The sequence below is a fragment of the Lonchura striata genome, chromosome 13 (genome assembly GCF_046129695.1).
Source record: "Lonchura striata isolate bLonStr1 chromosome 13, bLonStr1.mat, whole genome shotgun sequence".
Classification (NCBI taxonomy): Eukaryota; Metazoa; Chordata; class Aves; order Passeriformes; family Estrildidae; genus Lonchura; species Lonchura striata.
Window position 1 is genome coordinate 27499 of NC_134615.1, and position 140685 is coordinate 168183.

Genomic DNA, 140685 nt, shown 5'->3' on the forward strand with positions numbered 1-140685 from the left:
AGAAACACGATTTTACTGCACACTCCAAAAACAGTACTCTTCCCAGGGCAATATGCCAGATGCTCTCTGATGCCCGTGCTCCCTTCCTACTCTTGCCCAGCTCGTTGTTTTAACGTGCACATGCCGTCCTGGAATTCAGTGCACAGTGAAAGCAATCGCAAAAGTCCAGCAGCTGCTGACTCCCAAACACAAGGCGCTGGCTATGTTCTTGCTACTCGACGACTCAACGCAGCCCTTCATTTCTGCAGTTGCCATCGAGGTCTCTGCATGTCGGAGACTCAGAGGACGAGCACGAGTTTCCCACGAGGGGCTGCATCAGGAGGAATTCAAAACTCAGGGAAATTGTCCTGGAACACCTTCCATAAGGATGCTAGAAGGGAATTGAAGAGGCAGGCGAGCGGCCACCACCGTCCTCTAGCAGTCCTTAGGGTGCGCGCAGAAGCCCGGTGCTCTTCGGCTTCGTTCTTCGCCCTCGTGCAAGCTACCGCTCTGTCCGGCTCCCGGAGCAGGAGAAGCGGCTGCTTCGCGCACACAACAGCGGAGCGGCAGCCCTACGCTCCGAAGCGCTGCTTCAGCCGAAAGACGCCGGCCACCGGCGCTTCGCTTCGGACAGCTCCGGAGAGCCGTAGTGTGGGTATGCACTAGACTGCATCATAGCGAAAAGCTTTGACAGTGTGTCTCGCAGGGAGATAGCTTAGGAGCGCAGCGCGCTTATGCCTCCCTTGTCCAGAAACACGGATTTGCTGCACACTCCAAAAACACTGCTCTTTCCAGGGCAATATATAAGCTGCTTTCTGATGGCCGTGATCCCTCCCTGCTCCTGCCCAGCTGGTTGTTGCAACGTGCACATGCCGTCCTGGCATTCAGTGCACAGTGAAAGCAATCGCAAAAGTCCAGCAGCTGCTGACTCCCAAACACAAGGCGCTGGCTATGTTCTTGCTTCTCCACACTTCAACAGAGTCCTTCATTTCTGCAGCTGCCATCGAGTTTTCTGCATCTCGAGCCTTCTGGGACGAGCACCAATTTCCCAAGAGGGGCTGCATCAGGACGAAGTCAAAACCCAGGAAAGTTGTCTCGGAACACCTTCAATAAAGCATGCCAGCAGTGCATTGAAAAGGCAGGTAGCTTTAGCCACCGTCCTCTAGCAGTCGCAAGGCTGTGCACACAATGTCGTCTCCCTGCGGCAACGTTCTTCGCCCTCGTGCAAGCTACCGCTCTGTCCGGCTCCCGGAGCAGGAGAAGCGGCTGCTTCGCGCACACAACAGCGGAGCGGCAGCCCTACGCTCCGAAGCGCTGCTTCAGCCGAAAGACGCCGGCCACCGGCGCTTGGCTTCGGACAGCTCCGGAGAGCCGTAGTGTGCGTCTGCACTAGACTGCATCATAGCGAAAAGCTTTGACAGTGTGTCTCGCAGGGAGATAGCTTAGGAGCGCAGCGCACTTATGCCTCCCTTGTCCAGAAACACGGATTTGCTGCACACTCCAAAAACACTGCTCTTTCCATGGTACTATGTAAGCTGCTGTCTGACGCCCGTTCTCTTCTGCCCACTCTTGCCCAGCTGGTTGTTGCAGCGTGCACGTGCCTTCCTGGCATTAAGAGCACAGTGAAAGCAATCGCAAAAGTCTAGCAGCTGCTGACTCCCAAACACAAGGCGCTTGTCTACGTTCTTGCTTCTCGACAACTCAACGCAGCCCTTCATTTCTGCAGTTGCCATCGAGGTCTCTGCATGTCGGAGACTCAGAGGACGAGCACGAGTTTCCCACGAGGGGCTGCATCAGGAGGAATTCAAAACTCAGGAAAATTGTCTTTGAACACCTTCCATAGGATGCTAGAAGGGAACTGAAGAGGCAGGCGAGCGGCCACCACCGTCCTCTAGCAGTCCTTAGGGTGTGCGCAAAAGCCCGGTGCTCTTCGGCTTCGTTCTTCGCCCCCGTACAAGCTACCGCTCTGTCCGGCTCCCGGAGCAGGAGAAGCGGCTGCTTCGCGCACACAACAGCGGAGCGGCAGCCCTACGCTCCGAAGCGCTGCTTCAGCCGAAAGACGCCGGCCACCGGCGCTTCGCTTCGGACAGCTCCGGAGAGCCGTAGTGTGCGTCTGCACTAGACTGCATCATAGCGAAAAGCTTTGGCAGTGTGTCTCGCAGGGAGATAGCTTAGGAGCGCAGCGCACTTATGCCTCCCTTGTCCAGAAACACGGATTTGCTGCACACTCCAAAAACACTGCTCTTTCCATGGTACTATGTAAGCTGCTGTCTGACGCCCGTTCTCTTCTGCCCACTCTTGCCCAGCTGGTTGTTGCAGCGTGCACGTGCCTTCCTGGCATTAAGAGCACAGTGAAAGCAATCGCAAAAGTCCAGCAGCTGCTGACTCCCAAACACAAGGCGCTTGTCTACGTTCTTGCTTCTCGACAACTCAACGCAGCCCTTCATTTCTGCAGCTGCCATCGAGTTTTCTGTATCTTGAGCCTTCTGGGACGAGCACCAATTTCCCAGGAGGCGCTGCATCAGGACGAAGTCAAAACCCAGGAAAGTTGTCTCGGAACACCTTCAATAAAGCATGCCAGCAGTGCATTGAAAAGGCAGGTAGCTTTAGCCACCGTCCTCTAGCAGTCGCGAAGCTGTGCACACAATGTCGTCTCCCTGCGGCAACGTTCTTCGCCCTCGTGCAAGCTAGCGCTCTGTCCGGCTCCCGGAGCAGGAGAAGCGGCTGCTTCGCGCACACAGCAGCGGAGCGGCAGCCCTACGCTCCGAAGCGCTGCTTCAGCCGAAAGACGCCGGCCACCGGCGCTTCGCTTCGGACAGCTCCGGAGAGCCGTAGTGTGCGTCTACAACTACACTGCATCATAGCGAAAAGCTTTGGCAGTGTGTCTCGCAAGGAGATAGCTTAGGAGCGCAGCGCACTTATGCCTCCCTTGTCCAGAAACACGATTTTACTGCACACTCCAAAAACAGTACTCTTCCCAGGGCAATATGCCAGATGCTCTCTGATGCCCGTGCTCCCTTCCTACTCTTGCCCAGCTCGTTGTTTTAACGTGCACATGCCGTCCTGGAATTCAGTGCACAGTGAAAGCAATCGCAAAAGTCCAGCAGCTGCTGACTCCCAAACACAAGGCGCTGGCTATGTTCTTGCTACTCGACGACTCAACGCAGCCCTTCATTTCTGCAGTTGCCATCGAGGTCTCTGCATGTCGGAGACTCAGAGGACGAGCACGAGTTTCCCACGAGGGGCTGCATCAGGAGGAATTCAAAACTCAGGGAAATTGTCCTGGAACACCTTCCATAAGGATGCTAGAAGGGAATTGAAGAGGCAGGCGAGCGGCCACCACCGTCCTCTAGCAGTCCTTAGGGTGCGCGCAGAAGCCCGGTGCTCTGCGGCTTCGTTCTTCGCCCTCGTGCAAGCTACCGCTCTGTCCGGCTCCCGGAGCAGGAGAAGCGGCTGCTTCGCGCACACAGCAGCGGAGCGGCAGCCCTACGCTCCGAAGCGCTGCTTCAGCCGAAAGACGCCGGCCACCGGCGCTTCGCTTCGGACAGCTCCGGAGAGCCGTAGTGTGCGTCTGCACTAGACTGCATCATAGCGAAAAGCTTTGGCAGTGTGTCTCGCAGGGAGATACCTTAGGAGCGCAGCGCACTTATGCCTCCCTTGTCCAGAAACACGGATTTGCTGCACACTCCAAAAACACTGCTCTTCCCAGGGCAATATATAAGCTGCTTTCTGATGGCCGTGATCCCTCCCTGCTCTTGCCCAGCTGGTTGTTGCAGCGTGCACATGCCGTCCTGGCATTCAGTGCACAGTGAAAGCAATCGCAAAAGTCCAGCAGCTGCTGACTCCCAAACACAAGGCGCTGGCTATGTTCTTGCTTCTCCACACTTCAACAGAGTCCTTCATTTCTGCAGCTGCCATCGAGTTTTCTGCATCTCGAGCCTTCTGGGACGAGCACCAATTTCCCAAGAGGGGCTGCATCAGGACGAAGTCAAAACCCAGGAAAGTTGTCTCGGAACACCTTCAATAAAGCATGCCAGCAGTGCATTGAAAAGGCAGGTAGCTTTAGCCACCGTCCTCTAGCAGTCGCAAGGCTGTGCACACAATGTCGTCTCCCTGCGGCAACGTTCTTCGCCCTCGTGCAAGCTACCGCTCTGTCCGGCTCCCGGAGCAGGAGAAGCGGCTGCTTCGCGCACACAGCAGCGGAGCGGCAGCCCTACGATCCGAAGCGCTGCTTCAGCCGAAAGACGCCGGCCACCGGCGCTTCGCTTCGGACAGCTCCGGAGAGCCGTAGTGTGCGTCTGCACTAGACTGCATCCTAGCGAAAAGCTTTGGCAGTGTGTCTCGCAAGGAGATAGCTTAGGAGCGCAGCGCACTTATGCCTCCCTTGTCCAGAAACACGATTTTACTGCACACTCCAAAAACAGTACTCTTCCCAGGGCAATATATAAGCTGCTTTCTGACGGCCGTGATCTTTCGATTACTCTTGCCCAGCTCGTTGTTTTAACGTGCACATGCCGTCCTGGAATTCAGTGCACAGTGAAAGCAATCGCAAAAGTCCAGCAGCTGCTGACTCCCAAACACAAGGCGCTGGCTATGTTCTTGCTTCTCGACAACTCAACGCAGCCCTTCATTTCTGCAGTTGCCATCGAGGTCTCTGCATCTCGGAGACTCAGAGGACGAGCACGAGTTTCCCACGAGGGGCTGCATCAGGAGGAATTCAAAACTCAGGAAAATTGTCTTTGAACACCTTCCATAGGATGCTAGAAGGGAACTGAAGAGGCAGGCGAGCGGCCACCACCGTCCTCTAGCAGTCCTTAGGGTGTGCGCAAAAGCCCGGTGCTCTTCGGCTTCGTTCTTCGCCCCCGTACAAGCTACCGCTCTGTCCGGCTCCCGGAGCAGGAGAAGCGGCTGCTTCGCGCACACAACAGCGGAGCGGCAGCCCTACGCTCCGAAGCGCTGCTTCAGCCGAAAGACGCCGGCCACCGGCGCTTGGCTTCGGACAGCTCCGGAGAGCCGTAGTGTGCGTCTGCACTAGACTGCATCATAGCGAAAAGCTTTGACAGTGTGTCTCGCAGGGAGATAGCTTAGGAGCGCAGCGCACTTATGCCTCCCTTGTCCAGAAACACGGATTTGCTGCACACTCCAAAAACACTGCTCTTTCCATGGTACTATGTAAGCTGCTGTCTGACGCCCGTTCTCTTCTGCCCACTCTTGCCCAGCTGGTTGTTGCAGCGTGCACGTGCCTTCCTGGCATTAAGAGCACAGTGAAAGCAATCGCAAAAGTCCAGCAGCTGCTGACTCCCAAACACAAGGCGCTTGTCTACGTTCTTGCTTCTCGACAACTCAACGCAGCCCTTCATTTCTGCAGCTGCCATCGAGTTTTCTGTATCTTGAGCCTTCTGGGACGAGCACCAATTTCCCAGGAGGCGCTGCATCAGGACGAAGTCAAAACCCAGGAAAGTTGTCTCGGAACACCTTCAATAAAGCATGCCAGCAGTGCATTGAAAAGGCAGGTAGCTTTAGCCACCGTCCTCTAGCAGTCGCGAAGCTGTGCACACAATGTCGTCTCCCTGCGGCAACGTTCTTCGCCCTCGTGCAAGCTAGCGCTCTGTCCGGCTCCCGGAGCAGGAGAAGCGGCTGCTTCGCGCACACAGCAGCGGAGCGGCAGCCCTACGCTCCGAAGCGCTGCTTCAGCCGAAAGACGCCGGCCACCGGCGCTTCGCTTCGGACAGCTCCGGAGAGCCGTAGTGTGCGTCTACAACTACACTGCATCATAGCGAAAAGCTTTGGCAGTGTCTCGCAAGGAGATAGCTTAGGAGCGCAGCGCACTTATGCCTCCCTTGTCCAGAAACACGATTTTACTGCACACTCCAAAAACAGTACTCTTCCCAGGGCAATATGCCAGATGCTCTCTGATGCCCGTGCTCCCTTCCTACTCTTGCCCAGCTCGTTGTTTTAACGTGCACATGCCGTCCTGGAATTCAGTGCACAGTGAAAGCAATCGCAAAAGTCCAGCAGCTGCTGACTCCCAAACACAAGGCGCTGGCTATGTTCTTGCTACTCGACGACTCAACGCAGCCCTTCATTTCTGCAGTTGCCATCGAGGTCTCTGCATCTCGGAGACTCAGAGGACGAGCACGAGTTTCCCACGAGGGGCTGCATCAGGAGGAATTCAAAACTCAGGAAAATTGTCTTTGAACACCTTCCATAGGATGCTAGAAGGGAACTGAAGAGGCAGGCGAGCGGCCACCACCGTCCTCTAGCAGTCCTTAGGGTGTGCGCAAAAGCCCGGTGCTCTTCGGCTTCGTTCTTCGCCCCCGTACAAGCTACCGCTCTGTCCGGCTCCCGGAGCAGGAGAAGCGGCTGCTTCGCGCACACAACAGCGGAGCGGCAGCCCTACGCTCCGAAGCGCTGCTTCAGCCGAAAGACGCCGGCCACCGGCGCTTCGCTTCGGACAGCTCCGGAGAGCCGTAGTGTGCGTCTGCACTAGACTGCATCATAGCGAAAATCTTTGGCAGTGTGTCTCGCAGGGAGATAGCTTAGGAGCGCAGCGCACTTATGCCTCCCTTGTCCAGAAACACGGATTTGCTGCACACTCCAAAAACACTGCTCTTTCCATGGTACTATGTAAGCTGCTGTCTGACGCCCGTTCTCTTCTGCCCACTCTTGCCCAGCTGGTTGTTGCAGCGTGCACGTGCCTTCCTGGCATTAAGAGCACAGTGAAAGCAATCGCAAAAGTCCAGCAGCTGCTGACTCCCAAACACAAGGCGCTTGTCTACGTTCTTGCTTCTCGACAACTCAACGCAGCCCTTCATTTCTGCAGCTGCCATCGAGTTTTCTGCATCTCGAGCCTTCTGGGACGAGCACCAATTTCCCAGGAGGCGCTGCATCAGGACGAAGTCAAAACCCAGGAAAGTTGTCTCGGAACACCTTCAATAAAGCATGCCAGCAGTGCATTGAAAAGGCAGGTAGCTTTAGCCACCGTCCTCTAGCAGTCGCGAAGCTGTGCACACAATGTCGTCTCCCTGCGGCAACGTTCTTCGCCCTCGTGCAAGCTAGCGCTCTGTCCGGCTCCCGGAGCAGGAGAAGCGGCTGCTTCGCGCACACAAGAGCGGAGCGGCAGCCCTACGCTCCGAAGCGCTGCTTCAGCCGAAAGACGCCGGCCACCGGCGCTTCGCTTCGGACAGCTCCGGAGAGCCGTAGTGTGCGTCTACAACTAGACTGCATCATAGCGAAAAGCTTTGGCAGTGTGTCTCGCAAGGAGATAGCTTAGGAGCGCAGCGCACTTATGCCTCCCTTGTCCAGAAACACGATTTTACTGCACACTCCAAAAACAGTACTCTTCCCAGGGCAATATGCCAGATGCTCTCTGATGCCCGTGCTCCCTTCCTACTCTTGCCCAGCTCGTTGTTTTAACGTGCACATGCCGTCCTGGAATTCAGTGCACAGTGAAAGCAATCGCAAAAGTCCAGCAGCTGCTGACTCCCAAACACAAGGCGCTGGCTATGTTCTTGCTACTCGACAACTCAACGCAGCCCTTCATTTCTGCAGTTGCCATCGAGGTCTCTGCATGTCGGAGACTCAGAGGACGAGCACGAGTTTCCCACGAGGGGCTGCATCAGGAGGAATTCAAAACTCAGGGAAATTGTCCTGGAACACCTTCCATAAGGATGCTAGAAGGGAATTGAAGAGGCAGGCGAGCGGCCACCACCGTCCTCTAGCAGTCCTTAGGGTGCGCGCAGAAGCCCGGTGCTCTGCGGCTTCGTTCTTCGCCCTCGTGCAAGCTAGCGCTCTGTCCGGCTCCCGGAGCAGGAGAAGCGGCTGCTTCGCGCACACAACAGCGGAGCGGCAGCCCTACGCTCCGAAGCGCTGCTTCAGCCGAAAGACGCCGGCCACCGGCGCTTGGCTTCGGACAGCTCCGGAGAGCCGTAGTGTGCGTCTGCACTAGACTGCATCATAGCGAAAAGCTTTGGCAGTGTGTCTCGCAGAGAGATAGCTTAGGAGCGCAGCGCACTTATGCCTCCCTTGTCCAGAAACACGATTTTACTGCACACTCCAAAAACAGTACTCTTCCCAGGGCAATATGCCAGATGCTCTCTGATGCCCGTGCTCCCTTCCTACTCTTGCCCAGCTCGTTGTTTTAACGTGCACATGCCGTCCTGGAATTCAGTGCACAGTGAAAGCAATCGCAAAAGTCCAGCAGCTGCTGACTCCCAAACACAAGGCGCTGGCTATGTTCTTGCTACTCGACGACTCAACGCAGCCCTTCATTTCTGCAGTTGCCATCGAGGTCTCTGCATGTCGGAGACTCAGAGGACGAGCACGAGTTTCCCACGAGGGGCTGCATCAGGAGGAATTCAAAACTCAGGGAAATTGTCCTGGAACACCTTCCATAAGGATGCTAGAAGGGAATTGAAGAGGCAGGCGAGCGGCCACCACCGTCCTCTAGCAGTCCTTAGGGTGCGCGCAGAAGCCCGGTGCTCTTCGGCTTCGTTCTTCGCCCTCGTGCAAGCTACCGCTCTGTCCGGCTCCCGGAGCAGGAGAAGCGGCTGCTTCGCGCACACAACAGCGGAGCGGCAGCCCTACGCTCCGAAGCGCTGCTTCAGCCGAAAGACGCCGGCCACCGGCGCTTCGCTTCGGACAGCTCCGGAGAGCCGTAGTGTGCGTCTGCACTAGACTGCATCATAGCGAAAAGCTTTGACAGTGTGTCTCGCAGGGAGATAGCTTAGGAGCGCAGCGCACTTATGCCTCCCTTGTCCAGAAACACGGATTTGCTGCACACTCCAAAAACACTGCTCTTTCCAGGGCAATATATAAGCTGCTTTCTGATGGCCGTGATCCCTCCCTGCTCCTGCCCAGCTGGTTGTTGCAACGTGCACATGCCGTCCTGGCATTCAGTGCACAGTGAAAGCAATCGCAAAAGTCCAGCAGCTGCTGACTCCCAAACACAAGGCGCTGGCTATGTTCTTGCTTCTCCACACTTCAACAGAGTCCTTCATTTCTGCAGCTGCCATCGAGTTTTCTGCATCTCGAGCCTTCTGGGACGAGCACCAATTTCCCAAGAGGGGCTGCATCAGGACGAAGTCAAAACCCAGGAAAGTTGTCTCGGAACACCTTCAATAAAGCATGCCAGCAGTGCATTGAAAAGGCAGGTAGCTTTAGCCACCGTCCTCTAGCAGTCGCAAGGCTGTGCACACAATGTCGTCTCCCTGCGGCAACGTTCTTCGCCCTCGTGCAAGCTACCGCTCTGTCCGGCTCCCGGAGCAGGAGAAGCGGCTGCTTCGCGCACACAACAGCGGAGCGGCAGCCCTACGCTCCGAAGCGCTGCTTCAGCCGAAAGACGCCGGCCACCGGCGCTTGGCTTCGGACAGCTCCGGAGAGCCGTAGTGTGCGTCTGCACTAGACTGCATCATAGCGAAAAGCTTTGACAGTGTGTCTCGCAGGGAGATACCTTAGGAGCGCAGCGCACTTATGCCTCCCTTGTCCAGAAACACGGATTTGCTGCACACTCCAAAAACACTGCTCTTTCCATGGTACTATGTAAGCTGCTGTCTGACGCCCGTTCTCTTCTGCCCACTCTTGCCCAGCTGGTTGTTGCAGCGTGCACGTGCCTTCCTGGCATTAAGAGCACAGTGAAAGCAATCGCAAAAGTCCAGCAGCTGCTGACTCCCAAACACAAGGCGCTTGTCTACGTTCTTGCTTCTCGACAACTCAACGCAGCCCTTCATTTCTGCAGCTGCCATCGAGTTTTCTGTATCTTGAGCCTTCTGGGACGAGCACCAATTTCCCAGGAGGCGCTGCATCAGGACGAAGTCAAAACCCAGGAAAGTTGTCTCGGAACACCTTCAATAAAGCATGCCAGCAGTGCATTGAAAAGGCAGGTAGCTTTAGCCACCGTCCTCTAGCAGTCGCGAAGCTGTGCACACAATGTCGTCTCCCTGCGGCAACGTTCTTCGCCCTCGTGCAAGCTAGCGCTCTGTCCGGCTCCCGGAGCAGGAGAAGCGGCTGCTTCGCGCACACAGCAGCGGAGCGGCAGCCCTACGCTCCGAAGCGCTGCTTCAGCCGAAAGACGCCGGCCACCGGCGCTTCGCTTCGGACAGCTCCGGAGAGCCGTAGTGTGCGTCTGCACTAGACTGCATCATAGCGAAAAGCTTTGGCAGTGTGTCTCGCAAGGAGATAGCTTAGGAGCGCAGCGCACTTATGCCTCCCTTGTCCAGAAACACGATTTTACTGCACACTCCAAAAACAGTACTCTTCCCAGGGCAATATGCCAGATGCTCTCTGATGCCCGTGCTCCCTTCCTACTCTTGCCCAGCTCGTTGTTTTAACGTGCACATGCCGTCCTGGAATTCAGTGCACAGTGAAAGCAATCGCAAAAGTCCAGCAGCTGCTGACTCCCAAACACAAGGCGCTGGCTATGTTCTTGCTACTCGACGACTCAACGTAGCCCTTCATTTCTGCAGTTGCCATCGAGGTCTCTGCATGTCGGAGACTCAGAGGACGAGCACGAGTTTCCCACGAGGGGCTGCATCAGGAGGAATTCAAAACTCAGGGAAATTGTCCTGGAACACCTTCCATAAGGATGCTAGAAGGGAATTGAAGAGGCAGGCGAGCGGCCACCACCGTCCTCTAGCAGTCCTTAGGGTGCGCGCAGAAGCCCGGTGCTCTTCGGCTTCGTTCTTCGCCCCCGTACAAGCTACCGCTCTGTCCGGCTCCCGGAGCAGGAGAAGCGGCTGCTTCGCGCACACAACAGCGGAGCGGCAGCCCTACGATCCGAAGCGCTGCTTCAGCCGAAAGACGCCGGCCACCGGCGCTTGGCTTCGGACAGCTCCGGAGAGCCGTAGTGTGCGTCTACAACTACACTGCATCATAGCGAAAAGCTTTGGCAGTGTCTCGCAAGGAGATAGCTTAGGAGCGCAGCGCACTTATGCCTCCCTTGTCCAGAAACACGATTTTACTGCACACTCCAAAAACAGTACTCTTCCCAGGGCAATATGCCAGATGCTCTCTGATGCCCGTGCTCCCTTCCTACTCTTGCCCAGCTCGTTGTTTTAACGTGCACATGCCGTCCTGGAATTCAGTGCACAGTGAAAGCAATCGCAAAAGTCCAGCAGCTGCTGACTCCCAAACACAAGGCGCTGGCTATGTTCTTGCTACTCGACGACTCAACGCAGCCCTTCATTTCTGCAGTTGCCATCGAGGTCTCTGCATCTCGGAGACTCAGAGGACGAGCACGAGTTTCCCACGAGGGGCTGCATCAGGAGGAATTCAAAACTCAGGAAAATTGTCTTTGAACACCTTCCATAGGATGCTAGAAGGGAACTGAAGAGGCAGGCGAGCGGCCACCACCGTCCTCTAGCAGTCCTTAGGGTGTGCGCAAAAGCCCGGTGCTCTTCGGCTTCGTTCTTCGCCCCCGTACAAGCTACCGCTCTGTCCGGCTCCCGGAGCAGGAGAAGCGGCTGCTTCGCGCACACAACAGCGGAGCGGCAGCCCTACGCTCCGAAGCGCTGCTTCAGCCGAAAGACGCCGGCCACCGGCGCTTGGCTTCGGACAGCTCCGGAGAGCCGTAGTGTGCGTCTACAACTACACTGCATCATAGCGAAAAGCTTTGGCAGTGTGTCTCGCAGAGAGATAGCTTAGGAGCGCAGCGCACTTATGCCTCCCTTGTCCAGAAACACGGATTTGCTGCACACTCCAAAAACACTGCTCTTTCCATGGTACTATGTAAGCTGCTGTCTGACGCCCGTTCTCTTCTGCCCACTCTTGCCCAGCTGGTTGTTGCAGCGTGCACGTGCCTTCCTGGCATTAAGAGCACAGTGAAAGCAATCGCAAAAGTCCAGCAGCTGCTGACTCCCAAACACAAGGCGCTTGTCTACGTTCTTGCTTCTCGACAACTCAACGCAGCCCTTCATTTCTGCAGCTGCCATCGAGTTTTCTGTATCTTGAGCCTTCTGGGACGAGCACCAATTTCCCAGGAGGCGCTGCATCAGGACGAAGTCAAAACCCAGGAAAGTTGTCTCGGAACACCTTCAATAAAGCATGCCAGCAGTGCATTGAAAAGGCAGGTAGCTTTAGCCACCGTCCTCTAGCAGTCGCGAAGCTGTGCACACAATGTCGTCTCCCTGCGGCAACGTTCTTCGCCCTCGTGCAAGCTAGCGCTCTGTCCGGCTCCCGGAGCAGGAGAAGCGGCTGCTTCGCGCACACAGCAGCGGAGCGGCAGCCCTACGCTCCGAAGCGCTGCTTCAGCCGAAAGACGCCGGCCACCGGCGCTTCGCTTCGGACAGCTCCGGAGAGCCGTAGTGTGCGTCTACAACTAGACTGCATCATAGCGAAAAGCTTTGGCAGTGTGTCTCGCAAGGAGATAGCTTAGGAGCGCAGCGCACTTATGCCTCCCTTGTCCAGAAACACGATTTTACTGCACACTCCAAAAACAGTACTCTTCCCAGGGCAATATGCCAGATGCTCTCTGATGCCCGTGCTCCCTTCCTACTCTTGCCCAGCTCGTTGTTTTAACGTGCACATGCCGTCCTGGAATTCAGTGCACAGTGAAAGCAATCGCAAAAGTCCAGCAGCTGCTGACTCCCAAACACAAGGCGCTGGCTATGTTCTTGCTTCTCGACAACTCAACGCAGCCCTTCATTTCTGCAGTTGCCATCGAGGTCTCTGCATGTCGGAGACTCAGAGGACGAGCACGAGTTTCCCACGAGGGGCTGCATCAGGAGGAATTCAAAACTCAGGAAAATTGTCTTTGAACACCTTCCATAGGATGCTAGAAGGGAACTGAAGAGGCAGGCGAGCGGCCACCACCGTCCTCTAGCAGTCCTTAGGGTGTGCGCAAAAGCCCGGTGCTCTTCGGCTTCGTTCTTCGCCCCCGTACAAGCTACCGCTCTGTCCGGCTCCCGGAGCAGGAGAAGCGGCTGCTTCGCGCACACAAGAGCGGAGCGGCAGCCCTACGCTCCGAAGCGCTGCTTCAGCCGAAAGACGCCGGCCACCGGCGCTTCGCTTCGGACAGCTCCGGAGAGCCGTAGTGTGCGTCTGCACTAGACTGCATCATAGCGAAAAGCTTTGGCAGTGTGTCTCGCAAGGAGATAGCTTAGGAGCGCAGCGCACTTATGCCTCCCTTGTCCAGAAACACGATTTTACTGCACACTCCAAAAACAGTACTCTTCCCAGGGCAATATGCCAGATGCTCTCTGATGCCCGTGCTCCCTTCCTACTCTTGCCCAGCTCGTTGTTTTAACGTGCACATGCCGTCCTGGAATTCAGTGCACAGTGAAAGCAATCGCAAAAGTCCAGCAGCTGCTGACTCCCAAACACAAGGCGCTGGCTATGTTCTTGCTTCTCGACAACTCAACGCAGCCCTTCATTTCTGCAGTTGCCATCGAGGTCTCTGCATGTCGGAGACTCAGAGGACGAGCACGAGTTTCCCACGAGGGGCTGCATCAGGAGGAATTCAAAACTCAGGAAAATTGTCTTTGAACACCTTCCATAGGATGCTAGAAGGGAACTGAAGAGGCAGGCGAGCGGCCACCACCGTCCTCTAGCAGTCCTTAGGGTGTGCGCAAAAGCCCGGTGCTCTTCGGCTTCGTTCTTCGCCCCCGTACAAGCTACCGCTCTGTCCGGCTCCCGGAGCAGGAGAAGCGGCTGCTTCGCGCACACAACAGCGGAGCGGCAGCCCTACGCTCCGAAGCGCTGCTTCAGCCGAAAGACGCCGGCCACCGGCGCTTGGCTTCGGACAGCTACGGAGAGCCGTAGTGTGCGTCTGCACTAGACTGCATCATAGCGAAAAGCTTTGACAGTGTGTCTCGCAGGGAGATACCTTAGGAGCGCAGCGCACTTATGCCTCCCTTGTCCAGAAACACGGATTTGCTGCACACTCCAAAAACACTGCTCTTTCCATGGTACTATGTAAGCTGCTGTCTGACGCCCGTTCTCTTCTGCCCACTCTTGCCCAGCTGGTTGTTGCAGCGTGCACGTGCCTTCCTGGCATTAAGAGCACAGTGAAAGCAATCGCAAAAGTCCAGCAGCTGCTGACTCCCAAACACAAGGCGCTTGTCTACGTTCTTGCTTCTCGACAACTCAACGCAGCCCTTCATTTCTGCAGCTGCCATCGAGTTTTCTGTATCTTGAGCCTTCTGGGACGAGCACCAATTTCCCAGGAGGCGCTGCATCAGGACGAAGTCAAAACCCAGGAAAGTTGTCTCGGAACACCTTCAATAAAGCATGCCAGCAGTGCATTGAAAAGGCAGGTAGCTTTAGCCACCGTCCTCTAGCAGTCGCGAAGCTGTGCACACAATGTCGTCTCCCTGCGGCAACGTTCTTCGCCCTCGTGCAAGCTAGCGCTCTGTCCGGCTCCCGGAGCAGGAGAAGCGGCTGCTTCGCGCACACAGCAGCGGAGCGGCAGCCCTACGCTCCGAAGCGCTGCTTCAGCCGAAAGACGCCGGCCACCGGCGCTTCGCTTCGGACAGCTCCGGAGAGCCGTAGTGTGCGTCTGCACTAGACTGCATCATAGCGAAAAGCTTTGGCAGTGTGTCTCGCAAGGAGATAGCTTAGGAGCGCAGCGCACTTATGCCTCCCTTGTCCAGAAACACGATTTTACTGCACACTCCAAAAACAGTACTCTTCCCAGGGCAATATGCCAGATGCTCTCTGATGCCCGTGCTCCCTTCCTACTCTTGCCCAGCTCGTTGTTTTAACGTGCACATGCCGTCCTGGAATTCAGTGCACAGTGAAAGCAATCGCAAAAGTCCAGCAGCTGCTGACTCCCAAACACAAGGCGCTGGCTATGTTCTTGCTACTCGACGACTCAACGCAGCCCTTCATTTCTGCAGTTGCCATCGAGGTCTCTGCATGTCGGAGACTCAGAGGACGAGCACGAGTTTCCCACGAGGGGCTGCATCAGGAGGAATTCAAAACTCAGGGAAATTGTCCTGGAACACCTTCCATAAGGATGCTAGAAGGGAACTGAAGAGGCAGGCGAGCGGCCACCACCGTCCTCTAGCAGTCCTTAGGGTGCGCGCAGAAGCCCGGTGCTCTTCGGCTTCGTTCTTCGCCCCCGTACAAGCTACCGCTCTGTCCGGCTCCCGGAGCAGGAGAAGCGGCTGCTTCGCGCACACAACAGCGGAGCGGCAGCCCTACGATCCGAAGCGCTGCTTCAGCCGAAAGACGCCGGCCACCGGCGCTTCGCTTCGGACAGCTCCGGAGAGCCGTAGTGTGCGTCTGCACTAGACTGCATCCTAGCGAAAAGCTTTGGCAGTGTGTCTCGCAGAGAGATAGCTTAGGAGCGCAGCGCACTTATGCCTCCCTTGTCCAGAAACACGATTTTACTGCACACTCCAAAAACAGTACTCTTCCCAGGGCAATATATAAGCTGCTTTCTGACGGCCGTGATCTTTCGATTACTCTTGCCCAGCTCGTTGTTTTAACGTGCACATGCCGTCCTGGAATTCAGTGCACAGTGAAAGCAATCGCAAAAGTCCAGCAGCTGCTGACTCCCAAACACAAGGCGCTGGCTATGTTCTTGCTTCTCGACAACTCAACGCAGCCCTTCATTTCTGCAGTTGCCATCGAGGTCTCTGCATCTCGGAGACTCAGAGGACGAGCACGAGTTTCCCAGGAGGGGCTGCATCAGGAGGAATTCAAAACTCAGGAAAATTGTCTTTGAACACCTTCCATAGGATGCTAGAAGGGAACTGAAGAGGCAGGCGAGCGGCCACCACCGTCCTCTAGCAGTCCTTAGGGTGTGCGCAAAAGCCCGGTGCTCTTCGGCTTCGTTCTTCGCCCCCGTACAAGCTACCGCTCTGTCCGGCTCCCGGAGCAGGAGAAGCGGCTGCTTCGCGCACACAACAGCGGAGCGGCAGCCCTACGCTCCGAAGCGCTGCTTCAGCCGAAAGACGCCGGCCACCGGCGCTTGGCTTCGGACAGCTCCGGAGAGCCGTAGTGTGCGTCTGCACTAGACTGCATCATAGCGAAAAGCTTTGACAGTGTGTCTCGCAGGGAGATACCTTAGGAGCGCAGCGCACTTATGCCTCCCTTGTCCAGAAACACGGATTTGCTGCACACTCCAAAAACACTGCTCTTTCCATGGTACTATGTAAGCTGCTGTCTGACGCCCGTTCTCTTCTGCCCACTCTTGCCCAGCTGGTTGTTGCAGCGTGCACGTGCCTTCCTGGCATTAAGAGCACAGTGAAAGCAATCGCAAAAGTCCAGCAGCTGCTGACTCCCAAACACAAGGCGCTTGTCTACGTTCTTGCTTCTCGACAACTCAACGCAGCCCTTCATTTCTGCAGCTGCCATCGAGTTTTCTGTATCTTGAGCCTTCTGGGACGAGCACCAATTTCCCAGGAGGCGCTGCATCAGGACGAAGTCAAAACCCAGGAAAGTTGTCTCGGAACACCTTCAATAAAGCATGCCAGCAGTGCATTGAAAAGGCAGGTAGCTTTAGCCACCGTCCTCTAGCAGTCGCGAAGCTGTGCACACAATGTCGTCTCCCTGCGGCAACGTTCTTCGCCCTCGTGCAAGCTAGCGCTCTGTCCGGCTCCCGGAGCAGGAGAAGCGGCTGCTTCGCGCACACAGCAGCGGAGCGGCAGCCCTACGCTCCGAAGCGCTGCTTCAGCCGAAAGACGCCGGCCACCGGCGCTTGGCTTCGGACAGCTCCGGAGAGCCGTAGTGTGCGTCTGCACTAGACTGCATCCTAGCGAAAAGCTTTGGCAGTGTGTCTCGCAGAGAGATAGCTTAGGAGCGCAGCGCACTTATGCCTCCCTTGTCCAGAAACACGATTTTACTGCACACTCCAAAAACAGTACTCTTCCCAGGGCAATATGCCAGATGCTCTCTGATGCCCGTGCTCCCTTCCTACTCTTGCCCAGCTCGTTGTTTTAACGTGCACATGCCGTCCTGGAATTCAGTGCACAGTGAAAGCAATCGCAAAAGTCCAGCAGCTGCTGACTCCCAAACACAAGGCGCTGGCTATGTTCTTGCTACTCGACGACTCAACGCAGCCCTTCATTTCTGCAGTTGCCATCGAGGTCTCTGCATGTCGGAGACTCAGAGGACGAGCACGAGTTTCCCACGAGGGGCTGCATCAGGAGGAATTCAAAACTCAGGGAAATTGTCCTGGAACACCTTCCATAAGGATGCTAGAAGGGAATTGAAGAGGCAGGCGAGCGGCCACCACCGTCCTCTAGCAGTCCTTAGGGTGCGCGCAGAAGCCCGGTGCTCTTCGGCTTCGTTCTTCGCCCTCGTGCAAGCTACCGCTCTGTCCGGCTCCCGGAGCAGGAGAAGCGGCTGCTTCGCGCACACAACAGCGGAGCGGCAGCCCTACGCTCCGAAGCGCTGCTTCAGCCGAAAGACGCCGGCCACCGGCGCTTCGCTTCGGACAGCTCCGGAGAGCCGTAGTGTGGGTATGCACTAGACTGCATCATAGCGAAAAGCTTTGACAGTGTGTCTCGCAGGGAGATAGCTTAGGAGCGCAGCGCGCTTATGCCTCCCTTGTCCAGAAACACGGATTTGCTGCACACTCCAAAAACACTGCTCTTTCCAGGGCAATATATAAGCTGCTTTCTGATGGCCGTGATCCCTCCCTGCTCCTGCCCAGCTGGTTGTTGCAACGTGCACATGCCGTCCTGGCATTCAGTGCACAGTGAAAGCAATCGCAAAAGTCCAGCAGCTGCTGACTCCCAAACACAAGGCGCTGGCTATGTTCTTGCTTCTCCACACTTCAACAGAGTCCTTCATTTCTGCAGCTGCCATCGAGTTTTCTGCATCTCGAGCCTTCTGGGACGAGCACCAATTTCCCAAGAGGGGCTGCATCAGGACGAAGTCAAAACCCAGGAAAGTTGTCTCGGAACACCTTCAATAAAGCATGCCAGCAGTGCATTGAAAAGGCAGGTAGCTTTAGCCACCGTCCTCTAGCAGTCGCAAGGCTGTGCACACAATGTCGTCTCCCTGCGGCAACGTTCTTCGCCCTCGTGCAAGCTAGCGCTCTGTCCGGCTCCCGGAGCAGGAGAAGCGGCTGCTTCGCGCACACAACAGCGGAGCGGCAGCCCTACGCTCCGAAGCGCTGCTTCAGCCGAAAGACGCCGGCCACCGGCGCTTGGCTTCGGACAGCTCCGGAGAGCCGTAGTGTGCGTCTGCACTAGACTGCATCATAGCGAAAAGCTTTGACAGTGTGTCTCGCAGGGAGATAGCTTAGGAGCGCAGCGCACTTATGCCTCCCTTGTCCAGAAACACGGATTTGCTGCACACTCCAAAAACACTGCTCTTTCCATGGTACTATGTAAGCTGCTGTCTGACGCCCGTTCTCTTCTGCCCACTCTTGCCCAGCTGGTTGTTGCAGCGTGCACGTGCCTTCCTGGCATTAAGAGCACAGTGAAAGCAATCGCAAAAGTCTAGCAGCTGCTGACTCCCAAACACAAGGCGCTTGTCTACGTTCTTGCTTCTCGACAACTCAACGCAGCCCTTCATTTCTGCAGTTGCCATCGAGGTCTCTGCATGTCGGAGACTCAGAGGACGAGCACGAGTTTCCCACGAGGGGCTGCATCAGGAGGAATTCAAAACTCAGGAAAATTGTCTTTGAACACCTTCCATAGGATGCTAGAAGGGAACTGAAGAGGCAGGCGAGCGGCCACCACCGTCCTCTAGCAGTCCTTAGGGTGTGCGCAAAAGCCCGGTGCTCTTCGGCTTCGTTCTTCGCCCCCGTACAAGCTACCGCTCTGTCCGGCTCCCGGAGCAGGAGAAGCGGCTGCTTCGCGCACACAACAGCGGAGCGGCAGCCCTACGCTCCGAAGCGCTGCTTCAGCCGAAAGACGCCGGCCACCGGCGCTTCGCTTCGGACAGCTCCGGAGAGCCGTAGTGTGCGTCTGCACTAGACTGCATCATAGCGAAAAGCTTTGGCAGTGTGTCTCGCAGGGAGATAGCTTAGGAGCGCAGCGCACTTATGCCTCCCTTGTCCAGAAACACGGATTTGCTGCACACTCCAAAAACACTGCTCTTTCCATGGTACTATGTAAGCTGCTGTCTGACGCCCGTTCTCTTCTGCCCACTCTTGCCCAGCTGGTTGTTGCAGCGTGCACGTGCCTTCCTGGCATTAAGAGCACAGTGAAAGCAATCGCAAAAGTCCAGCAGCTGCTGACTCCCAAACACAAGGCGCTTGTCTACGTTCTTGCTTCTCGACAACTCAACGCAGCCCTTCATTTCTGCAGCTGCCATCGAGTTTTCTGTATCTTGAGCCTTCTGGGACGAGCACCAATTTCCCAGGAGGCGCTGCATCAGGACGAAGTCAAAACCCAGGAAAGTTGTCTCGGAACACCTTCAATAAAGCATGCCAGCAGTGCATTGAAAAGGCAGGTAGCTTTAGCCACCGTCCTCTAGCAGTCGCGAAGCTGTGCACACAATGTCGTCTCCCTGCGGCAACGTTCTTCGCCCTCGTGCAAGCTAGCGCTCTGTCCGGCTCCCGGAGCAGGAGAAGCGGCTGCTTCGCGCACACAGCAGCGGAGCGGCAGCCCTACGCTCCGAAGCGCTGCTTCAGCCGAAAGACGCCGGCCACCGGCGCTTCGCTTCGGACAGCTCCGGAGAGCCGTAGTGTGCGTCTACAACTACACTGCATCATAGCGAAAAGCTTTGGCAGTGTGTCTCGCAAGGAGATAGCTTAGGAGCGCAGCGCACTTATGCCTCCCTTGTCCAGAAACACGATTTTACTGCACACTCCAAAAACAGTACTCTTCCCAGGGCAATATGCCAGATGCTCTCTGATGCCCGTGCTCCCTTCCTACTCTTGCCCAGCTCGTTGTTTTAACGTGCACATGCCGTCCTGGAATTCAGTGCACAGTGAAAGCAATCGCAAAAGTCCAGCAGCTGCTGACTCCCAAACACAAGGCGCTGGCTATGTTCTTGCTACTCGACGACTCAACGCAGCCCTTCATTTCTGCAGTTGCCATCGAGGTCTCTGCATGTCGGAGACTCAGAGGACGAGCACGAGTTTCCCACGAGGGGCTGCATCAGGAGGAATTCAAAACTCAGGGAAATTGTCCTGGAACACCTTCCATAAGGATGCTAGAAGGGAATTGAAGAGGCAGGCGAGCGGCCACCACCGTCCTCTAGCAGTCCTTAGGGTGCGCGCAGAAGCCCGGTGCTCTGCGGCTTCGTTCTTCGCCCTCGTGCAAGCTACCGCTCTGTCCGGCTCCCGGAGCAGGAGAAGCGGCTGCTTCGCGCACACAGCAGCGGAGCGGCAGCCCTACGCTCCGAAGCGCTGCTTCAGCCGAAAGACGCCGGCCACCGGCGCTTCGCTTCGGACAGCTCCGGAGAGCCGTAGTGTGCGTCTGCACTAGACTGCATCATAGCGAAAAGCTTTGGCAGTGTGTCTCGCAGGGAGATACCTTAGGAGCGCAGCGCACTTATGCCTCCCTTGTCCAGAAACACGGATTTGCTGCACACTCCAAAAACACTGCTCTTCCCAGGGCAATATATAAGCTGCTTTCTGATGGCCGTGATCCCTCCCTGCTCTTGCCCAGCTGGTTGTTGCAGCGTGCACATGCCGTCCTGGCATTCAGTGCACAGTGAAAGCAATCGCAAAAGTCCAGCAGCTGCTGACTCCCAAACACAAGGCGCTGGCTATGTTCTTGCTTCTCCACACTTCAACAGAGTCCTTCATTTCTGCAGCTGCCATCGAGTTTTCTGCATCTCGAGCCTTCTGGGACGAGCACCAATTTCCCAAGAGGGGCTGCATCAGGACGAAGTCAAAACCCAGGAAAGTTGTCTCGGAACACCTTCAATAAAGCATGCCAGCAGTGCATTGAAAAGGCAGGTAGCTTTAGCCACCGTCCTCTAGCAGTCGCAAGGCTGTGCACACAATGTCGTCTCCCTGCGGCAACGTTCTTCGCCCTCGTGCAAGCTACCGCTCTGTCCGGCTCCCGGAGCAGGAGAAGCGGCTGCTTCGCGCACACAGCAGCGGAGCGGCAGCCCTACGATCCGAAGCGCTGCTTCAGCCGAAAGACGCCGGCCACCGGCGCTTCGCTTCGGACAGCTCCGGAGAGCCGTAGTGTGCGTCTGCACTAGACTGCATCCTAGCGAAAAGCTTTGGCAGTGTGTCTCGCAAGGAGATAGCTTAGGAGCGCAGCGCACTTATGCCTCCCTTGTCCAGAAACACGATTTTACTGCACACTCCAAAAACAGTACTCTTCCCAGGGCAATATATAAGCTGCTTTCTGACGGCCGTGATCTTTCGATTACTCTTGCCCAGCTCGTTGTTTTAACGTGCACATGCCGTCCTGGAATTCAGTGCACAGTGAAAGCAATCGCAAAAGTCCAGCAGCTGCTGACTCCCAAACACAAGGCGCTGGCTATGTTCTTGCTTCTCGACAACTCAACGCAGCCCTTCATTTCTGCAGTTGCCATCGAGGTCTCTGCATCTCGGAGACTCAGAGGACGAGCACGAGTTTCCCACGAGGGGCTGCATCAGGAGGAATTCAAAACTCAGGAAAATTGTCTTTGAACACCTTCCATAGGATGCTAGAAGGGAACTGAAGAGGCAGGCGAGCGGCCACCACCGTCCTCTAGCAGTCCTTAGGGTGTGCGCAAAAGCCCGGTGCTCTTCGGCTTCGTTCTTCGCCCCCGTACAAGCTACCGCTCTGTCCGGCTCCCGGAGCAGGAGAAGCGGCTGCTTCGCGCACACAACAGCGGAGCGGCAGCCCTACGCTCCGAAGCGCTGCTTCAGCCGAAAGACGCCGGCCACCGGCGCTTGGCTTCGGACAGCTCCGGAGAGCCGTAGTGTGCGTCTGCACTAGACTGCATCATAGCGAAAAGCTTTGACAGTGTGTCTCGCAGGGAGATAGCTTAGGAGCGCAGCGCACTTATGCCTCCCTTGTCCAGAAACACGGATTTGCTGCACACTCCAAAAACACTGCTCTTTCCATGGTACTATGTAAGCTGCTGTCTGACGCCCGTTCTCTTCTGCCCACTCTTGCCCAGCTGGTTGTTGCAGCGTGCACGTGCCTTCCTGGCATTAAGAGCACAGTGAAAGCAATCGCAAAAGTCCAGCAGCTGCTGACTCCCAAACACAAGGCGCTTGTCTACGTTCTTGCTTCTCGACAACTCAACGCAGCCCTTCATTTCTGCAGCTGCCATCGAGTTTTCTGTATCTTGAGCCTTCTGGGACGAGCACCAATTTCCCAGGAGGCGCTGCATCAGGACGAAGTCAAAACCCAGGAAAGTTGTCTCGGAACACCTTCAATAAAGCATGCCAGCAGTGCATTGAAAAGGCAGGTAGCTTTAGCCACCGTCCTCTAGCAGTCGCGAAGCTGTGCACACAATGTCGTCTCCCTGCGGCAACGTTCTTCGCCCTCGTGCAAGCTAGCGCTCTGTCCGGCTCCCGGAGCAGGAGAAGCGGCTGCTTCGCGCACACAGCAGCGGAGCGGCAGCCCTACGCTCCGAAGCGCTGCTTCAGCCGAAAGACGCCGGCCACCGGCGCTTCGCTTCGGACAGCTCCGGAGAGCCGTAGTGTGCGTCTACAACTAGACTGCATCATAGCGAAAAGCTTTGGCAGTGTGTCTCGCAAGGAGATAGCTTAGGAGCGCAGCGCACTTATGCCTCCCTTGTCCAGAAACACGATTTTACTGCACACTCCAAAAACAGTACTCTTCCCAGGGCAATATGCCAGATGCTCTCTGATGCCCGTGCTCCCTTCCTACTCTTGCCCAGCTCGTTGTTTTAACGTGCACATGCCGTCCTGGAATTCAGTGCACAGTGAAAGCAATCGCAAAAGTCCAGCAGCTGCTGACTCCCAAACACAAGGCGCTGGCTATGTTCTTGCTTCTCGACAACTCAACGCAGCCCTTCATTTCTGCAGTTGCCATCGAGGTCTCTGCATGTCGGAGACTCAGAGGACGAGCACGAGTTTCCCACGAGGGGCTGCATCAGGAGGAATTCAAAACTCAGGAAAATTGTCTTTGAACACCTTCCATAGGATGCTAGAAGGGAACTGAAGAGGCAGGCGAGCGGCCACCACCGTCCTCTAGCAGTCCTTAGGGTGTGCGCAAAAGCCCGGTGCTCTTCGGCTTCGTTCTTCGCCCCCGTACAAGCTACCGCTCTGTCCGGCTCCCGGAGCAGGAGAAGCGGCTGCTTCGCGCACACAAGAGCGGAGCGGCAGCCCTACGCTCCGAAGCGCTGCTTCAGCCGAAAGACGCCGGCCACCGGCGCTTCGCTTCGGACAGCTCCGGAGAGCCGTAGTGTGCGTCTGCACTAGACTGCATCATAGCGAAAAGCTTTGGCAGTGTGTCTCGCAAGGAGATAGCTTAGGAGCGCAGCGCACTTATGCCTCCCTTGTCCAGAAACACGATTTTACTGCACACTCCAAAAACAGTACTCTTCCCAGGGCAATATGCCAGATGCTCTCTGATGCCCGTGCTCCCTTCCTACTCTTGCCCAGCTCGTTGTTTTAACGTGCACATGCCGTCCTGGAATTCAGTGCACAGTGAAAGCAATCGCAAAAGTCCAGCAGCTGCTGACTCCCAAACACAAGGCGCTGGCTATGTTCTTGCTTCTCGACAACTCAACGCAGCCCTTCATTTCTGCAGTTGCCATCGAGGTCTCTGCATGTCGGAGACTCAGAGGACGAGCACGAGTTTCCCACGAGGGGCTGCATCAGGAGGAATTCAAAACTCAGGAAAATTGTCTTTGAACACCTTCCATAGGATGCTAGAAGGGAACTGAAGAGGCAGGCGAGCGGCCACCACCGTCCTCTAGCAGTCCTTAGGGTGTGCGCAAAAGCCCGGTGCTCTTCGGCTTCGTTCTTCGCCCCCGTACAAGCTACCGCTCTGTCCGGCTCCCGGAGCAGGAGAAGCGGCTGCTTCGCGCACACAACAGCGGAGCGGCAGCCCTACGCTCCGAAGCGCTGCTTCAGCCGAAAGACGCCGGCCACCGGCGCTTGGCTTCGGACAGCTCCGGAGAGCCGTAGTGTGCGTCTGCACTAGACTGCATCATAGCGAAAAGCTTTGACAGTGTGTCTCGCAGGGAGATACCTTAGGAGCGCAGCGCACTTATGCCTCCCTTGTCCAGAAACACGGATTTGCTGCACACTCCAAAAACACTGCTCTTTCCATGGTACTATGTAAGCTGCTGTCTGACGCCCGTTCTCTTCTGCCCACTCTTGCCCAGCTGGTTGTTGCAGCGTGCACGTGCCTTCCTGGCATTAAGAGCACAGTGAAAGCAATCGCAAAAGTCCAGCAGCTGCTGACTCCCAAACACAAGGCGCTTGTCTACGTTCTTGCTTCTCGACAACTCAACGCAGCCCTTCATTTCTGCAGCTGCCATCGAGTTTTCTGTATCTTGAGCCTTCTGGGACGAGCACCAATTTCCCAGGAGGCGCTGCATCAGGACGAAGTCAAAACCCAGGAAAGTTGTCTCGGAACACCTTCAATAAAGCATGCCAGCAGTGCATTGAAAAGGCAGGTAGCTTTAGCCACCGTCCTCTAGCAGTCGCGAAGCTGTGCACACAATGTCGTCTCCCTGCGGCAACGTTCTTCGCCCTCGTGCAAGCTAGCGCTCTGTCCGGCTCCCGGAGCAGGAGAAGCGGCTGCTTCGCGCACACAGCAGCGGAGCGGCAGCCCTACGCTCCGAAGCGCTGCTTCAGCCGAAAGACGCCGGCCACCGGCGCTTCGCTTCGGACAGCTCCGGAGAGCCGTAGTGTGCGTCTGCACTAGACTGCATCATAGCGAAAAGCTTTGGCAGTGTGTCTCGCAAGGAGATAGCTTAGGAGCGCAGCGCACTTATGCCTCCCTTGTCCAGAAACACGATTTTACTGCACACTCCAAAAACAGTACTCTTCCCAGGGCAATATGCCAGATGCTCTCTGATGCCCGTGCTCCCTTCCTACTCTTGCCCAGCTCGTTGTTTTAACGTGCACATGCCGTCCTGGAATTCAGTGCACAGTGAAAGCAATCGCAAAAGTCCAGCAGCTGCTGACTCCCAAACACAAGGCGCTGGCTATGTTCTTGCTACTCGACGACTCAACGCAGCCCTTCATTTCTGCAGTTGCCATCGAGGTCTCTGCATGTCGGAGACTCAGAGGACGAGCACGAGTTTCCCACGAGGGGCTGCATCAGGAGGAATTCAAAACTCAGGGAAATTGTCCTGGAACACCTTCCATAAGGATGCTAGAAGGGAACTGAAGAGGCAGGCGAGCGGCCACCACCGTCCTCTAGCAGTCCTTAGGGTGCGCGCAGAAGCCCGGTGCTCTTCGGCTTCGTTCTTCGCCCCCGTACAAGCTACCGCTCTGTCCGGCTCCCGGAGCAGGAGAAGCGGCTGCTTCGCGCACACAACAGCGGAGCGGCAGCCCTACGATCCGAAGCGCTGCTTCAGCCGAAAGACGCCGGCCACCGGCGCTTCGCTTCGGACAGCTCCGGAGAGCCGTAGTGTGCGTCTGCACTAGACTGCATCCTAGCGAAAAGCTTTGGCAGTGTGTCTCGCAGAGAGATAGCTTAGGAGCGCAGCGCACTTATGCCTCCCTTGTCCAGAAACACGATTTTACTGCACACTCCAAAAACAGTACTCTTCCCAGGGCAATATATAAGCTGCTTTCTGACGGCCGTGATCTTTCGATTACTCTTGCCCAGCTCGTTGTTTTAACGTGCACATGCCGTCCTGGAATTCAGTGCACAGTGAAAGCAATCGCAAAAGTCCAGCAGCTGCTGACTCCCAAACACAAGGCGCTGGCTATGTTCTTGCTTCTCGACAACTCAACGCAGCCCTTCATTTCTGCAGTTGCCATCGAGGTCTCTGCATCTCGGAGACTCAGAGGACGAGCACGAGTTTCCCAGGAGGGGCTGCATCAGGAGGAATTCAAAACTCAGGAAAATTGTCTTTGAACACCTTCCATAGGATGCTAGAAGGGAACTGAAGAGGCAGGCGAGCGGCCACCACCGTCCTCTAGCAGTCCTTAGGGTGTGCGCAAAAGCCCGGTGCTCTTCGGCTTCGTTCTTCGCCCCCGTACAAGCTACCGCTCTGTCCGGCTCCCGGAGCAGGAGAAGCGGCTGCTTCGCGCACACAACAGCGGAGCGGCAGCCCTACGCTCCGAAGCGCTGCTTCAGCCGAAAGACGCCGGCCACCGGCGCTTGGCTTCGGACAGCTCCGGAGAGCCGTAGTGTGCGTCTGCACTAGACTGCATCATAGCGAAAAGCTTTGACAGTGTGTCTCGCAGGGAGATACCTTAGGAGCGCAGCGCACTTATGCCTCCCTTGTCCAGAAACACGGATTTGCTGCACACTCCAAAAACACTGCTCTTTCCATGGTACTATGTAAGCTGCTGTCTGACGCCCGTTCTCTTCTGCCCACTCTTGCCCAGCTGGTTGTTGCAGCGTGCACGTGCCTTCCTGGCATTAAGAGCACAGTGAAAGCAATCGCAAAAGTCCAGCAGCTGCTGACTCCCAAACACAAGGCGCTTGTCTACGTTCTTGCTTCTCGACAACTCAACGCAGCCCTTCATTTCTGCAGCTGCCATCGAGTTTTCTGTATCTTGAGCCTTCTGGGACGAGCACCAATTTCCCAGGAGGCGCTGCATCAGGACGAAGTCAAAACCCAGGAAAGTTGTCTCGGAACACCTTCAATAAAGCATGCCAGCAGTGCATTGAAAAGGCAGGTAGCTTTAGCCACCGTCCTCTAGCAGTCGCGAAGCTGTGCACACAATGTCGTCTCCCTGCGGCAACGTTCTTCGCCCTCGTGCAAGCTAGCGCTCTGTCCGGCTCCCGGAGCAGGAGAAGCGGCTGCTTCGCGCACACAGCAGCGGAGCGGCAGCCCTACGCTCCGAAGCGCTGCTTCAGCCGAAAGACGCCGGCCACCGGCGCTTCGCTTCGGACAGCTCCGGAGAGCCGTAGTGTGCGTCTGCACTAGACTGCATCCTAGCGAAAAGCTTTGGCAGTGTGTCTCGCAGAGAGATAGCTTAGGAGCGCAGCGCACTTATGCCTCCCTTGTCCAGAAACACGATTTTACTGCACACTCCAAAAACAGTACTCTTCCCAGGGCAATATGCCAGATGCTCTCTGATGCCCGTGCTCCCTTCCTACTCTTGCCCAGCTCGTTGTTTTAACGTGCACATGCCGTCCTGGAATTCAGTGCACAGTGAAAGCAATCGCAAAAGTCCAGCAGCTGCTGACTCCCAAACACAAGGCGCTGGCTATGTTCTTGCTACTCGACGACTCAACGCAGCCCTTCATTTCTGCAGTTGCCATCGAGGTCTCTGCATGTCGGAGACTCAGAGGACGAGCACGAGTTTCCCACGAGGGGCTGCATCAGGAGGAATTCAAAACTCAGGGAAATTGTCCTGGAACACCTTCCATAAGGATGCTAGAAGGGAATTGAAGAGGCAGGCGAGCGGCCACCACCGTCCTCTAGCAGTCCTTAGGGTGCGCGCAGAAGCCCGGTGCTCTTCGGCTTCGTTCTTCGCCCTCGTGCAAGCTACCGCTCTGTCCGGCTCCCGGAGCAGGAGAAGCGGCTGCTTCGCGCACACAACAGCGGAGCGGCAGCCCTACGCTCCGAAGCGCTGCTTCAGCCGAAAGACGCCGGCCACCGGCGCTTCGCTTCGGACAGCTCCGGAGAGCCGTAGTGTGGGTATGCACTAGACTGCATCATAGCGAAAAGCTTTGACAGTGTGTCTCGCAGGGAGATAGCTTAGGAGCGCAGCGCGCTTATGCCTCCCTTGTCCAGAAACACGGATTTGCTGCACACTCCAAAAACACTGCTCTTTCCAGGGCAATATATAAGCTGCTTTCTGATGGCCGTGATCCCTCCCTGCTCCTGCCCAGCTGGTTGTTGCAACGTGCACATGCCGTCCTGGCATTCAGTGCACAGTGAAAGCAATCGCAAAAGTCCAGCAGCTGCTGACTCCCAAACACAAGGCGCTGGCTATGTTCTTGCTTCTCCACACTTCAACAGAGTCCTTCATTTCTGCAGCTGCCATCGAGTTTTCTGCATCTCGAGCCTTCTGGGACGAGCACCAATTTCCCAAGAGGGGCTGCATCAGGACGAAGTCAAAACCCAGGAAAGTTGTCTCGGAACACCTTCAATAAAGCATGCCAGCAGTGCATTGAAAAGGCAGGTAGCTTTAGCCACCGTCCTCTAGCAGTCGCAAGGCTGTGCACACAATGTCGTCTCCCTGCGGCAACGTTCTTCGCCCTCGTGCAAGCTAGCGCTCTGTCCGGCTCCCGGAGCAGGAGAAGCGGCTGCTTCGCGCACACAACAGCGGAGCGGCAGCCCTACGCTCCGAAGCGCTGCTTCAGCCGAAAGACGCCGGCCACCGGCGCTTGGCTTCGGACAGCTCCGGAGAGCCGTAGTGTGCGTCTGCACTAGACTGCATCATAGCGAAAAGCTTTGACAGTGTGTCTCGCAGGGAGATAGCTTAGGAGCGCAGCGCACTTATGCCTCCCTTGTCCAGAAACACGGATTTGCTGCACACTCCAAAAACACTGCTCTTTCCATGGTACTATGTAAGCTGCTGTCTGACGCCCGTTCTCTTCTGCCCACTCTTGCCCAGCTGGTTGTTGCAGCGTGCACGTGCCTTCCTGGCATTAAGAGCACAGTGAAAGCAATCGCAAAAGTCTAGCAGCTGCTGACTCCCAAACACAAGGCGCTTGTCTACGTTCTTGCTTCTCGACAACTCAACGCAGCCCTTCATTTCTGCAGTTGCCATCGAGGTCTCTGCATGTCGGAGACTCAGAGGACGAGCACGAGTTTCCCACGAGGGGCTGCATCAGGAGGAATTCAAAACTCAGGAAAATTGTCTTTGAACACCTTCCATAGGATGCTAGAAGGGAACTGAAGAGGCAGGCGAGCGGCCACCACCGTCCTCTAGCAGTCCTTAGGGTGTGCGCAAAAGCCCGGTGCTCTTCGGCTTCGTTCTTCGCCCCCGTACAAGCTACCGCTCTGTCCGGCTCCCGGAGCAGGAGAAGCGGCTGCTTCGCGCACACAACAGCGGAGCGGCAGCCCTACGCTCCGAAGCGCTGCTTCAGCCGAAAGACGCCGGCCACCGGCGCTTCGCTTCGGACAGCTCCGGAGAGCCGTAGTGTGCGTCTGCACTAGACTGCATCATAGCGAAAAGCTTTGGCAGTGTGTCTCGCAGGGAGATAGCTTAGGAGCGCAGCGCACTTATGCCTCCCTTGTCCAGAAACACGGATTTGCTGCACACTCCAAAAACACTGCTCTTTCCATGGTACTATGTAAGCTGCTGTCTGACGCCCGTTCTCTTCTGCCCACTCTTGCCCAGCTGGTTGTTGCAGCGTGCACGTGCCTTCCTGGCATTAAGAGCACAGTGAAAGCAATCGCAAAAGTCCAGCAGCTGCTGACTCCCAAACACAAGGCGCTTGTCTACGTTCTTGCTTCTCGACAACTCAACGCAGCCCTTCATTTCTGCAGCTGCCATCGAGTTTTCTGTATCTTGAGCCTTCTGGGACGAGCACCAATTTCCCAGGAGGCGCTGCATCAGGACGAAGTCAAAACCCAGGAAAGTTGTCTCGGAACACCTTCAATAAAGCATGCCAGCAGTGCATTGAAAAGGCAGGTAGCTTTAGCCACCGTCCTCTAGCAGTCGCGAAGCTGTGCACACAATGTCGTCTCCCTGCGGCAACGTTCTTCGCCCTCGTGCAAGCTAGCGCTCTGTCCGGCTCCCGGAGCAGGAGAAGCGGCTGCTTCGCGCACACAGCAGCGGAGCGGCAGCCCTACGCTCCGAAGCGCTGCTTCAGCCGAAAGACGCCGGCCACCGGCGCTTCGCTTCGGACAGCTCCGGAGAGCCGTAGTGTGCGTCTACAACTACACTGCATCATAGCGAAAAGCTTTGGCAGTGTGTCTCGCAAGGAGATAGCTTAGGAGCGCAGCGCACTTATGCCTCCCTTGTCCAGAAACACGATTTTACTGCACACTCCAAAAACAGTACTCTTCCCAGGGCAATATGCCAGATGCTCTCTGATGCCCGTGCTCCCTTCCTACTCTTGCCCAGCTCGTTGTTTTAACGTGCACATGCCGTCCTGGAATTCAGTGCACAGTGAAAGCAATCGCAAAAGTCCAGCAGCTGCTGACTCCCAAACACAAGGCGCTGGCTATGTTCTTGCTACTCGACGACTCAACGCAGCCCTTCATTTCTGCAGTTGCCATCGAGGTCTCTGCATGTCGGAGACTCAGAGGACGAGCACGAGTTTCCCACGAGGGGCTGCATCAGGAGGAATTCAAAACTCAGGGAAATTGTCCTGGAACACCTTCCATAAGGATGCTAGAAGGGAATTGAAGAGGCAGGCGAGCGGCCACCACCGTCCTCTAGCAGTCCTTAGGGTGCGCGCAGAAGCCCGGTGCTCTGCGGCTTCGTTCTTCGCCCTCGTGCAAGCTACCGCTCTGTCCGGCTCCCGGAGCAGGAGAAGCGGCTGCTTCGCGCACACAGCAGCGGAGCGGCAGCCCTACGCTCCGAAGCGCTGCTTCAGCCGAAAGACGCCGGCCACCGGCGCTTCGCTTCGGACAGCTCCGGAGAGCCGTAGTGTGCGTCTGCACTAGACTGCATCATAGCGAAAAGCTTTGGCAGTGTGTCTCGCAGGGAGATACCTTAGGAGCGCAGCGCACTTATGCCTCCCTTGTCCAGAAACACGGATTTGCTGCACACTCCAAAAACACTGCTCTTCCCAGGGCAATATATAAGCTGCTTTCTGATGGCCGTGATCCCTCCCTGCTCTTGCCCAGCTGGTTGTTGCAGCGTGCACATGCCGTCCTGGCATTCAGTGCACAGTGAAAGCAATCGCAAAAGTCCAGCAGCTGCTGACTCCCAAACACAAGGCGCTGGCTATGTTCTTGCTTCTCCACACTTCAACAGAGTCCTTCATTTCTGCAGCTGCCATCGAGTTTTCTGCATCTCGAGCCTTCTGGGACGAGCACCAATTTCCCAAGAGGGGCTGCATCAGGACGAAGTCAAAACCCAGGAAAGTTGTCTCGGAACACCTTCAATAAAGCATGCCAGCAGTGCATTGAAAAGGCAGGTAGCTTTAGCCACCGTCCTCTAGCAGTCGCAAGGCTGTGCACACAATGTCGTCTCCCTGCGGCAACGTTCTTCGCCCTCGTGCAAGCTACCGCTCTGTCCGGCTCCCGGAGCAGGAGAAGCGGCTGCTTCGCGCACACAGCAGCGGAGCGGCAGCCCTACGATCCGAAGCGCTGCTTCAGCCGAAAGACGCCGGCCACCGGCGCTTCGCTTCGGACAGCTCCGGAGAGCCGTAGTGTGCGTCTGCACTAGACTGCATCCTAGCGAAAAGCTTTGGCAGTGTGTCTCGCAAGGAGATAGCTTAGGAGCGCAGCGCACTTATGCCTCCCTTGTCCAGAAACACGATTTTACTGCACACTCCAAAAACAGTACTCTTCCCAGGGCAATATATAAGCTGCTTTCTGACGGCCGTGATCTTTCGATTACTCTTGCCCAGCTCGTTGTTTTAACGTGCACATGCCGTCCTGGAATTCAGTGCACAGTGAAAGCAATCGCAAAAGTCCAGCAGCTGCTGACTCCCAAACACAAGGCGCTGGCTATGTTCTTGCTTCTCGACAACTCAACGCAGCCCTTCATTTCTGCAGTTGCCATCGAGGTCTCTGCATCTCGGAGACTCAGAGGACGAGCACGAGTTTCCCACGAGGGGCTGCATCAGGAGGAATTCAAAACTCAGGAAAATTGTCTTTGAACACCTTCCATAGGATGCTAGAAGGGAACTGAAGAGGCAGGCGAGCGGCCACCACCGTCCTCTAGCAGTCCTTAGGGTGTGCGCAAAAGCCCGGTGCTCTTCGGCTTCGTTCTTCGCCCCCGTACAAGCTACCGCTCTGTCCGGCTCCCGGAGCAGGAGAAGCGGCTGCTTCGCGCACACAACAGCGGAGCGGCAGCCCTACGCTCCGAAGCGCTGCTTCAGCCGAAAGACGCCGGCCACCGGCGCTTGGCTTCGGACAGCTCCGGAGAGCCGTAGTGTGCGTCTGCACTAGACTGCATCATAGCGAAAAGCTTTGACAGTGTGTCTCGCAGGGAGATAGCTTAGGAGCGCAGCGCACTTATGCCTCCCTTGTCCAGAAACACGGATTTGCTGCACACTCCAAAAACACTGCTCTTTCCATGGTACTATGTAAGCTGCTGTCTGACGCCCGTTCTCTTCTGCCCACTCTTGCCCAGCTGGTTGTTGCAGCGTGCACGTGCCTTCCTGGCATTAAGAGCACAGTGAAAGCAATCGCAAAAGTCCAGCAGCTGCTGACTCCCAAACACAAGGCGCTTGTCTACGTTCTTGCTTCTCGACAACTCAACGCAGCCCTTCATTTCTGCAGCTGCCATCGAGTTTTCTGTATCTTGAGCCTTCTGGGACGAGCACCAATTTCCCAGGAGGCGCTGCATCAGGACGAAGTCAAAACCCAGGAAAGTTGTCTCGGAACACCTTCAATAAAGCATGCCAGCAGTGCATTGAAAAGGCAGGTAGCTTTAGCCACCGTCCTCTAGCAGTCGCGAAGCTGTGCACACAATGTCGTCTCCCTGCGGCAACGTTCTTCGCCCTCGTGCAAGCTAGCGCTCTGTCCGGCTCCCGGAGCAGGAGAAGCGGCTGCTTCGCGCACACAGCAGCGGAGCGGCAGCCCTACGCTCCGAAGCGCTGCTTCAGCCGAAAGACGCCGGCCACCGGCGCTTCGCTTCGGACAGCTCCGGAGAGCCGTAGTGTGCGTCTACAACTACACTGCATCATAGCGAAAAGCTTTGGCAGTGTCTCGCAAGGAGATAGCTTAGGAGCGCAGCGCACTTATGCCTCCCTTGTCCAGAAACACGATTTTACTGCACACTCCAAAAACAGTACTCTTCCCAGGGCAATATGCCAGATGCTCTCTGATGCCCGTGCTCCCTTCCTACTCTTGCCCAGCTCGTTGTTTTAACGTGCACATGCCGTCCTGGAATTCAGTGCACAGTGAAAGCAATCGCAAAAGTCCAGCAGCTGCTGACTCCCAAACACAAGGCGCTGGCTATGTTCTTGCTACTCGACGACTCAACGCAGCCCTTCATTTCTGCAGTTGCCATCGAGGTCTCTGCATGTCGGAGACTCAGAGGACGAGCACGAGTTTCCCACGAGGGGCTGCATCAGGAGGAATTCAAAACTCAGGAAAATTGTCTTTGAACACCTTCCATAGGATGCTAGAAGGGAACTGAAGAGGCAGGCGAGCGGCCACCACCGTCCTCTAGCAGTCCTTAGGGTGTGCGCAAAAGCCCGGTGCTCTTCGGCTTCGTTCTTCGCCCCCGTACAAGCTACCGCTCTGTCCGGCTCCCGGAGCAGGAGAAGCGGCTGCTTCGCGCACACAACAGCGGAGCGGCAGCCCTACGCTCCGAAGCGCTGCTTCAGCCGAAAGACGCCGGCCACCGGCGCTTCGCTTCGGACAGCTCCGGAGAGCCGTAGTGTGCGTCTGCACTAGACTGCATCATAGCGAAAATCTTTGGCAGTGTGTCTCGCAGGGAGATAGCTTAGGAGCGCAGCGCACTTATGCCTCCCTTGTCCAGAAACACGGATTTGCTGCACACTCCAAAAACACTGCTCTTTCCATGGTACTATGTAAGCTGCTGTCTGACGCCCGTTCTCTTCTGCCCACTCTTGCCCAGCTGGTTGTTGCAGCGTGCACGTGCCTTCCTGGCATTAAGAGCACAGTGAAAGCAATCGCAAAAGTCCAGCAGCTGCTGACTCCCAAACACAAGGCGCTTGTCTACGTTCTTGCTTCTCGACAACTCAACGCAGCCCTTCATTTCTGCAGCTGCCATCGAGTTTTCTGCATCTCGAGCCTTCTGGGACGAGCACCAATTTCCCAGGAGGCGCTGCATCAGGACGAAGTCAAAACCCAGGAAAGTTGTCTCGGAACACCTTCAATAAAGCATGCCAGCAGTGCATTGAAAAGGCAGGTAGCTTTAGCCACCGTCCTCTAGCAGTCGCGAAGCTGTGCACACAATGTCGTCTCCCTGCGGCAACGTTCTTCGCCCTCGTGCAAGCTAGCGCTCTGTCCGGCTCCCGGAGCAGGAGAAGCGGCTGCTTCGCGCACACAAGAGCGGAGCGGCAGCCCTACGCTCCGAAGCGCTGCTTCAGCCGAAAGACGCCGGCCACCGGCGCTTCGCTTCGGACAGCTCCGGAGAGCCGTAGTGTGCGTCTACAACTAGACTGCATCATAGCGAAAAGCTTTGGCAGTGTGTCTCGCAAGGAGATAGCTTAGGAGCGCAGCGCACTTATGCCTCCCTTGTCCAGAAACACGATTTTACTGCACACTCCAAAAACAGTACTCTTCCCAGGGCAATATGCCAGATGCTCTCTGATGCCCGTGCTCCCTTCCTACTCTTGCCCAGCTCGTTGTTTTAACGTGCACATGCCGTCCTGGAATTCAGTGCACAGTGAAAGCAATCGCAAAAGTCCAGCAGCTGCTGACTCCCAAACACAAGGCGCTGGCTATGTTCTTGCTTCTCGACAACTCAACGCAGCCCTTCATTTCTGCAGTTGCCATCGAGGTCTCTGCATGTCGGAGACTCAGAGGACGAGCACGAGTTTCCCACGAGGGGCTGCATCAGGAGGAATTCAAAACTCAGGGAAATTGTCCTGGAACACCTTCCATAAGGATGCTAGAAGGGAATTGAAGAGGCAGGCGAGCGGCCACCACCGTCCTCTAGCAGTCCTTAGGGTGCGCGCAGAAGCCCGGTGCTCTGCGGCTTCGTTCTTCGCCCTCGTGCAAGCTAGCGCTCTGTCCGGCTCCCGGAGCAGGAGAAGCGGCTGCTTCGCGCACACAACAGCGGAGCGGCAGCCCTACGCTCCGAAGCGCTGCTTCAGCCGAAAGACGCCGGCCACCGGCGCTTGGCTTCGGACAGCTCCGGAGAGCCGTAGTGTGCGTCTGCACTAGACTGCATCATAGCGAAAAGCTTTGGCAGTGTGTCTCGCAGAGAGATAGCTTAGGAGCGCAGCGCACTTATGCCTCCCTTGTCCAGAAACACGATTTTACTGCACACTCCAAAAACAGTACTCTTCCCAGGGCAATATGCCAGATGCTCTCTGATGCCCGTGCTCCCTTCCTACTCTTGCCCAGCTCGTTGTTTTAACGTGCACATGCCGTCCTGGAATTCAGTGCACAGTGAAAGCAATCGCAAAAGTCCAGCAGCTGCTGACTCCCAAACACAAGGCGCTGGCTATGTTCTTGCTACTCGACGACTCAACGCAGCCCTTCATTTCTGCAGTTGCCATCGAGGTCTCTGCATGTCGGAGACTCAGAGGACGAGCACGAGTTTCCCACGAGGGGCTGCATCAGGACGAATTCAAAACTCAGGAAAATTGTCTTTGAACACCTTCCATAGGATGCTAGAAGGGAACTGAAGAGGCAGGCGAGCGGCCACCACCGTCCTCTAGCAGTCCTTAGGGTGTGCGCAAAAGCCCGGTGCTCTTCGGCTTCGTTCTTCGCCCCCGTACAAGCTACCGCTCTGTCCGGCTCCCGGAGCAGGAGAAGCGGCTGCTTCGCGCACACAACAGCGGAGCGGCAGCCCTACGCTCCGAAGCGCTGCTTCAGCCGAAAGACGCCGGCCACCGGCGCTTCGCTTCGGACAGCTCCGGAGAGCCGTAGTGTGCGTCTGCACTAGACTGCATCATAGCGAAAATCTTTGGCAGTGTGTCTCGCAGGGAGATAGCTTAGGAGCGCAGCGCACTTATGCCTCCCTTGTCCAGAAACACGGATTTGCTGCACACTCCAAAAACACTGCTCTTTCCATGGTACTATGTAAGCTGCTGTCTGACGCCCGTTCTCTTCTGCCCACTCTTGCCCAGCTGGTTGTTGCAGCGTGCACGTGCCTTCCTGGCATTAAGAGCACAGTGAAAGCAATCGCAAAAGTCCAGCAGCTGCTGACTCCCAAACACAAGGCGCTTGTCTACGTTCTTGCTTCTCGACAACTCAACGCAGCCCTTCATTTCTGCAGCTGCCATCGAGTTTTCTGCATCTCGAGCCTTCTGGGACGAGCACCAATTTCCCAGGAGGCGCTGCATCAGGACGAAGTCAAAACCCAGGAAAGTTGTCTCGGAACACCTTCAATAAAGCATGCCAGCAGTGCATTGAAAAGGCAGGTAGCTTTAGCCACCGTCCTCTAGCAGTCGCGAAGCTGTGCACACAATGTCGTCTCCCTGCGGCAACGTTCTTCGCCCTCGTGCAAGCTAGCGCTCTGTCCGGCTCCCGGAGCAGGAGAAGCGGCTGCTTCGCGCACACAAGAGCGGAGCGGCAGCCCTACGCTCCGAAGCGCTGCTTCAGCCGAAAGACGCCGGCCACCGGCGCTTCGCTTCGGACAGCTCCGGAGAGCCGTAGTGTGCGTCTACAACTAGACTGCATCATAGCGAAAAGCTTTGGCAGTGTGTCTCGCAAGGAGATAGCTTAGGAGCGCAGCGCACTTATGCCTCCCTTGTCCAGAAACACGATTTTACTGCACACTCCAAAAACAGTACTCTTCCCAGGGCAATATGCCAGATGCTCTCTGATGCCCGTGCTCCCTTCCTACTCTTGCCCAGCTCGTTGTTTTAACGTGCACATGCCGTCCTGGAATTCAGTGCACAGTGAAAGCAATCGCAAAAGTCCAGCAGCTGCTGACTCCCAAACACAAGGCGCTGGCTATGTTCTTGCTTCTCGACAACTCAACGCAGCCCTTCATTTCTGCAGTTGCCATCGAGGTCTCTGCATGTCGGAGACTCAGAGGACGAGCACGAGTTTCCCACGAGGGGCTGCATCAGGAGGAATTCAAAACTCAGGGAAATTGTCCTGGAACACCTTCCATAAGGATGCTAGAAGGGAATTGAAGAGGCAGGCGAGCGGCCACCACCGTCCTCTAGCAGTCCTTAGGGTGCGCGCAGAAGCCCGGTGCTCTGCGGCTTCGTTCTTCGCCCTCGTGCAAGCTAGCGCTCTGTCCGGCTCCCGGAGCAGGAGAAGCGGCTGCTTCGCGCACACAACAGCGGAGCGGCAGCCCTACGCTCCGAAGCGCTGCTTCAGCCGAAAGACGCCGGCCACCGGCGCTTGGCTTCGGACAGCTCCGGAGAGCCGTAGTGTGCGTCTGCACTAGACTGCATCATAGCGAAAAGCTTTGGCAGTGTGTCTCGCAGAGAGATAGCTTAGGAGCGCAGCGCACTTATGCCTCCCTTGTCCAGAAACACGATTTTACTGCACACTCCAAAAACAGTACTCTTCCCAGGGCAATATGCCAGATGCTCTCTGATGCCCGTGCTCCCTTCCTACTCTTGCCCAGCTCGTTGTTTTAACGTGCACATGCCGTCCTGGAATTCAGTGCACAGTGAAAGCAATCGCAAAAGTCCAGCAGCTGCTGACTCCCAAACACAAGGCGCTGGCTATGTTCTTGCTACTCGACGACTCAACGCAGCCCTTCATTTCTGCAGTTGCCATCGAGGTCTCTGCATGTCGGAGACTCAGAGGACGAGCACGAGTTTCCCACGAGGGGCTGCATCAGGAGGAATTCAAAACTCAGGGAAATTGTCCTGGAACACCTTCCATAAGGATGCTAGAAGGGAATTGAAGAGGCAGGCGAGCGGCCACCACCGTCCTCTAGCAGTCCTTAGGGTGCGCGCAGAAGCCCGGTGCTCTTCGGCTTCGTTCTTCGCCCTCGTGCAAGCTACCGCTCTGTCCGGCTCCCGGAGCAGGAGAAGCGGCTGCTTCGCGCACACAACAGCGGAGCGGCAGCCCTACGCTCCGAAGCGCTGCTTCAGCCGAAAGACGCCGGCGACCGGCGCTTGGCTTCGGACAGCTCCGGAGAGCCGTAGTGTGCGTCTGCACTAGACTGCATCATAGCGAAAAGCTTTGACAGTGTGTCTCGCAGGGAGATACCTTAGGAGCGCAGCGCACTTATGCCTCCCTTGTCCAGAAACACGGATTTGCTGCACACTCCAAAAACACTGCTCTTTCCAGGGCAATATATAAGCTGCTTTCTGATGGCCGTGATCCCTCCCTGCTCCTGCCCAGCTGGTTGTTGCAACGTGCACATGCCGTCCTGGCATTCAGTGCACAGTGAAAGCAATCGCAAAAGTCCAGCAGCTGCTGACTCCCAAACACAAGGCGCTGGCTATGTTCTTGCTTCTCCACACTTCAACAGAGTCCTTCATTTCTGCAGCTGCCATCGAGTTTTCTGCATCTCGAGCCTTCTGGGACGAGCACCAATTTCCCAAGAGGGGCTGCATCAGGACGAAGTCAAAACCCAGGAAAGTTGTCTCGGAACACCTTCAATAAAGCATGCCAGCAGTGCATTGAAAAGGCAGGTAGCTTTAGCCACCGTCCTCTAGCAGTCGCAAGGCTGTGCACACAATGTCGTCTCCCTGCGGCAACGTTCTTCGCCCTCGTGCAAGCTACCGCTCTGTCCGGCTCCCGGAGCAGGAGAAGCGGCTGCTTCGCGCACACAACAGCGGAGCGGCAGCCCTACGCTCCGAAGCGCTGCTTCAGCCGAAAGACGCCGGCGACCGGCGCTTGGCTTCGGACAGCTCCGGAGAGCCGTAGTGTGCGTCTGCACTAGACTGCATCATAGCGAAAAGCTTTGACAGTGTGTCTCGCAGGGAGATACCTTAGGAGCGCAGCGCACTTATGCCTCCCTTGTCCAGAAACACGGATTTGCTGCACACTCCAAAAACACTGCTCTTTCCATGGTACTATGTAAGCTGCTGTCTGACGCCCGTTCTCTTCTGCCCACTCTTGCCCAGCTGGTTGTTGCAGCGTGCACGTGCCTTCCTGGCATTAAGAGCACAGTGAAAGCAATCGCAAAAGTCCAGCAGCTGCTGACTCCCAAACACAAGGCGCTTGTCTACGTTCTTGCTTCTCGACAACTCAACGCAGCCCTTCATTTCTGCAGCTGCCATCGAGTTTTCTGTATCTTGAGCCTTCTGGGACGAGCACCAATTTCCCAGGAGGCGCTGCATCAGGACGAAGTCAAAACCCAGGAAAGTTGTCTCGGAACACCTTCAATAAAGCATGCCAGCAGTGCATTGAAAAGGCAGGGAGCTTTAGCCACCGTCCTCTAGCAGTCGCGAAGCTGTGCACACAATGTCGTCTCCCTGCGGCAACGTTCTTCGCCCTCGTGCAAGCTAGCGCTCTGTCCGGCTCCCGGAGCAGGAGAAGCGGCTGCTTCGCGCACACAGCAGCGGAGCGGCAGCCCTACGCTCCGAAGCGCTGCTTCAGCCGAAAGACGCCGGCCACCGGCGCTTCGCTTCGGACAGCTCCGGAGAGCCGTAGTGTGCGTCTGCACTAGACTGCATCATAGCGAAAAGCTTTGGCAGTGTGTCTCGCAAGGAGATAGCTTAGGAGCGCAGCGCACTTATGCCTCCCTTGTCCAGAAACACGATTTTACTGCACACTCCAAAAACAGTACTCTTCCCAGGGCAATATGCCAGATGCTCTCTGATGCCCGTGCTCCCTTCCTACTCTTGCCCAGCTCGTTGTTTTAACGTGCACATGCCGTCCTGGAATTCAGTGCACAGTGAAAGCAATCGCAAAAGTCCAGCAGCTGCTGACTCCCAAACACAAGGCGCTGGCTATGTTCTTGCTACTCGACGACTCAACGCAGCCCTTCATTTCTGCAGTTGCCATCGAGGTCTCTGCATGTCGGAGACTCAGAGGACGAGCACGAGTTTCCCACGAGGGGCTGCATCAGGAGGAATTCAAAACTCAGGGAAATTGTCCTGGAACACCTTCCATAAGGATGCTAGAAGGGAATTGAAGAGGCAGGCGAGCGGCCACCACCGTCCTCTAGCAGTCCTTAGGGTGCGCGCAGAAGCCCGGTGCTCTTCGGCTTCGTTCTTCGCCCCCGTACAAGCTACCGCTCTGTCCGGCTCCCGGAGCAGGAGAAGCGGCTGCTTCGCGCACACAACAGCGGAGCGGCAGCCCTACGATCCGAAGCGCTGCTTCAGCCGAAAGACGCCGGCCACCGGCGCTTGGCTTCGGACAGCTCCGGAGAGCCGTAGTGTGCGTCTACAACTACACTGCATCATAGCGAAAAGCTTTGGCAGTGTCTCGCAAGGAGATAGCTTAGGAGCGCAGCGCACTTATGCCTCCCTTGTCCAGAAACACGATTTTACTGCACACTCCAAAAACAGTACTCTTCCCAGGGCAATATGCCAGATGCTCTCTGATGCCCGTGCTCCCTTCCTACTCTTGCCCAGCTCGTTGTTTTAACGTGCACATGCCGTCCTGGAATTCAGTGCACAGTGAAAGCAATCGCAAAAGTCCAGCAGCTGCTGACTCCCAAACACAAGGCGCTGGCTATGTTCTTGCTACTCGACGACTCAACGCAGCCCTTCATTTCTGCAGTTGCCATCGAGGTCTCTGCATCTCGGAGACTCAGAGGACGAGCACGAGTTTCCCACGAGGGGCTGCATCAGGAGGAATTCAAAACTCAGGAAAATTGTCTTTGAACACCTTCCATAGGATGCTAGAAGGGAACTGAAGAGGCAGGCGAGCGGCCACCACCGTCCTCTAGCAGTCCTTAGGGTGTGCGCAAAAGCCCGGTGCTCTTCGGCTTCGTTCTTCGCCCCCGTACAAGCTACCGCTCTGTCCGGCTCCCGGAGCAGGAGAAGCGGCTGCTTCGCGCACACAACAGCGGAGCGGCAGCCCTACGCTCCGAAGCGCTGCTTCAGCCGAAAGACGCCGGCCACCGGCGCTTGGCTTCGGACAGCTCCGGAGAGCCGTAGTGTGCGTCTACAACTACACTGCATCATAGCGAAAAGCTTTGGCAGTGTGTCTCGCAGGGAGATAGCTTAGGAGCGCAGCGCACTTATGCCTCCCTTGTCCAGAAACACGGATTTGCTGCACACTCCAAAAACACTGCTCTTTCCATGGTACTATGTAAGCTGCTGTCTGACGCCCGTTCTCTTCTGCCCACTCTTGCCCAGCTGGTTGTTGCAGCGTGCACGTGCCTTCCTGGCATTAAGAGCACAGTGAAAGCAATCGCAAAAGTCCAGCAGCTGCTGACTCCCAAACACAAGGCGCTTGTCTACGTTCTTGCTTCTCGACAACTCAACGCAGCCCTTCATTTCTGCAGCTGCCATCGAGTTTTCTGTATCTTGAGCCTTCTGGGACGAGCACCAATTTCCCAGGAGGCGCTGCATCAGGACGAAGTCAAAACCCAGGAAAGTTGTCTCGGAACACCTTCAATAAAGCATGCCAGCAGTGCATTGAAAAGGCAGGTAGCTTTAGCCACCGTCCTCTAGCAGTCGCGAAGCTGTGCACACAATGTCGTCTCCCTGCGGCAACGTTCTTCGCCCTCGTGCAAGCTAGCGCTCTGTCCGGCTCCCGGAGCAGGAGAAGCGGCTGCTTCGCGCACACAGCAGCGGAGCGGCAGCCCTACGCTCCGAAGCGCTGCTTCAGCCGAAAGACGCCGGCCACCGGCGCTTCGCTTCGGACAGCTCCGGAGAGCCGTAGTGTGCGTCTACAACTAGACTGCATCATAGCGAAAAGCTTTGGCAGTGTGTCTCGCAAGGAGATAGCTTAGGAGCGCAGCGCACTTATGCCTCCCTTGTCCAGAAACACGATTTTACTGCACACTCCAAAAACAGTACTCTTCCCAGGGCAATATGCCAGATGCTCTCTGATGCCCGTGCTCCCTTCCTACTCTTGCCCAGCTCGTTGTTTTAACGTGCACATGCCGTCCTGGAATTCAGTGCACAGTGAAAGCAATCGCAAAAGTCCAGCAGCTGCTGACTCCCAAACACAAGGCGCTGGCTATGTTCTTGCTTCTCGACAACTCAACGCAGCCCTTCATTTCTGCAGTTGCCATCGAGGTCTCTGCATGTCGGAGACTCAGAGGACGAGCACGAGTTTCCCACGAGGGGCTGCATCAGGAGGAATTCAAAACTCAGGAAAATTGTCTTTGAACACCTTCCATAGGATGCTAGAAGGGAACTGAAGAGGCAGGCGAGCGGCCACCACCGTCCTCTAGCAGTCCTTAGGGTGTGCGCAAAAGCCCGGTGCTCTTCGGCTTCGTTCTTCGCCCCCGTACAAGCTACCGCTCTGTCCGGCTCCCGGAGCAGGAGAAGCGGCTGCTTCGCGCACACAACAGCGGAGCGGCAGCCCTACGCTCCGAAGCGCTGCTTCAGCCGAAAGACGCCGGCCACCGGCGCTTCGCTTCGGACAGCTCCGGAGAGCCGTAGTGTGCGTCTGCACTAGACTGCATCATAGCGAAAAGCTTTGGCAGTGTGTCTCGCAAGGAGATAGCTTAGGAGCGCAGCGCACTTATGCCTCCCTTGTCCAGAAACACGATTTTACTGCACACTCCAAAAACAGTACTCTTCCCAGGGCAATATGCCAGATGCTCTCTGATGCCCGTGCTCCCTTCCTACTCTTGCCCAGCTCGTTGTTTTAACGTGCACATGCCGTCCTGGAATTCAGTGCACAGTGAAAGCAATCGCAAAAGTCCAGCAGCTGCTGACTCCCAAACACAAGGCGCTGGCTATGTTCTTGCTTCTCGACAACTCAACGCAGCCCTTCATTTCTGCAGTTGCCATCGAGGTCTCTGCATCTCGGAGACTCAGAGGACGAGCACGAGTTTCCCACGAGGGGCTGCATCAGGAGGAATTCAAAACTCAGGAAAATTGTCTTTGAACACCTTCCATAGGATGCTAGAAGGGAACTGAAGAGGCAGGCGAGCGGCCACCACCGTCCTCTAGCAGTCCTTAGGGTGTGCGCAAAAGCCCGGTGCTCTTCGGCTTCGTTCTTCGCCCCCGTACAAGCTACCGCTCTGTCCGGCTCCCGGAGCAGGAGAAGCGGCTGCTTCGCGCACACAACAGCGGAGCGGCAGCCCTACGCTCCGAAGCGCTGCTTCAGCCGAAAGACGCCGGCCACCGGCGCTTGGCTTCGGACAGCTCCGGAGAGCCGTAGTGTGCGTCTGCACTAGACTGCATCATAGCGAAAAGCTTTGACAGTGTGTCTCGCAGGGAGATACCTTAGGAGCGCAGCGCACTTATGCCTCCCTTGTCCAGAAACACGGATTTGCTGCACACTCCAAAAACACTGCTCTTTCCATGGTACTATGTAAGCTGCTGTCTGACGCCCGTTCTCTTCTGCCCACTCTTGCCCAGCTGGTTGTTGCAGCGTGCACGTGCCTTCCTGGCATTAAGAGCACAGTGAAAGCAATCGCAAAAGTCCAGCAGCTGCTGACTCCCAAACACAAGGCGCTTGTCTACGTTCTTGCTTCTCGACAACTCAACGCAGCCCTTCATTTCTGCAGCTGCCATCGAGTTTTCTGTATCTTGAGCCTTCTGGGACGAGCACCAATTTCCCAGGAGGCGCTGCATCAGGACGAAGTCAAAACCCAGGAAAGTTGTCTCGGAACACCTTCAATAAAGCATGCCAGCAGTGCATTGAAAAGGCAGGTAGCTTTAGCCACCGTCCTCTAGCAGTCGCGAAGCTGTGCACACAATGTCGTCTCCCTGCGGCAACGTTCTTCGCCCTCGTGCAAGCTAGCGCTCTGTCCGGCTCCCGGAGCAGGAGAAGCGGCTGCTTCGCGCACACAGCAGCGGAGCGGCAGCCGTACGCTCCGAAGCGCTGCTTCAGCCGAAAGACGCCGGCCACCGGCGCTTCGCTTCGGACAGCTCCGGAGAGCCGTAGTGTGCGTCTGCACTAGACTGCATCATAGCGAAAAGCTTTGGCAGTGTGTCTCGCAAGGAGATAGCTTAGGAGCGCAGCGCACTTATGCCTCCCTTGTCCAGAAACACGATTTTACTGCACACTCCAAAAACAGTACTCTTCCCAGGGCAATATGCCAGATGCTCTCTGATGCCCGTGCTCCCTTCCTACTCTTGCCCAGCTCGTTGTTTTAACGTGCACATGCCGTCCTGGAATTCAGTGCACAGTGAAAGCAATCGCAAAAGTCCAGCAGCTGCTGACTCCCAAACACAAGGCGCTGGCTATGTTCTTGCTACTCGACGACTCAACGCAGCCCTTCATTTCTGCAGTTGCCATCGAGGTCTCTGCATGTCGGAGACTCAGAGGACGAGCACGAGTTTCCCACGAGGGGCTGCATCAGGAGGAATTCAAAACTCAGGGAAATTGTCCTGGAACACCTTCCATAAGGATGCTAGAAGGGAACTGAAGAGGCAGGCGAGCGGCCACCACCGTCCTCTAGCAGTCCTTAGGGTGCGCGCAGAAGCCCGGTGCTCTTCGGCTTCGTTCTTCGCCCCCGTACAAGCTACCGCTCTGTCCGGCTCCCGGAGCAGGAGAAGCGGCTGCTTCGCGCACACAACAGCGGAGCGGCAGCCCTACGATCCGAAGCGCTGCTTCAGCCGAAAGACGCCGGCCACCGGCGCTTCGCTTCGGACAGCTCCGGAGAGCCGTAGTGTGCGTCTGCACTAGACTGCATCCTAGCGAAAAGCTTTGGCAGTGTGTCTCGCAGAGAGATAGCTTAGGAGCGCAGCGCACTTATGCCTCCCTTGTCCAGAAACACGATTTTACTGCACACTCCAAAAACAGTACTCTTCCCAGGGCAATATATAAGCTGCTTTCTGACGGCCGTGATCTTTCGATTACTCTTGCCCAGCTCGTTGTTTTAACGTGCACATGCCGTCCTGGAATTCAGTGCACAGTGAAAGCAATCGCAAAAGTCCAGCAGCTGCTGACTCCCAAACACAAGGCGCTGGCTATGTTCTTGCTTCTCGACAACTCAACGCAGCCCTTCATTTCTGCAGTTGCCATCGAGGTCTCTGCATGTCGGAGACTCAGAGGACGAGCACGAGTTTCCCAGGAGGGGCTGCATCAGGAGGAATTCAAAACTCAGGAAAATTGTCTTTGAACACCTTCCATAGGATGCTAGAAGGGAACTGAAGAGGCAGGCGAGCGGCCACCACCGTCCTCTAGCAGTCCTTAGGGTGTGCGCAAAAGCCCGGTGCTCTTCGGCTTCGTTCTTCGCCCCCGTACAAGCTACCGCTCTGTCCGGCTCCCGGAGCAGGAGAAGCGGCTGCTTCGCGCACACAACAGCGGAGCGGCAGCCCTACGCTCCGAAGCGCTGCTTCAGCCGAAAGACGCCGGCCACCGGCGCTTGGCTTCGGACAGCTCCGGAGAGCCGTAGTGTGCGTCTGCACTAGACTGCATCATAGCGAAAAGCTTTGACAGTGTGTCTCGCAGGGAGATACCTTAGGAGCGCAGCGCACTTATGCCTCCCTTGTCCAGAAACACGGATTTGCTGCACACTCCAAAAACACTGCTCTTTCCATGGTACTATGTAAGCTGCTGTCTGACGCCCGTTCTCTTCTGCCCACTCTTGCCCAGCTGGTTGTTGCAGCGTGCACGTGCCTTCCTGGCATTAAGAGCACAGTGAAAGCAATCGCAAAAGTCCAGCAGCTGCTGACTCCCAAACACAAGGCGCTTGTCTACGTTCTTGCTTCTCGACAACTCAACGCAGCCCTTCATTTCTGCAGCTGCCATCGAGTTTTCTGTATCTTGAGCCTTCTGGGACGAGCACCAATTTCCCAGGAGGCGCTGCATCAGGACGAAGTCAAAACCCAGGAAAGTTGTCTCGGAACACCTTCAATAAAGCATGCCAGCAGTGCATTGAAAAGGCAGGTAGCTTTAGCCACCGTCCTCTAGCAGTCGCGAAGCTGTGCACACAATGTCGTCTCCCTGCGGCAACGTTCTTCGCCCTCGTGCAAGCTAGCGCTCTGTCCGGCTCCCGGAGCAGGAGAAGCGGCTGCTTCGCGCACACAGCAGCGGAGCGGCAGCCCTACGCTCCGAAGCGCTGCTTCAGCCGAAAGACGCCGGCCACCGGCGCTTCGCTTCGGACAGCTCCGGAGAGCCGTAGTGTGCGTCTGCACTAGACTGCATCCTAGCGAAAAGCTTTGGCAGTGTGTCTCGCAGAGAGATAGCTTAGGAGCGCAGCGCACTTATGCCTCCCTTGTCCAGAAACACGATTTTACTGCACACTCCAAAAACAGTACTCTTCCCAGGGCAATATGCCAGATGCTCTCTGATGCCCGTGCTCCCTTCCTACTCTTGCCCAGCTCGTTGTTTTAACGTGCACATGCCGTCCTGGAATTCAGTGCACAGTGAAAGCAATCGCAAAAGTCCAGCAGCTGCTGACTCCCAAACACAAGGCGCTGGCTATGTTCTTGCTTCTCGACAACTCAACGCAGCCCTTCATTTCTGCAGTTGCCATCGAGGTCTCTGCATGTCGGAGACTCAGAGGACGAGCACGAGTTTCCCACGAGGGGCTGCATCAGGAGGAATTCAAAACTCAGGAAAATTGTCTTTGAACACCTTCCATAGGATGCTAGAAGGGAACTGAAGAGGCAGGCGAGCGGCCACCACCGTCCTCTAGCAGTCCTTAGGGTGTGCGCAAAAGCCCGGTGCTCTTCGGCTTCGTTCTTCGCCCCCGTACAAGCTACCGCTCTGTCCGGCTCCCGGAGCAGGAGAAGCGGCTGCTTCGCGCACACAGCAGCGGAGCGGCAGCCCTACGCTCCGAAGCGCTGCTTCAGCCGAAAGACGCCGGCCACCGGCGCTTGGCTTCGGACAGCTCCGGAGAGCCGTAGTGTGCGTCTGCACTAGACTGCATCATAGCGAAAAGCTTTGACAGTGTGTCTCGCAGGGAGATACCTTAGGAGCGCAGCGCACTTATGCCTCCCTTGTCCAGAAACACGGATTTGCTGCACACTCCAAAAACACTGCTCTTTCCATGGTACTATGTAAGCTGCTGTCTGACGCCCGTTCTCTTCTGCCCACTCTTGCCCAGCTGGTTGTTGCAGCGTGCACGTGCCTTCCTGGCATTAAGAGCACAGTGAAAGCAATCGCAAAAGTCTAGCAGCTGCTGACTCCCAAACACAAGGCGCTTGTCTACGTTCTTGCTTCTCGACAACTCAACGCAGCCCTTCATTTCTGCAGTTGCCATCGAGGTCTCTGCATGTCGGAGACTCAGAGGACGAGCACGAGTTTCCCACGAGGGGCTGCATCAGGAGGAATTCAAAACTCAGGGAAATTGTCCTGGAACACCTTCCATAAGGATGCTAGAAGGGAATTGAAGAGGCAGGCGAGCGGCCACCACCGTCCTCTAGCAGTCCTTAGGGTGCGCGAGGAAGCCCGGTGCTCTTCGGCTTCGTTCTTCGCCCTCGTGCAAGCTACCGCTCTGTCCGGCTCCCGGAGCAGGAGAAGCGGCTGCTTCGCGCACACAGCAGCGGAGCGGCAGCCCTACGCTCCGAAGCGCTGCTTCAGCCGAAAGACGCCGGCGACCGGCGCTTGGCTTCGGACAGCTCCGGAGAGCCGTAGTGTGCGTCTACAACTAGACTGCATCATAGCGAAAAGCTTTGGCAGTGTGTCTCGCAAGGAGATAGCTTAGGAGCGCAGCGCACTTATGCCTCCCTTGTCCAGAAACACGATTTTACTGCACACTCCAAAAACAGTACTCTTCCCAGGGCAATATGCCAGATGCTCTCTGATGCCCGTGCTCCCTTCCTACTCTTGCCCAGCTCGTTGTTTTAACGTGCACATGCCGTCCTGGAATTCAGTGCACAGTGAAAGCAATCGCAAAAGTCCAGCAGCTGCTGACTCCCAAACACAAGGCGCTGGCTATGTTCTTGCTACTCGACGACTCAACGCAGCCCTTCATTTCTGCAGTTGCCATCGAGGTCTCTGCATGTCGGAGACTCAGAGGACGAGCACGAGTTTCCCACGAGGGGCTGCATCAGGAGGAATTCAAAACTCAGGAAAATTGTCCTGGAACACCTTCCATAAGGATGCTAGAAGGGAATTGAAGAGGCAGGCGAGCGGCCACCACCGTCCTCTAGCAGTCCTTAGGGTGCGCGAGGAAGCCCGGTGCTCTTCGGCTTCGTTCTTCGCCCTCGTGCAAGCTACCGCTCTGTCCGGCTCGCGGAGCAGGAGAAGCGGCTGCTTCGCGCACACAGCAGCGGAGCGGCAGCCCTACGCTCCGAAGCGCTGCTTCAGCCGAAAGACGCCGGCCACCGGCGCTTCGCTTCGGACAGCTCCGGAGAGCCGTAGTGTGGGTATGCACTAGACTGCATCATAGCGAAAAGCTTTGACAGTGTGTCTCGCAGGGAGATAGCTTAGGAGCGCAGCGCACTTATGCCTCCCTTGTCCAGAAACACGGATTTGCTGCACACTCCAAAAACACTGCTCTTCCCAGGGCAATATATAAGCTGCTTTCTGATGGCCGTGATCCCTCCCTGCTCTTGCCCAGCTGGTTGTTGCAGCGTGCACATGCCGTCCTGGCATTCAGTGCACAGTGAAAGCAATCGCAAAAGTCCAGCAGCTGCTGACTCCCAAACACAAGGCGCTGGCTATGTTCTTGCTTCTCCACACTTCAACAGAGTCCTTCATTTCTGCAGCTGCCATCGAGTTTTCTGCATCTCGAGCCTTCTGGGACGAGCACCAATTTCCCAAGAGGGGCTGCATCAGGACGAAGTCAAAACCCAGGAAAGTTGTCTCGGAACACCTTCAATAAAGCATGCCAGCAGTGCATTGAAAAGGCAGGTAGCTTTAGCCACCGTCCTCTAGCAGTCGCAAGGCTGTGCACACAATGTCGTCTCCCTGCGGCAACGTTCTTCGCCCTCGTGCAAGCTACCGCTCTGTCCGGCTCCCGGAGCAGGAGAAGCGGCTGCTTCGCGCACACAACAGCGGAGCGGCAGCCCTACGCTCCGAAGCGCTGCTTCAGCCGAAAGACGCCGGCGACCGGCGCTTGGCTTCGGACAGCTCCGGAGAGCCGTAGTGTGGGTATGCACTAGACTGCATCATAGCGAAAAGCTTTGGCAGTGTGTCTCGCAGAGAGATAGCTTAGGAGCGCAGCGCACTTATGCCTCCCTTGTCCAGAAACACGATTTTACTGCACACTCCAAAAACACTGCTCTTTCCTGGGCAATATATAAGCTGCTTTCTGACGGCCGTGATCTTTCGATTACTCTTGCCCAGCTCGTTGTTTTAACGTGCACATGCCGTCCTGGAATTCAGTGCACAGTGAAAGCAATCGCAAAAGTCCAGCAGCTGCTGACTCCCAAACACAAGGCGCTGGCTATGTTCTTGCTTCTCCACACTTCAACAGAGTCCTTCATTTCTGCAGCTGCCATCGAGTTTTCTGCATCTCGAGCCTTCTGGGACGAGCACCAATTTCCCAAGAGGGGCTGCATCAGGACGAAGTCAAAACCCAGGAAAGTTGTCTCGGAACACCTTCAATAAAGCATGCCAGCAGTGCATTGAAAAGGCAGGTAGCTTTAGCCACCGTCCTCTAGCAGTCGCAAGGCTGTGCACACAATGTCGTCTCCCTGCGGCAACGTTCTTCGCCCTCGTGCAAGCTACCGCTCTGTCCGGCTCCCGGAGCAGGAGAAGCGGCTGCTTCGCGCACACAACAGCGGAGCGGCAGCCCTACGATCCGAAGCGCTGCTTCAGCCGAAAGACGCCGGCCACCGGCGCTTCGCTTCGGACAGCTCCGGAGAGCCGTAGTGTGCGTCTGCACTAGACTGCATCCTAGCGAAAAGCTTTGGCAGTGTGTCTCGCAGAGAGATAGCTTAGGAGCGCAGCGCACTTATGCCTCCCTTGTCCAGAAACACGATTTTACTGCACACTCCAAAAACAGTACTCTTCCCAGGGCAATATATAAGCTGCTTTCTGACGGCCGTGATCTTTCGATTACTCTTGCCCAGCTCGTTGTTTTAACGTGCACATGCCGTCCTGGAATTCAGTGCACAGTGAAAGCAATCGCAAAAGTCCAGCAGCTGCTGACTCCCAAACACAAGGCGCTGGCTATGTTCTTGCTTCTCGACAACTCAACGCAGCCCTTCATTTCTGCAGTTGCCATCGAGGTCTCTGCATGTCGGAGACTCAGAGGACGAGCACGAGTTTCCCACGAGGGGCTGCATCAGGAGGAATTCAAAACTCAGGAAAATTGTCTTTGAACACCTTCCATAGGATGCTAGAAGGGAACTGAAGAGGCAGGCGAGAGGCCACCACCGTCCTCTAGCAGTCCTTAGGGTGTGCGCAAAAGCCCGGTGCTCTTCGGCTTCGTTCTTCGCCCCCGTACAAGCTACCGCTCTGTCCGGCTCCCGGAGCAGGAGAAGCGGCTGCTTCGCGCACACAGCAGCGGAGCGGCAGCCCTACGCTCCGAAGCGCTGCTTCAGCCGAAAGACGCCGGCCACCGGCGCTTGGCTTCGGACAGCTCCGGAGAGCCGTAGTGTGCGTCTGCACTAGACTGCATCATAGCGAAAAGCTTTGACAGTGTGTCTCGCAGGGAGATACCTTAGGAGCGCAGCGCACTTATGCCTCCCTTGTCCAGAAACACGGATTTGCTGCACACTCCAAAAACACTGCTCTTTCCATGGTACTATGTAAGCTGCTGTCTGACGCCCGTTCTCTTCTGCCCACTCTTGCCCAGCTGGTTGTTGCAGCGTGCACGTGCCTTCCTGGCATTAAGAGCACAGTGAAAGCAATCGCAAAAGTCTAGCAGCTGCTGACTCCCAAACACAAGGCGCTTGTCTACGTTCTTGCTTCTCGACAACTCAACGCAGCCCTTCATTTCTGCAGTTGCCATCGAGGTCTCTGCATGTCGGAGACTCAGAGGACGAGCACGAGTTTCCCACGAGGGGCTGCATCAGGAGGAATTCAAAACTCAGGGAAATTGTCCTGGAACACCTTCCATAAGGATGCTAGAAGGGAATTGAAGAGGCAGGCGAGCGGCCACCACCGTCCTCTAGCAGTCCTTAGGGTGCGCGAGGAAGCCCGGTGCTCTTCGGCTTCGTTCTTCGCCCTCGTGCAAGCTACCGCTCTGTCCGGCTCCCGGAGCAGGAGAAGCGGCTGCTTCGCGCACACAGCAGCGGAGCGGCAGCCCTACGCTCCGAAGCGCTGCTTCAGCCGAAAGACGCCGGCCACCGGCGCTTGGCTTCGGACAGCTCCGGAGAGCCGTAGTGTGCGTCTACAACTAGACTGCATCATAGCGAAAAGCTTTGGCAGTGTGTCTCGCAAGGAGATAGCTTAGGAGCGCAGCGCACTTATGCCTCCCTTGTCCAGAAACACGATTTTACTGCACACTCCAAAAACAGTACTCTTCCCAGGGCAATATGCCAGATGCTCTCTGATGCCCGTGCTCCCTTCCTACTCTTGCCCAGCTCGTTGTTTTAACGTGCACATGCCGTCCTGGAATTCAGTGCACAGTGAAAGCAATCGCAAAAGTCCAGCAGCTGCTGACTCCCAAACACAAGGCGCTGGCTATGTTCTTGCTACTCGACGACTCAACGCAGCCCTTCATTTCTGCAGTTGCCATCGAGGTCTCTGCATGTCGGAGACTCAGAGGACGAGCACGAGTTTCCCACGAGGGGCTGCATCAGGAGGAATTCAAAACTCAGGAAAATTGTCCTGGAACACCTTCCATAAGGATGCTAGAAGGGAATTGAAGAGGCAGGCGAGCGGCCACCACCGTCCTCTAGCAGTCCTTAGGGTGCGCGAGGAAGCCCGGTGCTCTTCGGCTTCGTTCTTCGCCCTCGTGCAAGCTACCGCTCTGTCCGGCTCCCGGAGCAGGAGAAGCGGCTGCTTCGCGCACACAGCAGCGGAGCGGCAGCCCTACGCTCCGAAGCGCTGCTTCAGCCGAAAGACGCCGGCCACCGGCGCTTCGCTTCGGACAGCTCCGGAGAGCCGTAGTGTGGGTATGCACTAGACTGCATCATAGCGAAAAGCTTTGACAGTGTGTCTCGCAGGGAGATAGCTTAGGAGCGCAGCGCACTTATGCCTCCCTTGTCCAGAAACACGGATTTGCTGCACACTCCAAAAACACTGCTCTTCCCAGGGCAATATATAAGCTGCTTTCTGATGGCCGTGATCCCTCCCTGCTCTTGCCCAGCTGGTTGTTGCAGCGTGCACATGCCGTCCTGGCATTCAGTGCACAGTGAAAGCAATCGCAAAAGTCCAGCAGCTGCTGACTCCCAAACACAAGGCGCTGGCTATGTTCTTGCTTCTCCACACTTCAACAGAGTCCTTCATTTCTGCAGCTGCCATCGAGTTTTCTGCATCTCGAGCCTTCTGGGACGAGCACCAATTTCCCAAGAGGGGCTGCATCAGGACGAAGTCAAAACCCAGGAAAGTTGTCTCGGAACACCTTCAATAAAGCATGCCAGCAGTGCATTGAAAAGGCAGGTAGCTTTAGCCACCGTCCTCTAGCAGTCGCAAGGCTGTGCACACAATGTCGTCTCCCTGCGGCAACGTTCTTCGCCCTCGTGCAAGCTACCGCTCTGTCCGGCTCCCGGAGCAGGAGAAGCGGCTGCTTCGCGCACACAACAGCGGAGCGGCAGCCCTACGCTCCGAAGCGCTGCTTCAGCCGAAAGACGCCGGCGACCGGCGCTTGGCTTCGGACAGCTCCGGAGAGCCGTAGTGTGGGTATGCACTAGACTGCATCATAGCGAAAAGCTTTGGCAGTGTGTCTCGCAGAGAGATAGCTTAGGAGCGCAGCGCACTTATGCCTCCCTTGTCCAGAAACACGATTTTACTGCACACTCCAAAAACAGTACTCTTCCCAGGGCAATATATAAGCTGCTTTCTGACGGCCGTGATCTTTCGATTACTCTTGCCCAGCTCGTTGTTTTAACGTGCACATGCCGTCCTGGAATTCAGTGCACAGTGAAAGCAATCGCAAAAGTCCAGCAGCTGCTGACTCCCAAACACAAGGCGCTGGCTATGTTCTTGCTTCTCGACAACTCAACGCAGCCCTTCATTTCTGCAGTTGCCATCGAGGTCTCTGCATGTCGGAGACTCAGAGGACGAGCACGAGTTTCCCACGAGGGGCTGCATCAGGAGGAATTCAAAACTCAGGAAAATTGTCTTTGAACACCTTCCATAGGATGCTAGAAGGGAACTGAAGAGGCAGGCGAGCGGCCACCACCGTCCTCTAGCAGTCCTTAGGGTGTGCGCAAAAGCCCGGTGCTCTTCGGCTTCGTTCTTCGCCCCCGTACAAGCTACCGCTCTGTCCGGCTCCCGGAGCAGGAGAAGCGGCTGCTTCGCGCACACAGCAGCGGAGCGGCAGCCCTACGCTCCGAAGCGCTGCTTCAGCCGAAAGACGCCGGCCACCGGCGCTTGGCTTCGGACAGCTCCGGAGAGCCGTAGTGTGCGTCTGCACTAGACTGCATCATAGCGAAAAGCTTTGACAGTGTGTCTCGCAGGGAGATACCTTAGGAGCGCAGCGCACTTATGCCTCCCTTGTCCAGAAACACGGATTTGCTGCACACTCCAAAAACACTGCTCTTTCCATGGTACTATGTAAGCTGCTGTCTGACGCCCGTTCTCTTCTGCCCACTCTTGCCCAGCTGGTTGTTGCAGCGTGCACGTGCCTTCCTGGCATTAAGAGCACAGTGAAAGCAATCGCAAAAGTCTAGCAGCTGCTGACTCCCAAACACAAGGCGCTTGTCTACGTTCTTGCTTCTCGACAACTCAACGCAGCCCTTCATTTCTGCAGTTGCCATCGAGGTCTCTGCATGTCGGAGACTCAGAGGACGAGCACGAGTTTCCCACGAGGGGCTGCATCAGGAGGAATTCAAAACTCAGGGAAATTGTCCTGGAACACCTTCCATAAGGATGCTAGAAGGGAATTGAAGAGGCAGGCGAGCGGCCACCACCGTCCTCTAGCAGTCCTTAGGGTGCGCGAGGAAGCCCGGTGCTCTTCGGCTTCGTTCTTCGCCCTCGTGCAAGCTACCGCTCTGTCCGGCTCCCGGAGCAGGAGAAGCGGCTGCTTCGCGCACACAGCAGCGGAGCGGCAGCCCTACGCTCCGAAGCGCTGCTTCAGCCGAAAGACGCCGGCCACCGGCGCTTGGCTTCGGACAGCTCCGGAGAGCCGTAGTGTGCGTCTACAACTAGACTGCATCATAGCGAAAAGCTTTGGCAGTGTGTCTCGCAAGGAGATAGCTTAGGAGCGCAGCGCACTTATGCCTCCCTTGTCCAGAAACACGATTTTACTGCACACTCCAAAAACAGTACTCTTCCCAGGGCAATATGCCAGATGCTCTCTGATGCCCGTGCTCCCTTCCTACTCTTGCCCAGCTCGTTGTTTTAACGTGCACATGCCGTCCTGGAATTCAGTGCACAGTGAAAGCAATCGCAAAAGTCCAGCAGCTGCTGACTCCCAAACACAAGGCGCTGGCTATGTTCTTGCTACTCGACGACTCAACGCAGCCCTTCATTTCTGCAGTTGCCATCGAGGTCTCTGCATGTCGGAGACTCAGAGGACGAGCACGAGTTTCCCACGAGGGGCTGCATCAGGAGGAATTCAAAACTCAGGAAAATTGTCCTGGAACACCTTCCATAAGGATGCTAGAAGGGAATTGAAGAGGCAGGCGAGCGGCCACCACCGTCCTCTAGCAGTCCTTAGGGTGCGCGAGGAAGCCCGGTGCTCTTCGGCTTCGTTCTTCGCCCTCGTGCAAGCTACCGCTCTGTCCGGCTCCCGGAGCAGGAGAAGCGGCTGCTTCGCGCACACAGCAGCGGAGCGGCAGCCCTACGCTCCGAAGCGCTGCTTCAGCCGAAAGACGCCGGCCACCGGCGCTTCGCTTCGGACAGCTCCGGAGAGCCGTAGTGTGGGTATGCACTAGACTGCATCATAGCGAAAAGCTTTGACAGTGTGTCTCGCAGGGAGATAGCTTAGGAGCGCAGCGCACTTATGCCTCCCTTGTCCAGAAACACGGATTTGCTGCACACTCCAAAAACACTGCTCTTCCCAGGGCAATATATAAGCTGCTTTCTGATGGCCGTGATCCCTCCCTGCTCTTGCCCAGCTGGTTGTTGCAGCGTGCACATGCCGTCCTGGCATTCAGTGCACAGTGAAAGCAATCGCAAAAGTCCAGCAGCTGCTGACTCCCAAACACAAGGCGCTGGCTATGTTCTTGCTTCTCCACACTTCAACAGAGTCCTTCATTTCTGCAGCTGCCATCGAGTTTTCTGCATCTCGAGCCTTCTGGGACGAGCACCAATTTCCCAAGAGGGGCTGCATCAGGACGAAGTCAAAACCCAGGAAAGTTGTCTCGGAACACCTTCAATAAAGCATGCCAGCAGTGCATTGAAAAGGCAGGTAGCTTTAGCCACCGTCCTCTAGCAGTCGCAAGGCTGTGCACACAATGTCGTCTCCCTGCGGCAACGTTCTTCGCCCTCGTGCAAGCTACCGCTCTGTCCGGCTCCCGGAGCAGGAGAAGCGGCTGCTTCGCGCACACAACAGCGGAGCGGCAGCCCTACGCTCCGAAGCGCTGCTTCAGCCGAAAGACGCCGGCGACCGGCGCTTGGCTTCGGACAGCTCCGGAGAGCCGTAGTGTGGGTATGCACTAGACTGCATCATAGCGAAAAGCTTTGGCAGTGTGTCTCGCAGAGAGATAGCTTAGGAGCGCAGCGCACTTATGCCTCCCTTGTCCAGAAACACGATTTTACTGCACACTCCAAAAACAGTACTCTTCCCAGGGCAATATATAAGCTGCTTTCTGACGGCCGTGATCTTTCGATTACTCTTGCCCAGCTCGTTGTTTTAACGTGCACATGCCGTCCTGGAATTCAGTGCACAGTGAAAGCAATCGCAAAAGTCCAGCAGCTGCTGACTCCCAAACACAAGGCGCTGGCTATGTTCTTGCTTCTCGACAACTCAACGCAGCCCTTCATTTCTGCAGTTGCCATCGAGGTCTCTGCATGTCGGAGACTCAGAGGACGAGCACGAGTTTCCCACGAGGGGCTGCATCAGGAGGAATTCAAAACTCAGGAAAATTGTCTTTGAACACCTTCCATAGGATGCTAGAAGGGAACTGAAGAGGCAGGCGAGCGGCCACCACCGTCCTCTAGCAGTCCTTAGGGTGTGCGCAAAAGCCCGGTGCTTTTCGGCTTCGTTCTTCGCCCCCGTACAAGCTACCGCTCTGTCCGGCTCCCGGAGCAGGAGAAGCGGCTGCTTCGCGCACACAACAGCGGAGCGGCAGCCCTACGCTCCGAAGCGCTGCTTCAGCCGAAAGACGCCGGCCACCGGCGCTTGGCTTCGGACAGCTCCGGAGAGCCGTAGTGTGCGTCTGCACTAGACTGCATCATAGCGAAAAGCTTTGACAGTGTGTCTCGCAGGGAGATACCTTAGGAGCGCAGCGCACTTATTCCTCCCTTGTCCAGAAACACGCATTTGCTGCACACTCCAAAAACACTGCTCTTTCCATGGTACTATGTAAGCTGCTGTCTGACGCCCGTTCTCTTCTGCCCACTCTTGCCCAGCTGGTTGTTGCAGCGTGCACGTGCCTTCCTGGCATTAAGAGCACAGTGAAAGCAATCGCAAAAGTCTAGCAGCTGCTGACTCCCAAACACAAGGCGCATGTCTACGTTCTTGCTTCTCGACAACTCAACGCAGCCCTTCATTTCTGCAGCTGCCATCGATTTTTCTGTATCTTGAGCCTTCTGGGACGAGCACCAATTTCACAGGAGGGGCTGCATCAGGACGAAGTCAAAACCCAGGAAGGTTGTCTCGGAACACCTTCAATAAAGCATGCCAGCAGTGCATTGAAAAGGCAGGTAGCTTTAGCCACCGTCCTCTAGCAGTCGCGAAGCTGTGCACACAATGTCGTCTCCCTGCGGCAACGTTCTTCGCCCTCGTGCAAGCTAGCGCTCTGTCCGGCTCCCGGAGCAGGAGAAGCGGCTGCTTCGCGCACACAACAGCGGAGCGGCAGCCCTACGCTCCGAAGCGCTGCTTCAGCCGAAAGACGCCGGCCACCGGCGCTTCGCTTCGGACAGCTCCGGAGAGCCGTAGTGTGCGTCTACAACTAGACTGCATCATAGCGAAAAGCTTTGGCAGTGTGTCTCGCAAGGAGATAGCTTAGGAGCGCAGCGCACTTATGCCTCCCTTGTCCAGAAACACGATTTTGCTGCACACTCCAAAAACAGTACTCTTCCCAGGGCAATATGCCAGATGCTCTCTGATGCCCGTGCTCCCTTCCTACTCTTGCCCAGCTCGTTGTTTTAACGTGCACATGCCGTCCTGGAATTCAGTGCACAGTGAAAGCAATCGCAAAAGTCCAGCAGCTGCTGACTCCCAAACACAAGGCGCTGGCTATGTTCTTGCTACTCGACGACTCAACGCAGCCCTTCATTTCTGCAGTTGCCATCGAGGTCTCTGCATGTCGGAGACTCAGAGGACGAGCACGAGTTTCCCACGAGGGGCCGCATCAGGAGGAATTCAAAACTCAGGAAAATTGTCCTGGAACACCTTCCATAAGGATGCTAGAAGGGAATTGAAGAGGCAGGCGAGCGGCCACCACCGTCCTCTAGCAGTCCTTAGGGTGCGCGCAGAAGCCCGGTGCTCTGCGGCTTCGTTCTTCGCCCTCGTGCAAGCTACCGCTCTGTCCGGCTCCCGGAGCAGGAGAAGCGGCTGCTTCGCGCACACAGCAGCGGAGCGGCAGCCCTACGCTCCGAAGCGCTGCTTCAGCCGAAAGACGCCGGCCACCGGCGCTTCGCTTCGGACAGCTCCGGAGAGCCGTAGTGTGCGTCTGCACTAGACTGCATCATAGCGAAAAGCTTTGGCAGTGTGTCTCGCAGAGAGATAGCTTAGGAGCGCAGCGCACTTATGCCTCCCTTGTCCAGAAACACGATTTTACTGCACACTCCAAAAACAGTACTCTTCCCAGGGCAATATGCCAGATGCTCTCTGATGCCCGTGCTCCCTTCCTACTCTTGCCCAGCTCGTTGTTTTAACGTGCACATGCCGTCCTGGAATTCAGTGCACAGTGAAAGCAATCGCAAAAGTCCAGCAGCTGCTGACTCCCAAACACAAGGCGCTGGCTATGTTCTTGCTACTCGACGACTCAACGCAGCCCTTCATTTCTGCAGTTGCCATCGAGGTCTCTGCATGTCGGAGACTCAGAGGACGAGCACGAGTTTCCCACGAGGGGCTGCATCAGGAGGAATTCAAAACTCAGGGAAATTGTCCTGGAACACCTTCCATAAGGATGCTAGAAGGGAATTGAAGAGGCAGGCGAGCGGCCACCACCGTCCTCTAGCAGTCCTTAGGGTGCGCGAGGAAGCCCGGTGCTCTTCGGCTTCGTTCTTCGCCCTCGTGCAAGCTACCGCTCTGTCCGGCTCCCGGAGCAGGAGAAGCGGCTGCTTCGCGCACACAGCAGCGGAGCGGCAGCCCTACGCTCCGAAGCGCTGCTTCAGCCGAAAGACGCCGGCCACCGGCGCTTCGCTTCGGACAGCTCCGGAGAGCCGTAGTGTGGGTATGCACTAGACTGCATCATAGCGAAAAGCTTTGACAGTGTGTCTCGCAGGGAGATAGCTTAGGAGCGCAGCGCACTTATGCCTCCCTTGTCCAGAAACACGGATTTGCTGCACACTCCAAAAACACTGCTCTTCCCAGGGCAATATATAAGCTGCTTTCTGATGGCCGTGATCCCTCCCTGCTCTTGCCCAGCTGGTTGTTGCAGCGTGCACATGCCGTCCTGGCATTCAGTGCACAGTGAAAGCAATCGCAAAAGTCCAGCAGCTGCTGACTCCCAAACACAAGGCGCTGGCTATGTTCTTGCTTCTCCACACTTCAACAGAGTCCTTCATTTCTGCAGCTGCCATCGAGTTTTCTGCATCTCGAGCCTTCTGGGACGAGCACCAATTTCCCAAGAGGGGCTGCATCAGGACGAAGTCAAAACCCAGGAAAGTTGTCTCGGAACACCTTCAATAAAGCATGCCAGCAGTGCATTGAAAAGGCAGGTAGCTTTAGCCACCGTCCTCTAGCAGTCGCAAGGCTGTGCACACAATGTCGTCTCCCTGCGGCAACGTTCTTCGCCCTCGTGCAAGCTACCGCTCTGTCCGGCTCCCGGAGCAGGAGAAGCGGCTGCTTCGCGCACACAACAGCGGAGCGGCAGCCCTACGCTCCGAAGCGCTGCTTCAGCCGAAAGACGCCGGCGACCGGCGCTTGGCTTCGGACAGCTCCGGAGAGCCGTAGTGTGGGTATGCACTAGACTGCATCATAGCGAAAAGCTTTGGCAGTGTGTCTCGCAGAGAGATAGCTTAGGAGCGCAGCGCACTTATGCCTCCCTTGTCCAGAAACACGATTTTACTGCACACTCCAAAAACAGTACTCTTCCCAGGGCAATATATAAGCTGCTTTCTGACGGCCGTGATCTTTCGATTACTCTTGCCCAGCTCGTTGTTTTAACGTGCACATGCCGTCCTGGAATTCAGTGCACAGTGAAAGCAATCGCAAAAGTCCAGCAGCTGCTGACTCCCAAACACAAGGCGCTGGCTATGTTCTTGCTTCTCCACACTTCAACAGAGTCCTTCATTTCTGCAGCTGCCATCGAGTTTTCTGCATCTCGAGCCTTCTGGGACGAGCACCAATTTCCCAAGAGGGGCTGCATCAGGACGAAGTCAAAACCCAGGAAAGTTGTCTCGGAACACCTTCAATAAAGCATGCCAGCAGTGCATTGAAAAGGCAGGTAGCTTTAGCCACCGTCCTCTAGCAGTCGCAAGGCTGTGCACACAATGTCGTCTCCCTGCGGCAACGTTCTTCGCCCTCGTGCAAGCTACCGCTCTGTCCGGCTCCCGGAGCAGGAGAAGCGGCTGCTTCGCGCACACAACAGCGGAGCGGCAGCCCTACGATCCGAAGCGCTGCTTCAGCCGAAAGACGCCGGCCACCGGCGCTTCGCTTCGGACAGCTCCGGAGAGCCGTAGTGTGCGTCTGCACTAGACTGCATCCTAGCGAAAAGCTTTGGCAGTGTGTCTCGCAGAGAGATAGCTTAGGAGCGCAGCGCACTTATGCCTCCCTTGTCCAGAAACACGATTTTACTGCACACTCCAAAAACAGTACTCTTCCCAGGGCAATATATAAGCTGCTTTCTGACGGCCGTGATCTTTCGATTACTCTTGCCCAGCTCGTTGTTTTAACGTGCACATGCCGTCCTGGAATTCAGTGCACAGTGAAAGCAATCGCAAAAGTCCAGCAGCTGCTGACTCCCAAACACAAGGCGCTGGCTATGTTCTTGCTTCTCGACAACTCAACGCAGCCCTTCATTTCTGCAGTTGCCATCGAGGTCTCTGCATGTCGGAGACTCAGAGGACGAGCACGAGTTTCCCACGAGGGGCTGCATCAGGAGGAATTCAAAACTCAGGAAAATTGTCTTTGAACACCTTCCATAGGATGCTAGAAGGGAACTGAAGAGGCAGGCGAGCGGCCACCACCGTCCTCTAGCAGTCCTTAGGGTGTGCGCAAAAGCCCGGTGCTCTTCGGCTTCGTTCTTCGCCCCCGTACAAGCTACCGCTCTGTCCGGCTCCCGGAGCAGGAGAAGCGGCTGCTTCGCGCACACAGCAGCGGAGCGGCAGCCCTACGCTCCGAAGCGCTGCTTCAGCCGAAAGACGCCGGCCACCGGCGCTTGGCTTCGGACAGCTCCGGAGAGCCGTAGTGTGCGTCTGCACTAGACTGCATCATAGCGAAAAGCTTTGACAGTGTGTCTCGCAGGGAGATAGCTTAGGAGCGCAGCGCACTTATGCCTCCCTTGTCCAGAAACACGGATTTGCTGCACACTCCAAAAACACTGCTCTTTCCATGGTACTATGTAAGCTGCTGTCTGACGCCCGTTCTCTTCTGCCCACTCTTGCCCAGCTGGTTGTTGCAGCGTGCACGTGCCTTCCTGGCATTAAGAGCACAGTGAAAGCAATCGCAAAAGTCTAGCAGCTGCTGACTCCCAAACACAAGGCGCTTGTCTACGTTCTTGCTTCTCGACAACTCAACGCAGCCCTTCATTTCTGCAGTTGCCATCGAGGTCTCTGCATGTCGGAGACTCAGAGGACGAGCACGAGTTTCCCACGAGGGGCTGCATCAGGAGGAATTCAAAACTCAGGGAAATTGTCCTGGAACACCTTCCATAAGGATGCTAGAAGGGAATTGAAGAGGCAGGCGAGCGGCCACCACCGTCCTCTAGCAGTCCTTAGGGTGCGCGAGGAAGCCCGGTGCTCTTCGGCTTCGTTCTTCGCCCTCGTGCAAGCTACCGCTCTGTCCGGCTCCCGGAGCAGGAGAAGCGGCTGCTTCGCGCACACAGCAGCGGAGCGGCAGCCCTACGCTCCGAAGCGCTGCTTCAGCCGAAAGACGCCGGCCACCGGCGCTTGGCTTCGGACAGCTCCGGAGAGCCGTAGTGTGCGTCTACAACTAGACTGCATCATAGCGAAAAGCTTTGGCAGTGTGTCTCGCAAGGAGATAGCTTAGGAGCGCAGCGCACTTATGCCTCCCTTGTCCAGAAACACGATTTTACTGCACACTCCAAAAACAGTACTCTTCCCAGGGCAATATGCCAGATGCTCTCTGATGCCCGTGCTCCCTTCCTACTCTTGCCCAGCTCGTTGTTTTAACGTGCACATGCCGTCCTGGAATTCAGTGCACAGTGAAAGCAATCGCAAAAGTCCAGCAGCTGCTGACTCCCAAACACAAGGCGCTGGCTATGTTCTTGCTACTCGACGACTCAACGCAGCCCTTCATTTCTGCAGTTGCCATCGAGGTCTCTGCATGTCGGAGACTCAGAGGACGAGCACGAGTTTCCCACGAGGGGCTGCATCAGGAGGAATTCAAAACTCAGGAAAATTGTCCTGGAACACCTTCCATAAGGATGCTAGAAGGGAATTGAAGAGGCAGGCGAGCGGCCACCACCGTCCTCTAGCAGTCCTTAGGGTGCGCGAGGAAGCCCGGTGCTCTTCGGCTTCGTTCTTCGCCCTCGTGCAAGCTACCGCTCTGTCCGGCTCCCGGAGCAGGAGAAGCGGCTGCTTCGCGCACACAGCAGCGGAGCGGCAGCCCTACGCTCCGAAGCGCTGCTTCAGCCGAAAGACGCCGGCCACCGGCGCTTCGCTTCGGACAGCTCCGGAGAGCCGTAGTGTGGGTATGCACTAGACTGCATCATAGCGAAAAGCTTTGACAGTGTGTCTCGCAGGGAGATAGCTTAGGAGCGCAGCGCACTTATGCCTCCCTTGTCCAGAAACACGGATTTGCTGCACACTCCAAAAACACTGCTCTTCCCAGGGCAATATATAAGCTGCTTTCTGATGGCCGTGATCCCTCCCTGCTCTTGCCCAGCTGGTTGTTGCAGCGTGCACATGCCGTCCTGGCATTCAGTGCACAGTGAAAGCAATCGCAAAAGTCCAGCAGCTGCTGACTCCCAAACACAAGGCGCTGGCTATGTTCTTGCTTCTCCACACTTCAACAGAGTCCTTCATTTCTGCAGCTGCCATCGAGTTTTCTGCATCTCGAGCCTTCTGGGACGAGCACCAATTTCCCAAGAGGGGCTGCATCAGGACGAAGTCAAAACCCAGGAAAGTTGTCTCGGAACACCTTCAATAAAGCATGCCAGCAGTGCATTGAAAAGGCAGGTAGCTTTAGCCACCGTCCTCTAGCAGTCGCAAGGCTGTGCACACAATGTCGTCTCCCTGCGGCAACGTTCTTCGCCCTCGTGCAAGCTACCGCTCTGTCCGGCTCCCGGAGCAGGAGAAGCGGCTGCTTCGCGCACACAACAGCGGAGCGGCAGCCCTACGCTCCGAAGCGCTGCTTCAGCCGAAAGACGCCGGCGACCGGCGCTTGGCTTCGGACAGCTCCGGAGAGCCGTAGTGTGGGTATGCACTAGACTGCATCATAGCGAAAAGCTTTGGCAGTGTGTCTCGCAGAGAGATAGCTTAGGAGCGCAGCGCACTTATGCCTCCCTTGTCCAGAAACACGATTTTACTGCACACTCCAAAAACAGTACTCTTCCCAGGGCAATATATAAGCTGCTTTCTGACGGCCGTGATCTTTCGATTACTCTTGCCCAGCTCGTTGTTTTAACGTGCACATGCCGTCCTGGAATTCAGTGCACAGTGAAAGCAATCGCAAAAGTCCAGCAGCTGCTGACTCCCAAACACAAGGCGCTGGCTATGTTCTTGCTTCTCCACACTTCAACAGAGTCCTTCATTTCTGCAGCTGCCATCGAGTTTTCTGCATCTCGAGCCTTCTGGGACGAGCACCAATTTCCCAAGAGGGGCTGCATCAGGACGAAGTCAAAACCCAGGAAAGTTGTCTCGGAACACCTTCAATAAAGCATGCCAGCAGTGCATTGAAAAGGCAGGTAGCTTTAGCCACCGTCCTCTAGCAGTCGCAAGGCTGTGCACACAATGTCGTCTCCCTGCGGCAACGTTCTTCGCCCTCGTGCAAGCTACCGCTCTGTCCGGCTCCCGGAGCAGGAGAAGCGGCTGCTTCGCGCACACAACAGCGGAGCGGCAGCCCTACGATCCGAAGCGCTGCTTCAGCCGAAAGACGCCGGCCACCGGCGCTTCGCTTCGGACAGCTCCGGAGAGCCGTAGTGTGCGTCTGCACTAGACTGCATCATAGCGAAAAGCTTTGGCAGTGTGTCTCGCAGAGAGATAGCTTAGGAGCGCAGCGCACTTATGCCTCCCTTGTCCAGAAACACGATTTTACTGCACACTCCAAAAACAGTACTCTTCCCAGGGCAATATATAAGCTGCTTTCTGACGGCCGTGATCTTTCGATTACTCTTGCCCAGCTCGTTGTTTTAACGTGCACATGCCGTCCTGGAATTCAGTGCACAGTGAAAGCAATCGCAAAAGTCCAGCAGCTGCTGACTCCCAAACACAAGGCGCTGGCTATGTTCTTGCTTCTCGACAACTCAACGCAGCCCTTCATTTCTGCAGTTGCCATCGAGGTCTCTGCATGTCGGAGACTCAGAGGACGAGCACGAGTTTCCCACGAGGGGCTGCATCAGGAGGAATTCAAAACTCAGGAAAATTGTCTTTGAACACCTTCCATAGGATGCTAGAAGGGAACTGAAGAGGCAGGCGAGCGGCCACCACCGTCCTCTAGCAGTCCTTAGGGTGTGCGCAAAAGCCCGGTGCTTTTCGGCTTCGTTCTTCGCCCCCGTACAAGCTACCGCTCTGTCCGGCTCCCGGAGCAGGAGAAGCGGCTGCTTCGCGCACACAACAGCGGAGCGGCAGCCCTACGCTCCGAAGCGCTGCTTCAGCCGAAAGACGCCGGCCACCGCGCTTGGCTTCGGACAGCTCCGGAGAGCCGTAGTGTGCGTCTGCACTAGACTGCATCATAGCGAAAAGCTTTGACAGTGTGTCTCGCAGGGAGATACCTTAGGAGCGCAGCGCACTTATTCCTCCCTTGTCCAGAAACACGCATTTGCTGCACACTCCAAAAACACTGCTCTTTCCATGGTACTATGTAAGCTGCTGTCTGACGCCCGTTCTCTTCTGCCCACTCTTGCCCAGCTGGTTGTTGCAGCGTGCACGTGCCTTCCTGGCATTAAGAGCACAGTGAAAGCAATCGCAAAAGTCTAGCAGCTGCTGACTCCCAAACACAAGGCGCATGTCTACGTTCTTGCTTCTCGACAACTCAACGCAGCCCTTCATTTCTGCAGCTGCCATCGATTTTTCTGTATCTTGAGCCTTCTGGGACGAGCACCAATTTCACAGGAGGGGCTGCATCAGGACGAAGTCAAAACCCAGGAAGGTTGTCTCGGAACACCTTCAATAAAGCATGCCAGCAGTGCATTGAAAAGGCAGGTAGCTTTAGCCACCGTCCTCTAGCAGTCGCGAAGCTGTGCACACAATGTCGTCTCCCTGCGGCAACGTTCTTCGCCCTCGTGCAAGCTAGCGCTCTGTCCGGCTCCCGGAGCAGGAGAAGCGGCTGCTTCGCGCACACAACAGCGGAGCGGCAGCCCTACGCTCCGAAGCGCTGCTTCAGCCGAAAGACGCCGGCCACCGGCGCTTCGCTTCGGACAGCTCCGGAGAGCCGTAGTGTGCGTCTACAACTAGACTGCATCATAGCGAAAAGCTTTGGCAGTGTGTCTCGCAAGGAGATAGCTTAGGAGCGCAGCGCACTTATGCCTCCCTTGTCCAGAAACACGATTTTGCTGCACACTCCAAAAACAGTACTCTTCCCAGGGCAATATGCCAGATGCTCTCTGATGCCCGTGCTCCCTTCCTACTCTTGCCCAGCTCGTTGTTTTAACGTGCACATGCCGTCCTGGAATTCAGTGCACAGTGAAAGCAATCGCAAAAGTCCAGCAGCTGCTGACTCCCAAACACAAGGCGCTGGCTATGTTCTTGCTACTCGACGACTCAACGCAGCCCTTCATTTCTGCAGTTGCCATCGAGGTCTCTGCATGTCGGAGACTCAGAGGACGAGCACGAGTTTCCCACGAGGGGCCGCATCAGGAGGAATTCAAAACTCAGGAAAATTGTCCTGGAACACCTTCCATAAGGATGCTAGAAGGGAATTGAAGAGGCAGGCGAGCGGCCACCACCGTCCTCTAGCAGTCCTTAGGGTGCGCGCAGAAGCCCGGTGCTCTGCGGCTTCGTTCTTCGCCCTCGTGCAAGCTACCGCTCTGTCCGGCTCCCGGAGCAGGAGAAGCGGCTGCTTCGCGCACACAGCAGCGGAGCGGCAGCCGTACGCTCCGAAGCGCTGCTTCAGCCGAAAGACGCCGGCCACCGGCGCTTCGCTTCGGACAGCTCCGGAGAGCCGTAGTGTGCGTCTGCACTAGACTGCATCATAGCGAAAAGCTTTGGCAGTGTGTCTCGCAGAGAGATAGCTTAGGAGCGCAGCGCACTTATGCCTCCCTTGTCCAGAAACACGATTTTACTGCACACTCCAAAAACAGTACTCTTCCCAGGGCAATATGCCAGATGCTCTCTGATGCCCGTGCTCCCTTCCTACTCTTGCCCAGCTCGTTGTTTTAACGTGCACATGCCGTCCTGGAATTCAGTGCACAGTGAAAGCAATCGCAAAAGTCCAGCAGCTGCTGACTCCCAAACACAAGGCGCTGGCTATGTTCTTGCTACTCGACGACTCAACGCAGCCCTTCATTTCTGCAGTTGCCATCGAGGTCTCTGCATGTCGGAGACTCAGAGGACGAGCACGAGTTTCCCACGAGGGGCTGCATCAGGAGGAATTCAAAACTCAGGGAAATTGTCCTGGAACACCTTCCATAAGGATGCTAGAAGGGAATTGAAGAGGCAGGCGAGCGGCCACCACCGTCCTCTAGCAGTCCTTAGGGTGCGCGAGGAAGCCCGGTGCTCTTCGGCTTCGTTCTTCGCCCTCGTGCAAGCTACCGCTCTGTCCGGCTCCCGGAGCAGGAGAAGCGGCTGCTTCGCGCACACAGCAGCGGAGCGGCAGCCCTACGCTCCGAAGCGCTGCTTCAGCCGAAAGACGCCGGCCACCGGCGCTTCGCTTCGGACAGCTCCGGAGAGCCGTAGTGTGGGTATGCACTAGACTGCATCATAGCGAAAAGCTTTGACAGTGTGTCTCGCAGGGAGATAGCTTAGGAGCGCAGCGCACTTATGCCTCCCTTGTCCAGAAACACGGATTTGCTGCACACTCCAAAAACACTGCTCTTCCCAGGGCAATATATAAGCTGCTTTCTGATGGCCGTGATCCCTCCCTGCTCTTGCCCAGCTGGTTGTTGCAGCGTGCACATGCCGTCCTGGCATTCAGTGCACAGTGAAAGCAATCGCAAAAGTCCAGCAGCTGCTGACTCCCAAACACAAGGCGCTGGCTATGTTCTTGCTTCTCCACACTTCAACAGAGTCCTTCATTTCTGCAGCTGCCATCGAGTTTTCTGCATCTCGAGCCTTCTGGGACGAGCACCAATTTCCCAAGAGGGGCTGCATCAGGACGAAGTCAAAACCCAGGAAAGTTGTCTCGGAACACCTTCAATAAAGCATGCCAGCAGTGCATTGAAAAGGCAGGTAGCTTTAGCCACCGTCCTCTAGCAGTCGCAAGGCTGTGCACACAATGTCGTCTCCCTGCGGCAACGTTCTTCGCCCTCGTGCAAGCTACCGCTCTGTCCGGCTCCCGGAGCAGGAGAAGCGGCTGCTTCGCGCACACAACAGCGGAGCGGCAGCCCTACGCTCCGAAGCGCTGCTTCAGCCGAAAGACGCCGGCGACCGGCGCTTGGCTTCGGACAGCTCCGGAGAGCCGTAGTGTGGGTATGCACTAGACTGCATCATAGCGAAAAGCTTTGGCAGTGTGTCTCGCAGAGAGATAGCTTAGGAGCGCAGCGCACTTATGCCTCCCTTGTCCAGAAACACGATTTTACTGCACACTCCAAAAACAGTACTCTTCCCAGGGCAATATATAAGCTGCTTTCTGACGGCCGTGATCTTTCGATTACTCTTGCCCAGCTCGTTGTTTTAACGTGCACATGCCGTCCTGGAATTCAGTGCACAGTGAAAGCAATCGCAAAAGTCCAGCAGCTGCTGACTCCCAAACACAAGGCGCTGGCTATGTTCTTGCTTCTCCACACTTCAACAGAGTCCTTCATTTCTGCAGCTGCCATCGAGTTTTCTGCATCTCGAGCCTTCTGGGACGAGCACCAATTTCCCAAGAGGGGCTGCATCAGGACGAAGTCAAAACCCAGGAAAGTTGTCTCGGAACACCTTCAATAAAGCATGCCAGCAGTGCATTGAAAAGGCAGGTAGCTTTAGCCACCGTCCTCTAGCAGTCGCAAGGCTGTGCACACAATGTCGTCTCCCTGCGGCAACGTTCTTCGCCCTCGTGCAAGCTACCGCTCTGTCCGGCTCCCGGAGCAGGAGAAGCGGCTGCTTCGCGCACACAACAGCGGAGCGGCAGCCCTACGCTCCGAAGCGCTGCTTCAGCCGAAAGACGCCGGCCACCGGCGCTTCGCTTCGGACAGCTCCGGAGAGCCGTAGTGTGCGTCTGCACTAGACTGCATCCTAGCGAAAAGCTTTGGCAGTGTGTCTCGCAGAGAGATAGCTTAGGAGCGCAGCGCACTTATGCCTCCCTTGTCCAGAAACACGATTTTACTGCACACTCCAAAAACAGTACTCTTCCCAGGGCAATATATAAGCTGCTTTCTGACGGCCGTGATCTTTCGATTACTCTTGCCCAGCTCGTTGTTTTAACGTGCACATGCCGTCCTGGAATTCAGTGCACAGTGAAAGCAATCGCAAAAGTCCAGCAGCTGCTGACTCCCAAACACAAGGCGCTGGCTATGTTCTTGCTTCTCGACAACTCAACGCAGCCCTTCATTTCTGCAGTTGCCATCGAGGTCTCTGCATGTCGGAGACTCAGAGGACGAGCACGAGTTTCCCACGAGGGGCTGCATCAGGAGGAATTCAAAACTCAGGAAAATTGTCTTTGAACACCTTCCATAGGATGCCAGAAGGGAACTGAAGAGGCAGGCGAGCGGCCACCACCGTCCTCTAGCAGTCCTTAGGGTGTGCGCAAAAGCCCGGTGCTCTTCGGCTTCGTTCTTCGCCCCCGTACAAGCTACCGCTCTGTCCGGCTCCCGGAGCAGGAGAAGCGGCTGCTTCGCGCACACAACAGCGGAGCGGCAGCCCTACGCTCCGAAGCGCTGCTTCAGCCGAAAGACGCCGGCCACCGGCGCTTCGCTTCGGACAGCTCCGGAGAGCCGTAGTGTGCGTCTGCACTAGACTGCATCATAGCGAAAAGCTTTGGCAGTGTGTCTCGCAGGGAGATAGCTTAGGAGCGCAGCGCACTTATGCCTCCCTTGTCCAGAAACACGGATTTGCTGCACACTCCAAAAACACTGCTCTTTCCATGGTACTATGTAAGCTGCTGTCTGACGCCCGTTCTCTTCTGCCCACTCTTGCCCAGCTGGTTGTTGCAGCGTGCACGTGCCTTCCTGGCATTAAGAGCACAGTGAAAGCAATCGCAAAAGTCTAGCAGCTGCTGACTCCCAAACACAAGGCGCTTGTCTACGTTCTTGCTTCTCGACAACTCAACGCAGCCCTTCATTTCTGCAGCTGCCATCGAGTTTTCTGTATCTTGAGCCATCTGGGACGAGCACCAATTTCCCAGGAGGGGCTGCATCAGGACGAAGTCAAAACCCAGGAAGGTTGTCTCGGAACACCTTCAATAAAGCATGCCAGCAGTGCATTGAAAAGGCAGGTAGCTTTAGCCACCGTCCTCTAGCAGTCGCAAAGCTGTGCACACAATGTCGTCTCCCTGCGGCAACGTTCTTCGCCCTCGTGCAAGCTAGCGCTCTGTCCGGCTCCCGGAGCAGGAGAAGCGGCTGCTTCGCGCACACAACAGCGGAGCGGCAGCCCTACGCTCCGAAGCGCTGCTTCAGCCGAAAGACGCCGGCCACCGGCGCTTCGCTTCGGACAGCTCCGGAGAGCCGTAGTGTGCGTCTACAACTACACTGCATCATAGCGAAAAGCTTTGGCAGTGTGTCTCGCAAGGAGATAGCTTAGGAGCGCAGCGCACTTATGCCTCCCTTGTCCAGAAACACGATTTTACTGCACACTCCAAAAACAGTACTCTTCCCAGGGCAATATGCCAGATGCTCTCTGATGCCCGTGCTCCCTTCCTACTCTTGCCCAGCTCGTTGTTTTAACGTGCACATGCCGTCCTGGAATTCAGTGCACAGTGAAAGCAATCGCAAAAGTCCAGCAGCTGCTGACTCCCAAACACAAGGCGCTGGCTATGTTCTTGCTACTCGACAACTCAACGCAGCCCTTCATTTCTGCAGTTGCCATCGAGGTCTCTGCATGTCGGAGACTCAGAGGACGAGCACGAGTTTCCCACGAGGGGCTGCATCAGGAGGAATTCAAAACTCAGGGAAATTGTCCTGGAACACCTTCCATAAGGATGCTAGAAGGGAATTGAAGAGGCAGGCGAGCGGCCACCACCGTCCTCTAGCAGTCCTTAGGGTGCGCGCAGAAGCCCGGTGCTCTGCGGCTTCGTTCTTCGCCCTCGTGCAAGCTAGCGCTCTGTCCGGCTCCCGGAGCAGGAGAAGCGGCTGCTTCGCGCACACAACAGCGGAGCGGCAGCCCTACGCTCCGAAGCGCTGCTTCAGCCGAAAGACGCCGGCCACCGGCGCTTGGCTTCGGACAGCTCCGGAGAGCCGTAGTGTGCGTCTGCACTAGACTGCATCATAGCGAAAAGCTTTGGCAGTGTGTCTCGCAGAGAGATAGCTTAGGAGCGCAGCGCACTTATGCCTCCCTTGTCCAGAAACACGATTTTACTGCACACTCCAAAAACAGTACTCTTCCCAGGGCAATATGCCAGATGCTCTCTGATGCCCGTGCTCCCTTCCTACTCTTGCCCAGCTCGTTGTTTTAACGTGCACATGCCGTCCTGGAATTCAGTGCACAGTGAAAGCAATCGCAAAAGTCCAGCAGCTGCTGACTCCCAAACACAAGGCGCTGGCTATGTTCTTGCTACTCGACGACTCAACGCAGCCCTTCATTTCTGCAGTTGCCATCGAGGTCTCTGCATGTCGGAGACTCAGAGGACGAGCACGAGTTTCCCACGAGGGGCTGCATCAGGAGGAATTCAAAACTCAGGGAAATTGTCCTGGAACACCTTCCATAAGGATGCTAGAAGGGAATTGAAGAGGCAGGCGAGCGGCCACCACCGTCCTCTAGCAGTCCTTAGGGTGCGCGCAGAAGCCCGGTGCTCTTCGGCTTCGTTCTTCGCCCTCGTGCAAGCTACCGCTCTGTCCGGCTCCCGGAGCAGGAGAAGCGGCTGCTTCGCGCACACAACAGCGGAGCGGCAGCCCTACGCTCCGAAGCGCTGCTTCAGCCGAAAGACGCCGGCCACCGGCGCTTCGCTTCGGACAGCTCCGGAGAGCCGTAGTGTGGGTATGCACTAGACTGCATCATAGCGAAAAGCTTTGACAGTGTGTCTCGCAGGGAGATAGCTTAGGAGCGCAGCGCGCTTATGCCTCCCTTGTCCAGAAACACGGATTTGCTGCACACTCCAAAAACACTGCTCTTTCCAGGGCAATATATAAGCTGCTTTCTGATGGCCGTGATCCCTCCCTGCTCCTGCCCAGCTGGTTGTTGCAACGTGCACATGCCGTCCTGGCATTCAGTGCACAGTGAAAGCAATCGCAAAAGTCCAGCAGCTGCTGACTCCCAAACACAAGGCGCTGGCTATGTTCTTGCTTCTCCACACTTCAACAGAGTCCTTCATTTCTGCAGCTGCCATCGAGTTTTCTGCATCTCGAGCCTTCTGGGACGAGCACCAATTTCCCAAGAGGGGCTGCATCAGGACGAAGTCAAAACCCAGGAAAGTTGTCTCGGAACACCTTCAATAAAGCATGCCAGCAGTGCATTGAAAAGGCAGGTAGCTTTAGCCACCGTCCTCTAGCAGTCGCAAGGCTGTGCACACAATGTCGTCTCCCTGCGGCAACGTTCTTCGCCCTCGTGCAAGCTACCGCTCTGTCCGGCTCCCGGAGCAGGAGAAGCGGCTGCTTCGCGCACACAACAGCGGAGCGGCAGCCCTACGCTCCGAAGCGCTGCTTCAGCCGAAAGACGCCGGCCACCGGCGCTTGGCTTCGGACAGCTCCGGAGAGCCGTAGTGTGCGTCTGCACTAGACTGCATCATAGCGAAAAGCTTTGACAGTGTGTCTCGCAGGGAGATAGCTTAGGAGCGCAGCGCACTTATGCCTCCCTTGTCCAGAAACACGGATTTGCTGCACACTCCAAAAACACTGCTCTTTCCATGGTACTATGTAAGCTGCTGTCTGACGCCCGTTCTCTTCTGCCCACTCTTGCCCAGCTGGTTGTTGCAGCGTGCACGTGCCTTCCTGGCATTAAGAGCACAGTGAAAGCAATCGCAAAAGTCTAGCAGCTGCTGACTCCCAAACACAAGGCGCTTGTCTACGTTCTTGCTTCTCGACAACTCAACGCAGCCCTTCATTTCTGCAGTTGCCATCGAGGTCTCTGCATGTCGGAGACTCAGAGGACGAGCACGAGTTTCCCACGAGGGGCTGCATCAGGAGGAATTCAAAACTCAGGAAAATTGTCTTTGAACACCTTCCATAGGATGCTAGAAGGGAACTGAAGAGGCAGGCGAGCGGCCACCACCGTCCTCTAGCAGTCCTTAGGGTGTGCGCAAAAGCCCGGTGCTCTTCGGCTTCGTTCTTCGCCCCCGTACAAGCTACCGCTCTGTCCGGCTCCCGGAGCAGGAGAAGCGGCTGCTTCGCGCACACAACAGCGGAGCGGCAGCCCTACGCTCCGAAGCGCTGCTTCAGCCGAAAGACGCCGGCCACCGGCGCTTCGCTTCGGACAGCTCCGGAGAGCCGTAGTGTGCGTCTGCACTAGACTGCATCATAGCGAAAAGCTTTGGCAGTGTGTCTCGCAGGGAGATAGCTTAGGAGCGCAGCGCACTTATGCCTCCCTTGTCCAGAAACACGGATTTGCTGCACACTCCAAAAACACTGCTCTTTCCATGGTACTATGTAAGCTGCTGTCTGACGCCCGTTCTCTTCTGCCCACTCTTGCCCAGCTGGTTGTTGCAGCGTGCACGTGCCTTCCTGGCATTAAGAGCACAGTGAAAGCAATCGCAAAAGTCCAGCAGCTGCTGACTCCCAAACACAAGGCGCTTGTCTACGTTCTTGCTTCTCGACAACTCAACGCAGCCCTTCATTTCTGCAGCTGCCATCGAGTTTTCTGTATCTTGAGCCTTCTGGGACGAGCACCAATTTCCCAGGAGGCGCTGCATCAGGACGAAGTCAAAACCCAGGAAAGTTGTCTCGGAACACCTTCAATAAAGCATGCCAGCAGTGCATTGAAAAGGCAGGTAGCTTTAGCCACCGTCCTCTAGCAGTCGCGAAGCTGTGCACACAATGTCGTCTCCCTGCGGCAACGTTCTTCGCCCTCGTGCAAGCTAGCGCTCTGTCCGGCTCCCGGAGCAGGAGAAGCGGCTGCTTCGCGCACACAGCAGCGGAGCGGCAGCCCTACGCTCCGAAGCGCTGCTTCAGCCGAAAGACGCCGGCCACCGGCGCTTCGCTTCGGACAGCTCCGGAGAGCCGTAGTGTGCGTCTACAACTACACTGCATCATAGCGAAAAGCTTTGGCAGTGTGTCTCGCAAGGAGATAGCTTAGGAGCGCAGCGCACTTATGCCTCCCTTGTCCAGAAACACGATTTTACTGCACACTCCAAAAACAGTACTCTTCCCAGGGCAATATGCCAGATGCTCTCTGATGCCCGTGCTCCCTTCCTACTCTTGCCCAGCTCGTTGTTTTAACGTGCACATGCCGTCCTGGAATTCAGTGCACAGTGAAAGCAATCGCAAAAGTCCAGCAGCTGCTGACTCCCAAACACAAGGCGCTGGCTATGTTCTTGCTACTCGACGACTCAACGCAGCCCTTCATTTCTGCAGTTGCCATCGAGGTCTCTGCATGTCGGAGACTCAGAGGACGAGCACGAGTTTCCCACGAGGGGCTGCATCAGGAGGAATTCAAAACTCAGGGAAATTGTCCTGGAACACCTTCCATAAGGATGCTAGAAGGGAATTGAAGAGGCAGGCGAGCGGCCACCACCGTCCTCTAGCAGTCCTTAGGGTGCGCGCAGAAGCCCGGTGCTCTGCGGCTTCGTTCTTCGCCCTCGTGCAAGCTACCGCTCTGTCCGGCTCCCGGAGCAGGAGAAGCGGCTGCTTCGCGCACACAGCAGCGGAGCGGCAGCCCTACGCTCCGAAGCGCTGCTTCAGCCGAAAGACGCCGGCCACCGGCGCTTCGCTTCGGACAGCTCCGGAGAGCCGTAGTGTGCGTCTGCACTAGACTGCATCATAGCGAAAAGCTTTGGCAGTGTGTCTCGCAGGGAGATACCTTAGGAGCGCAGCGCACTTATGCCTCCCTTGTCCAGAAACACGGATTTGCTGCACACTCCAAAAACACTGCTCTTCCCAGGGCAATATATAAGCTGCTTTCTGATGGCCGTGATCCCTCCCTGCTCTTGCCCAGCTGGTTGTTGCAGCGTGCACATGCCGTCCTGGCATTCAGTGCACAGTGAAAGCAATCGCAAAAGTCCAGCAGCTGCTGACTCCCAAACACAAGGCGCTGGCTATGTTCTTGCTTCTCCACACTTCAACAGAGTCCTTCATTTCTGCAGCTGCCATCGAGTTTTCTGCATCTCGAGCCTTCTGGGACGAGCACCAATTTCCCAAGAGGGGCTGCATCAGGACGAAGTCAAAACCCAGGAAAGTTGTCTCGGAACACCTTCAATAAAGCATGCCAGCAGTGCATTGAAAAGGCAGGTAGCTTTAGCCACCGTCCTCTAGCAGTCGCAAGGCTGTGCACACAATGTCGTCTCCCTGCGGCAACGTTCTTCGCCCTCGTGCAAGCTACCGCTCTGTCCGGCTCCCGGAGCAGGAGAAGCGGCTGCTTCGCGCACACAGCAGCGGAGCGGCAGCCCTACGATCCGAAGCGCTGCTTCAGCCGAAAGACGCCGGCCACCGGCGCTTCGCTTCGGACAGCTCCGGAGAGCCGTAGTGTGCGTCTGCACTAGACTGCATCCTAGCGAAAAGCTTTGGCAGTGTGTCTCGCAAGGAGATAGCTTAGGAGCGCAGCGCACTTATGCCTCCCTTGTCCAGAAACACGATTTTACTGCACACTCCAAAAACAGTACTCTTCCCAGGGCAATATATAAGCTGCTTTCTGACGGCCGTGATCTTTCGATTACTCTTGCCCAGCTCGTTGTTTTAACGTGCACATGCCGTCCTGGAATTCAGTGCACAGTGAAAGCAATCGCAAAAGTCCAGCAGCTGCTGACTCCCAAACACAAGGCGCTGGCTATGTTCTTGCTTCTCGACAACTCAACGCAGCCCTTCATTTCTGCAGTTGCCATCGAGGTCTCTGCATCTCGGAGACTCAGAGGACGAGCACGAGTTTCCCACGAGGGGCTGCATCAGGAGGAATTCAAAACTCAGGAAAATTGTCTTTGAACACCTTCCATAGGATGCTAGAAGGGAACTGAAGAGGCAGGCGAGCGGCCACCACCGTCCTCTAGCAGTCCTTAGGGTGTGCGCAAAAGCCCGGTGCTCTTCGGCTTCGTTCTTCGCCCCCGTACAAGCTACCGCTCTGTCCGGCTCCCGGAGCAGGAGAAGCGGCTGCTTCGCGCACACAACAGCGGAGCGGCAGCCCTACGCTCCGAAGCGCTGCTTCAGCCGAAAGACGCCGGCCACCGGCGCTTGGCTTCGGACAGCTCCGGAGAGCCGTAGTGTGCGTCTGCACTAGACTGCATCATAGCGAAAAGCTTTGACAGTGTGTCTCGCAGGGAGATAGCTTAGGAGCGCAGCGCACTTATGCCTCCCTTGTCCAGAAACACGGATTTGCTGCACACTCCAAAAACACTGCTCTTTCCATGGTACTATGTAAGCTGCTGTCTGACGCCCGTTCTCTTCTGCCCACTCTTGCCCAGCTGGTTGTTGCAGCGTGCACGTGCCTTCCTGGCATTAAGAGCACAGTGAAAGCAATCGCAAAAGTCCAGCAGCTGCTGACTCCCAAACACAAGGCGCTTGTCTACGTTCTTGCTTCTCGACAACTCAACGCAGCCCTTCATTTCTGCAGCTGCCATCGAGTTTTCTGTATCTTGAGCCTTCTGGGACGAGCACCAATTTCCCAGGAGGCGCTGCATCAGGACGAAGTCAAAACCCAGGAAAGTTGTCTCGGAACACCTTCAATAAAGCATGCCAGCAGTGCATTGAAAAGGCAGGTAGCTTTAGCCACCGTCCTCTAGCAGTCGCGAAGCTGTGCACACAATGTCGTCTCCCTGCGGCAACGTTCTTCGCCCTCGTGCAAGCTAGCGCTCTGTCCGGCTCCCGGAGCAGGAGAAGCGGCTGCTTCGCGCACACAGCAGCGGAGCGGCAGCCCTACGCTCCGAAGCGCTGCTTCAGCCGAAAGACGCCGGCCACCGGCGCTTCGCTTCGGACAGCTCCGGAGAGCCGTAGTGTGCGTCTACAACTACACTGCATCATAGCGAAAAGCTTTGGCAGTGTCTCGCAAGGAGATAGCTTAGGAGCGCAGCGCACTTATGCCTCCCTTGTCCAGAAACACGATTTTACTGCACACTCCAAAAACAGTACTCTTCCCAGGGCAATATGCCAGATGCTCTCTGATGCCCGTGCTCCCTTCCTACTCTTGCCCAGCTCGTTGTTTTAACGTGCACATGCCGTCCTGGAATTCAGTGCACAGTGAAAGCAATCGCAAAAGTCCAGCAGCTGCTGACTCCCAAACACAAGGCGCTGGCTATGTTCTTGCTACTCGACGACTCAACGCAGCCCTTCATTTCTGCAGTTGCCATCGAGGTCTCTGCATCTCGGAGACTCAGAGGACGAGCACGAGTTTCCCACGAGGGGCTGCATCAGGAGGAATTCAAAACTCAGGAAAATTGTCTTTGAACACCTTCCATAGGATGCTAGAAGGGAACTGAAGAGGCAGGCGAGCGGCCACCACCGTCCTCTAGCAGTCCTTAGGGTGTGCGCAAAAGCCCGGTGCTCTTCGGCTTCGTTCTTCGCCCCCGTACAAGCTACCGCTCTGTCCGGCTCCCGGAGCAGGAGAAGCGGCTGCTTCGCGCACACAACAGCGGAGCGGCAGCCCTACGCTCCGAAGCGCTGCTTCAGCCGAAAGACGCCGGCCACCGGCGCTTCGCTTCGGACAGCTCCGGAGAGCCGTAGTGTGCGTCTGCACTAGACTGCATCATAGCGAAAATCTTTGGCAGTGTGTCTCGCAGGGAGATAGCTTAGGAGCGCAGCGCACTTATGCCTCCCTTGTCCAGAAACACGGATTTGCTGCACACTCCAAAAACACTGCTCTTTCCATGGTACTATGTAAGCTGCTGTCTGACGCCCGTTCTCTTCTGCCCACTCTTGCCCAGCTGGTTGTTGCAGCGTGCACGTGCCTTCCTGGCATTAAGAGCACAGTGAAAGCAATCGCAAAAGTCCAGCAGCTGCTGACTCCCAAACACAAGGCGCTTGTCTACGTTCTTGCTTCTCGACAACTCAACGCAGCCCTTCATTTCTGCAGCTGCCATCGAGTTTTCTGCATCTCGAGCCTTCTGGGACGAGCACCAATTTCCCAGGAGGCGCTGCATCAGGACGAAGTCAAAACCCAGGAAAGTTGTCTCGGAACACCTTCAATAAAGCATGCCAGCAGTGCATTGAAAAGGCAGGTAGCTTTAGCCACCGTCCTCTAGCAGTCGCGAAGCTGTGCACACAATGTCGTCTCCCTGCGGCAACGTTCTTCGCCCTCGTGCAAGCTAGCGCTCTGTCCGGCTCCCGGAGCAGGAGAAGCGGCTGCTTCGCGCACACAAGAGCGGAGCGGCAGCCCTACGCTCCGAAGCGCTGCTTCAGCCGAAAGACGCCGGCCACCGGCGCTTCGCTTCGGACAGCTCCGGAGAGCCGTAGTGTGCGTCTACAACTAGACTGCATCATAGCGAAAAGCTTTGGCAGTGTGTCTCGCAAGGAGATAGCTTAGGAGCGCAGCGCACTTATGCCTCCCTTGTCCAGAAACACGATTTTACTGCACACTCCAAAAACAGTACTCTTCCCAGGGCAATATGCCAGATGCTCTCTGATGCCCGTGCTCCCTTCCTACTCTTGCCCAGCTCGTTGTTTTAACGTGCACATGCCGTCCTGGAATTCAGTGCACAGTGAAAGCAATCGCAAAAGTCCAGCAGCTGCTGACTCCCAAACACAAGGCGCTGGCTATGTTCTTGCTACTCGACAACTCAACGCAGCCCTTCATTTCTGCAGTTGCCATCGAGGTCTCTGCATGTCGGAGACTCAGAGGACGAGCACGAGTTTCCCACGAGGGGCTGCATCAGGAGGAATTCAAAACTCAGGGAAATTGTCCTGGAACACCTTCCATAAGGATGCTAGAAGGGAATTGAAGAGGCAGGCGAGCGGCCACCACCGTCCTCTAGCAGTCCTTAGGGTGCGCGCAGAAGCCCGGTGCTCTGCGGCTTCGTTCTTCGCCCTCGTGCAAGCTAGCGCTCTGTCCGGCTCCCGGAGCAGGAGAAGCGGCTGCTTCGCGCACACAACAGCGGAGCGGCAGCCCTACGCTCCGAAGCGCTGCTTCAGCCGAAAGACGCCGGCCACCGGCGCTTGGCTTCGGACAGCTCCGGAGAGCCGTAGTGTGCGTCTGCACTAGACTGCATCATAGCGAAAAGCTTTGGCAGTGTGTCTCGCAGAGAGATAGCTTAGGAGCGCAGCGCACTTATGCCTCCCTTGTCCAGAAACACGATTTTACTGCACACTCCAAAAACAGTACTCTTCCCAGGGCAATATGCCAGATGCTCTCTGATGCCCGTGCTCCCTTCCTACTCTTGCCCAGCTCGTTGTTTTAACGTGCACATGCCGTCCTGGAATTCAGTGCACAGTGAAAGCAATCGCAAAAGTCCAGCAGCTGCTGACTCCCAAACACAAGGCGCTGGCTATGTTCTTGCTACTCGACGACTCAACGCAGCCCTTCATTTCTGCAGTTGCCATCGAGGTCTCTGCATGTCGGAGACTCAGAGGACGAGCACGAGTTTCCCACGAGGGGCTGCATCAGGAGGAATTCAAAACTCAGGGAAATTGTCCTGGAACACCTTCCATAAGGATGCTAGAAGGGAATTGAAGAGGCAGGCGAGCGGCCACCACCGTCCTCTAGCAGTCCTTAGGGTGCGCGCAGAAGCCCGGTGCTCTTCGGCTTCGTTCTTCGCCCTCGTGCAAGCTACCGCTCTGTCCGGCTCCCGGAGCAGGAGAAGCGGCTGCTTCGCGCACACAACAGCGGAGCGGCAGCCCTACGCTCCGAAGCGCTGCTTCAGCCGAAAGACGCCGGCCACCGGCGCTTCGCTTCGGACAGCTCCGGAGAGCCGTAGTGTGCGTCTGCACTAGACTGCATCATAGCGAAAAGCTTTGACAGTGTGTCTCGCAGGGAGATAGCTTAGGAGCGCAGCGCACTTATGCCTCCCTTGTCCAGAAACACGGATTTGCTGCACACTCCAAAAACACTGCTCTTTCCAGGGCAATATATAAGCTGCTTTCTGATGGCCGTGATCCCTCCCTGCTCCTGCCCAGCTGGTTGTTGCAACGTGCACATGCCGTCCTGGCATTCAGTGCACAGTGAAAGCAATCGCAAAAGTCCAGCAGCTGCTGACTCCCAAACACAAGGCGCTGGCTATGTTCTTGCTTCTCCACACTTCAACAGAGTCCTTCATTTCTGCAGCTGCCATCGAGTTTTCTGCATCTCGAGCCTTCTGGGACGAGCACCAATTTCCCAAGAGGGGCTGCATCAGGACGAAGTCAAAACCCAGGAAAGTTGTCTCGGAACACCTTCAATAAAGCATGCCAGCAGTGCATTGAAAAGGCAGGTAGCTTTAGCCACCGTCCTCTAGCAGTCGCAAGGCTGTGCACACAATGTCGTCTCCCTGCGGCAACGTTCTTCGCCCTCGTGCAAGCTAGCGCTCTGTCCGGCTCCCGGAGCAGGAGAAGCGGCTGCTTCGCGCACACAGCAGCGGAGCGGCAGCCCTACGCTCCGAAGCGCTGCTTCAGCCGAAAGACGCCGGCCACCGGCGCTTCGCTTCGGACAGCTCCGGAGAGCCGTAGTGTGCGTCTGCACTAGACTGCATCATAGCGAAAAGCTTTGGCAGTGTGTCTCGCAAGGAGATAGCTTAGGAGCGCAGCGCACTTATGCCTCCCTTGTCCAGAAACACGATTTTACTGCACACTCCAAAAACAGTACTCTTCCCAGGGCAATATGCCAGATGCTCTCTGATGCCCGTGCTCCCTTCCTACTCTTGCCCAGCTCGTTGTTTTAACGTGCACATGCCGTCCTGGAATTCAGTGCACAGTGAAAGCAATCGCAAAAGTCCAGCAGCTGCTGACTCCCAAACACAAGGCGCTGGCTATGTTCTTGCTACTCGACGACTCAACGCAGCCCTTCATTTCTGCAGTTGCCATCGAGGTCTCTGCATGTCGGAGACTCAGAGGACGAGCACGAGTTTCCCACGAGGGGCTGCATCAGGAGGAATTCAAAACTCAGGGAAATTGTCCTGGAACACCTTCCATAAGGATGCTAGAAGGGAATTGAAGAGGCAGGCGAGCGGCCACCACCGTCCTCTAGCAGTCCTTAGGGTGCGCGCAGAAGCCCGGTGCTCTTCGGCTTCGTTCTTCGCCCCCGTACAAGCTACCGCTCTGTCCGGCTCCCGGAGCAGGAGAAGCGGCTGCTTCGCGCACACAACAGCGGAGCGGCAGCCCTACGATCCGAAGCGCTGCTTCAGCCGAAAGACGCCGGCCACCGGCGCTTGGCTTCGGACAGCTCCGGAGAGCCGTAGTGTGCGTCTACAACTACACTGCATCATAGCGAAAAGCTTTGGCAGTGTCTCGCAAGGAGATAGCTTAGGAGCGCAGCGCACTTATGCCTCCCTTGTCCAGAAACACGATTTTACTGCACACTCCAAAAACAGTACTCTTCCCAGGGCAATATGCCAGATGCTCTCTGATGCCCGTGCTCCCTTCCTACTCTTGCCCAGCTCGTTGTTTTAACGTGCACATGCCGTCCTGGAATTCAGTGCACAGTGAAAGCAATCGCAAAAGTCCAGCAGCTGCTGACTCCCAAACACAAGGCGCTGGCTATGTTCTTGCTACTCGACGACTCAACGCAGCCCTTCATTTCTGCAGTTGCCATCGAGGTCTCTGCATCTCGGAGACTCAGAGGACGAGCACGAGTTTCCCACGAGGGGCTGCATCAGGAGGAATTCAAAACTCAGGAAAATTGTCTTTGAACACCTTCCATAGGATGCTAGAAGGGAACTGAAGAGGCAGGCGAGCGGCCACCACCGTCCTCTAGCAGTCCTTAGGGTGTGCGCAAAAGCCCGGTGCTCTTCGGCTTCGTTCTTCGCCCCCGTACAAGCTACCGCTCTGTCCGGCTCCCGGAGCAGGAGAAGCGGCTGCTTCGCGCACACAACAGCGGAGCGGCAGCCCTACGCTCCGAAGCGCTGCTTCAGCCGAAAGACGCCGGCCACCGGCGCTTGGCTTCGGACAGCTCCGGAGAGCCGTAGTGTGCGTCTACAACTACACTGCATCATAGCGAAAAGCTTTGGCAGTGTGTCTCGCAGAGAGATAGCTTAGGAGCGCAGCGCACTTATGCCTCCCTTGTCCAGAAACACGGATTTGCTGCACACTCCAAAAACACTGCTCTTTCCATGGTACTATGTAAGCTGCTGTCTGACGCCCGTTCTCTTCTGCCCACTCTTGCCCAGCTGGTTGTTGCAGCGTGCACGTGCCTTCCTGGCATTAAGAGCACAGTGAAAGCAATCGCAAAAGTCCAGCAGCTGCTGACTCCCAAACACAAGGCGCTTGTCTACGTTCTTGCTTCTCGACAACTCAACGCAGCCCTTCATTTCTGCAGCTGCCATCGAGTTTTCTGTATCTTGAGCCTTCTGGGACGAGCACCAATTTCCCAGGAGGCGCTGCATCAGGACGAAGTCAAAACCCAGGAAAGTTGTCTCGGAACACCTTCAATAAAGCATGCCAGCAGTGCATTGAAAAGGCAGGTAGCTTTAGCCACCGTCCTCTAGCAGTCGCGAAGCTGTGCACACAATGTCGTCTCCCTGCGGCAACGTTCTTCGCCCTCGTGCAAGCTAGCGCTCTGTCCGGCTCCCGGAGCAGGAGAAGCGGCTGCTTCGCGCACACAGCAGCGGAGCGGCAGCCCTACGCTCCGAAGCGCTGCTTCAGCCGAAAGACGCCGGCCACCGGCGCTTCGCTTCGGACAGCTCCGGAGAGCCGTAGTGTGCGTCTACAACTAGACTGCATCATAGCGAAAAGCTTTGGCAGTGTGTCTCGCAAGGAGATAGCTTAGGAGCGCAGCGCACTTATGCCTCCCTTGTCCAGAAACACGATTTTACTGCACACTCCAAAAACAGTACTCTTCCCAGGGCAATATGCCAGATGCTCTCTGATGCCCGTGCTCCCTTCCTACTCTTGCCCAGCTCGTTGTTTTAACGTGCACATGCCGTCCTGGAATTCAGTGCACAGTGAAAGCAATCGCAAAAGTCCAGCAGCTGCTGACTCCCAAACACAAGGCGCTGGCTATGTTCTTGCTTCTCGACAACTCAACGCAGCCCTTCATTTCTGCAGTTGCCATCGAGGTCTCTGCATGTCGGAGACTCAGAGGACGAGCACGAGTTTCCCACGAGGGGCTGCATCAGGAGGAATTCAAAACTCAGGAAAATTGTCTTTGAACACCTTCCATAGGATGCTAGAAGGGAACTGAAGAGGCAGGCGAGCGGCCACCACCGTCCTCTAGCAGTCCTTAGGGTGTGCGCAAAAGCCCGGTGCTCTTCGGCTTCGTTCTTCGCCCCCGTACAAGCTACCGCTCTGTCCGGCTCCCGGAGCAGGAGAAGCGGCTGCTTCGCGCACACAAGAGCGGAGCGGCAGCCCTACGCTCCGAAGCGCTGCTTCAGCCGAAAGACGCCGGCCACCGGCGCTTCGCTTCGGACAGCTCCGGAGAGCCGTAGTGTGCGTCTGCACTAGACTGCATCATAGCGAAAAGCTTTGGCAGTGTGTCTCGCAAGGAGATAGCTTAGGAGCGCAGCGCACTTATGCCTCCCTTGTCCAGAAACACGATTTTACTGCACACTCCAAAAACAGTACTCTTCCCAGGGCAATATGCCAGATGCTCTCTGATGCCCGTGCTCCCTTCCTACTCTTGCCCAGCTCGTTGTTTTAACGTGCACATGCCGTCCTGGAATTCAGTGCACAGTGAAAGCAATCGCAAAAGTCCAGCAGCTGCTGACTCCCAAACACAAGGCGCTGGCTATGTTCTTGCTTCTCGACAACTCAACGCAGCCCTTCATTTCTGCAGTTGCCATCGAGGTCTCTGCATGTCGGAGACTCAGAGGACGAGCACGAGTTTCCCACGAGGGGCTGCATCAGGAGGAATTCAAAACTCAGGGAAATTGTCCTGGAACACCTTCCATAGGATGCTAGAAGGGAACTGAAGAGGCAGGCGAGCGGCCACCACCGTCCTCTAGCAGTCCTTAGGGTGTGCGCAAAAGCCCGGTGCTCTTCGGCTTCGTTCTTCGCCCCCGTACAAGCTACCGCTCTGTCCGGCTCCCGGAGCAGGAGAAGCGGCTGCTTCGCGCACACAACAGCGGAGCGGCAGCCCTACGCTCCGAAGCGCTGCTTCAGCCGAAAGACGCCGGCCACCGGCGCTTGGCTTCGGACAGCTCCGGAGAGCCGTAGTGTGCGTCTGCACTAGACTGCATCATAGCGAAAAGCTTTGACAGTGTGTCTCGCAGGGAGATACCTTAGGAGCGCAGCGCACTTATGCCTCCCTTGTCCAGAAACACGGATTTGCTGCACACTCCAAAAACACTGCTCTTTCCATGGTACTATGTAAGCTGCTGTCTGACGCCCGTTCTCTTCTGCCCACTCTTGCCCAGCTGGTTGTTGCAGCGTGCACGTGCCTTCCTGGCATTAAGAGCACAGTGAAAGCAATCGCAAAAGTCCAGCAGCTGCTGACTCCCAAACACAAGGCGCTTGTCTACGTTCTTGCTTCTCGACAACTCAACGCAGCCCTTCATTTCTGCAGCTGCCATCGAGTTTTCTGTATCTTGAGCCTTCTGGGACGAGCACCAATTTCCCAGGAGGCGCTGCATCAGGACGAAGTCAAAACCCAGGAAAGTTGTCTCGGAACACCTTCAATAAAGCATGCCAGCAGTGCATTGAAAAGGCAGGTAGCTTTAGCCACCGTCCTCTAGCAGTCGCGAAGCTGTGCACACAATGTCGTCTCCCTGCGGCAACGTTCTTCGCCCTCGTGCAAGCTAGCGCTCTGTCCGGCTCCCGGAGCAGGAGAAGCGGCTGCTTCGCGCACACAGCAGCGGAGCGGCAGCCCTACGCTCCGAAGCGCTGCTTCAGCCGAAAGACGCCGGCCACCGGCGCTTGGCTTCGGACAGCTCCGGAGAGCCGTAGTGTGCGTCTGCACTAGACTGCATCCTAGCGAAAAGCTTTGGCAGTGTGTCTCGCAGAGAGATAGCTTAGGAGCGCAGCGCACTTATGCCTCCCTTGTCCAGAAACACGATTTTACTGCACACTCCAAAAACAGTACTCTTCCCAGGGCAATATGCCAGATGCTCTCTGATGCCCGTGCTCCCTTCCTACTCTTGCCCAGCTCGTTGTTTTAACGTGCACATGCCGTCCTGGAATTCAGTGCACAGTGAAAGCAATCGCAAAAGTCCAGCAGCTGCTGACTCCCAAACACAAGGCGCTGGCTATGTTCTTGCTACTCGACGACTCAACGCAGCCCTTCATTTCTGCAGTTGCCATCGAGGTCTCTGCATGTCGGAGACTCAGAGGACGAGCACGAGTTTCCCACGAGGGGCTGCATCAGGAGGAATTCAAAACTCAGGGAAATTGTCCTGGAACACCTTCCATAAGGATGCTAGAAGGGAATTGAAGAGGCAGGCGAGCGGCCACCACCGTCCTCTAGCAGTCCTTAGGGTGCGCGCAGAAGCCCGGTGCTCTTCGGCTTCGTTCTTCGCCCTCGTGCAAGCTACCGCTCTGTCCGGCTCCCGGAGCAGGAGAAGCGGCTGCTTCGCGCACACAACAGCGGAGCGGCAGCCCTACGCTCCGAAGCGCTGCTTCAGCCGAAAGACGCCGGCCACCGGCGCTTCGCTTCGGACAGCTCCGGAGAGCCGTAGTGTGGGTATGCACTAGACTGCATCATAGCGAAAAGCTTTGACAGTGTGTCTCGCAGGGAGATAGCTTAGGAGCGCAGCGCGCTTATGCCTCCCTTGTCCAGAAACACGGATTTGCTGCACACTCCAAAAACACTGCTCTTTCCAGGGCAATATATAAGCTGCTTTCTGATGGCCGTGATCCCTCCCTGCTCCTGCCCAGCTGGTTGTTGCAACGTGCACATGCCGTCCTGGCATTCAGTGCACAGTGAAAGCAATCGCAAAAGTCCAGCAGCTGCTGACTCCCAAACACAAGGCGCTGGCTATGTTCTTGCTTCTCCACACTTCAACAGAGTCCTTCATTTCTGCAGCTGCCATCGAGTTTTCTGCATCTCGAGCCTTCTGGGACGAGCACCAATTTCCCAAGAGGGGCTGCATCAGGACGAAGTCAAAACCCAGGAAAGTTGTCTCGGAACACCTTCAATAAAGCATGCCAGCAGTGCATTGAAAAGGCAGGTAGCTTTAGCCACCGTCCTCTAGCAGTCGCAAGGCTGTGCACACAATGTCGTCTCCCTGCGGCAACGTTCTTCGCCCTCGTGCAAGCTAGCGCTCTGTCCGGCTCCCGGAGCAGGAGAAGCGGCTGCTTCGCGCACACAACAGCGGAGCGGCAGCCCTACGCTCCGAAGCGCTGCTTCAGCCGAAAGACGCCGGCCACCGGCGCTTGGCTTCGGACAGCTCCGGAGAGCCGTAGTGTGCGTCTGCACTAGACTGCATCATAGCGAAAAGCTTTGACAGTGTGTCTCGCAGGGAGATAGCTTAGGAGCGCAGCGCACTTATGCCTCCCTTGTCCAGAAACACGGATTTGCTGCACACTCCAAAAACACTGCTCTTTCCATGGTACTATGTAAGCTGCTGTCTGACGCCCGTTCTCTTCTGCCCACTCTTGCCCAGCTGGTTGTTGCAGCGTGCACGTGCCTTCCTGGCATTAAGAGCACAGTGAAAGCAATCGCAAAAGTCTAGCAGCTGCTGACTCCCAAACACAAGGCGCTTGTCTACGTTCTTGCTTCTCGACAACTCAACGCAGCCCTTCATTTCTGCAGTTGCCATCGAGGTCTCTGCATGTCGGAGACTCAGAGGACGAGCACGAGTTTCCCACGAGGGGCTGCATCAGGAGGAATTCAAAACTCAGGAAAATTGTCTTTGAACACCTTCCATAGGATGCTAGAAGGGAACTGAAGAGGCAGGCGAGCGGCCACCACCGTCCTCTAGCAGTCCTTAGGGTGTGCGCAAAAGCCCGGTGCTCTTCGGCTTCGTTCTTCGCCCCCGTACAAGCTACCGCTCTGTCCGGCTCCCGGAGCAGGAGAAGCGGCTGCTTCGCGCACACAACAGCGGAGCGGCAGCCCTACGCTCCGAAGCGCTGCTTCAGCCGAAAGACGCCGGCCACCGGCGCTTCGCTTCGGACAGCTCCGGAGAGCCGTAGTGTGCGTCTGCACTAGACTGCATCATAGCGAAAAGCTTTGGCAGTGTGTCTCGCAGGGAGATAGCTTAGGAGCGCAGCGCACTTATGCCTCCCTTGTCCAGAAACACGGATTTGCTGCACACTCCAAAAACACTGCTCTTTCCATGGTACTATGTAAGCTGCTGTCTGACGCCCGTTCTCTTCTGCCCACTCTTGCCCAGCTGGTTGTTGCAGCGTGCACGTGCCTTCCTGGCATTAAGAGCACAGTGAAAGCAATCGCAAAAGTCCAGCAGCTGCTGACTCCCAAACACAAGGCGCTTGTCTACGTTCTTGCTTCTCGACAACTCAACGCAGCCCTTCATTTCTGCAGCTGCCATCGAGTTTTCTGTATCTTGAGCCTTCTGGGACGAGCACCAATTTCCCAGGAGGCGCTGCATCAGGACGAAGTCAAAACCCAGGAAAGTTGTCTCGGAACACCTTCAATAAAGCATGCCAGCAGTGCATTGAAAAGGCAGGTAGCTTTAGCCACCGTCCTCTAGCAGTCGCGAAGCTGTGCACACAATGTCGTCTCCCTGCGGCAACGTTCTTCGCCCTCGTGCAAGCTAGCGCTCTGTCCGGCTCCCGGAGCAGGAGAAGCGGCTGCTTCGCGCACACAGCAGCGGAGCGGCAGCCCTACGCTCCGAAGCGCTGCTTCAGCCGAAAGACGCCGGCCACCGGCGCTTCGCTTCGGACAGCTCCGGAGAGCCGTAGTGTGCGTCTACAACTACACTGCATCATAGCGAAAAGCTTTGGCAGTGTGTCTCGCAAGGAGATAGCTTAGGAGCGCAGCGCACTTATGCCTCCCTTGTCCAGAAACACGATTTTACTGCACACTCCAAAAACAGTACTCTTCCCAGGGCAATATGCCAGATGCTCTCTGATGCCCGTGCTCCCTTCCTACTCTTGCCCAGCTCGTTGTTTTAACGTGCACATGCCGTCCTGGAATTCAGTGCACAGTGAAAGCAATCGCAAAAGTCCAGCAGCTGCTGACTCCCAAACACAAGGCGCTGGCTATGTTCTTGCTACTCGACGACTCAACGCAGCCCTTCATTTCTGCAGTTGCCATCGAGGTCTCTGCATGTCGGAGACTCAGAGGACGAGCACGAGTTTCCCACGAGGGGCTGCATCAGGAGGAATTCAAAACTCAGGGAAATTGTCCTGGAACACCTTCCATAAGGATGCTAGAAGGGAATTGAAGAGGCAGGCGAGCGGCCACCACCGTCCTCTAGCAGTCCTTAGGGTGCGCGCAGAAGCCCGGTGCTCTGCGGCTTCGTTCTTCGCCCTCGTGCAAGCTACCGCTCTGTCCGGCTCCCGGAGCAGGAGAAGCGGCTGCTTCGCGCACACAGCAGCGGAGCGGCAGCCCTACGCTCCGAAGCGCTGCTTCAGCCGAAAGACGCCGGCCACCGGCGCTTCGCTTCGGACAGCTCCGGAGAGCCGTAGTGTGCGTCTGCACTAGACTGCATCATAGCGAAAAGCTTTGGCAGTGTGTCTCGCAGGGAGATACCTTAGGAGCGCAGCGCACTTATGCCTCCCTTGTCCAGAAACACGGATTTGCTGCACACTCCAAAAACACTGCTCTTCCCAGGGCAATATATAAGCTGCTTTCTGATGGCCGTGATCCCTCCCTGCTCTTGCCCAGCTGGTTGTTGCAGCGTGCACATGCCGTCCTGGCATTCAGTGCACAGTGAAAGCAATCGCAAAAGTCCAGCAGCTGCTGACTCCCAAACACAAGGCGCTGGCTATGTTCTTGCTTCTCCACACTTCAACAGAGTCCTTCATTTCTGCAGCTGCCATCGAGTTTTCTGCATCTCGAGCCTTCTGGGACGAGCACCAATTTCCCAAGAGGGGCTGCATCAGGACGAAGTCAAAACCCAGGAAAGTTGTCTCGGAACACCTTCAATAAAGCATGCCAGCAGTGCATTGAAAAGGCAGGTAGCTTTAGCCACCGTCCTCTAGCAGTCGCAAGGCTGTGCACACAATGTCGTCTCCCTGCGGCAACGTTCTTCGCCCTCGTGCAAGCTACCGCTCTGTCCGGCTCCCGGAGCAGGAGAAGCGGCTGCTTCGCGCACACAGCAGCGGAGCGGCAGCCCTACGATCCGAAGCGCTGCTTCAGCCGAAAGACGCCGGCCACCGGCGCTTCGCTTCGGACAGCTCCGGAGAGCCGTAGTGTGCGTCTGCACTAGACTGCATCCTAGCGAAAAGCTTTGGCAGTGTGTCTCGCAAGGAGATAGCTTAGGAGCGCAGCGCACTTATGCCTCCCTTGTCCAGAAACACGATTTTACTGCACACTCCAAAAACAGTACTCTTCCCAGGGCAATATATAAGCTGCTTTCTGACGGCCGTGATCTTTCGATTACTCTTGCCCAGCTCGTTGTTTTAACGTGCACATGCCGTCCTGGAATTCAGTGCACAGTGAAAGCAATCGCAAAAGTCCAGCAGCTGCTGACTCCCAAACACAAGGCGCTGGCTATGTTCTTGCTTCTCGACAACTCAACGCAGCCCTTCATTTCTGCAGTTGCCATCGAGGTCTCTGCATCTCGGAGACTCAGAGGACGAGCACGAGTTTCCCACGAGGGGCTGCATCAGGAGGAATTCAAAACTCAGGAAAATTGTCTTTGAACACCTTCCATAGGATGCTAGAAGGGAACTGAAGAGGCAGGCGAGCGGCCACCACCGTCCTCTAGCAGTCCTTAGGGTGTGCGCAAAAGCCCGGTGCTCTTCGGCTTCGTTCTTCGCCCCCGTACAAGCTACCGCTCTGTCCGGCTCCCGGAGCAGGAGAAGCGGCTGCTTCGCGCACACAACAGCGGAGCGGCAGCCCTACGCTCCGAAGCGCTGCTTCAGCCGAAAGACGCCGGCCACCGGCGCTTGGCTTCGGACAGCTCCGGAGAGCCGTAGTGTGCGTCTGCACTAGACTGCATCATAGCGAAAAGCTTTGACAGTGTGTCTCGCAGGGAGATACCTTAGGAGCGCAGCGCACTTATGCCTCCCTTGTCCAGAAACACGGATTTGCTGCACACTCCAAAAACACTGCTCTTTCCATGGTACTATGTAAGCTGCTGTCTGACGCCCGTTCTCTTCTGCCCACTCTTGCCCAGCTGGTTGTTGCAGCGTGCACGTGCCTTCCTGGCATTAAGAGCACAGTGAAAGCAATCGCAAAAGTCCAGCAGCTGCTGACTCCCAAACACAAGGCGCTTGTCTACGTTCTTGCTTCTCGACAACTCAACGCAGCCCTTCATTTCTGCAGCTGCCATCGAGTTTTCTGTATCTTGAGCCTTCTGGGACGAGCACCAATTTCCCAGGAGGCGCTGCATCAGGACGAAGTCAAAACCCAGGAAAGTTGTCTCGGAACACCTTCAATAAAGCATGCCAGCAGTGCATTGAAAAGGCAGGTAGCTTTAGCCACCGTCCTCTAGCAGTCGCGAAGCTGTGCACACAATGTCGTCTCCCTGCGGCAACGTTCTTCGCCCTCGTGCAAGCTAGCGCTCTGTCCGGCTCCCGGAGCAGGAGAAGCGGCTGCTTCGCGCACACAGCAGCGGAGCGGCAGCCCTACGCTCCGAAGCGCTGCTTCAGCCGAAAGACGCCGGCCACCGGCGCTTCGCTTCGGACAGCTCCGGAGAGCCGTAGTGTGCGTCTACAACTAGACTGCATCATAGCGAAAAGCTTTGGCAGTGTGTCTCGCAAGGAGATAGCTTAGGAGCGCAGCGCACTTATGCCTCCCTTGTCCAGAAACACGATTTTACTGCACACTCCAAAAACAGTACTCTTCCCAGGGCAATATGCCAGATGCTCTCTGATGCCCGTGCTCCCTTCCTACTCTTGCCCAGCTCGTTGTTTTAACGTGCACATGCCGTCCTGGAATTCAGTGCACAGTGAAAGCAATCGCAAAAGTCCAGCAGCTGCTGACTCCCAAACACAAGGCGCTGGCTATGTTCTTGCTTCTCGACAACTCAACGCAGCCCTTCATTTCTGCAGTTGCCATCGAGGTCTCTGCATGTCGGAGACTCAGAGGACGAGCACGAGTTTCCCACGAGGGGCTGCATCAGGAGGAATTCAAAACTCAGGAAAATTGTCTTTGAACACCTTCCATAGGATGCTAGAAGGGAACTGAAGAGGCAGGCGAGCGGCCACCACCGTCCTCTAGCAGTCCTTAGGGTGTGCGCAAAAGCCCGGTGCTCTTCGGCTTCGTTCTTCGCCCCCGTACAAGCTACCGCTCTGTCCGGCTCCCGGAGCAGGAGAAGCGGCTGCTTCGCGCACACAAGAGCGGAGCGGCAGCCCTACGCTCCGAAGCGCTGCTTCAGCCGAAAGACGCCGGCCACCGGCGCTTCGCTTCGGACAGCTCCGGAGAGCCGTAGTGTGCGTCTGCACTAGACTGCATCATAGCGAAAAGCTTTGGCAGTGTGTCTCGCAAGGAGATAGCTTAGGAGCGCAGCGCACTTATGCCTCCCTTGTCCAGAAACACGATTTTACTGCACACTCCAAAAACAGTACTCTTCCCAGGGCAATATGCCAGATGCTCTCTGATGCCCGTGCTCCCTTCCTACTCTTGCCCAGCTCGTTGTTTTAACGTGCACATGCCGTCCTGGAATTCAGTGCACAGTGAAAGCAATCGCAAAAGTCCAGCAGCTGCTGACTCCCAAACACAAGGCGCTGGCTATGTTCTTGCTTCTCGACAACTCAACGCAGCCCTTCATTTCTGCAGTTGCCATCGAGGTCTCTGCATGTCGGAGACTCAGAGGACGAGCACGAGTTTCCCACGAGGGGCTGCATCAGGAGGAATTCAAAACTCAGGAAAATTGTCTTTGAACACCTTCCATAGGATGCTAGAAGGGAACTGAAGAGGCAGGCGAGCGGCCACCACCGTCCTCTAGCAGTCCTTAGGGTGTGCGCAAAAGCCCGGTGCTCTTCGGCTTCGTTCTTCGCCCCCGTACAAGCTACCGCTCTGTCCGGCTCCCGGAGCAGGAGAAGCGGCTGCTTCGCGCACACAACAGCGGAGCGGCAGCCCTACGCTCCGAAGCGCTGCTTCAGCCGAAAGACGCCGGCCACCGGCGCTTGGCTTCGGACAGCTCCGGAGAGCCGTAGTGTGCGTCTGCACTAGACTGCATCATAGCGAAAAGCTTTGACAGTGTGTCTCGCAGGGAGATACCTTAGGAGCGCAGCGCACTTATGCCTCCCTTGTCCAGAAACACGGATTTGCTGCACACTCCAAAAACACTGCTCTTTCCATGGTACTATGTAAGCTGCTGTCTGACGCCCGTTCTCTTCTGCCCACTCTTGCCCAGCTGGTTGTTGCAGCGTGCACGTGCCTTCCTGGCATTAAGAGCACAGTGAAAGCAATCGCAAAAGTCCAGCAGCTGCTGACTCCCAAACACAAGGCGCTTGTCTACGTTCTTGCTTCTCGACAACTCAACGCAGCCCTTCATTTCTGCAGCTGCCATCGAGTTTTCTGTATCTTGAGCCTTCTGGGACGAGCACCAATTTCCCAGGAGGCGCTGCATCAGGACGAAGTCAAAACCCAGGAAAGTTGTCTCGGAACACCTTCAATAAAGCATGCCAGCAGTGCATTGAAAAGGCAGGTAGCTTTAGCCACCGTCCTCTAGCAGTCGCGAAGCTGTGCACACAATGTCGTCTCCCTGCGGCAACGTTCTTCGCCCTCGTGCAAGCTAGCGCTCTGTCCGGCTCCCGGAGCAGGAGAAGCGGCTGCTTCGCGCACACAGCAGCGGAGCGGCAGCCCTACGCTCCGAAGCGCTGCTTCAGCCGAAAGACGCCGGCCACCGGCGCTTCGCTTCGGACAGCTCCGGAGAGCCGTAGTGTGCGTCTGCACTAGACTGCATCATAGCGAAAAGCTTTGGCAGTGTGTCTCGCAAGGAGATAGCTTAGGAGCGCAGCGCACTTATGCCTCCCTTGTCCAGAAACACGATTTTACTGCACACTCCAAAAACAGTACTCTTCCCAGGGCAATATGCCAGATGCTCTCTGATGCCCGTGCTCCCTTCCTACTCTTGCCCAGCTCGTTGTTTTAACGTGCACATGCCGTCCTGGAATTCAGTGCACAGTGAAAGCAATCGCAAAAGTCCAGCAGCTGCTGACTCCCAAACACAAGGCGCTGGCTATGTTCTTGCTACTCGACGACTCAACGCAGCCCTTCATTTCTGCAGTTGCCATCGAGGTCTCTGCATGTCGGAGACTCAGAGGACGAGCACGAGTTTCCCACGAGGGGCTGCATCAGGAGGAATTCAAAACTCAGGGAAATTGTCCTGGAACACCTTCCATAAGGATGCTAGAAGGGAACTGAAGAGGCAGGCGAGCGGCCACCACCGTCCTCTAGCAGTCCTTAGGGTGCGCGCAGAAGCCCGGTGCTCTTCGGCTTCGTTCTTCGCCCCCGTACAAGCTACCGCTCTGTCCGGCTCCCGGAGCAGGAGAAGCGGCTGCTTCGCGCACACAACAGCGGAGCGGCAGCCCTACGATCCGAAGCGCTGCTTCAGCCGAAAGACGCCGGCCACCGGCGCTTCGCTTCGGACAGCTCCGGAGAGCCGTAGTGTGCGTCTGCACTAGACTGCATCCTAGCGAAAAGCTTTGGCAGTGTGTCTCGCAGAGAGATAGCTTAGGAGCGCAGCGCACTTATGCCTCCCTTGTCCAGAAACACGATTTTACTGCACACTCCAAAAACAGTACTCTTCCCAGGGCAATATATAAGCTGCTTTCTGACGGCCGTGATCTTTCGATTACTCTTGCCCAGCTCGTTGTTTTAACGTGCACATGCCGTCCTGGAATTCAGTGCACAGTGAAAGCAATCGCAAAAGTCCAGCAGCTGCTGACTCCCAAACACAAGGCGCTGGCTATGTTCTTGCTTCTCGACAACTCAACGCAGCCCTTCATTTCTGCAGTTGCCATCGAGGTCTCTGCATCTCGGAGACTCAGAGGACGAGCACGAGTTTCCCAGGAGGGGCTGCATCAGGAGGAATTCAAAACTCAGGAAAATTGTCTTTGAACACCTTCCATAGGATGCTAGAAGGGAACTGAAGAGGCAGGCGAGCGGCCACCACCGTCCTCTAGCAGTCCTTAGGGTGTGCGCAAAAGCCCGGTGCTCTTCGGCTTCGTTCTTCGCCCCCGTACAAGCTACCGCTCTGTCCGGCTCCCGGAGCAGGAGAAGCGGCTGCTTCGCGCACACAACAGCGGAGCGGCAGCCCTACGCTCCGAAGCGCTGCTTCAGCCGAAAGACGCCGGCCACCGGCGCTTGGCTTCGGACAGCTCCGGAGAGCCGTAGTGTGCGTCTGCACTAGACTGCATCATAGCGAAAAGCTTTGACAGTGTGTCTCGCAGGGAGATACCTTAGGAGCGCAGCGCACTTATGCCTCCCTTGTCCAGAAACACGGATTTGCTGCACACTCCAAAAACACTGCTCTTTCCATGGTACTATGTAAGCTGCTGTCTGACGCCCGTTCTCTTCTGCCCACTCTTGCCCAGCTGGTTGTTGCAGCGTGCACGTGCCTTCCTGGCATTAAGAGCACAGTGAAAGCAATCGCAAAAGTCCAGCAGCTGCTGACTCCCAAACACAAGGCGCTTGTCTACGTTCTTGCTTCTCGACAACTCAACGCAGCCCTTCATTTCTGCAGCTGCCATCGAGTTTTCTGTATCTTGAGCCTTCTGGGACGAGCACCAATTTCCCAGGAGGCGCTGCATCAGGACGAAGTCAAAACCCAGGAAAGTTGTCTCGGAACACCTTCAATAAAGCATGCCAGCAGTGCATTGAAAAGGCAGGTAGCTTTAGCCACCGTCCTCTAGCAGTCGCGAAGCTGTGCACACAATGTCGTCTCCCTGCGGCAACGTTCTTCGCCCTCGTGCAAGCTAGCGCTCTGTCCGGCTCCCGGAGCAGGAGAAGCGGCTGCTTCGCGCACACAGCAGCGGAGCGGCAGCCCTACGCTCCGAAGCGCTGCTTCAGCCGAAAGACGCCGGCCACCGGCGCTTCGCTTCGGACAGCTCCGGAGAGCCGTAGTGTGCGTCTGCACTAGACTGCATCCTAGCGAAAAGCTTTGGCAGTGTGTCTCGCAGAGAGATAGCTTAGGAGCGCAGCGCACTTATGCCTCCCTTGTCCAGAAACACGATTTTACTGCACACTCCAAAAACAGTACTCTTCCCAGGGCAATATGCCAGATGCTCTCTGATGCCCGTGCTCCCTTCCTACTCTTGCCCAGCTCGTTGTTTTAACGTGCACATGCCGTCCTGGAATTCAGTGCACAGTGAAAGCAATCGCAAAAGTCCAGCAGCTGCTGACTCCCAAACACAAGGCGCTGGCTATGTTCTTGCTACTCGACGACTCAACGCAGCCCTTCATTTCTGCAGTTGCCATCGAGGTCTCTGCATGTCGGAGACTCAGAGGACGAGCACGAGTTTCCCACGAGGGGCTGCATCAGGAGGAATTCAAAACTCAGGGAAATTGTCCTGGAACACCTTCCATAAGGATGCTAGAAGGGAATTGAAGAGGCAGGCGAGCGGCCACCACCGTCCTCTAGCAGTCCTTAGGGTGCGCGCAGAAGCCCGGTGCTCTTCGGCTTCGTTCTTCGCCCTCGTGCAAGCTACCGCTCTGTCCGGCTCCCGGAGCAGGAGAAGCGGCTGCTTCGCGCACACAACAGCGGAGCGGCAGCCCTACGCTCCGAAGCGCTGCTTCAGCCGAAAGACGCCGGCCACCGGCGCTTCGCTTCGGACAGCTCCGGAGAGCCGTAGTGTGGGTATGCACTAGACTGCATCATAGCGAAAAGCTTTGACAGTGTGTCTCGCAGGGAGATAGCTTAGGAGCGCAGCGCGCTTATGCCTCCCTTGTCCAGAAACACGGATTTGCTGCACACTCCAAAAACACTGCTCTTTCCAGGGCAATATATAAGCTGCTTTCTGATGGCCGTGATCCCTCCCTGCTCCTGCCCAGCTGGTTGTTGCAACGTGCACATGCCGTCCTGGCATTCAGTGCACAGTGAAAGCAATCGCAAAAGTCCAGCAGCTGCTGACTCCCAAACACAAGGCGCTGGCTATGTTCTTGCTTCTCCACACTTCAACAGAGTCCTTCATTTCTGCAGCTGCCATCGAGTTTTCTGCATCTCGAGCCTTCTGGGACGAGCACCAATTTCCCAAGAGGGGCTGCATCAGGACGAAGTCAAAACCCAGGAAAGTTGTCTCGGAACACCTTCAATAAAGCATGCCAGCAGTGCATTGAAAAGGCAGGTAGCTTTAGCCACCGTCCTCTAGCAGTCGCAAGGCTGTGCACACAATGTCGTCTCCCTGCGGCAACGTTCTTCGCCCTCGTGCAAGCTAGCGCTCTGTCCGGCTCCCGGAGCAGGAGAAGCGGCTGCTTCGCGCACACAACAGCGGAGCGGCAGCCCTACGCTCCGAAGCGCTGCTTCAGCCGAAAGACGCCGGCCACCGGCGCTTGGCTTCGGACAGCTCCGGAGAGCCGTAGTGTGCGTCTGCACTAGACTGCATCATAGCGAAAAGCTTTGACAGTGTGTCTCGCAGGGAGATAGCTTAGGAGCGCAGCGCACTTATGCCTCCCTTGTCCAGAAACACGGATTTGCTGCACACTCCAAAAACACTGCTCTTTCCATGGTACTATGTAAGCTGCTGTCTGACGCCCGTTCTCTTCTGCCCACTCTTGCCCAGCTGGTTGTTGCAGCGTGCACGTGCCTTCCTGGCATTAAGAGCACAGTGAAAGCAATCGCAAAAGTCTAGCAGCTGCTGACTCCCAAACACAAGGCGCTTGTCTACGTTCTTGCTTCTCGACAACTCAACGCAGCCCTTCATTTCTGCAGTTGCCATCGAGGTCTCTGCATGTCGGAGACTCAGAGGACGAGCACGAGTTTCCCACGAGGGGCTGCATCAGGAGGAATTCAAAACTCAGGAAAATTGTCTTTGAACACCTTCCATAGGATGCTAGAAGGGAACTGAAGAGGCAGGCGAGCGGCCACCACCGTCCTCTAGCAGTCCTTAGGGTGTGCGCAAAAGCCCGGTGCTCTTCGGCTTCGTTCTTCGCCCCCGTACAAGCTACCGCTCTGTCCGGCTCCCGGAGCAGGAGAAGCGGCTGCTTCGCGCACACAACAGCGGAGCGGCAGCCCTACGCTCCGAAGCGCTGCTTCAGCCGAAAGACGCCGGCCACCGGCGCTTCGCTTCGGACAGCTCCGGAGAGCCGTAGTGTGCGTCTGCACTAGACTGCATCATAGCGAAAAGCTTTGGCAGTGTGTCTCGCAGGGAGATAGCTTAGGAGCGCAGCGCACTTATGCCTCCCTTGTCCAGAAACACGGATTTGCTGCACACTCCAAAAACACTGCTCTTTCCATGGTACTATGTAAGCTGCTGTCTGACGCCCGTTCTCTTCTGCCCACTCTTGCCCAGCTGGTTGTTGCAGCGTGCACGTGCCTTCCTGGCATTAAGAGCACAGTGAAAGCAATCGCAAAAGTCCAGCAGCTGCTGACTCCCAAACACAAGGCGCTTGTCTACGTTCTTGCTTCTCGACAACTCAACGCAGCCCTTCATTTCTGCAGCTGCCATCGAGTTTTCTGTATCTTGAGCCTTCTGGGACGAGCACCAATTTCCCAGGAGGCGCTGCATCAGGACGAAGTCAAAACCCAGGAAAGTTGTCTCGGAACACCTTCAATAAAGCATGCCAGCAGTGCATTGAAAAGGCAGGTAGCTTTAGCCACCGTCCTCTAGCAGTCGCGAAGCTGTGCACACAATGTCGTCTCCCTGCGGCAACGTTCTTCGCCCTCGTGCAAGCTAGCGCTCTGTCCGGCTCCCGGAGCAGGAGAAGCGGCTGCTTCGCGCACACAGCAGCGGAGCGGCAGCCCTACGCTCCGAAGCGCTGCTTCAGCCGAAAGACGCCGGCCACCGGCGCTTCGCTTCGGACAGCTCCGGAGAGCCGTAGTGTGCGTCTACAACTACACTGCATCATAGCGAAAAGCTTTGGCAGTGTGTCTCGCAAGGAGATAGCTTAGGAGCGCAGCGCACTTATGCCTCCCTTGTCCAGAAACACGATTTTACTGCACACTCCAAAAACAGTACTCTTCCCAGGGCAATATGCCAGATGCTCTCTGATGCCCGTGCTCCCTTCCTACTCTTGCCCAGCTCGTTGTTTTAACGTGCACATGCCGTCCTGGAATTCAGTGCACAGTGAAAGCAATCGCAAAAGTCCAGCAGCTGCTGACTCCCAAACACAAGGCGCTGGCTATGTTCTTGCTACTCGACGACTCAACGCAGCCCTTCATTTCTGCAGTTGCCATCGAGGTCTCTGCATGTCGGAGACTCAGAGGACGAGCACGAGTTTCCCACGAGGGGCTGCATCAGGAGGAATTCAAAACTCAGGGAAATTGTCCTGGAACACCTTCCATAAGGATGCTAGAAGGGAATTGAAGAGGCAGGCGAGCGGCCACCACCGTCCTCTAGCAGTCCTTAGGGTGCGCGCAGAAGCCCGGTGCTCTGCGGCTTCGTTCTTCGCCCTCGTGCAAGCTACCGCTCTGTCCGGCTCCCGGAGCAGGAGAAGCGGCTGCTTCGCGCACACAGCAGCGGAGCGGCAGCCCTACGCTCCGAAGCGCTGCTTCAGCCGAAAGACGCCGGCCACCGGCGCTTCGCTTCGGACAGCTCCGGAGAGCCGTAGTGTGCGTCTGCACTAGACTGCATCATAGCGAAAAGCTTTGGCAGTGTGTCTCGCAGGGAGATACCTTAGGAGCGCAGCGCACTTATGCCTCCCTTGTCCAGAAACACGGATTTGCTGCACACTCCAAAAACACTGCTCTTCCCAGGGCAATATATAAGCTGCTTTCTGATGGCCGTGATCCCTCCCTGCTCTTGCCCAGCTGGTTGTTGCAGCGTGCACATGCCGTCCTGGCATTCAGTGCACAGTGAAAGCAATCGCAAAAGTCCAGCAGCTGCTGACTCCCAAACACAAGGCGCTGGCTATGTTCTTGCTTCTCCACACTTCAACAGAGTCCTTCATTTCTGCAGCTGCCATCGAGTTTTCTGCATCTCGAGCCTTCTGGGACGAGCACCAATTTCCCAAGAGGGGCTGCATCAGGACGAAGTCAAAACCCAGGAAAGTTGTCTCGGAACACCTTCAATAAAGCATGCCAGCAGTGCATTGAAAAGGCAGGTAGCTTTAGCCACCGTCCTCTAGCAGTCGCAAGGCTGTGCACACAATGTCGTCTCCCTGCGGCAACGTTCTTCGCCCTCGTGCAAGCTACCGCTCTGTCCGGCTCCCGGAGCAGGAGAAGCGGCTGCTTCGCGCACACAGCAGCGGAGCGGCAGCCCTACGATCCGAAGCGCTGCTTCAGCCGAAAGACGCCGGCCACCGGCGCTTCGCTTCGGACAGCTCCGGAGAGCCGTAGTGTGCGTCTGCACTAGACTGCATCCTAGCGAAAAGCTTTGGCAGTGTGTCTCGCAAGGAGATAGCTTAGGAGCGCAGCGCACTTATGCCTCCCTTGTCCAGAAACACGATTTTACTGCACACTCCAAAAACAGTACTCTTCCCAGGGCAATATATAAGCTGCTTTCTGACGGCCGTGATCTTTCGATTACTCTTGCCCAGCTCGTTGTTTTAACGTGCACATGCCGTCCTGGAATTCAGTGCACAGTGAAAGCAATCGCAAAAGTCCAGCAGCTGCTGACTCCCAAACACAAGGCGCTGGCTATGTTCTTGCTTCTCGACAACTCAACGCAGCCCTTCATTTCTGCAGTTGCCATCGAGGTCTCTGCATCTCGGAGACTCAGAGGACGAGCACGAGTTTCCCACGAGGGGCTGCATCAGGAGGAATTCAAAACTCAGGAAAATTGTCTTTGAACACCTTCCATAGGATGCTAGAAGGGAACTGAAGAGGCAGGCGAGCGGCCACCACCGTCCTCTAGCAGTCCTTAGGGTGTGCGCAAAAGCCCGGTGCTCTTCGGCTTCGTTCTTCGCCCCCGTACAAGCTACCGCTCTGTCCGGCTCCCGGAGCAGGAGAAGCGGCTGCTTCGCGCACACAACAGCGGAGCGGCAGCCCTACGCTCCGAAGCGCTGCTTCAGCCGAAAGACGCCGGCCACCGGCGCTTGGCTTCGGACAGCTCCGGAGAGCCGTAGTGTGCGTCTGCACTAGACTGCATCATAGCGAAAAGCTTTGACAGTGTGTCTCGCAGGGAGATAGCTTAGGAGCGCAGCGCACTTATGCCTCCCTTGTCCAGAAACACGGATTTGCTGCACACTCCAAAAACACTGCTCTTTCCATGGTACTATGTAAGCTGCTGTCTGACGCCCGTTCTCTTCTGCCCACTCTTGCCCAGCTGGTTGTTGCAGCGTGCACGTGCCTTCCTGGCATTAAGAGCACAGTGAAAGCAATCGCAAAAGTCCAGCAGCTGCTGACTCCCAAACACAAGGCGCTTGTCTACGTTCTTGCTTCTCGACAACTCAACGCAGCCCTTCATTTCTGCAGCTGCCATCGAGTTTTCTGTATCTTGAGCCTTCTGGGACGAGCACCAATTTCCCAGGAGGCGCTGCATCAGGACGAAGTCAAAACCCAGGAAAGTTGTCTCGGAACACCTTCAATAAAGCATGCCAGCAGTGCATTGAAAAGGCAGGTAGCTTTAGCCACCGTCCTCTAGCAGTCGCGAAGCTGTGCACACAATGTCGTCTCCCTGCGGCAACGTTCTTCGCCCTCGTGCAAGCTAGCGCTCTGTCCGGCTCCCGGAGCAGGAGAAGCGGCTGCTTCGCGCACACAGCAGCGGAGCGGCAGCCCTACGCTCCGAAGCGCTGCTTCAGCCGAAAGACGCCGGCCACCGGCGCTTCGCTTCGGACAGCTCCGGAGAGCCGTAGTGTGCGTCTACAACTACACTGCATCATAGCGAAAAGCTTTGGCAGTGTCTCGCAAGGAGATAGCTTAGGAGCGCAGCGCACTTATGCCTCCCTTGTCCAGAAACACGATTTTACTGCACACTCCAAAAACAGTACTCTTCCCAGGGCAATATGCCAGATGCTCTCTGATGCCCGTGCTCCCTTCCTACTCTTGCCCAGCTCGTTGTTTTAACGTGCACATGCCGTCCTGGAATTCAGTGCACAGTGAAAGCAATCGCAAAAGTCCAGCAGCTGCTGACTCCCAAACACAAGGCGCTGGCTATGTTCTTGCTACTCGACGACTCAACGCAGCCCTTCATTTCTGCAGTTGCCATCGAGGTCTCTGCATGTCGGAGACTCAGAGGACGAGCACGAGTTTCCCACGAGGGGCTGCATCAGGAGGAATTCAAAACTCAGGAAAATTGTCTTTGAACACCTTCCATAGGATGCTAGAAGGGAACTGAAGAGGCAGGCGAGCGGCCACCACCGTCCTCTAGCAGTCCTTAGGGTGTGCGCAAAAGCCCGGTGCTCTTCGGCTTCGTTCTTCGCCCCCGTACAAGCTACCGCTCTGTCCGGCTCCCGGAGCAGGAGAAGCGGCTGCTTCGCGCACACAACAGCGGAGCGGCAGCCCTACGCTCCGAAGCGCTGCTTCAGCCGAAAGACGCCGGCCACCGGCGCTTCGCTTCGGACAGCTCCGGAGAGCCGTAGTGTGCGTCTGCACTAGACTGCATCATAGCGAAAATCTTTGGCAGTGTGTCTCGCAGGGAGATAGCTTAGGAGCGCAGCGCACTTATGCCTCCCTTGTCCAGAAACACGGATTTGCTGCACACTCCAAAAACACTGCTCTTTCCATGGTACTATGTAAGCTGCTGTCTGACGCCCGTTCTCTTCTGCCCACTCTTGCCCAGCTGGTTGTTGCAGCGTGCACGTGCCTTCCTGGCATTAAGAGCACAGTGAAAGCAATCGCAAAAGTCCAGCAGCTGCTGACTCCCAAACACAAGGCGCTTGTCTACGTTCTTGCTTCTCGACAACTCAACGCAGCCCTTCATTTCTGCAGCTGCCATCGAGTTTTCTGCATCTCGAGCCTTCTGGGACGAGCACCAATTTCCCAGGAGGCGCTGCATCAGGACGAAGTCAAAACCCAGGAAAGTTGTCTCGGAACACCTTCAATAAAGCATGCCAGCAGTGCATTGAAAAGGCAGGTAGCTTTAGCCACCGTCCTCTAGCAGTCGCGAAGCTGTGCACACAATGTCGTCTCCCTGCGGCAACGTTCTTCGCCCTCGTGCAAGCTAGCGCTCTGTCCGGCTCCCGGAGCAGGAGAAGCGGCTGCTTCGCGCACACAAGAGCGGAGCGGCAGCCCTACGCTCCGAAGCGCTGCTTCAGCCGAAAGACGCCGGCCACCGGCGCTTCGCTTCGGACAGCTCCGGAGAGCCGTAGTGTGCGTCTACAACTAGACTGCATCATAGCGAAAAGCTTTGGCAGTGTGTCTCGCAAGGAGATAGCTTAGGAGCGCAGCGCACTTATGCCTCCCTTGTCCAGAAACACGATTTTACTGCACACTCCAAAAACAGTACTCTTCCCAGGGCAATATGCCAGATGCTCTCTGATGCCCGTGCTCCCTTCCTACTCTTGCCCAGCTCGTTGTTTTAACGTGCACATGCCGTCCTGGAATTCAGTGCACAGTGAAAGCAATCGCAAAAGTCCAGCAGCTGCTGACTCCCAAACACAAGGCGCTGGCTATGTTCTTGCTTCTCGACAACTCAACGCAGCCCTTCATTTCTGCAGTTGCCATCGAGGTCTCTGCATGTCGGAGACTCAGAGGACGAGCACGAGTTTCCCACGAGGGGCTGCATCAGGAGGAATTCAAAACTCAGGGAAATTGTCCTGGAACACCTTCCATAAGGATGCTAGAAGGGAATTGAAGAGGCAGGCGAGCGGCCACCACCGTCCTCTAGCAGTCCTTAGGGTGCGCGCAGAAGCCCGGTGCTCTGCGGCTTCGTTCTTCGCCCTCGTGCAAGCTAGCGCTCTGTCCGGCTCCCGGAGCAGGAGAAGCGGCTGCTTCGCGCACACAACAGCGGAGCGGCAGCCCTACGCTCCGAAGCGCTGCTTCAGCCGAAAGACGCCGGCCACCGGCGCTTGGCTTCGGACAGCTCCGGAGAGCCGTAGTGTGCGTCTGCACTAGACTGCATCATAGCGAAAAGCTTTGGCAGTGTGTCTCGCAGAGAGATAGCTTAGGAGCGCAGCGCACTTATGCCTCCCTTGTCCAGAAACACGATTTTACTGCACACTCCAAAAACAGTACTCTTCCCAGGGCAATATGCCAGATGCTCTCTGATGCCCGTGCTCCCTTCCTACTCTTGCCCAGCTCGTTGTTTTAACGTGCACATGCCGTCCTGGAATTCAGTGCACAGTGAAAGCAATCGCAAAAGTCCAGCAGCTGCTGACTCCCAAACACAAGGCGCTGGCTATGTTCTTGCTACTCGACGACTCAACGCAGCCCTTCATTTCTGCAGTTGCCATCGAGGTCTCTGCATGTCGGAGACTCAGAGGACGAGCACGAGTTTCCCACGAGGGGCTGCATCAGGAGGAATTCAAAACTCAGGAAAATTGTCTTTGAACACCTTCCATAGGATGCTAGAAGGGAACTGAAGAGGCAGGCGAGCGGCCACCACCGTCCTCTAGCAGTCCTTAGGGTGTGCGCAAAAGCCCGGTGCTCTTCGGCTTCGTTCTTCGCCCCCGTACAAGCTACCGCTCTGTCCGGCTCCCGGAGCAGGAGAAGCGGCTGCTTCGCGCACACAACAGCGGAGCGGCAGCCCTACGCTCCGAAGCGCTGCTTCAGCCGAAAGACGCCGGCCACCGGCGCTTCGCTTCGGACAGCTCCGGAGAGCCGTAGTGTGCGTCTGCACTAGACTGCATCATAGCGAAAATCTTTGGCAGTGTGTCTCGCAGGGAGATAGCTTAGGAGCGCAGCGCACTTATGCCTCCCTTGTCCAGAAACACGGATTTGCTGCACACTCCAAAAACACTGCTCTTTCCATGGTACTATGTAAGCTGCTGTCTGACGCCCGTTCTCTTCTGCCCACTCTTGCCCAGCTGGTTGTTGCAGCGTGCACGTGCCTTCCTGGCATTAAGAGCACAGTGAAAGCAATCGCAAAAGTCCAGCAGCTGCTGACTCCCAAACACAAGGCGCTTGTCTACGTTCTTGCTTCTCGACAACTCAACGCAGCCCTTCATTTCTGCAGCTGCCATCGAGTTTTCTGCATCTCGAGCCTTCTGGGACGAGCACCAATTTCCCAGGAGGCGCTGCATCAGGACGAAGTCAAAACCCAGGAAAGTTGTCTCGGAACACCTTCAATAAAGCATGCCAGCAGTGCATTGAAAAGGCAGGTAGCTTTAGCCACCGTCCTCTAGCAGTCGCGAAGCTGTGCACACAATGTCGTCTCCCTGCGGCAACGTTCTTCGCCCTCGTGCAAGCTAGCGCTCTGTCCGGCTCCCGGAGCAGGAGAAGCGGCTGCTTCGCGCACACAAGAGCGGAGCGGCAGCCCTACGCTCCGAAGCGCTGCTTCAGCCGAAAGACGCCGGCCACCGGCGCTTCGCTTCGGACAGCTCCGGAGAGCCGTAGTGTGCGTCTACAACTAGACTGCATCATAGCGAAAAGCTTTGGCAGTGTGTCTCGCAAGGAGATAGCTTAGGAGCGCAGCGCACTTATGCCTCCCTTGTCCAGAAACACGATTTTACTGCACACTCCAAAAACAGTACTCTTCCCAGGGCAATATGCCAGATGCTCTCTGATGCCCGTGCTCCCTTCCTACTCTTGCCCAGCTCGTTGTTTTAACGTGCACATGCCGTCCTGGAATTCAGTGCACAGTGAAAGCAATCGCAAAAGTCCAGCAGCTGCTGACTCCCAAACACAAGGCGCTGGCTATGTTCTTGCTTCTCGACAACTCAACGCAGCCCTTCATTTCTGCAGTTGCCATCGAGGTCTCTGCATGTCGGAGACTCAGAGGACGAGCACGAGTTTCCCACGAGGGGCTGCATCAGGAGGAATTCAAAACTCAGGGAAATTGTCCTGGAACACCTTCCATAAGGATGCTAGAAGGGAATTGAAGAGGCAGGCGAGCGGCCACCACCGTCCTCTAGCAGTCCTTAGGGTGCGCGCAGAAGCCCGGTGCTCTGCGGCTTCGTTCTTCGCCCTCGTGCAAGCTAGCGCTCTGTCCGGCTCCCGGAGCAGGAGAAGCGGCTGCTTCGCGCACACAACAGCGGAGCGGCAGCCCTACGCTCCGAAGCGCTGCTTCAGCCGAAAGACGCCGGCCACCGGCGCTTGGCTTCGGACAGCTCCGGAGAGCCGTAGTGTGCGTCTGCACTAGACTGCATCATAGCGAAAAGCTTTGGCAGTGTGTCTCGCAGAGAGATAGCTTAGGAGCGCAGCGCACTTATGCCTCCCTTGTCCAGAAACACGATTTTACTGCACACTCCAAAAACAGTACTCTTCCCAGGGCAATATGCCAGATGCTCTCTGATGCCCGTGCTCCCTTCCTACTCTTGCCCAGCTCGTTGTTTTAACGTGCACATGCCGTCCTGGAATTCAGTGCACAGTGAAAGCAATCGCAAAAGTCCAGCAGCTGCTGACTCCCAAACACAAGGCGCTGGCTATGTTCTTGCTACTCGACGACTCAACGCAGCCCTTCATTTCTGCAGTTGCCATCGAGGTCTCTGCATGTCGGAGACTCAGAGGACGAGCACGAGTTTCCCACGAGGGGCTGCATCAGGAGGAATTCAAAACTCAGGGAAATTGTCCTGGAACACCTTCCATAAGGATGCTAGAAGGGAATTGAAGAGGCAGGCGAGCGGCCACCACCGTCCTCTAGCAGTCCTTAGGGTGCGCGCAGAAGCCCGGTGCTCTTCGGCTTCGTTCTTCGCCCTCGTGCAAGCTACCGCTCTGTCCGGCTCCCGGAGCAGGAGAAGCGGCTGCTTCGCGCACACAACAGCGGAGCGGCAGCCCTACGCTCCGAAGCGCTGCTTCAGCCGAAAGACGCCGGCCACCGGCGCTTCGCTTCGGACAGCTCCGGAGAGCCGTAGTGTGCGTCTGCACTAGACTGCATCATAGCGAAAAGCTTTGACAGTGTGTCTCGCAGGGAGATAGCTTAGGAGCGCAGCGCACTTATGCCTCCCTTGTCCAGAAACACGGATTTGCTGCACACTCCAAAAACACTGCTCTTTCCAGGGCAATATATAAGCTGCTTTCTGATGGCCGTGATCCCTCCCTGCTCCTGCCCAGCTGGTTGTTGCAACGTGCACATGCCGTCCTGGCATTCAGTGCACAGTGAAAGCAATCGCAAAAGTCCAGCAGCTGCTGACTCCCAAACACAAGGCGCTGGCTATGTTCTTGCTTCTCCACACTTCAACAGAGTCCTTCATTTCTGCAGCTGCCATCGAGTTTTCTGCATCTCGAGCCTTCTGGGACGAGCACCAATTTCCCAAGAGGGGCTGCATCAGGACGAAGTCAAAACCCAGGAAAGTTGTCTCGGAACACCTTCAATAAAGCATGCCAGCAGTGCATTGAAAAGGCAGGTAGCTTTAGCCACCGTCCTCTAGCAGTCGCAAGGCTGTGCACACAATGTCGTCTCCCTGCGGCAACGTTCTTCGCCCTCGTGCAAGCTACCGCTCTGTCCGGCTCCCGGAGCAGGAGAAGCGGCTGCTTCGCGCACACAACAGCGGAGCGGCAGCCCTACGCTCCGAAGCGCTGCTTCAGCCGAAAGACGCCGGCGACCGGCGCTTGGCTTCGGACAGCTCCGGAGAGCCGTAGTGTGCGTCTGCACTAGACTGCATCATAGCGAAAAGCTTTGACAGTGTGTCTCGCAGGGAGATACCTTAGGAGCGCAGCGCACTTATGCCTCCCTTGTCCAGAAACACGGATTTGCTGCACACTCCAAAAACACTGCTCTTTCCATGGTACTATGTAAGCTGCTGTCTGACGCCCGTTCTCTTCTGCCCACTCTTGCCCAGCTGGTTGTTGCAGCGTGCACGTGCCTTCCTGGCATTAAGAGCACAGTGAAAGCAATCGCAAAAGTCCAGCAGCTGCTGACTCCCAAACACAAGGCGCTTGTCTACGTTCTTGCTTCTCGACAACTCAACGCAGCCCTTCATTTCTGCAGCTGCCATCGAGTTTTCTGTATCTTGAGCCTTCTGGGACGAGCACCAATTTCCCAGGAGGCGCTGCATCAGGACGAAGTCAAAACCCAGGAAAGTTGTCTCGGAACACCTTCAATAAAGCATGCCAGCAGTGCATTGAAAAGGCAGGGAGCTTTAGCCACCGTCCTCTAGCAGTCGCGAAGCTGTGCACACAATGTCGTCTCCCTGCGGCAACGTTCTTCGCCCTCGTGCAAGCTAGCGCTCTGTCCGGCTCCCGGAGCAGGAGAAGCGGCTGCTTCGCGCACACAGCAGCGGAGCGGCAGCCCTACGCTCCGAAGCGCTGCTTCAGCCGAAAGACGCCGGCCACCGGCGCTTCGCTTCGGACAGCTCCGGAGAGCCGTAGTGTGCGTCTGCACTAGACTGCATCATAGCGAAAAGCTTTGGCAGTGTGTCTCGCAAGGAGATAGCTTAGGAGCGCAGCGCACTTATGCCTCCCTTGTCCAGAAACACGATTTTACTGCACACTCCAAAAACAGTACTCTTCCCAGGGCAATATGCCAGATGCTCTCTGATGCCCGTGCTCCCTTCCTACTCTTGCCCAGCTCGTTGTTTTAACGTGCACATGCCGTCCTGGAATTCAGTGCACAGTGAAAGCAATCGCAAAAGTCCAGCAGCTGCTGACTCCCAAACACAAGGCGCTGGCTATGTTCTTGCTACTCGACGACTCAACGCAGCCCTTCATTTCTGCAGTTGCCATCGAGGTCTCTGCATGTCGGAGACTCAGAGGACGAGCACGAGTTTCCCACGAGGGGCTGCATCAGGAGGAATTCAAAACTCAGGGAAATTGTCCTGGAACACCTTCCATAAGGATGCTAGAAGGGAATTGAAGAGGCAGGCGAGCGGCCACCACCGTCCTCTAGCAGTCCTTAGGGTGCGCGCAGAAGCCCGGTGCTCTTCGGCTTCGTTCTTCGCCCCCGTACAAGCTACCGCTCTGTCCGGCTCCCGGAGCAGGAGAAGCGGCTGCTTCGCGCACACAACAGCGGAGCGGCAGCCCTACGATCCGAAGCGCTGCTTCAGCCGAAAGACGCCGGCCACCGGCGCTTGGCTTCGGACAGCTCCGGAGAGCCGTAGTGTGCGTCTACAACTACACTGCATCATAGCGAAAAGCTTTGGCAGTGTCTCGCAAGGAGATAGCTTAGGAGCGCAGCGCACTTATGCCTCCCTTGTCCAGAAACACGATTTTACTGCACACTCCAAAAACAGTACTCTTCCCAGGGCAATATGCCAGATGCTCTCTGATGCCCGTGCTCCCTTCCTACTCTTGCCCAGCTCGTTGTTTTAACGTGCACATGCCGTCCTGGAATTCAGTGCACAGTGAAAGCAATCGCAAAAGTCCAGCAGCTGCTGACTCCCAAACACAAGGCGCTGGCTATGTTCTTGCTACTCGACGACTCAACGCAGCCCTTCATTTCTGCAGTTGCCATCGAGGTCTCTGCATCTCGGAGACTCAGAGGACGAGCACGAGTTTCCCACGAGGGGCTGCATCAGGAGGAATTCAAAACTCAGGAAAATTGTCTTTGAACACCTTCCATAGGATGCTAGAAGGGAACTGAAGAGGCAGGCGAGCGGCCACCACCGTCCTCTAGCAGTCCTTAGGGTGTGCGCAAAAGCCCGGTGCTCTTCGGCTTCGTTCTTCGCCCCCGTACAAGCTACCGCTCTGTCCGGCTCCCGGAGCAGGAGAAGCGGCTGCTTCGCGCACACAACAGCGGAGCGGCAGCCCTACGCTCCGAAGCGCTGCTTCAGCCGAAAGACGCCGGCCACCGGCGCTTGGCTTCGGACAGCTCCGGAGAGCCGTAGTGTGCGTCTACAACTACACTGCATCATAGCGAAAAGCTTTGGCAGTGTGTCTCGCAGGGAGATAGCTTAGGAGCGCAGCGCACTTATGCCTCCCTTGTCCAGAAACACGGATTTGCTGCACACTCCAAAAACACTGCTCTTTCCATGGTACTATGTAAGCTGCTGTCTGACGCCCGTTCTCTTCTGCCCACTCTTGCCCAGCTGGTTGTTGCAGCGTGCACGTGCCTTCCTGGCATTAAGAGCACAGTGAAAGCAATCGCAAAAGTCCAGCAGCTGCTGACTCCCAAACACAAGGCGCTTGTCTACGTTCTTGCTTCTCGACAACTCAACGCAGCCCTTCATTTCTGCAGCTGCCATCGAGTTTTCTGTATCTTGAGCCTTCTGGGACGAGCACCAATTTCCCAGGAGGCGCTGCATCAGGACGAAGTCAAAACCCAGGAAAGTTGTCTCGGAACACCTTCAATAAAGCATGCCAGCAGTGCATTGAAAAGGCAGGTAGCTTTAGCCACCGTCCTCTAGCAGTCGCGAAGCTGTGCACACAATGTCGTCTCCCTGCGGCAACGTTCTTCGCCCTCGTGCAAGCTACCGCTCTGTCCGGCTCCCGGAGCAGGAGAAGCGGCTGCTTCGCGCACACAACAGCGGAGCGGCAGCCCTACGCTCCGAAGCGCTGCTTCAGCCGAAAGACGCCGGCCACCGGCGCTTCGCTTCGGACAGCTCCGGAGAGCCGTAGTGTGCGTCTGCACTAGACTGCATCATAGCGAAAAGCTTTGGCAGTGTGTCTCGCAAGGAGATAGCTTAGGAGCGCAGCGCACTTATGCCTCCCTTGTCCAGAAACACGATTTTACTGCACACTCCAAAAACAGTACTCTTCCCAGGGCAATATGCCAGATGCTCTCTGATGCCCGTGCTCCCTTCCTACTCTTGCCCAGCTCGTTGTTTTAACGTGCACATGCCGTCCTGGAATTCAGTGCACAGTGAAAGCAATCGCAAAAGTCCAGCAGCTGCTGACTCCCAAACACAAGGCGCTGGCTATGTTCTTGCTTCTCGACAACTCAACGCAGCCCTTCATTTCTGCAGTTGCCATCGAGGTCTCTGCATCTCGGAGACTCAGAGGACGAGCACGAGTTTCCCACGAGGGGCTGCATCAGGAGGAATTCAAAACTCAGGAAAATTGTCTTTGAACACCTTCCATAGGATGCTAGAAGGGAACTGAAGAGGCAGGCGAGCGGCCACCACCGTCCTCTAGCAGTCCTTAGGGTGTGCGCAAAAGCCCGGTGCTCTTCGGCTTCGTTCTTCGCCCCCGTACAAGCTACCGCTCTGTCCGGCTCCCGGAGCAGGAGAAGCGGCTGCTTCGCGCACACAACAGCGGAGCGGCAGCCCTACGCTCCGAAGCGCTGCTTCAGCCGAAAGACGCCGGCCACCGGCGCTTGGCTTCGGACAGCTCCGGAGAGCCGTAGTGTGCGTCTGCACTAGACTGCATCATAGCGAAAAGCTTTGACAGTGTGTCTCGCAGGGAGATACCTTAGGAGCGCAGCGCACTTATGCCTCCCTTGTCCAGAAACACGGATTTGCTGCACACTCCAAAAACACTGCTCTTTCCATGGTACTATGTAAGCTGCTGTCTGACGCCCGTTCTCTTCTGCCCACTCTTGCCCAGCTGGTTGTTGCAGCGTGCACGTGCCTTCCTGGCATTAAGAGCACAGTGAAAGCAATCGCAAAAGTCCAGCAGCTGCTGACTCCCAAACACAAGGCGCTTGTCTACGTTCTTGCTTCTCGACAACTCAACGCAGCCCTTCATTTCTGCAGCTGCCATCGAGTTTTCTGTATCTTGAGCCTTCTGGGACGAGCACCAATTTCCCAGGAGGCGCTGCATCAGGACGAAGTCAAAACCCAGGAAAGTTGTCTCGGAACACCTTCAATAAAGCATGCCAGCAGTGCATTGAAAAGGCAGGTAGCTTTAGCCACCGTCCTCTAGCAGTCGCGAAGCTGTGCACACAATGTCGTCTCCCTGCGGCAACGTTCTTCGCCCTCGTGCAAGCTAGCGCTCTGTCCGGCTCCCGGAGCAGGAGAAGCGGCTGCTTCGCGCACACAGCAGCGGAGCGGCAGCCGTACGCTCCGAAGCGCTGCTTCAGCCGAAAGACGCCGGCCACCGGCGCTTCGCTTCGGACAGCTCCGGAGAGCCGTAGTGTGCGTCTGCACTAGACTGCATCATAGCGAAAAGCTTTGGCAGTGTGTCTCGCAAGGAGATAGCTTAGGAGCGCAGCGCACTTATGCCTCCCTTGTCCAGAAACACGATTTTACTGCACACTCCAAAAACAGTACTCTTCCCAGGGCAATATGCCAGATGCTCTCTGATGCCCGTGCTCCCTTCCTACTCTTGCCCAGCTCGTTGTTTTAACGTGCACATGCCGTCCTGGAATTCAGTGCACAGTGAAAGCAATCGCAAAAGTCCAGCAGCTGCTGACTCCCAAACACAAGGCGCTGGCTATGTTCTTGCTACTCGACGACTCAACGCAGCCCTTCATTTCTGCAGTTGCCATCGAGGTCTCTGCATGTCGGAGACTCAGAGGACGAGCACGAGTTTCCCACGAGGGGCTGCATCAGGAGGAATTCAAAACTCAGGGAAATTGTCCTGGAACACCTTCCATAAGGATGCTAGAAGGGAACTGAAGAGGCAGGCGAGCGGCCACCACCGTCCTCTAGCAGTCCTTAGGGTGCGCGCAGAAGCCCGGTGCTCTTCGGCTTCGTTCTTCGCCCCCGTACAAGCTACCGCTCTGTCCGGCTCCCGGAGCAGGAGAAGCGGCTGCTTCGCGCACACAACAGCGGAGCGGCAGCCCTACGATCCGAAGCGCTGCTTCAGCCGAAAGACGCCGGCCACCGGCGCTTCGCTTCGGACAGCTCCGGAGAGCCGTAGTGTGCGTCTGCACTAGACTGCATCCTAGCGAAAAGCTTTGGCAGTGTGTCTCGCAGAGAGATAGCTTAGGAGCGCAGCGCACTTATGCCTCCCTTGTCCAGAAACACGATTTTACTGCACACTCCAAAAACAGTACTCTTCCCAGGGCAATATATAAGCTGCTTTCTGACGGCCGTGATCTTTCGATTACTCTTGCCCAGCTCGTTGTTTTAACGTGCACATGCCGTCCTGGAATTCAGTGCACAGTGAAAGCAATCGCAAAAGTCCAGCAGCTGCTGACTCCCAAACACAAGGCGCTGGCTATGTTCTTGCTTCTCGACAACTCAACGCAGCCCTTCATTTCTGCAGTTGCCATCGAGGTCTCTGCATGTCGGAGACTCAGAGGACGAGCACGAGTTTCCCAGGAGGGGCTGCATCAGGAGGAATTCAAAACTCAGGAAAATTGTCTTTGAACACCTTCCATAGGATGCTAGAAGGGAACTGAAGAGGCAGGCGAGCGGCCACCACCGTCCTCTAGCAGTCCTTAGGGTGTGCGCAAAAGCCCGGTGCTCTTCGGCTTCGTTCTTCGCCCCCGTACAAGCTACCGCTCTGTCCGGCTCCCGGAGCAGGAGAAGCGGCTGCTTCGCGCACACAACAGCGGAGCGGCAGCCCTACGCTCCGAAGCGCTGCTTCAGCCGAAAGACGCCGGCCACCGGCGCTTGGCTTCGGACAGCTCCGGAGAGCCGTAGTGTGCGTCTGCACTAGACTGCATCATAGCGAAAAGCTTTGACAGTGTGTCTCGCAGGGAGATACCTTAGGAGCGCAGCGCACTTATGCCTCCCTTGTCCAGAAACACGGATTTGCTGCACACTCCAAAAACACTGCTCTTTCCATGGTACTATGTAAGCTGCTGTCTGACGCCCGTTCTCTTCTGCCCACTCTTGCCCAGCTGGTTGTTGCAGCGTGCACGTGCCTTCCTGGCATTAAGAGCACAGTGAAAGCAATCGCAAAAGTCCAGCAGCTGCTGACTCCCAAACACAAGGCGCTTGTCTACGTTCTTGCTTCTCGACAACTCAACGCAGCCCTTCATTTCTGCAGCTGCCATCGAGTTTTCTGTATCTTGAGCCTTCTGGGACGAGCACCAATTTCCCAGGAGGCGCTGCATCAGGACGAAGTCAAAACCCAGGAAAGTTGTCTCGGAACACCTTCAATAAAGCATGCCAGCAGTGCATTGAAAAGGCAGGTAGCTTTAGCCACCGTCCTCTAGCAGTCGCGAAGCTGTGCACACAATGTCGTCTCCCTGCGGCAACGTTCTTCGCCCTCGTGCAAGCTAGCGCTCTGTCCGGCTCCCGGAGCAGGAGAAGCGGCTGCTTCGCGCACACAGCAGCGGAGCGGCAGCCCTACGCTCCGAAGCGCTGCTTCAGCCGAAAGACGCCGGCCACCGGCGCTTCGCTTCGGACAGCTCCGGAGAGCCGTAGTGTGCGTCTGCACTAGACTGCATCCTAGCGAAAAGCTTTGGCAGTGTGTCTCGCAGAGAGATAGCTTAGGAGCGCAGCGCACTTATGCCTCCCTTGTCCAGAAACACGATTTTACTGCACACTCCAAAAACAGTACTCTTCCCAGGGCAATATGCCAGATGCTCTCTGATGCCCGTGCTCCCTTCCTACTCTTGCCCAGCTCGTTGTTTTAACGTGCACATGCCGTCCTGGAATTCAGTGCACAGTGAAAGCAATCGCAAAAGTCCAGCAGCTGCTGACTCCCAAACACAAGGCGCTGGCTATGTTCTTGCTTCTCGACAACTCAACGCAGCCCTTCATTTCTGCAGTTGCCATCGAGGTCTCTGCATGTCGGAGACTCAGAGGACGAGCACGAGTTTCCCACGAGGGGCTGCATCAGGAGGAATTCAAAACTCAGGAAAATTGTCTTTGAACACCTTCCATAGGATGCTAGAAGGGAACTGAAGAGGCAGGCGAGCGGCCACCACCGTCCTCTAGCAGTCCTTAGGGTGTGCGCAAAAGCCCGGTGCTCTTCGGCTTCGTTCTTCGCCCCCGTACAAGCTACCGCTCTGTCCGGCTCCCGGAGCAGGAGAAGCGGCTGCTTCGCGCACACAGCAGCGGAGCGGCAGCCCTACGCTCCGAAGCGCTGCTTCAGCCGAAAGACGCCGGCCACCGGCGCTTGGCTTCGGACAGCTCCGGAGAGCCGTAGTGTGCGTCTGCACTAGACTGCATCATAGCGAAAAGCTTTGACAGTGTGTCTCGCAGGGAGATACCTTAGGAGCGCAGCGCACTTATGCCTCCCTTGTCCAGAAACACGGATTTGCTGCACACTCCAAAAACACTGCTCTTTCCATGGTACTATGTAAGCTGCTGTCTGACGCCCGTTCTCTTCTGCCCACTCTTGCCCAGCTGGTTGTTGCAGCGTGCACGTGCCTTCCTGGCATTAAGAGCACAGTGAAAGCAATCGCAAAAGTCTAGCAGCTGCTGACTCCCAAACACAAGGCGCTTGTCTACGTTCTTGCTTCTCGACAACTCAACGCAGCCCTTCATTTCTGCAGTTGCCATCGAGGTCTCTGCATGTCGGAGACTCAGAGGACGAGCACGAGTTTCCCACGAGGGGCTGCATCAGGAGGAATTCAAAACTCAGGGAAATTGTCCTGGAACACCTTCCATAAGGATGCTAGAAGGGAATTGAAGAGGCAGGCGAGCGGCCACCACCGTCCTCTAGCAGTCCTTAGGGTGCGCGAGGAAGCCCGGTGCTCTTCGGCTTCGTTCTTCGCCCTCGTGCAAGCTACCGCTCTGTCCGGCTCCCGGAGCAGGAGAAGCGGCTGCTTCGCGCACACAGCAGCGGAGCGGCAGCCCTACGCTCCGAAGCGCTGCTTCAGCCGAAAGACGCCGGCGACCGGCGCTTGGCTTCGGACAGCTCCGGAGAGCCGTAGTGTGCGTCTACAACTAGACTGCATCATAGCGAAAAGCTTTGGCAGTGTGTCTCGCAAGGAGATAGCTTAGGAGCGCAGCGCACTTATGCCTCCCTTGTCCAGAAACACGATTTTACTGCACACTCCAAAAACAGTACTCTTCCCAGGGCAATATGCCAGATGCTCTCTGATGCCCGTGCTCCCTTCCTACTCTTGCCCAGCTCGTTGTTTTAACGTGCACATGCCGTCCTGGAATTCAGTGCACAGTGAAAGCAATCGCAAAAGTCCAGCAGCTGCTGACTCCCAAACACAAGGCGCTGGCTATGTTCTTGCTACTCGACGACTCAACGCAGCCCTTCATTTCTGCAGTTGCCATCGAGGTCTCTGCATGTCGGAGACTCAGAGGACGAGCACGAGTTTCCCACGAGGGGCTGCATCAGGAGGAATTCAAAACTCAGGAAAATTGTCCTGGAACACCTTCCATAAGGATGCTAGAAGGGAATTGAAGAGGCAGGCGAGCGGCCACCACCGTCCTCTAGCAGTCCTTAGGGTGCGCGAGGAAGCCCGGTGCTCTTCGGCTTCGTTCTTCGCCCTCGTGCAAGCTACCGCTCTGTCCGGCTCGCGGAGCAGGAGAAGCGGCTGCTTCGCGCACACAGCAGCGGAGCGGCAGCCCTACGCTCCGAAGCGCTGCTTCAGCCGAAAGACGCCGGCCACCGGCGCTTCGCTTCGGACAGCTCCGGAGAGCCGTAGTGTGGGTATGCACTAGACTGCATCATAGCGAAAAGCTTTGACAGTGTGTCTCGCAGGGAGATAGCTTAGGAGCGCAGCGCACTTATGCCTCCCTTGTCCAGAAACACGGATTTGCTGCACACTCCAAAAACACTGCTCTTCCCAGGGCAATATATAAGCTGCTTTCTGATGGCCGTGATCCCTCCCTGCTCTTGCCCAGCTGGTTGTTGCAGCGTGCACATGCCGTCCTGGCATTCAGTGCACAGTGAAAGCAATCGCAAAAGTCCAGCAGCTGCTGACTCCCAAACACAAGGCGCTGGCTATGTTCTTGCTTCTCCACACTTCAACAGAGTCCTTCATTTCTGCAGCTGCCATCGAGTTTTCTGCATCTCGAGCCTTCTGGGACGAGCACCAATTTCCCAAGAGGGGCTGCATCAGGACGAAGTCAAAACCCAGGAAAGTTGTCTCGGAACACCTTCAATAAAGCATGCCAGCAGTGCATTGAAAAGGCAGGTAGCTTTAGCCACCGTCCTCTAGCAGTCGCAAGGCTGTGCACACAATGTCGTCTCCCTGCGGCAACGTTCTTCGCCCTCGTGCAAGCTACCGCTCTGTCCGGCTCCCGGAGCAGGAGAAGCGGCTGCTTCGCGCACACAACAGCGGAGCGGCAGCCCTACGCTCCGAAGCGCTGCTTCAGCCGAAAGACGCCGGCGACCGGCGCTTGGCTTCGGACAGCTCCGGAGAGCCGTAGTGTGGGTATGCACTAGACTGCATCATAGCGAAAAGCTTTGGCAGTGTGTCTCGCAGAGAGATAGCTTAGGAGCGCAGCGCACTTATGCCTCCCTTGTCCAGAAACACGATTTTACTGCACACTCCAAAAACACTGCTCTTTCCTGGGCAATATATAAGCTGCTTTCTGACGGCCGTGATCTTTCGATTACTCTTGCCCAGCTCGTTGTTTTAACGTGCACATGCCGTCCTGGAATTCAGTGCACAGTGAAAGCAATCGCAAAAGTCCAGCAGCTGCTGACTCCCAAACACAAGGCGCTGGCTATGTTCTTGCTTCTCCACACTTCAACAGAGTCCTTCATTTCTGCAGCTGCCATCGAGTTTTCTGCATCTCGAGCCTTCTGGGACGAGCACCAATTTCCCAAGAGGGGCTGCATCAGGACGAAGTCAAAACCCAGGAAAGTTGTCTCGGAACACCTTCAATAAAGCATGCCAGCAGTGCATTGAAAAGGCAGGTAGCTTTAGCCACCGTCCTCTAGCAGTCGCAAGGCTGTGCACACAATGTCGTCTCCCTGCGGCAACGTTCTTCGCCCTCGTGCAAGCTACCGCTCTGTCCGGCTCCCGGAGCAGGAGAAGCGGCTGCTTCGCGCACACAACAGCGGAGCGGCAGCCCTACGATCCGAAGCGCTGCTTCAGCCGAAAGACGCCGGCCACCGGCGCTTCGCTTCGGACAGCTCCGGAGAGCCGTAGTGTGCGTCTGCACTAGACTGCATCCTAGCGAAAAGCTTTGGCAGTGTGTCTCGCAGAGAGATAGCTTAGGAGCGCAGCGCACTTATGCCTCCCTTGTCCAGAAACACGATTTTACTGCACACTCCAAAAACAGTACTCTTCCCAGGGCAATATATAAGCTGCTTTCTGACGGCCGTGATCTTTCGATTACTCTTGCCCAGCTCGTTGTTTTAACGTGCACATGCCGTCCTGGAATTCAGTGCACAGTGAAAGCAATCGCAAAAGTCCAGCAGCTGCTGACTCCCAAACACAAGGCGCTGGCTATGTTCTTGCTTCTCGACAACTCAACGCAGCCCTTCATTTCTGCAGTTGCCATCGAGGTCTCTGCATGTCGGAGACTCAGAGGACGAGCACGAGTTTCCCACGAGGGGCTGCATCAGGAGGAATTCAAAACTCAGGAAAATTGTCTTTGAACACCTTCCATAGGATGCTAGAAGGGAACTGAAGAGGCAGGCGAGCGGCCACCACCGTCCTCTAGCAGTCCTTAGGGTGTGCGCAAAAGCCCGGTGCTCTTCGGCTTCGTTCTTCGCCCCCGTACAAGCTACCGCTCTGTCCGGCTCCCGGAGCAGGAGAAGCGGCTGCTTCGCGCACACAGCAGCGGAGCGGCAGCCCTACGCTCCGAAGCGCTGCTTCAGCCGAAAGACGCCGGCCACCGGCGCTTGGCTTCGGACAGCTCCGGAGAGCCGTAGTGTGCGTCTGCACTAGACTGCATCATAGCGAAAAGCTTTGACAGTGTGTCTCGCAGGGAGATACCTTAGGAGCGCAGCGCACTTATGCCTCCCTTGTCCAGAAACACGGATTTGCTGCACACTCCAAAAACACTGCTCTTTCCATGGTACTATGTAAGCTGCTGTCTGACGCCCGTTCTCTTCTGCCCACTCTTGCCCAGCTGGTTGTTGCAGCGTGCACGTGCCTTCCTGGCATTAAGAGCACAGTGAAAGCAATCGCAAAAGTCTAGCAGCTGCTGACTCCCAAACACAAGGCGCTTGTCTACGTTCTTGCTTCTCGACAACTCAACGCAGCCCTTCATTTCTGCAGTTGCCATCGAGGTCTCTGCATGTCGGAGACTCAGAGGACGAGCACGAGTTTCCCACGAGGGGCTGCATCAGGAGGAATTCAAAACTCAGGGAAATTGTCCTGGAACACCTTCCATAAGGATGCTAGAAGGGAATTGAAGAGGCAGGCGAGCGGCCACCACCGTCCTCTAGCAGTCCTTAGGGTGCGCGAGGAAGCCCGGTGCTCTTCGGCTTCGTTCTTCGCCCTCGTGCAAGCTACCGCTCTGTCCGGCTCCCGGAGCAGGAGAAGCGGCTGCTTCGCGCACACAGCAGCGGAGCGGCAGCCCTACGCTCCGAAGCGCTGCTTCAGCCGAAAGACGCCGGCCACCGGCGCTTGGCTTCGGACAGCTCCGGAGAGCCGTAGTGTGCGTCTACAACTAGACTGCATCATAGCGAAAAGCTTTGGCAGTGTGTCTCGCAAGGAGATAGCTTAGGAGCGCAGCGCACTTATGCCTCCCTTGTCCAGAAACACGATTTTACTGCACACTCCAAAAACAGTACTCTTCCCAGGGCAATATGCCAGATGCTCTCTGATGCCCGTGCTCCCTTCCTACTCTTGCCCAGCTCGTTGTTTTAACGTGCACATGCCGTCCTGGAATTCAGTGCACAGTGAAAGCAATCGCAAAAGTCCAGCAGCTGCTGACTCCCAAACACAAGGCGCTGGCTATGTTCTTGCTACTCGACGACTCAACGCAGCCCTTCATTTCTGCAGTTGCCATCGAGGTCTCTGCATGTCGGAGACTCAGAGGACGAGCACGAGTTTCCCACGAGGGGCTGCATCAGGAGGAATTCAAAACTCAGGAAAATTGTCCTGGAACACCTTCCATAAGGATGCTAGAAGGGAATTGAAGAGGCAGGCGAGCGGCCACCACCGTCCTCTAGCAGTCCTTAGGGTGCGCGAGGAAGCCCGGTGCTCTTCGGCTTCGTTCTTCGCCCTCGTGCAAGCTACCGCTCTGTCCGGCTCCCGGAGCAGGAGAAGCGGCTGCTTCGCGCACACAGCAGCGGAGCGGCAGCCCTACGCTCCGAAGCGCTGCTTCAGCCGAAAGACGCCGGCCACCGGCGCTTCGCTTCGGACAGCTCCGGAGAGCCGTAGTGTGGGTATGCACTAGACTGCATCATAGCGAAAAGCTTTGACAGTGTGTCTCGCAGGGAGATAGCTTAGGAGCGCAGCGCACTTATGCCTCCCTTGTCCAGAAACACGGATTTGCTGCACACTCCAAAAACACTGCTCTTCCCAGGGCAATATATAAGCTGCTTTCTGATGGCCGTGATCCCTCCCTGCTCTTGCCCAGCTGGTTGTTGCAGCGTGCACATGCCGTCCTGGCATTCAGTGCACAGTGAAAGCAATCGCAAAAGTCCAGCAGCTGCTGACTCCCAAACACAAGGCGCTGGCTATGTTCTTGCTTCTCCACACTTCAACAGAGTCCTTCATTTCTGCAGCTGCCATCGAGTTTTCTGCATCTCGAGCCTTCTGGGACGAGCACCAATTTCCCAAGAGGGGCTGCATCAGGACGAAGTCAAAACCCAGGAAAGTTGTCTCGGAACACCTTCAATAAAGCATGCCAGCAGTGCATTGAAAAGGCAGGTAGCTTTAGCCACCGTCCTCTAGCAGTCGCAAGGCTGTGCACACAATGTCGTCTCCCTGCGGCAACGTTCTTCGCCCTCGTGCAAGCTACCGCTCTGTCCGGCTCCCGGAGCAGGAGAAGCGGCTGCTTCGCGCACACAACAGCGGAGCGGCAGCCCTACGCTCCGAAGCGCTGCTTCAGCCGAAAGACGCCGGCGACCGGCGCTTGGCTTCGGACAGCTCCGGAGAGCCGTAGTGTGGGTATGCACTAGACTGCATCATAGCGAAAAGCTTTGGCAGTGTGTCTCGCAGAGAGATAGCTTAGGAGCGCAGCGCACTTATGCCTCCCTTGTCCAGAAACACGATTTTACTGCACACTCCAAAAACAGTACTCTTCCCAGGGCAATATATAAGCTGCTTTCTGACGGCCGTGATCTTTCGATTACTCTTGCCCAGCTCGTTGTTTTAACGTGCACATGCCGTCCTGGAATTCAGTGCACAGTGAAAGCAATCGCAAAAGTCCAGCAGCTGCTGACTCCCAAACACAAGGCGCTGGCTATGTTCTTGCTTCTCGACAACTCAACGCAGCCCTTCATTTCTGCAGTTGCCATCGAGGTCTCTGCATGTCGGAGACTCAGAGGACGAGCACGAGTTTCCCACGAGGGGCTGCATCAGGAGGAATTCAAAACTCAGGAAAATTGTCTTTGAACACCTTCCATAGGATGCTAGAAGGGAACTGAAGAGGCAGGCGAGCGGCCACCACCGTCCTCTAGCAGTCCTTAGGGTGTGCGCAAAAGCCCGGTGCTTTTCGGCTTCGTTCTTCGCCCCCGTACAAGCTACCGCTCTGTCCGGCTCCCGGAGCAGGAGAAGCGGCTGCTTCGCGCACACAACAGCGGAGCGGCAGCCCTACGCTCCGAAGCGCTGCTTCAGCCGAAAGACGCCGGCCACCGCGCTTGGCTTCGGACAGCTCCGGAGAGCCGTAGTGTGCGTCTGCACTAGACTGCATCATAGCGAAAAGCTTTGACAGTGTGTCTCGCAGGGAGATACCTTAGGAGCGCAGCGCACTTATTCCTCCCTTGTCCAGAAACACGCATTTGCTGCACACTCCAAAAACACTGCTCTTTCCATGGTACTATGTAAGCTGCTGTCTGACGCCCGTTCTCTTCTGCCCACTCTTGCCCAGCTGGTTGTTGCAGCGTGCACGTGCCTTCCTGGCATTAAGAGCACAGTGAAAGCAATCGCAAAAGTCTAGCAGCTGCTGACTCCCAAACACAAGGCGCATGTCTACGTTCTTGCTTCTCGACAACTCAACGCAGCCCTTCATTTCTGCAGCTGCCATCGATTTTTCTGTATCTTGAGCCTTCTGGGACGAGCACCAATTTCACAGGAGGGGCTGCATCAGGACGAAGTCAAAACCCAGGAAGGTTGTCTCGGAACACCTTCAATAAAGCATGCCAGCAGTGCATTGAAAAGGCAGGTAGCTTTAGCCACCGTCCTCTAGCAGTCGCGAAGCTGTGCACACAATGTCGTCTCCCTGCGGCAACGTTCTTCGCCCTCGTGCAAGCTAGCGCTCTGTCCGGCTCCCGGAGCAGGAGAAGCGGCTGCTTCGCGCACACAACAGCGGAGCGGCAGCCCTACGCTCCGAAGCGCTGCTTCAGCCGAAAGACGCCGGCCACCGGCGCTTCGCTTCGGACAGCTCCGGAGAGCCGTAGTGTGCGTCTACAACTAGACTGCATCATAGCGAAAAGCTTTGGCAGTGTGTCTCGCAAGGAGATAGCTTAGGAGCGCAGCGCACTTATGCCTCCCTTGTCCAGAAACACGATTTTGCTGCACACTCCAAAAACAGTACTCTTCCCAGGGCAATATGCCAGATGCTCTCTGATGCCCGTGCTCCCTTCCTACTCTTGCCCAGCTCGTTGTTTTAACGTGCACATGCCGTCCTGGAATTCAGTGCACAGTGAAAGCAATCGCAAAAGTCCAGCAGCTGCTGACTCCCAAACACAAGGCGCTGGCTATGTTCTTGCTACTCGACGACTCAACGCAGCCCTTCATTTCTGCAGTTGCCATCGAGGTCTCTGCATGTCGGAGACTCAGAGGACGAGCACGAGTTTCCCACGAGGGGCCGCATCAGGAGGAATTCAAAACTCAGGAAAATTGTCCTGGAACACCTTCCATAAGGATGCTAGAAGGGAATTGAAGAGGCAGGCGAGCGGCCACCACCGTCCTCTAGCAGTCCTTAGGGTGCGCGCAGAAGCCCGGTGCTCTGCGGCTTCGTTCTTCGCCCTCGTGCAAGCTACCGCTCTGTCCGGCTCCCGGAGCAGGAGAAGCGGCTGCTTCGCGCACACAGCAGCGGAGCGGCAGCCGTACGCTCCGAAGCGCTGCTTCAGCCGAAAGACGCCGGCCACCGGCGCTTCGCTTCGGACAGCTCCGGAGAGCCGTAGTGTGCGTCTGCACTAGACTGCATCATAGCGAAAAGCTTTGGCAGTGTGTCTCGCAGAGAGATAGCTTAGGAGCGCAGCGCACTTATGCCTCCCTTGTCCAGAAACACGATTTTACTGCACACTCCAAAAACAGTACTCTTCCCAGGGCAATATGCCAGATGCTCTCTGATGCCCGTGCTCCCTTCCTACTCTTGCCCAGCTCGTTGTTTTAACGTGCACATGCCGTCCTGGAATTCAGTGCACAGTGAAAGCAATCGCAAAAGTCCAGCAGCTGCTGACTCCCAAACACAAGGCGCTGGCTATGTTCTTGCTACTCGACGACTCAACGCAGCCCTTCATTTCTGCAGTTGCCATCGAGGTCTCTGCATGTCGGAGACTCAGAGGACGAGCACGAGTTTCCCACGAGGGGCTGCATCAGGAGGAATTCAAAACTCAGGGAAATTGTCCTGGAACACCTTCCATAAGGATGCTAGAAGGGAATTGAAGAGGCAGGCGAGCGGCCACCACCGTCCTCTAGCAGTCCTTAGGGTGCGCGAGGAAGCCCGGTGCTCTTCGGCTTCGTTCTTCGCCCTCGTGCAAGCTACCGCTCTGTCCGGCTCCCGGAGCAGGAGAAGCGGCTGCTTCGCGCACACAGCAGCGGAGCGGCAGCCCTACGCTCCGAAGCGCTGCTTCAGCCGAAAGACGCCGGCCACCGGCGCTTCGCTTCGGACAGCTCCGGAGAGCCGTAGTGTGGGTATGCACTAGACTGCATCATAGCGAAAAGCTTTGACAGTGTGTCTCGCAGGGAGATAGCTTAGGAGCGCAGCGCACTTATGCCTCCCTTGTCCAGAAACACGGATTTGCTGCACACTCCAAAAACACTGCTCTTCCCAGGGCAATATATAAGCTGCTTTCTGATGGCCGTGATCCCTCCCTGCTCTTGCCCAGCTGGTTGTTGCAGCGTGCACATGCCGTCCTGGCATTCAGTGCACAGTGAAAGCAATCGCAAAAGTCCAGCAGCTGCTGACTCCCAAACACAAGGCGCTGGCTATGTTCTTGCTTCTCCACACTTCAACAGAGTCCTTCATTTCTGCAGCTGCCATCGAGTTTTCTGCATCTCGAGCCTTCTGGGACGAGCACCAATTTCCCAAGAGGGGCTGCATCAGGACGAAGTCAAAACCCAGGAAAGTTGTCTCGGAACACCTTCAATAAAGCATGCCAGCAGTGCATTGAAAAGGCAGGTAGCTTTAGCCACCGTCCTCTAGCAGTCGCAAGGCTGTGCACACAATGTCGTCTCCCTGCGGCAACGTTCTTCGCCCTCGTGCAAGCTACCGCTCTGTCCGGCTCCCGGAGCAGGAGAAGCGGCTGCTTCGCGCACACAACAGCGGAGCGGCAGCCCTACGCTCCGAAGCGCTGCTTCAGCCGAAAGACGCCGGCGACCGGCGCTTGGCTTCGGACAGCTCCGGAGAGCCGTAGTGTGGGTATGCACTAGACTGCATCATAGCGAAAAGCTTTGGCAGTGTGTCTCGCAGAGAGATAGCTTAGGAGCGCAGCGCACTTATGCCTCCCTTGTCCAGAAACACGATTTTACTGCACACTCCAAAAACAGTACTCTTCCCAGGGCAATATATAAGCTGCTTTCTGACGGCCGTGATCTTTCGATTACTCTTGCCCAGCTCGTTGTTTTAACGTGCACATGCCGTCCTGGAATTCAGTGCACAGTGAAAGCAATCGCAAAAGTCCAGCAGCTGCTGACTCCCAAACACAAGGCGCTGGCTATGTTCTTGCTTCTCCACACTTCAACAGAGTCCTTCATTTCTGCAGCTGCCATCGAGTTTTCTGCATCTCGAGCCTTCTGGGACGAGCACCAATTTCCCAAGAGGGGCTGCATCAGGACGAAGTCAAAACCCAGGAAAGTTGTCTCGGAACACCTTCAATAAAGCATGCCAGCAGTGCATTGAAAAGGCAGGTAGCTTTAGCCACCGTCCTCTAGCAGTCGCAAGGCTGTGCACACAATGTCGTCTCCCTGCGGCAACGTTCTTCGCCCTCGTGCAAGCTACCGCTCTGTCCGGCTCCCGGAGCAGGAGAAGCGGCTGCTTCGCGCACACAACAGCGGAGCGGCAGCCCTACGATCCGAAGCGCTGCTTCAGCCGAAAGACGCCGGCCACCGGCGCTTCGCTTCGGACAGCTCCGGAGAGCCGTAGTGTGCGTCTGCACTAGACTGCATCCTAGCGAAAAGCTTTGGCAGTGTGTCTCGCAGAGAGATAGCTTAGGAGCGCAGCGCACTTATGCCTCCCTTGTCCAGAAACACGATTTTACTGCACACTCCAAAAACAGTACTCTTCCCAGGGCAATATATAAGCTGCTTTCTGACGGCCGTGATCTTTCGATTACTCTTGCCCAGCTCGTTGTTTTAACGTGCACATGCCGTCCTGGAATTCAGTGCACAGTGAAAGCAATCGCAAAAGTCCAGCAGCTGCTGACTCCCAAACACAAGGCGCTGGCTATGTTCTTGCTTCTCGACAACTCAACGCAGCCCTTCATTTCTGCAGTTGCCATCGAGGTCTCTGCATGTCGGAGACTCAGAGGACGAGCACGAGTTTCCCACGAGGGGCTGCATCAGGAGGAATTCAAAACTCAGGAAAATTGTCTTTGAACACCTTCCATAGGATGCTAGAAGGGAACTGAAGAGGCAGGCGAGCGGCCACCACCGTCCTCTAGCAGTCCTTAGGGTGTGCGCAAAAGCCCGGTGCTCTTCGGCTTCGTTCTTCGCCCCCGTACAAGCTACCGCTCTGTCCGGCTCCCGGAGCAGGAGAAGCGGCTGCTTCGCGCACACAGCAGCGGAGCGGCAGCCCTACGCTCCGAAGCGCTGCTTCAGCCGAAAGACGCCGGCCACCGGCGCTTGGCTTCGGACAGCTCCGGAGAGCCGTAGTGTGCGTCTGCACTAGACTGCATCATAGCGAAAAGCTTTGACAGTGTGTCTCGCAGGGAGATAGCTTAGGAGCGCAGCGCACTTATGCCTCCCTTGTCCAGAAACACGGATTTGCTGCACACTCCAAAAACACTGCTCTTTCCATGGTACTATGTAAGCTGCTGTCTGACGCCCGTTCTCTTCTGCCCACTCTTGCCCAGCTGGTTGTTGCAGCGTGCACGTGCCTTCCTGGCATTAAGAGCACAGTGAAAGCAATCGCAAAAGTCTAGCAGCTGCTGACTCCCAAACACAAGGCGCTTGTCTACGTTCTTGCTTCTCGACAACTCAACGCAGCCCTTCATTTCTGCAGTTGCCATCGAGGTCTCTGCATGTCGGAGACTCAGAGGACGAGCACGAGTTTCCCACGAGGGGCTGCATCAGGAGGAATTCAAAACTCAGGGAAATTGTCCTGGAACACCTTCCATAAGGATGCTAGAAGGGAATTGAAGAGGCAGGCGAGCGGCCACCACCGTCCTCTAGCAGTCCTTAGGGTGCGCGAGGAAGCCCGGTGCTCTTCGGCTTCGTTCTTCGCCCTCGTGCAAGCTACCGCTCTGTCCGGCTCCCGGAGCAGGAGAAGCGGCTGCTTCGCGCACACAGCAGCGGAGCGGCAGCCCTACGCTCCGAAGCGCTGCTTCAGCCGAAAGACGCCGGCCACCGGCGCTTGGCTTCGGACAGCTCCGGAGAGCCGTAGTGTGCGTCTACAACTAGACTGCATCATAGCGAAAAGCTTTGGCAGTGTGTCTCGCAAGGAGATAGCTTAGGAGCGCAGCGCACTTATGCCTCCCTTGTCCAGAAACACGATTTTACTGCACACTCCAAAAACAGTACTCTTCCCAGGGCAATATGCCAGATGCTCTCTGATGCCCGTGCTCCCTTCCTACTCTTGCCCAGCTCGTTGTTTTAACGTGCACATGCCGTCCTGGAATTCAGTGCACAGTGAAAGCAATCGCAAAAGTCCAGCAGCTGCTGACTCCCAAACACAAGGCGCTGGCTATGTTCTTGCTACTCGACGACTCAACGCAGCCCTTCATTTCTGCAGTTGCCATCGAGGTCTCTGCATGTCGGAGACTCAGAGGACGAGCACGAGTTTCCCACGAGGGGCTGCATCAGGAGGAATTCAAAACTCAGGAAAATTGTCCTGGAACACCTTCCATAAGGATGCTAGAAGGGAATTGAAGAGGCAGGCGAGCGGCCACCACCGTCCTCTAGCAGTCCTTAGGGTGCGCGAGGAAGCCCGGTGCTCTTCGGCTTCGTTCTTCGCCCTCGTGCAAGCTACCGCTCTGTCCGGCTCCCGGAGCAGGAGAAGCGGCTGCTTCGCGCACACAGCAGCGGAGCGGCAGCCCTACGCTCCGAAGCGCTGCTTCAGCCGAAAGACGCCGGCCACCGGCGCTTCGCTTCGGACAGCTCCGGAGAGCCGTAGTGTGGGTATGCACTAGACTGCATCATAGCGAAAAGCTTTGACAGTGTGTCTCGCAGGGAGATAGCTTAGGAGCGCAGCGCACTTATGCCTCCCTTGTCCAGAAACACGGATTTGCTGCACACTCCAAAAACACTGCTCTTCCCAGGGCAATATATAAGCTGCTTTCTGATGGCCGTGATCCCTCCCTGCTCTTGCCCAGCTGGTTGTTGCAGCGTGCACATGCCGTCCTGGCATTCAGTGCACAGTGAAAGCAATCGCAAAAGTCCAGCAGCTGCTGACTCCCAAACACAAGGCGCTGGCTATGTTCTTGCTTCTCCACACTTCAACAGAGTCCTTCATTTCTGCAGCTGCCATCGAGTTTTCTGCATCTCGAGCCTTCTGGGACGAGCACCAATTTCCCAAGAGGGGCTGCATCAGGACGAAGTCAAAACCCAGGAAAGTTGTCTCGGAACACCTTCAATAAAGCATGCCAGCAGTGCATTGAAAAGGCAGGTAGCTTTAGCCACCGTCCTCTAGCAGTCGCAAGGCTGTGCACACAATGTCGTCTCCCTGCGGCAACGTTCTTCGCCCTCGTGCAAGCTACCGCTCTGTCCGGCTCCCGGAGCAGGAGAAGCGGCTGCTTCGCGCACACAACAGCGGAGCGGCAGCCCTACGCTCCGAAGCGCTGCTTCAGCCGAAAGACGCCGGCGACCGGCGCTTGGCTTCGGACAGCTCCGGAGAGCCGTAGTGTGGGTATGCACTAGACTGCATCATAGCGAAAAGCTTTGGCAGTGTGTCTCGCAGAGAGATAGCTTAGGAGCGCAGCGCACTTATGCCTCCCTTGTCCAGAAACACGATTTTACTGCACACTCCAAAAACAGTACTCTTCCCAGGGCAATATATAAGCTGCTTTCTGACGGCCGTGATCTTTCGATTACTCTTGCCCAGCTCGTTGTTTTAACGTGCACATGCCGTCCTGGAATTCAGTGCACAGTGAAAGCAATCGCAAAAGTCCAGCAGCTGCTGACTCCCAAACACAAGGCGCTGGCTATGTTCTTGCTTCTCCACACTTCAACAGAGTCCTTCATTTCTGCAGCTGCCATCGAGTTTTCTGCATCTCGAGCCTTCTGGGACGAGCACCAATTTCCCAAGAGGGGCTGCATCAGGACGAAGTCAAAACCCAGGAAAGTTGTCTCGGAACACCTTCAATAAAGCATGCCAGCAGTGCATTGAAAAGGCAGGTAGCTTTAGCCACCGTCCTCTAGCAGTCGCAAGGCTGTGCACACAATGTCGTCTCCCTGCGGCAACGTTCTTCGCCCTCGTGCAAGCTACCGCTCTGTCCGGCTCCCGGAGCAGGAGAAGCGGCTGCTTCGCGCACACAACAGCGGAGCGGCAGCCCTACGATCCGAAGCGCTGCTTCAGCCGAAAGACGCCGGCCACCGGCGCTTCGCTTCGGACAGCTCCGGAGAGCCGTAGTGTGCGTCTGCACTAGACTGCATCATAGCGAAAAGCTTTGGCAGTGTGTCTCGCAGAGAGATAGCTTAGGAGCGCAGCGCACTTATGCCTCCCTTGTCCAGAAACACGATTTTACTGCACACTCCAAAAACAGTACTCTTCCCAGGGCAATATATAAGCTGCTTTCTGACGGCCGTGATCTTTCGATTACTCTTGCCCAGCTCGTTGTTTTAACGTGCACATGCCGTCCTGGAATTCAGTGCACAGTGAAAGCAATCGCAAAAGTCCAGCAGCTGCTGACTCCCAAACACAAGGCGCTGGCTATGTTCTTGCTTCTCGACAACTCAACGCAGCCCTTCATTTCTGCAGTTGCCATCGAGGTCTCTGCATGTCGGAGACTCAGAGGACGAGCACGAGTTTCCCACGAGGGGCTGCATCAGGAGGAATTCAAAACTCAGGAAAATTGTCTTTGAACACCTTCCATAGGATGCTAGAAGGGAACTGAAGAGGCAGGCGAGCGGCCACCACCGTCCTCTAGCAGTCCTTAGGGTGTGCGCAAAAGCCCGGTGCTTTTCGGCTTCGTTCTTCGCCCCCGTACAAGCTACCGCTCTGTCCGGCTCCCGGAGCAGGAGAAGCGGCTGCTTCGCGCACACAACAGCGGAGCGGCAGCCCTACGCTCCGAAGCGCTGCTTCAGCCGAAAGACGCCGGCCACCGCGCTTGGCTTCGGACAGCTCCGGAGAGCCGTAGTGTGCGTCTGCACTAGACTGCATCATAGCGAAAAGCTTTGACAGTGTGTCTCGCAGGGAGATACCTTAGGAGCGCAGCGCACTTATTCCTCCCTTGTCCAGAAACACGCATTTGCTGCACACTCCAAAAACACTGCTCTTTCCATGGTACTATGTAAGCTGCTGTCTGACGCCCGTTCTCTTCTGCCCACTCTTGCCCAGCTGGTTGTTGCAGCGTGCACGTGCCTTCCTGGCATTAAGAGCACAGTGAAAGCAATCGCAAAAGTCTAGCAGCTGCTGACTCCCAAACACAAGGCGCATGTCTACGTTCTTGCTTCTCGACAACTCAACGCAGCCCTTCATTTCTGCAGCTGCCATCGATTTTTCTGTATCTTGAGCCTTCTGGGACGAGCACCAATTTCACAGGAGGGGCTGCATCAGGACGAAGTCAAAACCCAGGAAAGTTGTCTCGGAACACCTTCAATAAAGCATGCCAGCAGTGCATTGAAAAGGCAGGTAGCTTTAGCCACCGTCCTCTAGCAGTCGCGAAGCTGTGCACACAATGTCGTCTCCCTGCGGCAACGTTCTTCGCCCTCGTGCAAGCTAGCGCTCTGTCCGGCTCCCGGAGCAGGAGAAGCGGCTGCTTCGCGCACACAACAGCGGAGCGGCAGCCCTACGCTCCGAAGCGCTGCTTCAGCCGAAAGACGCCGGCCACCGGCGCTTCGCTTCGGACAGCTCCGGAGAGCCGTAGTGTGCGTCTACAACTAGACTGCATCATAGCGAAAAGCTTTGGCAGTGTGTCTCGCAAGGAGATAGCTTAGGAGCGCAGCGCACTTATGCCTCCCTTGTCCAGAAACACGATTTTGCTGCACACTCCAAAAACAGTACTCTTCCCAGGGCAATATGCCAGATGCTCTCTGATGCCCGTGCTCCCTTCCTACTCTTGCCCAGCTCGTTGTTTTAACGTGCACATGCCGTCCTGGAATTCAGTGCACAGTGAAAGCAATCGCAAAAGTCCAGCAGCTGCTGACTCCCAAACACAAGGCGCTGGCTATGTTCTTGCTACTCGACGACTCAACGCAGCCCTTCATTTCTGCAGTTGCCATCGAGGTCTCTGCATGTCGGAGACTCAGAGGACGAGCACGAGTTTCCCACGAGGGGCCGCATCAGGAGGAATTCAAAACTCAGGAAAATTGTCCTGGAACACCTTCCATAAGGATGCTAGAAGGGAATTGAAGAGGCAGGCGAGCGGCCACCACCGTCCTCTAGCAGTCCTTAGGGTGCGCGCAGAAGCCCGGTGCTCTGCGGCTTCGTTCTTCGCCCTCGTGCAAGCTACCGCTCTGTCCGGCTCCCGGAGCAGGAGAAGCGGCTGCTTCGCGCACACAGCAGCGGAGCGGCAGCCGTACGCTCCGAAGCGCTGCTTCAGCCGAAAGACGCCGGCCACCGGCGCTTCGCTTCGGACAGCTCCGGAGAGCCGTAGTGTGCGTCTGCACTAGACTGCATCATAGCGAAAAGCTTTGGCAGTGTGTCTCGCAGAGAGATAGCTTAGGAGCGCAGCGCACTTATGCCTCCCTTGTCCAGAAACACGATTTTACTGCACACTCCAAAAACAGTACTCTTCCCAGGGCAATATGCCAGATGCTCTCTGATGCCCGTGCTCCCTTCCTACTCTTGCCCAGCTCGTTGTTTTAACGTGCACATGCCGTCCTGGAATTCAGTGCACAGTGAAAGCAATCGCAAAAGTCCAGCAGCTGCTGACTCCCAAACACAAGGCGCTGGCTATGTTCTTGCTACTCGACGACTCAACGCAGCCCTTCATTTCTGCAGTTGCCATCGAGGTCTCTGCATGTCGGAGACTCAGAGGACGAGCACGAGTTTCCCACGAGGGGCTGCATCAGGAGGAATTCAAAACTCAGGGAAATTGTCCTGGAACACCTTCCATAAGGATGCTAGAAGGGAATTGAAGAGGCAGGCGAGCGGCCACCACCGTCCTCTAGCAGTCCTTAGGGTGCGCGAGGAAGCCCGGTGCTCTTCGGCTTCGTTCTTCGCCCTCGTGCAAGCTACCGCTCTGTCCGGCTCCCGGAGCAGGAGAAGCGGCTGCTTCGCGCACACAGCAGCGGAGCGGCAGCCCTACGCTCCGAAGCGCTGCTTCAGCCGAAAGACGCCGGCCACCGGCGCTTCGCTTCGGACAGCTCCGGAGAGCCGTAGTGTGGGTATGCACTAGACTGCATCATAGCGAAAAGCTTTGACAGTGTGTCTCGCAGGGAGATAGCTTAGGAGCGCAGCGCACTTATGCCTCCCTTGTCCAGAAACACGGATTTGCTGCACACTCCAAAAACACTGCTCTTCCCAGGGCAATATATAAGCTGCTTTCTGATGGCCGTGATCCCTCCCTGCTCTTGCCCAGCTGGTTGTTGCAGCGTGCACATGCCGTCCTGGCATTCAGTGCACAGTGAAAGCAATCGCAAAAGTCCAGCAGCTGCTGACTCCCAAACACAAGGCGCTGGCTATGTTCTTGCTTCTCCACACTTCAACAGAGTCCTTCATTTCTGCAGCTGCCATCGAGTTTTCTGCATCTCGAGCCTTCTGGGACGAGCACCAATTTCCCAAGAGGGGCTGCATCAGGACGAAGTCAAAACCCAGGAAAGTTGTCTCGGAACACCTTCAATAAAGCATGCCAGCAGTGCATTGAAAAGGCAGGTAGCTTTAGCCACCGTCCTCTAGCAGTCGCAAGGCTGTGCACACAATGTCGTCTCCCTGCGGCAACGTTCTTCGCCCTCGTGCAAGCTACCGCTCTGTCCGGCTCCCGGAGCAGGAGAAGCGGCTGCTTCGCGCACACAACAGCGGAGCGGCAGCCCTACGCTCCGAAGCGCTGCTTCAGCCGAAAGACGCCGGCGACCGGCGCTTGGCTTCGGACAGCTCCGGAGAGCCGTAGTGTGGGTATGCACTAGACTGCATCATAGCGAAAAGCTTTGGCAGTGTGTCTCGCAGAGAGATAGCTTAGGAGCGCAGCGCACTTATGCCTCCCTTGTCCAGAAACACGATTTTACTGCACACTCCAAAAACAGTACTCTTCCCAGGGCAATATATAAGCTGCTTTCTGACGGCCGTGATCTTTCGATTACTCTTGCCCAGCTCGTTGTTTTAACGTGCACATGCCGTCCTGGAATTCAGTGCACAGTGAAAGCAATCGCAAAAGTCCAGCAGCTGCTGACTCCCAAACACAAGGCGCTGGCTATGTTCTTGCTTCTCCACACTTCAACAGAGTCCTTCATTTCTGCAGCTGCCATCGAGTTTTCTGCATCTCGAGCCTTCTGGGACGAGCACCAATTTCCCAAGAGGGGCTGCATCAGGACGAAGTCAAAACCCAGGAAAGTTGTCTCGGAACACCTTCAATAAAGCATGCCAGCAGTGCATTGAAAAGGCAGGTAGCTTTAGCCACCGTCCTCTAGCAGTCGCAAGGCTGTGCACACAATGTCGTCTCCCTGCGGCAACGTTCTTCGCCCTCGTGCAAGCTACCGCTCTGTCCGGCTCCCGGAGCAGGAGAAGCGGCTGCTTCGCGCACACAACAGCGGAGCGGCAGCCCTACGCTCCGAAGCGCTGCTTCAGCCGAAAGACGCCGGCCACCGGCGCTTCGCTTCGGACAGCTCCGGAGAGCCGTAGTGTGCGTCTGCACTAGACTGCATCCTAGCGAAAAGCTTTGGCAGTGTGTCTCGCAGAGAGATAGCTTAGGAGCGCAGCGCACTTATGCCTCCCTTGTCCAGAAACACGATTTTACTGCACACTCCAAAAACAGTACTCTTCCCAGGGCAATATATAAGCTGCTTTCTGACGGCCGTGATCTTTCGATTACTCTTGCCCAGCTCGTTGTTTTAACGTGCACATGCCGTCCTGGAATTCAGTGCACAGTGAAAGCAATCGCAAAAGTCCAGCAGCTGCTGACTCCCAAACACAAGGCGCTGGCTATGTTCTTGCTTCTCGACAACTCAACGCAGCCCTTCATTTCTGCAGTTGCCATCGAGGTCTCTGCATGTCGGAGACTCAGAGGACGAGCACGAGTTTCCCACGAGGGGCTGCATCAGGAGGAATTCAAAACTCAGGAAAATTGTCTTTGAACACCTTCCATAGGATGCCAGAAGGGAACTGAAGAGGCAGGCGAGCGGCCACCACCGTCCTCTAGCAGTCCTTAGGGTGTGCGCAAAAGCCCGGTGCTCTTCGGCTTCGTTCTTCGCCCCCGTACAAGCTACCGCTCTGTCCGGCTCCCGGAGCAGGAGAAGCGGCTGCTTCGCGCACACAACAGCGGAGCGGCAGCCCTACGCTCCGAAGCGCTGCTTCAGCCGAAAGACGCCGGCCACCGGCGCTTCGCTTCGGACAGCTCCGGAGAGCCGTAGTGTGCGTCTGCACTAGACTGCATCATAGCGAAAAGCTTTGGCAGTGTGTCTCGCAGGGAGATAGCTTAGGAGCGCAGCGCACTTATGCCTCCCTTGTCCAGAAACACGGATTTGCTGCACACTCCAAAAACACTGCTCTTTCCATGGTACTATGTAAGCTGCTGTCTGACGCCCGTTCTCTTCTGCCCACTCTTGCCCAGCTGGTTGTTGCAGCGTGCACGTGCCTTCCTGGCATTAAGAGCACAGTGAAAGCAATCGCAAAAGTCTAGCAGCTGCTGACTCCCAAACACAAGGCGCTTGTCTACGTTCTTGCTTCTCGACAACTCAACGCAGCCCTTCATTTCTGCAGCTGCCATCGAGTTTTCTGTATCTTGAGCCATCTGGGACGAGCACCAATTTCCCAGGAGGGGCTGCATCAGGACGAAGTCAAAACCCAGGAAGGTTGTCTCGGAACACCTTCAATAAAGCATGCCAGCAGTGCATTGAAAAGGCAGGTAGCTTTAGCCACCGTCCTCTAGCAGTCGCAAAGCTGTGCACACAATGTCGTCTCCCTGCGGCAACGTTCTTCGCCCTCGTGCAAGCTACCGCTCTGTCCGGCTCCCGGAGCAGGAGAAGCGGCTGCTTCGCGCACACAGCAGCGGAGCGGCAGCCCTACGCTCCGAAGCGCTGCTTCAGCCGAAAGACGCCGGCCACCGGCGCTTCGCTTCGGACAGCTCCGGAGAGCCGTAGTGTGCGTCTACAACTACACTGCATCATAGCGAAAAGCTTTGGCAGTGTGTCTCGCAAGGAGATAGCTTAGGAGCGCAGCGCACTTATGCCTCCCTTGTCCAGAAACACGGATTTGCTGCACACTCCAAAAACAGTACTCTTCCCAGGGCAATATGCCAGATGCTCTCTGATGCCCGTGCTCCCTTCCTACTCTTGCCCAGCTCGTTGTTTTAACGTGCACATGCCGTCCTGGAATTCAGTGCACAGTGAAAGCAATCGCAAAAGTCCAGCAGCTGCTGACTCCCAAACACAAGGCGCTGGCTATGTTCTTGCTACTCGACGACTCAACGCAGCCCTTCATTTCTGCAGTTGCCATCGAGGTCTCTGCATGTCGGAGACTCAGAGGACGAGCACGAGTTTCCCACGAGGGGCTGCATCAGGACGAAGTCAAAACTCAGGAAAATTGTCCTGGAACACCTTCCATAAGGATGCTAGAAGGGAATTGAAGAGGCAGGCGAGCGGCCACCACCGTCCTCTAGCAGTCCTTAGGGTGCGCGCAGAAGCCCGGTGCTCTGCGGCTTCGTTCTTCGCCCTCGTGCAAGCTACCGCTCTGTCCGGCTCCCGGAGCAGGAGAAGCGGCTGCTTCGCGCACACAGCAGCGGAGCGGCAGCCCTACGCTCCGAAGCGCTGCTTCAGCCGAAAGACGCCGGCCACCGGCGCTTCGCTTCGGACAGCTCCGGAGAGCCGTAGTGTGCGTCTGCACTAGACTGCATCATAGCGAAAAGCTTTGGCAGTGTGTCTCGCAGAGAGATAGCTTAGGAGCGCAGCGCACTTATGCCTCCCTTGTCCAGAAACACGATTTTACTGCACACTCCAAAAACAGTACTCTTCCCAGGGCAATATGCCAGATGCTCTCTGATGCCCGTGCTCCCTTCCTACTCTTGCCCAGCTCGTTGTTTTAACGTGCACATGCCGTCCTGGAATTCAGTGCACAGTGAAAGCAATCGCAAAAGTCCAGCAGCTGCTGACTCCCAAACACAAGGCGCTGGCTATGTTCTTGCTACTCGACGACTCAACGCAGCCCTTCATTTCTGCAGTTGCCATCGAGGTCTCTGCATGTCGGAGACTCAGAGGACGAGCACGAGTTTCCCACGAGGGGCTGCATCAGGAGGAATTCAAAACTCAGGGAAATTGTCCTGGAACACCTTCCATAAGGATGCTAGAAGGGAATTGAAGAGGCAGGCGAGCGGCCACCACCGTCCTCTAGCAGTCCTTAGGGTGCGCGAGGAAGCCCGGTGCTCTTCGGCTTCGTTCTTCGCCCTCGTGCAAGCTACCGCTCTGTCCGGCTCCCGGAGCAGGAGAAGCGGCTGCTTCGCGCACACAGCAGCGGAGCGGCAGCCCTACGCTCCGAAGCGCTGCTTCAGCCGAAAGACGCCGGCCACCGGCGCTTCGCTTCGGACAGCTCCGGAGAGCCGTAGTGTGGGTATGCACTAGACTGCATCATAGCGAAAAGCTTTGACAGTGTGTCTCGCAGGGAGATAGCTTAGGAGCGCAGCGCACTTATGCCTCCCTTGTCCAGAAACACGGATTTGCTGCACACTCCAAAAACACTGCTCTTCCCAGGGCAATATATAAGCTGCTTTCTGATGGCCGTGATCCCTCCCTGCTCCTGCCCAGCTGGTTGTTGCAGCGTGCACATGCCGTCCTGGCATTCAGTGCACAGTGAAAGCAATCGCAAAAGTCCAGCAGCTGCTGACTCCCAAACACAAGGCGCTGGCTATGTTCTTGCTTCTCCACACTTCAACAGAGTCCTTCATTTCTGCAGCTGCCATCGAGTTTTCTGCATCTCGAGCCTTCTGGGACGAGCACCAATTTCCCAAGAGGGGCTGCATCAGGACGAAGTCAAAACCCAGGAAAGTTGTCTCGGAACACCTTCAATAAAGCATGCCAGCAGTGCATTGAAAAGGCAGGTAGCTTTAGCCACCGTCCTCTAGCAGTCGCAAGGCTGTGCACACAATGTCGTCTCCCTGCGGCAACGTTCTTCGCCCTCGTGCAAGCTACCGCTCTGTCCGGCTCCCGGAGCAGGAGAAGCGGCTGCTTCGCGCACACAACAGCGGAGCGGCAGCCCTACGCTCCGAAGCGCTGCTTCAGCCGAAAGACGCCGGCCACCGGCGCTTCGCTTCGGACAGCTCCGGAGAGCCGTAGTGTGCGTCTGCACTAGACTGCATCATAGCGAAAAGCTTTGGCAGTGTGTCTCGCAGGGAGATAGCTTAGGAGCGCAGCGCACTTATGCCTCCCTTGTCCAGAAACACGGATTTGCTGCACACTCCAAAAACACTGCTCTTTCCATGGTACTATGTAAGCTGCTGTCTGACGCCCGTTCTCTTCTGCCCACTCTTGCCCAGCTGGTTGTTGCAGCGTGCACGTGCCTTCCTGGCATTAAGAGCACAGTGAAAGCAATCGCAAAAGTCCAGCAGCTGCTGACTCCCAAACACAAGGCGCTTGTCTACGTTCTTGCTTCTCGACAACTCAACGCAGCCCTTCATTTCTGCAGCTGCCATCGAGTTTTCTGTATCTCGAGCCTTCTGGGACGAGCACCAATTTCCCAGGAGGCGCTGCATCAGGACGAAGTCAAAACCCAGGAAAGTTGTCTCGGAACACCTTCAATAAAGCATGCCAGCAGTGCATTGAAAAGGCAGGTAGCTTTAGCCACCGTCCTCTAGCAGTCGCGAAGCTGTGCACACAATGTCGTCTCCCTGCGGCAACGTTCTTCGCCCTCGTGCAAGCTACCGCTCTGTCCGGCTCCCGGAGCAGGAGAAGCGGCTGCTTCGCGCACACAGCAGCGGAGCGGCAGCCCTACGCTCCGAAGCGCTGCTTCAGCCGAAAGACGCCGGCCACCGGCGCTTCGCTTCGGACAGCTCCGGAGAGCCGTAGTGTGCGTCTACAACTAGACTGCATCATAGCGAAAAGCTTTGGCAGTGTGTCTCGCAAGGAGATAGCTTAGGAGCGCAGCGCACTTATGCCTCCCTTGTCCAGAAACACGATTTTACTGCACACTCCAAAAACAGTACTCTTCCCAGGGCAATATGCCAGATGCTCTCTGATGCCCGTGCTCCCTTCCTACTCTTGCCCAGCTCGTTGTTTTAACGTGCACATGCCGTCCTGGAATTCAGTGCACAGTGAAAGCAATCGCAAAAGTCCAGCAGCTGCTGACTCCCAAACACAAGGCGCTGGCTATGTTCTTGCTACTCGACGACTCAACGCAGCCCTTCATTTCTGCAGTTGCCATCGAGGTCTCTGCATGTCGGAGACTCAGAGGACGAGCACGAGTTTCCCACGAGGGGCTGCATCAGGAGGAATTCAAAACTCAGGGAATTTGTCCTGGAACACCTTCCATAAGGATGCTAGAAGGGAATTGAAGAGGCAGGCGAGCGGCCACCACCGTCCTCTAGCAGTCCTTAGGGTGCGCGCAGAAGCCCGGTGCTCTGCGGCTTCGTTCTTCGCCCTCGTGCAAGCTACCGCTCTGTCCGGCTCCCGGAGCAGGAGAAGCGGCTGCTTCGCGCACACAACAGCGGAGCGGCAGCCCTACGCTCCGAAGCGCTGCTTCAGCCGAAAGACGCCGGCCACCGGCGCTTCGCTTCGGACAGCTCCGGAGAGCCGTAGTGTGCGTCTGCACTAGACTGCATCATAGCGAAAAGCTTTGGCAGTGTGTCTCGCAAGGAGATAGCTTAGGAGCGCAGCGCACTTATGCCTCCCTTGTCCAGAAACACGGATTTGCTGCACACTCCAAAAACAGTACTCTTCCCAGGGCAATATGCCAGATGCTCTCTGATGCCCGTGCTCCCTTCCTACTCTTGCCCAGCTCGTTGTTTTAACGTGCACATGCCGTCCTGGAATTCAGTGCACAGTGAAAGCAATCGCAAAAGTCCAGCAGCTGCTGACTCCCAAACACAAGGCGCTGGCTATGTTCTTGCTTCTCGACAACTCAACGCAGCCCTTCATTTCTGCAGTTGCCATCGAGGTCTCTGCATGTCGGAGACTCAGAGGACGAGCACGAGTTTCCCACGAGGGGCTGCATCAGGAGGAATTCAAAACTCAGGAAAATTGTCTTTGAACACCTTCCATAGGATGCTAGAAGGGAACTGAAGAGGCAGGCGAGCGGCCACCACCGTCCTCTAGCAGTCCTTAGGGTGTGCGCAAAAGCCCGGTGCTCTTCGGCTTCGTTCTTCGCCCCCGTACAAGCTACCGCTCTGTCCGGCTCCCGGAGCAGGAGAAGCGGCTGCTTCGCGCACACAACAGCGGAGCGGCAGCCCTACGCACCGAAGCGCTGCTTCAGCCGAAAGACGCCGGCCACCGGCGCTTGGCTTCGGACAGCTCCGGAGAGCCGTAGTGTGCGTCTGCACTAGACTGCATCATAGCGAAAAGCTTTGGCAGTGTGTCTCGCAAGGACATAGCTTAGGAGCGCAGCGCACTTATGCCTCCCTTGTCCAGAAACACGGATTTGCTGCACACTCCAAAAACACTGCTCTTTCCATGGTACTATGTAAGCTGCTGTCTGACGCCCGTTCTCTTCTGCCCACTCTTGCCCAGCTGGTTGTTGCAGCGTGCACGTGCCTTCCTGGCATTAAGAGCACAGTGAAAGCAATCGCAAAAGTCTAGCAGCTGCTGACTCCCAAACACAAGGCGCTTGTCTACGTTCTTGCTTCTCGACAACTCAACGCAGCCCTTCATTTCTGCAGCTGCCATCGAGTTTTCTGTATCTTGAGCCATCTGGGACGAGCACCAATTTCCCAGGAGGGGCTGCATCAGGACGAAGTCAAAACCCAGGAAGGTTGTCTCGGAACACCTTCAATAAAGCATGCCAGAAGTGCATTGAAAAGGCAGGTAGCTTTAGCCACCGTCCTCTAGCAGTCGCAAAGCTGTGCACACAATGTCGTCTCCCTGCGGCAACGTTCTTCGCCCTCGTGCAAGCTAGCGCTCTGTCCGGCTCCCGGAGCAGGAGAAGCGGCTGCTTCGCGCACACAGCAGCGGAGCGGCAGCCCTACGCTCCGAAGCGCTGCTTCAGCCGAAAGACGCCGGCCACCGGCGCTTCGCTTCGGACAGCTCCGGAGAGCCGTAGTGTGCGTCTACAACTACACTGCATCATAGCGAAAAGCTTTGGCAGTGTGTCTCGCAAGGAGATAGCTTAGGAGCGCAGCGCACTTATGCCTCCCTTGTCCAGAAACACGGATTTGCTGCACACTCCAAAAACAGTACTCTTCCCAGGGCAATATGCCAGATGCTCTCTGATGCCCGTGCTCCCTTCGTACTCTTGCCCAGCTCGTTGTTTTAACGTGCACATGCCGTCCTGGCATTCAGTGCACAGTGAAAGCAATCGCAAAAGTCCAGCAGCTGCTGACTCCCAAACACAAGGCGCTGGCTATGTTCTTGCTACTCGACGACTCAACGCAGCCCTTCATTTCTGCAGTTGCCATCGAGGTCTCTGCATGTCGGAGACTCAGAGGACGAGCACGAGTTTCCCACGAGGGGCCGCATCAGGAGGAATTCAAAACTCAGGAAAATTGTCCTGGAACACCTTCCATAAGGATGCTAGAAGGGAATTGAAGAGGCAGGCGAGCGGCCACCACCGTCCTCTAGCAGTCCTTAGGGTGCGCGCAGAAGCCCGGTGCTCTGCGGCTTCGTTCTTCGCCCTCGTGCAAGCTACCGCTCTGTCCGGCTCCCGGAGCAGGAGAAGCGGCTGCTTCGCGCACACAGCAGCGGAGCGGCAGCCCTACGCTCCGAAGCGCTGCTTCAGCCGAAAGACGCCGGCCACCGGCGCTTCGCTTCGGACAGCTCCGGAGAGCCGTAGTGTGGGTATGCACTAGACTGCATCATAGCGAAAAGCTTTGGCAGTGTGTCTCGCAGAGAGATAGCTTAGGAGCGCAGCGCACTTATGCCTCCCTTGTCCAGAAACACGATTTTACTGCACACTCCAAAAACAGTACTCTTCCCAGGGCAATATGCCAGATGCTCTCTGATGCCCGTGCTCCCTTCCTACTCTTGCCCAGCTCGTTGTTTTAACGTGCACATGCCGTCCTGGAATTCAGTGCACAGTGAAAGCAATCGCAAAAGTCCAGCAGCTGCTGACTCCCAAACACAAGGCGCTGGCTATGTTCTTGCTACTCGACGACTCAACGCAGCCCTTCATTTCTGCAGTTGCCATCGAGGTCTCTGCATGTCGGAGACTCAGAGGACGAGCACGAGTTTCCCACGAGGGGCTGCATCAGGAGGAATTCAAAACTCAGGAAAATTGTCCTGGAACACCTTCCATAAGGATGCTAGAAGGGAATTGAAGAGGCAGGCGAGCGGCCACCACCGTCCTCTAGCAGTCCTTAGGGTGCGCGCAGAAGCCCGGTGCTCTGCGGCTTCGTTCTTCGCCCTCGTGCAAGCTACCGCTCTGTCCGGCTCCCGGAGCAGGAGAAGCGGCTGCTTCGCGCACACAGCAGCGGAGCGGCAGCCCTACGCTCCGAAGCGCTGCTTCAGCCGAAAGACGCCGGCCACCGGCGCTTCGCTTCGGACAGCTCCGGAGAGCCGTAGTGTGCGTCTGCACTAGACTGCATCCTAGCGAAAAGCTTTGGCAGTGTGTCTCGCAGAGAGATAGCTTAGGAGCGCAGCGCACTTATGCCTCCCTTGTCCAGAAACACGATTTTACTGCACACTCCAAAAACAGTACTCTTCCCAGGGCAATATGCCAGATGCTCTCTGATGCCCGTGCTCCCTTCCTACTCTTGCCCAGCTCGTTGTTTTAACGTGCACATGCCGTCCTGGAATTCAGTGCACAGTGAAAGCAATCGCAAAAGTCCAGCAGCTGCTGACTCCCAAACACAAGGCGCTGGCTATGTTCTTGCTACTCGACGACTCAACGCAGCCCTTCATTTCTGCAGTTGCCATCGAGGTCTCTGCATGTCGGAGACTCAGAGGACGAGCACGAGTTTCCCACGAGGGGCTGCATCAGGAGGAATTCAAAACTCAGGGAAATTGTCCTGGAACACCTTCCATAAGGATGCTAGAAGGGAATTGAAGAGGCAGGCGAGCGGCCACCACCGTCCTCTAGCAGTCCTTAGGGTGCGCGAGGAAGCCCGGTGCTCTTCGGCTTCGTTCTTCGCCCTCGTGCAAGCTACCGCTCTGTCCGGCTCCCGGAGCAGGAGAAGCGGCTGCTTCGCGCACACAGCAGCGGAGCGGCAGCCCTACGCTCCGAAGCGCTGCTTCAGCCGAAAGACGCCGGCCACCGGCGCTTCGCTTCGGACAGCTCCGGAGAGCCGTAGTGTGGGTATGCACTAGACTGCATCATAGCGAAAAGCTTTGACAGTGTGTCTCGCAGGGAGATAGCTTAGGAGCGCAGCGCACTTATGCCTCCCTTGTCCAGAAACACGGATTTGCTGCACACTCCAAAAACACTGCTCTTCCCAGGGCAATATATAAGCTGCTTTCTGATGGCCGTGATCCCTCCCTGCTCCTGCCCAGCTGGTTGTTGCAGCGTGCACATGCCGTCCTGGCATTCAGTGCACAGTGAAAGCAATCGCAAAAGTCCAGCAGCTGCTGACTCCCAAACACAAGGCGCTGGCTATGTTCTTGCTTCTCCACACTTCAACAGAGTCCTTCATTTCTGCAGCTGCCATCGAGTTTTCTGCATCTCGAGCCATCTGGGACGAGCACCAATTTCCCAAGAGGGGCTGCATCAGGACGAAGTCAAAACCCAGGAAAGTTGTCTCGGAACACCTTCAATAAAGCATGCCAGCAGTGCATTGAAAAGGCAGGTAGCTTTAGCCACCGTCCTCTAGCAGTCGCAAGGCTGTGCACACAATGTCGTCTCCCTGCGGCAACGTTCTTCGCCCTCGTGCAAGCTACCGCTCTGTCCGGCTCCCGGAGCAGGAGAAGCGGCTGCTTCGCGCACACAACAGCGGAGCGGCAGCCCTACGCTCCGAAGCGCTGCTTCAGCCGAAAGACGCCGGCCACCGGCGCTTCGCTTCGGACAGCTCCGGAGAGCCGTAGTGTGCGTCTGCACTAGACTGCATCATAGCGAAAAGCTTTGGCAGTGTGTCTCGCAGGGAGATAGCTTAGGAGCGCAGCGCACTTATGCCTCCCTTGTCCAGAAACACGGATTTGCTGCACACTCCAAAAACACTGCTCTTTCCATGGTACTATGTAAGCTGCTGTCTGACGCCCGTTCTCTTCTGCCCACTCTTGCCCAGCTGGTTGTTGCAGCGTGCACGTGCCTTCCTGGCATTAAGAGCAC